At 46.6% G+C, this 144,179-nt stretch overlaps 2 protein-coding genes across 2 annotated transcripts; one reads left to right on the top strand and one right to left on the bottom strand.

The window, feature by feature from the left end:
• Positions 1 to 32,144: 32,144 nt before the first annotated feature.
• On the bottom strand, positions 32,145 to 57,665 carry DTL (denticleless E3 ubiquitin protein ligase homolog). The gene is made up of 15 exons (XM_044290280.1): positions 57,534 to 57,665; positions 53,175 to 53,297; positions 52,895 to 52,993; positions 51,733 to 51,794; positions 51,457 to 51,577; positions 51,011 to 51,076; positions 49,618 to 49,733; positions 46,119 to 46,192; positions 45,874 to 45,977; positions 44,964 to 45,068; positions 43,867 to 43,979; positions 36,730 to 36,816; positions 36,336 to 36,468; positions 34,704 to 35,506; positions 32,145 to 32,882 (listed from the first exon to the last, which is right to left on the bottom strand). Exons 1-15 carry the CDS (start codon positions 57,580 to 57,582, stop codon positions 32,820 to 32,822), a joined length of 2,118 nt encoding a protein of 705 aa, XP_044146215.1. The 5' UTR covers positions 57,583 to 57,665; the 3' UTR covers positions 32,145 to 32,819.
• Positions 57,666 to 57,893: 228 nt separating this feature from the next.
• On the top strand, positions 57,894 to 133,493 carry INTS7 (integrator complex subunit 7). The gene is made up of 20 exons (XM_044288809.1): positions 57,894 to 58,027; positions 60,354 to 60,483; positions 63,188 to 63,334; positions 64,440 to 64,577; positions 79,398 to 79,444; positions 79,614 to 79,813; positions 81,007 to 81,129; positions 81,868 to 81,985; positions 90,503 to 90,637; positions 91,666 to 91,763; positions 94,491 to 94,730; positions 95,108 to 95,245; positions 96,214 to 96,420; positions 97,447 to 97,641; positions 98,879 to 98,982; positions 99,699 to 99,767; positions 105,921 to 106,053; positions 121,061 to 121,159; positions 128,906 to 129,091; positions 133,083 to 133,493. The coding sequence occupies exons 1-20, from the start codon at positions 57,928 to 57,930 to the stop codon at positions 133,374 to 133,376; spliced, it is 2,901 nt and encodes a 966-aa protein (XP_044144744.1). The 5' UTR covers positions 57,894 to 57,927; the 3' UTR covers positions 133,377 to 133,493.
• Positions 133,494 to 144,179: the final 10,686 nt, after the last annotated feature.

The following is a 144,179-nucleotide window of genomic DNA, read 5'->3' as shown; positions in this document are numbered from 1 at the left end:
TTAGAGATTGCTGTTCACGAGCGCAAACATTCCAACGTGAAGGAGCTGGAGCAGTTCTGCAAGGAGGAATGGGCACAAATCCCAGTGGTCAGATGTGGCAAGCTCCTAGAGACTTATCCAAAGCGACTTGGAGCTGTGATTGCCGCAAAAGGTGGCTCTACAAAGTACTGACTTTAGGGGGGTGAATAGTTATGCACATTGACTTTTTCTGTTATTTTCTCCTATTTGTTGTTTGCTTCACAATAAAAAAAAATAATCTTCAAAGTTGTGAGCATGTTCTGTAAATTACATGATGCAAATCCTCAAACAATCCATGTTAATTCCAGGTTGTGAGGCAGCAAAACACGCAAAATGTCAAGGGGGGGTAAATACTTTTGCAAGGCACTGTACCTATGAAGACGAGGCTCCAGTATAATAAGGGGGGGGGGGGATGTCTCAATAAAACCTGTTGCTATAGCTCAGCTCTGCAGAGTCCGCTGTGATCCTGTTTTATTGCGATTTTCCCAGGCAGAGGTGTGGCGCGGTCGTCCAAGCTGCTGTAAAGCTGTTCTCTGCGCTCTCTTAATATATACACTTCTGCTTTATTACATGACTGGGTTTTCTCTTCAGATGCGGCTTGTCACCTCCCATCAGCTTCAGCGGGATGTGAACATTTCACTGGCGCAAATCTCCCTTCTTAAGTTTTAAACAAGTCTCCCTAAACAATGAATAGACAACTCTTCCTCCGCTAAGCCGGGGGACTTTGGTTTAATGAGCGTAACCCACCACCCTCTTCATCGGGGGTTTAACTCGGAGCCGGGAGATTACACGGAGTAAGCTGGAATTCTTCATTATTACGAGGTGATTTGTAGGCGACGTTCATGGTTTTTACTGCTCGCTGGGCGAGAAATGACATGGTTCATATCTCAAAGGGCATTACATTAAAGGGGTTTTCAGAGAGTTTTTTTTAACTGACTACCTATTTGATCTGTGGGGGTTCAAACAGGACCCCCGCCAATTAGCCGTTTGAGAAGGCACCGGTGCTCGCAGTAGTGCCGCGGCCTTCTCTCAGCTTAGTCTAGGCAATGTGATGTCACGTTCATCGGTCACAGGGCCTAGACGCAGCTCAGCTCCATTGAAGTGAATGAGGCTGAGCTGCAATACCAAGCACAGCCACTATACAATGTACGGCGCTGTGTTTTGTGAGCACAGAGAAGGCTGCGGAGCTACTGTTAGCACCGGTGCCACGGGGTTCCGGGTGTCGGACTCCCACCAATCACATACTTATGACCTGTCCAGAGGATAGGTCATCAGTATAAAAGTCTTGGAAAACCCTTTTTAATGCTGGCAGAACTTTGAAGATTTCAGTGGGGCCCGCTGATTAGGCCGGGTTCACATCGCCATTTAGTTTTCCATTGTTCTGATCCATCAGCAGAAAAGAAAAAAACAGATCCTGTATCAGTAACACACATTTTGCATCCATCTTAGCCTGAGATACGTTATTTTAGACAGAAAAAAAATATTTGGGGGGTAATTTATCAAACTGGTGTAAAGTAGAACTGGCTTAGTTGCCCATAGCAACCAATCAGCTTTCTCCTTTCATTTTTGACAGCTCCTTTGGAAAATGAAAGGAGGAATCTGATTGGTTGCTATGGGCAACTAAGCCAGTTCTACTTTACACCAGTTTGATAAATGACCCTCTTTGTGTCAGATCTCAGACGAAAATGGCTAAAATGGATGCAAAAAGTGCATAACTTAGCATATCGGATGCTTAAAATACAGGATCCGTTTTTATTTTTTTTATTTTTCTGTTCTTGACAGATCAGAAGAACGGAAAACTTAACGGTGATGTGAACCTGGCCTTACCTGATGTATATGGGGTTGTCCCTGACTCTGTCCCTCTGACAGAAGAATCGGGCATGTTGAACTGTACATGCCCAATCCTTCATTCTCACACCGCAGCATGTCACTCACATGGATGTAGTCTAAGGCCTGTTTCACACTTGCGTTGTTGTTTTCCGGTATTGAGATCTGGCAGAGGATTTCAATACCGGAAAGAATAGTTTCCGTTTAGTCCCCATGCATTCTGAATAGAAAGATCTGTTCAGGATAAATCAGGATGTCAGTATTCCGTTTTTTGACCGGACAAGCTGCGTTTTTGTGTCTGGTCATAATAACTGGGGAAAAAAACGGATCCAACACTGAAAACAATATAAGTCAATGGTGACTGATCCGTTTTTTTAAGAGACTAATAAAACAGCTTCGTCACCCATTAACTTTCAATGTATTTAGTGGCGGATCCGTTTTGTTATTTTCCGTTTTGATTTCAAATAACGGAACGTATGCGACCTGATGTGTAAAATCAAAATGGATCCGTTTAATTCCGGTATTGAGATCCTCAGCCGGATCTCAATACCGGAATTACAAACGCAAGTGTGAAAATAGCCTTATTGGGGCAGGGGACCCCCTTATTTGCCAGGCCCCCACAAAGCAGCTGCACAGGTTGTACATACGGTATGTCGGCCCCTGGATATCGGTCCAATCCTATCCCTCCCAGGGCCTATCCTCTGAGCTCTGGCAGGAGTTGTAGTCTTCTGTGTGGCTTTGGTAATAAACATGTGATTAATGTCACAGACACGGCCCTGGCCACGTTATCGCCCAGATTTAGCAAGCTGCTGAAATAAACGCAGCCCATTAATCTCCATTTGTCTTCACTTTGATAAGTAAGTTCTAGGGAACGGCCTATTAATCAATCTGGTGACATCAGGCCGAGTCTTGTATAGGAAGAATGTATGTATTCCATAAGCCGCAGCAAAGAATGATCTCAGCGGTTCTAACCATAAAGAATGCATTCTTCTGTCGCTGCCTTCCTATGTACGTCTCGTAGTACATTTACTGACATTTACTCATTTTCATTTCAGAATGTATATGGGGGGATACGTCAATCAATTAGAAGTGGGCTGCAGTAAGAAGTGCCAAATGTATTGCCGTATCTTCTGGCAGTCCAGAAAATTAAATGTATGCCAGTTGTGAGTGCTTATAGATTTAAAGGGATATTCCAGCCATGGGCTACACATGGTGTAAATAAATAACAGAACTTATACTGACCGATCCTCCGCTGCTGCCGTTCCCATGGTGCCAGTGCACTCCACCCCACTTCCCGCTCCTGTCTCGACACGGCAGGAAATGGCTGGGGATGCTGGTGAGCCGGTGATTGGCTGAGTAGTAGTGCAGTGGGACTCCCCCTGGGGCCCTAAAGGAAGCGCCCCAGGTACCCAGGTGTAGGAATGGCCGAGTGGTATAGGGTGGCCTACAATGTCCCTTTATGTTGTATAAGTGTGCACGGTGTTCCTACCTGGATACAGCTGGACCCCAGGCATTGGCTCCAAAGCAGACAAATAGGGGTGAATTACTGAGGAATCAAAGAAATAATTGAGTCCAGACCTTGTGATGCAGTTGAATAGCAGCTTTACTTTCATAAACGTTCATCCAAGACAATCTTCAAACTTGATTTTGGTCCCAGCAGGCTTTAGCATTAAAACCGGCAGGCAAACTGAACTCTGCTACATCTGTTGCTCTCTAGCTCTGCTGTACTAAGGGGCTAGCTGTATAACTTAGCTTCTTCTTTAGGCTGCAACTTCTCTCTGTGTAGTCTGACTTTTGGTTAGGCCAGGGAACTTTCCTCCTGGCTCCTGAGGCTCTAAGCTGTGGCCTCCATGTCCAGCAGAGCTGAAGGTGCTCTGGCTGGCTTGGCGTGGCTTGGTCTGGGCACATCCAGCAGAGACAAGCCCAACACACCCTCCTTCCCCTAGCAGGGTTTAAGCTAGACTGCTCCTAGAAACTAGTCCCCACCCTTCCTGCAGGAAGCGGGACTCGCCCACTCCTCCACAGCGGGGGTTAAAATGGAATGGAAAGCTCTAGTCTATGTAACTATAGCTCTGCCTTGTTTTCCGCCACCTGCTGGTGAACCAGGCACATTACATACATAACAGTTGCATAGAAATAGGAATGCACAATGTGAAGGACTTGGAATAAATACACAAGATGACATTATATTAGCCCATTAGAGATAGTAACGGGGTGAAGAAGTGGTAATGCCACTCTGGGGCGTTACAGTAGCGATGAGCGAATCAGTGTGTACAAATCAAATTCGTTCAAAAATCAGACTCCTTGATCCTGTTCCCGCTGCTCAAGAAACTGTTTCTCCTGTCACTTGTGTCCATTTCTAGTTTAAAATAATAAATAAAAAAGTATAGATATAGATAAGCTATTCTCTGAAATAACCTTATCTGGTTATAATATGGCGATATTGTTTAGTGCGCTATTTCAGCAATATATAGTGACAGGTTTAAGTATGGTTATTTGAGCAATGTATGGTAATATTGTGTATGTGCATATTAAAATGGATTCTTTGGGCATGGTATAAGCAATATATATATGAGCAATGTATGGCAGCATTATATGGGTACACTACAGTGTATTATTTAAGCCATGTATACATTATTTTGGCATGGTATGATGGTATTATATGAGCAATGTGTGGCTGTATTATCTAGGTATATCATGATGTAGCATGGTATTAGGCTACTTTCACACCTGCGTTCGATCGGATCCGTTCTGAACGGATCCGCTCATATTAATGCAGACGGTGGCTCCGTTCAGAACGGATCCGCTCATATTAATGCAGACGGTGGCTCCGTTCAGAACGGATCCGTCTGCATTAGAACGTAGAAAATTTTTCTAAGTCTGAAAGTAGCCTGAGCGGATCCGTTCCGACTTTACATTGAAAGTCAATGGGGGACGGATCCGCTTGAAGATTGAGCCATATGGTGTCATCTTCAAGCGGATCCATCCCCATTGACTTACATTGTAAGTCGGAACGGATCTGCTCGCCTCCGCACGGCCAGGCGGACACCCGAACGCTGCTTGCAGCGTTCAGGTGTCCACTCACTGAGCGGAGCGGAGGCTGAGCGCTGGCAGGCGGATGCATTCTCAGTGGATCCGCCTCCACTGAGAATGCATTAGGGCCAGACGGCTGCGTTCAGGGCCTGCTCGTGAGCTCCTTCAAACGGAGCTCACGAGCGGACACCTGAACGCAGGTGTGAAAGGAGCCTTACCAGTATATGTTCAATGTATGGCGGTATTATCTGGGCATATTATGATGTATTATTTAAGCTATGTATAAATTATTTGGACATGGCATGATGGCATTATATGAGCAATTTATATATGCATTATCCAGGTATATTATGATGTAGCAAGGAATTATATGTTCAATGTATGGCAGTATTATCCGGGTATCTTACGATGTGTTATTTAATCCATGTATAGATTTTAGCATGGTGTGATGGTAATTTATAAGCAATGTTTGGCGTTATTATCTGGGTATATTATGATGTATTATTTTAGCCATGTATAGATTATTTGGGCATGGTATAATGGTATTATATGAGCAATCTATGGCAGTATAATCTGGATATATTATGAAGCAGCATGATATTAGGTGAGCAATGTATGGTGATATTTTCCGGTTATATTATGACAGTATTATGGGAGCAGTGCTGGGTGGTATTATTGAGCATGGCATGGTGATTTAACTGGGAATTGTATAACGATATTATTTGAACAGTACATGATACTATTATATAAATGGTGCATTTCATTATGGCAGTATTTGATCAGTAATTTATTATTATTTTAGTAGTGATATTTGCATAGTGAATGCATAGTTAGGCGGTATATGACAATATTAGGGTGGCGGTATTATAGTATTTGGGCACTGTGCAGAGATGTTACGGTGAATTTACATTACTGGCCTACAGTGTATATACTGTATTAAATATCTGAGACAAAATAATCCTTTTTGATAGGTAATGTATCTGAAATGTATTAACCCCTTCACACTGGAAATAAATCATCCGGTTATGTAACAGGAGTGAATTTCTGCGGCAGGACTGCTGAGATGTGATGAAATCAATGTCTGGGTAAGGACCTGAGATGATGTTCCTGCTTAGTCCCATCTGTGATCCAGGGAAGTGAATGAGTGCACCGCTGACCTGTCAAAAACAAGATGACAGATCGTATTAATCTCCCTTCCACTTGGTAAACTGAAAATAAAATTGCTTCTTTCTGTGTCAGGATAAAGGAGCACAGGTGAGGTAATTATGTTTACACAGATCACTGACAGTCACGGAAATCAGAGCTGTCTCCGTGCTCGGAGTATAGCGGCTGCATAGTACCGCCATCTAGAATACTTTCTCATATGCACTACTGGAAGCACATTGACATAGGGGCGCTACTGAGAACTCCATGAGGGTGCGCCACTTTCCATGTGTTTGTAAGATGACTATTAGGGATGAGCGAATCAAAACATCTGAAGTTAATTTGCATAATACTTCGCTACCAAGGTACCACTTGGAACCGAACCCGAGAAATGTTTTTTTTTTACAATAGAAATTAATTTATGAAGTTATTATGCGAAGTCTAATATACATTCTAATATTGTACGGAGCACTCGCTCCATACAGTATTCAAACAAAGTATTATGCGAATCAACTTCGGATGTTTCATCCGAAGTCGACTCGCTCATCCCTAATGACTATGGCACTTACTAATATCACCTTTGTTGAAATTCTGTGCCATTTTTTACATTTGATTAGGTATACCCAAATCTTTTGTCCTGTCCACACAGAGATCTTGTCCATAAAATGGCTGCCTATGGAGGGTCATGTGACCATGCAAATCACCTCCATGTGATGTCTCCTCCATTTTACTATTGGGATTTTAGCACAGGTGCAATGAGTTTGAATGGAGGAGGCGGAGTGATGTGTGTGTGGTCACCTGAGCCTCCATCAGTGGCCATCTTATGGACAGGACCTCTATGTGGACAGCACAGAAGATTTGCTCAAGGGGTCATACCTTATGAGATACAGCAAACAGCACACAATATCAATAAAGACTATTGGGGTCATTTATCAAACTGCTGTAAAGTAGAACTGGCTTAGTTGCCCGTAGCAACCAATCAGATTCCACCTTTCATTTTCCAAAGGAGCTGTCAATAATGAAAGGTGGAATCTGATTGGTTGCTATGGTCAACTAAGCCAGTTATACTTTACACCAGTTTGATAAATGACCCCATATATTAGTAAGTGCCATATAATCGTCTTACCTACACATTGACCACAAGAAGCCAGAATTATATTAAGTTATTGCTGCGCTATTGCCCCCTCCTTTTCCTTCATCTTCCTATTGTTGTTCTGTGGTGGATTTGTCCTGTGACTTTATCTCCCCCTCCAGTTTTATTTCTTATAATGCAACTTACCTTCTGAAATCTTTCTTGGGATTGGCTGTGTTAGGCTAGGTCTACATGATTACATTTTGTCGCACCAATGTTTTTATAATGGTAGTCTATGGTGTCGCACTGCGACATGCTGCGACTGCGATGTGACAGTCGCAAAAAATCCATTCGAGATGGATATTTCTGTGACTGTCGCGTCGCAGTCGCAGCATGTCGCATGTTGCAGTGCGACACCATAGACTACCATTATAAAAATTGTCACGCGACATTGGTGCGAAAAAAATGACGCGCAACAAATGTCGTCGTGTAGACCTAGCCTTAAATCACGCATAGGGTATGGAATATCCCGTCTTGTGCAACTTTCTTTTAACTGGTCCATCTGCTGCAGCGGCGGGGAGAGAAATCTAGTTTGGTTACTGCCTCCAATGAAGGGAAGAGTCTCCCTTTATATTAGATGGATTCCGGAGCTTCGGGGCATTTTAAAGAAGCCTGAAGATCAGTACCTCACCCTCCCTTCCTTAGGGCTCAACTACACAACAACATCTGTCAAGCAACTATTTGTTGCAGCAATGGTGTAGCACTGCCGCATTGGATTTTTTCGTGACTTTTTGTGCGCCTGTCACGGTACGACACCATTGACATAAAAAATGTCACCGTGTAGCCGACCCCTTATACTTTGGACTTTGTCATATTGCTTATTTAGGCCTAATGCACAGGGCCGTTGTTTTAGTCCGCATCCGAGCCGCAGTTTTGGCAGCTCGGATGCGGACCCATTCACTTCAATGGGGCCGCAAAAGATGCGGACAGCACTCTGTGTACTGTCCGCATCCTGTGCTCCGTTCCGTTGGTCCGCCCAAAAAATATAACCTGTCCTATTCTTGTCCGTGCTTTGCGGACAAGAATAGGCAATTATGATAAAGGCTGTCCGTGCCGGTCTGCAAATTGCGGAACGCACACGGACGCCATCCGTGTTTTGCGGACTGCAAAACACACTACGGTCGTGTGCATGTAGCCTTAGTGGGCTTTATTCCTCAGCTAATGCTGGGTAGATTTGATTATCACAATTCATGGACTGGTATTTGGTGTTTTTTAGATATCTATGGTTTGAATTATTTATTACGTTATTTGCATTCATTTTATTATTGCTGGTAACCCTTAAAGGGGTTGTGGGTTTGGTCGGACCTGTCAAGAAAAGATTACCTGCTTCCCGCTCCTTCTCTTCCAGGTCTGCGATGGTCTTCGCTGAAAACATCCAGTTTGATGCCACCTGCAGCTAATCACCGGCTGCGGCGGTGACTGGCTCCCCTTACTCCATGACAAATGTTCACATAACGCAAAGGAATCTGATCACCGCCACGGCCAGCACGTCAAACCGGGTGTTTTTTTAGCGAAGGAGCCCAGCTGAGGAGATGGGACCCAGTGCTAGGGAGCAGGTAAGGCTTCGTTCACGTCTCCGGCAGCCTGATGGATCCCCATTGACTGCAATGAGGTAAGCCGTGATCCGGGTGATTTCCGGCATAAATGCCAGGTTTCAGCTGCACAAAAACCTTTGCATGCAGACATTTGCGCCGGATCTTCAAAATGGAGATGTGAACACAGCCTGCAGGTGTGCCCAGGAGGAGGAGGAGGGTAGCCAAAGATTTAACGGACCCCTTTAACGGATTAATGGCGAATTTGTACTTTGAAGCTGCATTGTGAGTACAGTTGTTAGTTCATTGATATTTCCTATCAGACTAGGGGCAGATTAGATTCGCTGGCACTAAGTGGTAAAGCAGGCTGCACTGCCGACACGTGGCAGGGAAGATGCTTATTCATAGATTAACTGTAACCGTACTATAGACTGTACATTTATTGAATAAAGGGCTCCTGACAATCAGGATCCAGAGCATGAGTCACCTCACCGTAGAGCAGGCCGACTATCCAGTGAACGCTGATGGCTTAGACGAGTCACGACAGCTGCGCCTGAAATTCTAAAAGGGAATGAAATAATAGCAGGAATCCATTCATCTACATTACTAGCGTAGTAAAGACTAAATGACGCCGCTGATCTGTTGCAGGATGATTAAATTCTGAAACAAAAAGCACACGAATCCCCCACACGTGCAAAGTGACACCTACAAATAGGAGCTTAATGGGAAGCCCTATCACTTTAATTAAATGTCTGTTCCCCCAGAGTCCTCACACAGCAACGTTTTCTAAGGATAGTCACATAGATTCACAAGGTTGTGTTCGGACGTGCTGCAGTGGAAGGCGTGGGAGATACGCTGCTGGACAGCTGCTACGATTGCAATGCCCCATATTAAAGACTAAAGCTGTGGTATGTCGCCTCTCCTGACATGTCTATTTTAATATTCCCCCAGGTAATAACAATTCTGGAGCATCTATTCCTCTATTATTCCTAATACAGGTTAAAAATGAATTACTAGCAGTTTGCAGTGACGTTCCAGATGGGTGTTACGTGTCGGGGGGGGGGGGGGGGAGAAAGGGGGGGTGGTGTCCCTGCACAGTCTGACACACACTATCCAATCAATGCTGCCTGTTAGAGAGGAGCGAAGTATTAAAAAAATCTGATTCGGCTGCTTATGACTTAGGCTACTTTCACATTAGCTTTTTTTTTTCTGGATCCGGCAGGGTCCACTTACCAAGAAACAGGTCAAAGCCTTTCTCGGTATTGTGGGATACTACAGGAGATTTGTTCCTAAGTTTGCAGAAATAGCAGTACCCCTGACCGACCTTACAAAAAGGGGGAAGTCTGCTGTGATCAAGTGGTCCCCGGAGGCTGAAGAGGCCTTCCATAAACTTAAGTCCGCCCTCTGTAGACAGCCCATCTTGGTAGCCCCTGACTTCTCCCAGGAATTTATTGTTCAGACAGATGCTTTAGAAGTAGGCCTAGGGGCAGTAATGTCTCAAGTCATAAATGAGGAGGAACATCCCGTGTGTTACCTCAGCAGAAAACTGTCCCCGGCAGAGCGGAATTACTCTATAATTGAAAGGGAATGCTTGGCCATTAAGTGGGCCCTTGATTATCTCCGTTACTACCTCCTGGGACGGAGATTTACACTGGTCTCGGATCATGCCCCTCTGCAATGGTTAAGAGAGAAAAGGGTAAGAATGCCCGATTCACCCGTTGGTTTCTAGCCCTACAGGACTTTAGGTTTTTGGTAGAGCATAGGCCGGGCAGGCTACAAGGAAATGCAGATGCCCTGTCCAGAGTACACTGCATGTTTGCTGGAGTTTACCAGACCCCCTGCTTTGGGAGGGGGGGGGGGATGTTGAAAAGCACAAGGGACCTTTATAGATGGAAGATATGTGTCACTGAGGTTCCTGGCCTCGGTGAAGTAGGAGCCAGTAGTGCATATGTCCACAGCAGTTGCTGATGGACACTTTAGTAGTTAGCATAGCTGTGAAAAGCTAATCTGGGACAGCTCTTACTGGGAGTAGTCATAGTGCTGGGCGGATGGCTACTCCCCGCGGTCCAGGCCAGGTTTTGACTGGCTTACAAAAAGTCAGCCCTCAGGGTCAGGTGGTGTGTGTGTTATTACCTGGCTGACGGTGGAGCTCTGGATAGCTGGGTGGTTTTTGAGCTGAGTGAAAGCCGGAGGGTCTCTGCTGAGAGACAGAGGACAAAGCAAGATGCCCCTCCACTCTGTGGGGATTACGGTACTGTGCCTTAACAATACCTGTGTGATGTCACCAGATACAGGACTAAATTGTTTTTCTTCTTTACGTGTCGGCTGGAGTAAGCCGATCACTGCCGCCTGTTGACTTGCTGTGTGCCAACAATAAAATCATTTATTACTTTAATTTTCACCGAATAAAGGCTGCTGTGTATTTATCCGAAGGCTACTATTTGGAAAATCCCTACCTACAGTATAAAGTAAGAAAATCTCTCCAAAAAGGAGGCTCACCTTGTGTGGTTGTGCTATATGTAGGCACAACTCTAGTGTAAGCTCATCTGGGGTTGTTTTGATCGCCTCTTAAACGGATAATATGCAGCCAAGGATGCAGGTGCTTCTGCTCAGAGATGCCTGGGGTCCCTCAGAAGATAAGTGGATCAGCAGAGATCCTTCCATGGTTTTAGCAAGTTGATGTGGTAGATTTGATTAGGGCTTTCTCCTACCTGGCTGATGTACCCAGTAGTTAACTTTGCCCACCCTCTTAGTTATCTCATAGGGCGCTTGCCACTTGGCCAGGAACTTGCTCTCTACTGACCCCTGGACTAAACTGTTGTATATGTTCGCTTGCGCCTCCTGTCCCTGGAGCATATAGGTGTTATTTGAGCTATTCGCTCTTGCAATGTAGTAACATGTTCAATGACACTTTTGTAAGGCGTGACCTCACTCTCCCAGGTCTCCTTAGCGATATCCAACAGGCCTCGTGGATGCCTTCCAGAAACAATTGAAAAGGTGAGAAACCTGTTGACACTTGGGGTACCTCTCTGATTGAGAACAGTAGATAAGGCAACAGGTAATCCCAATCTCGGCCATCTTTCTCGACCACTTTTTTCAACATGGCCTTCAAAGTTTTATTGAAGCGTTCCACCAGGCCATCTGTCTGTGGGTGGTACACTGAGGTACGCAACTGGGTAATTTTTAATACCTTACAGAGATCCTGCACATGAACGGGGTCCCCTGGTCAGTCAGGCTCTCCATGGGCAGCCCTGTTCTGGAAAAAATCTGGAACAGTTCTCTGGCTATAACTTTAGAGGTAGCTTTCCTCAAGGGCGCCGCCTCAGGGTATCGGGTAGCATAATCAATTACCACTCATATATATTGGTGCCACCTAGCGGATTTTACCAAAGGCCCAACTAAATCCATCGCAATTCCCTTGAATGGTATCTCGATAATTGGCAATGGTATTAGAGGGCTGCGGAAGTTTGCGACTGGAGAGGTTACTTGGCACGTAGGGCAGGATTGGCAGTAATCCTTAATTTCTCTGTAACACCTGGGCCAATAAAACCTCTGCAAAACCCTTTCAAGGGTTTTATCAGCCCCTAAGTGTCTCCATTATACATGGCTATGTGCCAGGAGCATTACCATACGTCAGTATGGTTTAGGAACCACGAGCTGTTTCACTAATTCTTCCCGGATTTTAGTCACCCAGTACAACAAGTTTTCATTCATTGCAAAGTTAGGGTACCTTTCGTCTGCCCCTGGCTCTTGACGTGCCCCATTGACTACCCCCATATTGTTTAAGGCCCCTTTTAGAGTCTCATCTCGGAACTGAGCAGTCCCAAAGTTTCCACGAGACACCTCTAAGTCAGGGACTGTCTCCTCAAGGGCAGACTCCTCCTCATTCTCACCTACCATGGCGAGAATAGAAAGTCAGGGACCATCTCAGGGTCAAGGAGCACGGGGCTATTTGCGGCCCGAAGGGCGTGGTTGCGGTACTGCCTTGGCCCACAGGTCCCAGAACACAGGACAGTCTTGCCCAATAATCATCTCGAGCATCAACCCCTGCACGACCCCTACCTGGTGGTGGGTGGACCCCTCTTCTGTTTTTAAGGCGACCTGGACTATTAGGAAGAACTTTGTATCACCATGAATGCAGGTGACTCCCAAGGTCTTTCCAGGAACCAACTTATGAGGAATACAGGCTCCCCGAGTCCAGAAGTCCCGTTGTGGGGTTGCCATTCACATTAATTGCACAAAAAGGAAGTCCTTCCTCAACATTAGGAGCCGCACTACACGCAAACATTGAGGTTCGTCTCCCCACAGAACAGTCCATTTGTTTTGGGCTGATGGGACATTGGGCTCCCATATATCCCAGGCCATGGCACCTCCAGCAGATGACCTCTCTTAATGGCGGTCATGGCGTTGGTTCTGGTAGACTCTTGGCCTCATAACGTCCACCCCGGAGGGGTTTTAGTCCCTTTCTCTGCACTTCAGAGTCAACCCGCGCCTTCCAGTAGGGGGAGTTCAAGGATCCTGAGGCTAGGGTCGGCTCTACAGCATGGTACCTCTCTACCAAGCTTATTAAAGGGCTTCTATCACCCCACTAAACCGTTTTTTTTTTTTGTGTTTACTTATAATCCCTACACTGTGATTTATGCCTACATAATCTAGTTAATCATTTTGGTCCAGTAGATTTTGTTTAAAACGTGCTTTTAAAATATGCAAATTACCTTGCTACCAGCAAGTAGGACGGCTACTTGCTGGTAGCCGCCGCATCCTCCGATCCTAAAGACGCCCCCTCTGCATGTTGAGTGACAGGGCCAGGGAACGGGATCGTTCTCTGCTGGCCCTGTTTGCATTCAAAATATCGCGCCTGCGCCGTACCTGTCTTCAATCGGCGCAGGCGCACTGAGAGGCGGCCGCTCGCTCGGCCGCTTCATCCTCAATGCACCTGCGCCGGGTGTGGATGTGACGTCATCGGCGCAGGCGCATTGAGGATGGAGCGGCCGAGCGTCGCCTGCGCCGACTGAATACCGTTACGGCGCAGGCGCGAGTTCTTGATAGCAGACAGGGCCAGCAGAGGACGATCCCGTTGCCTGGCCCTGTCAATCAACATGCGGAGGGGGCGTCTTTAGGATCGGAGGATGCGGCTGCTACCAGCAAGGTAATTTGCATATTTTAAAAGCACCTTTTAAACAAAATCTACTGGACCAAAATGATTAATTAGATTATGTATGCATAAATCGCAGTGTAGGGATTATAAGTAAAACAAAAAAAAAAAACGGTTTAGTGGGGTGACAGAAGCCCTTTAAGTCATCTGCAGTCTGCGGATTTCCTTGTGCACTGTACCGGCTTAGAGAGAGCATGCAAGAATCGGTCTATTACGACCCGCTCCACCATTTTGGCTGGGTAACAGACATCCGGCTGTAGCCATTTTGGGACGAGGTGCAGTAGATTAAACATTTGGGACCTGGGAGGCTTGCCTCTCTGAAACCCCCACTGGTGCACCCTCTGAGCTCGGACAGTGATGGTTACCCCCAGATGTGCCTTTAGTCTGGAGTATTCCCGTGCATCCTGCAACGATAAGTCATAATACGCCTTCTGGGGTTCGCCTGAGAGAAAGGGAGCCAGCACCTTGGCCCATTGCTCAGCTGGTAGTCTCTCACGCTCAGCGACCCGCTCATAGACGGTGAGGAAGGCTTGCACGTTTTTTTTCTTCCGCCCACATTCTGTTCAGCCACATACCCCACTGGTTGTGCTGCCACCTCCTCTATTAGGGTTGCAATTTGCGGTTTGTCTCCTTCTGATAGGCATTAGCCTGCTGTTGAGCTTGCAAAGCCTCTGCATGAGCCCTTTGCTGCTGCTCCAAGGCCTGTTGCTGCTGCAGATTGCTCTGCACCATTTTCAGACTCTTATTGAAGCTCCGCTGCTGCTTTAACGCAGGACATCAATTGGAAAACTTCCTTTCAACAAAAAAAAGTCCATTCAGTAATTTAGGCTACTGGCCCTTTAAGAGTCCAACCAGAGGGGAAAAAAACAGCTTCTGACATTTTAACTTGTTGCTGCTTCAAGCAATCCTGGGTGTGCCCGCATCCAACACCAATTGTAGGGATTTTGCAAATGGTAGCCTTTGGATAAATACACAGCAGCCTTTATTTGATGAAAATTAAAGTAATAAATGCATTTTATTGTTGGCACACAACAAGTCAACAGGCGGCAGTGATCGGCTTACTCCAGCTGACAGTACCGTAATCCTCACGGAGTGGAGGGGGATCTTGCTCCGGCTCTCACTCAGCTCAAAAACCACCCAGCTATCCAGAGCTCCACCGTCAGCCAGGTAATAACACACACACCACCTGACCCTGCTGGCTGACTTATTGTAAGCCAGTCAAAACCCGGCCTGGAACGTGGGTAGTAGTCACCCGCCCAGCACTATGGCTACTCCCAGTAAGAGCCGTCCCGGATTAGCTTTTCACAGCTATGCTAACTACCAAAGTGTTCATCAGCAACTGCTGCGGACATATGCACTACTGGCTCCTACTTCACCGAGGCCAGGAACCTCGGTGACACATATCTTCCATCTATGATAGTCCCTTGTGCCTTTCTACAATACGTAAGTTATCACCCTATGGTGCGCCTTTTTTTTGTGCTTCCTAGCTGAACACTGCCTGCACAATCATCAGTAGTTGGTGCAATGAGAGGGAGAGGCGATTGCACCGCTCCCCGTCATTGTACCCCTCAGATGCTGCATTCAGGGGCTTTGCTAGGTTAAAACATTCGGGGCCTGGACCCCTGATGTTTTGTCCCAGGCTTGAATATCCTGCCTGCCAGCTAGATACAATTGTATTGCAGAGGACGGCAATACAATTGAATCTAATGCAGTGGAAGAGCTGATGGACCTGTGGTGACATCACAGGTCATGTGATCAGTAAAACAGGCAGTTGTTGAGAAGGACCTGCAATGATGCCACCATCATGTGACCAGTGCAGGAAAGGAGGGCAGTGAAGAGAAGACCTGGGGGAAGAAGCTGTGGTGATGTCTTCTACATGAGGAGATGTAAGTGAAGGGCGAGGCAGAGCAATGCTGGGAGTTGTGGTTATTTAACTGGGACTGCATGTTAGGGCTGAAGCGAGGGATGTTATTTACATGGAACTGTATGTTGATGGCGGCTATGGGAGAAAGTGATGTTATTTATATGGGACTGTATGTCGGAGGGGGCTGGGGGAGGCAGTGATGTTATTTACATGGGACTGTATGTTGATTGCGGCTGTGGGAGGGAGTGAGGTTATTTACATGGGACTGAATGTTACCGTGGTCTGAGGGAAGGAGTGATGTTATTTACATGGGACTGTATGTTGATTGCGGCTGTGGGAGGGAGTGAGGTTATTTACATGGGACTGAATATTGAGGGCCGATGTGCCTTATTTCTATATTTCTACTAAGAGCACTATCGGGGCCCTTATTACTACTGAGGGGTCTGCAGAGAGCTTTATTACCACTGGGGGAACAATAGGGGGTCTTATTCCTACCGGGGGCTCTGTGAGGGTATTATTAATACTGGAGGGCTCTTCTACTAATGGGGGCACTCTTGGGGAACCAGAGCGTTATCACAGTTGGGAGCACTGTAGGGGGCCATATTACTATTGGGGCACTAACTTTTCTTCAGGATAGTATCTGGGAGTATTGGGGAGCACAGGGAGCAGCAGGATAACACTGGGGGGACCCCAGGCTGGGAGATAATGATAGAAATGTGAGGAAGCTAAGATGTCTGTGTGTCTCACTCTGCAGAACTGAGGCGGCTGAGAGAAGTTGTCTGGACCAAATGGTGAAGATGATGACAGAGAAGATCTACATCGGAGGAGAAGTCAACTGGGAGGCCCTGGATGTGACAGGTATGTGCTGCTGTATAGCAAGTACATCAAAATGCAGTGTGCGGGGGGGAGGGGTGGCCCTGGATCTTTGGAGACCCTAGCAACGCCCCTGGCCGCATTTATACACGATCGCGGCATCTGGTAGAAATAAGTGTAAAATAAAAAAAATCATCCATTTGCTTGCAACGGGCCGGCCGCCACCATCTTAATTGAAGATCTGGCACGCGACCTGTGGTGCCATCGCACACACGGGATTTCGTGCGAGCTCTTCAAGCAAGATGGCGGCGGCCGGCCGGCCCATTGTGAGCAAATGAATGAGAAGTATAATTTATTTTATTTTTTATATTATTTCAGGTTAAATTGATTCGCTACCACGAACCACGTGGAAATTCGGCTTCACGGCAAATCGAATTTATCCCAAAATTCAGATTAAAGTCCACTTTGTGGACTTCGGTTCGCTCGACATGACTGCCTGTGTTAGACTGCATTTCCCATGGAATAACAATTCTGGAGCATCTGTTCTTATGGCTTTATATTGTGCCATTCCTCTATGATTCCTACTAGGTTATGACTAAATGACTAACAGTTCGCAATGAAGGTCCAGCTTGGTGTTACCAGTTAGAGGTGTGTGTTTCTGCACAGTCTCACACAGGCACGATAGATTGCATAGTGTCAGCCTTTAAAATGCTCACCTGTGGTAAATTCTGTAAATAGGACATGATTTGGAAAGACACAGCCCTCTCTATATAAGATCTCACAGCTGACAGTGCATATCAGAGCAAAAACCAAGCCATGAGGAGGAAAGAACTGCCTGTAGAGCTCAGAGACAGGATTGTGTGGTGGCACAGACCTGGAGAAGGAAAGTGGCCTCCATAATTCTTAAATGGAAAATGTTTGGCACAACCAGGACTCTTCCTAGAGCTGGTCATCCCTCCAAACTAAGTAATCGGGGGGAGAAGGGCCTTGGTAAGAGAACAAAATGGTCACTCTGGCTGAGCTCTAAAGATCCTGTGTGCAGATAGGAGAAGCTTCCAGGTGGTCAACCATCTCTGGAGCACCCAGCACCTGAAAGACTGTCAGACTGTGATGAACAAGATTCTCTGGTCTGATGAAACAAAGATTTAACTTTTTGGCCTCAATTCCAAGTGTCATGCCTGGAGGAGACCAAGCACTGCTCATCACCCGCAGGACCAGCATCAGCACCCGGCAGTGCAAACGCTGAGGCCCATTGCTCCTAGGGGGCCCAGTACGGGGAATCCCCCCCAGTGCTACTGAAGATTGCTGTACAGGGAATCCCTTCCTGGCTTAGGAGTCCCTGCTCTGACTCCATATATGGAGTTAGTGCTATCAACATGAAGGGGGTATCCCCAAGCATTATCAGTATGCTTGGGGACACCCAGTGCATTTAAGCCTAATTTAGCCTCTATTTATGAAATGTTTCTGCCAGGATTTGAACTCACAACCTTCTACATTAAAGGGAAGAACCTTAACCACTGAGCTATGAAGTTCAATGCTAAACTGTGCTAGAAAAACCTCATAGTAGTTTCTCATGTACAGTTGCAAGAAAAAGTATGTGAACCCTTTGGAATGATATAGATTTCTGCACAAATTGGTCATAAAATGCGATCTGATCTTCATCAAAGTCACAACAATAGACAATCACAGTCTACTTGAACTAATAAACACACAAAGAAATAAATGTTACTATGTTTTTATTGAACACATGTAAACATTCACAGTGCAGGTGGAAAAAGTATATGAACCCCTAGACTAATGACATCTCTAAGAGCTAATTGAAGTGAGGTGTCAGCCAACTGGAGTCCAATCAATGAGATGAGATTGGAGGTGTTGGTTACAGCTGCCCTGCCCTATAAAAACCACACACCAGTTCTGGGTTTGCTTTTCACAAGAAGCATTGCCTGATGTGAATGATGCCTCGCACAAAAGAGCTCTCAGAAGACCTACAATTAAGAATTGTCGACTTGCATAAAGCTGGAAAGGGTTATATAAGTATCTCCAAAAGCCTTGCTGTTCACAGTCCACGGTAAGACAAATTGTCTATAAATGGAGAAAGTTCAGCACTGCTGCTACTCTCCCTAGGAGTGTCACAAATATTTAGACAGCACTCCTTTTTTTTTAGTGATAATTAAATGATTTTATTATTTCAGCCGGAATAGGTGGTTTTTTTTTGTCAGTTGCAACGTTTCAGGCGTAATAATCGCCCTTCATCAGGCACTCTGAGGACCACACTAAGTATACAGCCGGCGCTGGCTGTATACTTAGTGTGGTCCTCAGAGTGCCTGATGAAGGGCGATTATTACGCCTGAAACGTTGCAAAAAAAAACACCTATTCCGGCTGAAATAATAAAATCATTTAATTATCACAAAAAAAAAGGAGTGCTGTCTAAATATTTGTGACACTTACAAGTTCTGGAGGTGGAGCCTTAGAACGCTACCCGGACGTGCACCCACCCCTGCCATTCTATGAACAGAGTGCTGTGGCCAATTTTGTTGTAAAAGACTCTCCCTAGGAGTGGCCGTCCTGTAAAGATGACTGCAACAGCACAGCGCAGACTGCTCAATGAGGTGAAGAAGAATCCTAGAGTGTCAGCTAAAGACTTACAAAAGTCTCTGGGATATGCTAACATCCCTGTTAGCGAATCTATGATACGTAAAACACTAAGAATGGATTTCATGGGAGGATACCACAGAGGAAGCCACTGCTGTCCAAACAAAACATTGCTGCACGTTTATAGTTTGCACAAGAGAACCTGGATGTTCCACAGCAGTACTGGCAAAATATTCTGTGGACAGATGAAACCAAAGTTGAGTTGTTTGTAAGAAACGCGCAACACTATGTGTGGAGAAAAAGAGGCACAGCACACCAACATCAAAACCTCATCCCAACTGTGAAGTATGGTGGGGGCATCATGGTTTGGGGCTGCTTTGCTGCGTCAGGGCCTGGACGGATTGCTATCGAAGGAAAAATTTATTCCCAAGTTTATCAAGACATTTTGCAGGAGAACTTAAGGCCATCTGTCCACCAGCTGAAGCTCGACAGAAGATGGGTGTTGCAACAGGACAACGACCCAAAGCATAGAAGTAAATCAACAACAGAATGGCTTAAACAGAAGAAAATACACCTTCTGGAGTGGCCCAGTCAGAGTCCTGACCTCAACCCGCCTGAGATGCTGTGGCATGACCTCAAGAAAGCGATTCACACCAGACATCCCAAGAATATTGCTGAACTGAAACAGTTCTGTAAAGAGGAATGGTCAAGAATTACTCCTGACCGTTGTGCACGTCTGATCTGCAACTACAGGAAACGTTTGGTTGAAGTTATTGCTGCCAAAGGAGGTTCAACCAGTTATTAAATCCAAGGGTTCACATACTTTTTCCACCTGCACTGTGAATATTTACATGGTGTGTTCAATAAAACATGGTAACATTTAATTCTTTGTGTGTTATTAGTTAAGCAGACTGTGATTGTCTATTGTTGTGACTTAGATGAAGATCACATCACATTTTATGACCAATTTGTGCAGAAATCCATATCATTCCAAAGGGTTCACATACTTTTTCTTTCAACTGTATTAGGTATTTCTATACAGCAGAAGTATAATTTTATATTTTTTTTCAGTAATTGTAAAAAAAAAAAGGATTGGCACAAAATAAAAGTGTAGTATATATATATATATATATGACGCTGCGTGACGGTGAAAGGGTGTGCGATGGGGGCGGCACCTTACGGCTATTTAAATGACCCGCGAACATTGTGCTATTGCCACTGCTACACGCGGGACGCCGGGGAGCACTCTCCGCCCATCGTTGTCTGGAAACAGTCGGCATCTAGGACTGGACAGATAAGTTGACAGTGCTGAGATACCTGCACATTAAAGGGATCCAGCATCATTGAGTATAAGACATTGCAGAGACCTCGTCTATCTCCGGTGTTACTATTATCATTGGGAGGTCTGCTACAATGTACAACAAGTAGACACTTGTGAATCAATGTGATTTGTTTTGTGACCTGACCTTTGGATGAAACACTATTGCTTTTGGACTGGAGCTTCACTAGGGCATTAAATACATGGGATCCTTCCTGGGTATTGGTCCGGACTGTGAGATTTTTGTACACAGACAATAACTCTGATTCAATCTAGCCATGCACATTTGAGTGTTTGTTTAACTAGACATCACCCCATGCTATGCGATTAAGAGGTTAACCAAACCATACATTTTGGTCTTTGAAAGGTTTTCCTTATTTCACCCTTCATTACCACCCACTGGTTGTATGATTTAGGGTCCTCTGAGCAAACATCATGCTCTTTCTGACCTGTCTTTACATACTATAATATATGCCTTGTGACTCCACCTTTGTGACTGGAGATATGTACCTTGAACAAAAGGGAACTCCTGCAACTCTGTGTCTTTGTCTTTTTTTTGTCCCCTGATGAATCTGATATCACTGAGGAAACGCGTCGGGACACTGTAATTTTTTGTTAGTGTATGTATGTGTATGTTTATGTTGTCTAGAACACGCAACTGTTGATACATAAAAACGAATATATATATACACAAACTTACATATATACTTACATGGATGGATATGTGTGCGAGTAAAACCGAGTGTGGTGTCATGGGTGCCCTATATTTATAGGACATCTATATCGGACCCCACTCATTGCACATATTAAACCAGTCTATATGTCCTCTTTGCAACCCATTAGGCCCTTCACCAATAGGACCGTTTTCTGTCTTTAGGGCAAAGCTGGGCAGTCCACATTTAGGGAGGGTGATAATAGGGTCAGCATCAGCTAGGGTGATCAAGAAAGACTGACAGGGTTGTGTAGGGCTTCGTCCCAGCACTGTATCTTTCCATCTAAGTACTCACGTACCCTTCATCCTGCCTGTCAACAACCCTTTTTTACTGTCCCTATATACGGTCCTCTCCCACCTCCGCCATCTATTAGGAGAATAGTGTGACCAGTGGCTACAAAAACCTTGTGTTTGATATTAAAGGGCCTATAATTTTATCTCAAATACTTTATTAAACGTTAAGTTTTAACTTAAATAAGCTACCCACTACTGTTAATATAATTTTTTGGGATCCATAGGGTCTAGCGTATCAGATATTACCATAGTTTGACCGACTATAATCGGTTGTGTTATTATTGCACACCAGACATCCCAGGAATATTGCTGAACTGAAACAGTTCTGTAAAGAGGAATGGTCAAGAATTACTCCTGACCGTTGTGCACGTCTGATCTGCAACTACAGGAAACGTTTGGTTGAAGTTATTGCTGCCAAAGAAGGTTCAACCAGTTATTAAATCCAAGGGTTCACATACTTTTTCCACCTGCACTGTGAATGTTTACATGGTGTGTTCAATAAAACATGGTAACATTTAATTCTTTGTGTGTTATTAGTTTAAGCAGACTGTGATTGTCTATTGTTGTGACTTAGATGAAGATCACATCACATTTTATGACCAATTTGTGCAGAAATCCATATCATTCCAAAGGGTTCACATACTTTTTCTTGCAACTGTATTAGGTATTTCTATACAGCAGAAGTATAATTTTATATTTTTTTTCAGTAATTGTAAAAAAAAAGGATTGGCACAAAATAAAAGTGTAGTATATATATATATATATATATATATATACATATATATATATATATAAATACTTCTGATATATATATGAATGCATAATATGTGGGAAACTACTACTGATGTTTTTAGCCATAATATATGTACAGCAGGTTAACATGAAGCTCTATAGCCCAGTGGTTAAGGTTCTTGACTTTAATGTAGAAGGCTGCAAATTTGAATCCCAGCATAATCATTTCAAAAATAGAGACTAAATAAAACTTAAATAGACACACCAACCTTTTTAAATTTGTGTAACTTATTTTTTGTTCGGAAAGTTAGTAACCCTAACAGAACCCCTGCTCCCTGGTGACCCCCATAACTTTTTTTTTTATGGCTATGTCTACAGAGATGTGTGGGGGCTCATTTGAGGGAAATCTGTAAAAACAAAATTACAATACCATTTTGGAGTGTGTATGACTTGATCACTTTTTATTCAATTTTCTTGGGAGATAGTAATTTAAAAAAAAGGGACAAATCAGCCTTTTTTTTTTATTAGTTTTTTTCTGTTACATCCTTCACCATATGGGCTAACTTTTTTTTGTATTTTAATAGTATAGGTGTTTTTGCATGCGACGATGCCCATAAATGTATATTTTTTTGTTCATTTTTGGGGAAAGTGGGCTGATTTTATGTTTTAAGATTTTTTAATAACTTAAACACTTTATTTTTTTTTTTTTTTAATTACTTTTCATCAGATTGCAACTTATACAGAATAATGGGAATTGCTCCATTATTCTCTATATCACAGTTTAATGCTGCCACCTAGTGGCCTGAACTGGGATATACTAACAATGAGCCTGGAAGCCAAGTACAGGCTGCGGCTCATTTGTAGAACACGGTGCTTTCCCTGATCTCCCCTGGAAGAAGGCGTGTCTGAGCAGGGAGCCCGCGCTTCCATTTTTTAACACTCTCGGATGCCGTGGTGACATTTGACAAATGCCACAAGGGGGCCCACTGAGATTTATCGCCCAAGGGCCCACATGAACCTGAGGCCGGCCCTGATCACCTGCCCAATACCATCCCTAAAGTGAAGCGTGGTAGTGGCTACATCATGCTGGAGGGATAGGGAGACTGGTCAGGGTTTAGAGAAAGCTGAATGGAGCAAAGTACAGAGATATTCTTACTAAAAACCTGATCCAGAGGGCTCTGGACCTCAGCAGGGCCGTCTTTAATATTGATTGGACCCTGGGCAAAAATTTACTTGGGCCCCCTGGATCCCGCCTTCCCACACCTTAGCAGGCAATCACGCCTCCACCACAACATACACACAAAAAATCCACACATCTGATAGAGTCCAGTGAATGACTGTAAATACTTCCAGTTCTGAAGACTCCAGCGGCTCAGGATCAGTGTTCTGGGCAGCTGGGCTCAGGCTGGAAGTGGGCACCGCTCTGCAGGAAGGAGACCAGGGCTCGGCTCACCCTAGTGTTACAGTGCACCCCAGCACCCCACAGTATGCAGTATAGCCCCCTATAGTATACAGCACCACACAGTATGCAGTATAGCACCCCACACTATACAGTACCCCACAGTATATAGTAGAGCAGTATAGCAGCCCACAGTATACAGCACCCCACAGTATACAACACCTCACTGTATACAGCACCCCAAACTATACACGATACAGCCCCCCACACTATACAGTACAGCAGTATAGCACTCCACACTACACCGCACCCACAGTATACAGACCCCCACAGTATACAGTACAGCAGTATAGCACTCCACAATATACAGCCCCCCACACTATACAGGCCCCCCCCCACAGTATACAGCCCCCCCCACAGTATACAGCCCCACCCCACAGTATACAGCCCCACCCCACAGTATACAGCCCCACCCCACAGTATACAGCCCCACCCCACAGTATACAGCCCCACCACACAGTATACAGCCCCACCACACAGTATACAGCCCCACCACACAGTATACAGCCCCACCACACAGTATACAGCCCACCACACAGTATACAGGCCCCCACACAATATACAGCACCCCACTATACAGTAGTTTACAGTATATTAACCACTTTAAGTCCGCCCATAGGATATAAACGTCCTATGGGTGGACCTCTATTTCTGAAAGCACGTTTTAAAACGTCCTTTCAGAAATAGCAGCTGCACGCTAATCGTGCAGCTGCTGATCGGGTTGCCCGCTGTCAGTGACAGCAGGGCAACCCAGAGATAAGGCAGGGACAGTTCCCAGGTGTCCCTGCCTTCCGGATCGCTGCAGACACAGCGCTCACCGAGCGCTGTGTCTGCAGAGCAGGAAGCGCTATGCGCTTCCTGTTCCGGCCCGGCGGTCATGTGACCGCCGGGACCGGAGAGTGCAGGAGCTGTGTGAGGTCTTACAGAGACCTCGATCAGCCCTGCTCTGAGGCTGTACAGCGCAGAATCACGCTGTACAGCCTCTCTGGGGGGTGCATTTCTTCTGTAACTGGGGCGACTATGTCAGCCCCAGTTACAGGAGAAATCAACAGTGAAAAAAAAAGAAAAAGTGAAGCAAATGTCCCCCAGAGGTCTTGTATGACCTTATGGGGGACGAAAAGTGTAAAATAAAATAAAAAAAATAAAGGGTTGAAAAAAATAAAATAAAAAAAAGTTTCACATGTAAAAAAAAAAAGGTCCCCAAGTAAGGAATAAAAAAAAAAATTAAAAATAGAAAAAATAAAATAAAATAGACATATTTGGTATTGCCGCGTCCGTAAAAACCAGCTCTATAAAAATATCACATGAGCTAACCCCTCGGGTGAACACCGTAAAAAAAACAAAAAAAAAACTGTGTCAAAACAAGCAATTTTTGTCACCTTGCATCACAAAAGGTGCAACACCAAGTGATCAAAAACGCGTATGTCCCACAAAATGGTACCAATAAAACAGTCACCTCATCCCGCAAAAAATGAGCCCCTACATAAGAAAATCTCTCAAAAAATAAAAAAACTATAGCTATCAGAACATGGACACATTAAAACATAATTTTTTTGTTTCAAAAATGCTATTATTGTGTAAAACTTTAATAAATGAGAAAAAGTATACATATTAGGTATCGCCACGTCCGTAACAATCTGCTCTATAAAAATGTCACTTGACTTAACCCCTCAGGTGAACGCTGTAAAAATAAATAAATAGAAACTGTGCTAAAACAACCAATTTTTTGGTCACCTTGCCCCATAAAGTGTTATAATGAATGATCAAAAAATCATATGTACCCAAAAATAGTACTAATAAAACTGGCACCTTATCCCCTAATTTCCAAAATGGGGTCACTTCTTGGGAGTTTCTACTGTAAGGGTGCATCAGGGGGCTTCAAATGGGACATGGCATCTAAAAACCATGTGGAGTTCCTTTTCTTCTGCGCCCTGCCGTGTGCCCATACAGCAGTTTATGACCACATGTGGGGTGTTTCTGTAAACCGCAGAATCTGGGTAATAAATATTGAGTTTTGTTTGGCTGTTAACCATCGATGTGTTAAAGAAAAAATTGGATTAAAATGGAAAATCTGCCAAAAAAGTGAAATTTAAAAATTTGATCTCCATTTTCCTTTAATTCTTGTGGAACGCATAAAGGGTTAACAAAGTTTGTAAAATCGGTTTTGAATACCTTGAGGGGTGTAGTTTCTACAATGGGGTCATTTATGGGGGTATCCACTATGTAGGCCCCACAAAGTGACTTCAGACCTGAACTGGTCCTTATAAAGTGGGTTTTGGCAATTTTCTTAAAAATTTGAAGAATTTCTTCTAAACTTCTAAGCCTTCTAACGTCCTAAAAAAATAAAATGACATTTCCAAAATGATGCCAACATAAAGTAGACATATGGGGAATGTTAAATAATAAATATTTTATGAGGTATCACTTTCTGTTTTAAAAGCAGAGAAATTGAAATTTAGAAAATTGCAAATTTTTCAAATTTTTGGGTAAATTTGGGATGTTTTCATAAATAAAGGTGAAATATTTTGACTCAAATTTATGACTATCATGAAGTACAATGTGTCACGAGAAAACAATCTCTGAATGACTTGGATAAATAAAGGCGTTCCAAAGTTATTACCACATAAAGTGAGATATGTCAGTTTTGCAAAATTAGGCCTGGTCAGGAAGGGGGCAAATGGCCCAGATGGGAAGTGGTTAACATAACAGCCCCTGTCACCTTTTTCTGATGTAATCTTCACACCAAAAAGCTCCACAGTTAACTTCTGCAACACTCCTGATAGGACCTGTAATGACCTCAGTCATGTGACCAGTAATTGCTAGGTTACTGGTCACATGGTGATGTCATTAAGGTCCTAGATCACAACGTTAAAGTACACAGACAGCTTGACACCCGGGGCAGTAGCTAGCAGGGGCTCAAGAGGCAGCTGCCTTGGGCCCCCCAGGAGCAACTGGGCCCGGGGCAGCTGCCCCTTTTGCCCTTGGTAAAGACGGCCCTGGACCTCAGACTGGGCCAAAGGTTTACAATGACCCTAAGCACACAGTGAAGACTACACAGTAGTGGCTTAGGGACAACTCGGTGAATGTCCTCGAGTGGCCCTGACATGAATCCAATCTAACATCTCTAGGAGAGACCTAAAAATGTCTGTCCACCAACCTGACAGAGCTTGAGAGGACCTGCAGAAAATGCCCAAATCCAAGAAGACTGGAGGCTGTAATCGCTGCCAAAGGAGCTTCAACGAAGTCCTGAGAAAAGGCTCTGAATATTTTTGTCCAGTACAAGATTCGTTTTTCCTTTTCAATAAATTAGCAAAGATTTCTAAAATGATGTTTTCACTTTCTCATTATGAGGCATTGAGTGCAGAATGATGGGGGAAAAGTTTTTTTTATTTTTTTCAGCACAAGGCCGCAACATAAAATGTGAACTGTCTGAAGACTTTCCGAATGCATTGTATACAACTATGGTGTGATGGCCTGCCGTGACATCAGTGCTGTATATTCCCATTTTCTGAAAACTTGCAACAGTAGTGCAGACACATTTACCATTCAATTGCTGGCGTCTCACAGTACATGGTAAATCCCTTATAATCTTAACTTGGCATATCATCATTGGGGCAGTTTCCGTGGCACAGTTAAGTGCTGAGAGATATAATAGCATGCATAAACACAACATAATACAGCTAGGTGGCATTGAGGGTCAAACTGTAATCCATAGCAACAAGACACTTTTTTTTGTAATAGGTGCGAGGCCAATTTCCAACGCTCTTACATGCCTCAAGGATGGTGCACAATTTCCAAATGGATGGAAAAACTGCTTATAGAAAAGAATTGTATTACTCATCCAGTGCTCTAGCCTTAGGGTAGCATCTCTGCAAGTCCCTGTTGGGGCTCGGCGGCAGGGATCTGTTTAGCAAAAAGAACCAACACCTAACTGCCAATCAGGCATTGCTAATATTTCCTCTCCATACTCACAATGATTGCTGTATGGTTATGCAGAGTTCGTGAACAGGCAGAAGTTTTTTGCATTGTACACATGGGCATAAATGACTGGTTCCATGTTGGCTGCGCATTCCCCCTCCCCCCGAACCAAAGTTGTTCTTATTTAGTACAAAACAGAGCAGAGTTCAGCAACCTTCAGCTGTAAAACTACAACTCCCAGCATGCACACATGCTCAGGTGTTCCTGTAACTCCCATAGAAGTGAATGAAGCATTCTGAGAGTTGTAGTCTCAGAACAGCTGGAGCGGGTAAGGTTACTGATCTCTGGAATAAAGCGCCTAACTACCTATCCAGTGCATCTCCATCCCCTGCCGGCAGGGAGTGCGACATGCTAACTCCATGCACATTACTGGTGCAGTCAGCAGAAACAGCACATGACCACCGACTGGCTACGTGCGGGGAGTCGACACGTCACACTTCCTGACCGGTAGGGGCCGAGACAAAGTCACTGAAGGAACCGGGGCGCTCAGAGCAGGCGATTATTTTCCCCCCTCACTCTCAAACTTTGCCCGGCCATACCCAATTTTTTTTTTTCAGGGCCGACGCAACCCCTTCAACTGCGATTTGAAGCAATAATCTTAACATAGTTTACAATGAATGTATAAGCTGTAGGAATAGAAATGCTGGAGACAGAAATTACGGGCTGCCTTTGAGGCATTTGTATTTTCACATAAATAAGAAAAGGTCACTTCTGTATTCATTACAATAAACATCTCGGTAGGTGTCGTATCCGAGCCACTGGACCGCCATGTAATATGCCATCATTAAACCCCTCCAGCCTTGAAAATCTCTCCAGTGTTTACTTCCATGAAATAATTATCCCTTTCTAGGAATTAATCGGTGGCGGAGCAGTCACTTTCTACTCCTGTGCATAAATACAGTTATGTAACATTGACAGAATTTTACATAAAGTTCCAGCTCAAGGAGATTAAAGGAAAACACTACCAGGACAATTCAGAAGTCAAAAAGAGGCACAAACACTATTTAAATCATCCTCCCCTTCACTTATAGCACAATGATACCTTGCATTCGGTACCACAAATTCTGTGACCGTCATAAAAGGACCACCACAGATGCCTCCCTGTGAGATCAGGCACCAAGTTGCAGCTATGTTTTTTCATGCCTAAACCCAACAACAATAAATCACTGCACACACCAGCCGATTTTGTATTTATAGAGAAACAATGCTTCTAGGAAAGAGTACCTCTGTACGTATAGTACCAGACAAAGCTTTTATGGCAGAGCACACTGCTCTGGATTGAAGAGGACTACAATCTGCAGGACCGAGGGGAGTATCTACCTGGTTTGGGTTATGGCTTGAGCAGTTTGGGGGATCTGTATTGGTCGAGTGGCTCAGGCGTGAGGACTTTATTTAGGGGGCCTGTATTTGTTCAGGGTGTAAGGGATGCTAAACATTATGATTGCAGAACACATGACTATTTGGCTTCACACTAGTGGCACAAACACTTGGTTATAAACATACCAAGTGGCAGAATAAGCTTGGTGGTTGCAGGTTAGACTTGGTGTTTTTTGGAATGTTGCAAAACATAAAAAGGGGTCGTCTCACACCCAATGAAGGGTAAGCCAAGCATGCACACTGTCCTCTCCTGTCACTGGTATGGGACTTCCAAAAATATCCAGACAAGCACAATGTGCTTTTTTTTTCCCCCAGAAGTCACATAGTGGTGAATAGAGGGGTTACTGTGCACTCCTCACTTGGGGATCTGTTCTTTAGATATTAACAGGTCCCAGAGGTGGGACCTGCACTTATCAATAAGCCACAAATTCCCCAAATCATAACACCCCTTACTCGGTCACTTGATCTTCCTTCATTCCACAGTTGCCAGATCCAGGCCTACATCTCACACTACATGTGGCTTCAGCCTCACACAGACTCACTTCCTGCCATCAGCTCCCTTATATTACCTCTTCTTGGTCAGTGCAATGAGTAAACTGGTAACTAATATTACAGTTTAAAAAGAACCTGTCACCACTCCTGCCATGCTTGTTTTAATGGCTTATTGTATTCATTCATCATGTAATAACAGTTCTGTAGCATCTATCCTTATGGCTCTATGTTGTGCCATTCCTTTAATCTGTCAACTAGAAGTTATGAATGAATTGCTAGCAGTCTGCAGTAAGGGTACAGAGGGGAGGTAACCAGTTGGGCGTGTGTATCTGCACTGACTCACTCTCCAGTCAGTGCAGTCCTTGTCAGACTGTGCAGGGACACATCCCCAACTGGTTACCACCCCTCTGTACCCTTACTGCAGACTGCTAGCAATTTATTCATAACTTCTAGTAGAAATAAAGTAACGGCACAACATAGACCTAAGAATAGATGCTCCAGAAGTATTACACAGGGAATGCATTAAGCTATTAAAACAGGCATGTCTGGAGCGGTGACAGGTCCTCTTTAAACACACCTCCCAATTGTCCCGGAACCTGCAGTCCCAGGAGGGCTGAGGTATGTCCCATTCAACCGTCTCTGCGTCCTTGCGGTCTTTGCACTGGTAAAGCAGGGAGCTGTCCTCTCCCAGCTTCACCAGTCACCTGCCGGCACCCCCCAGCAGGTATTATAGGGTCACACAGATCACGCTGCTGGGCTGTGTAGGATGAGTGTGTGACCGCATCATGGCGGCAGGGGCGTGCAGGATATGCTCCTTTAGGTGGGAATGAGCAGCAATTTCTTAGACACTGAGGTCTGCCCACAAGTAGTGAGCACCTTTGTTAAATTACATGGGCCAAGAACTTCACATGAGAACAATCCTATTGAATAATTGGAAGCCAGGTATTCTTGTGCAATAAAGTGCATTCCACAACACTGTAACCGTCTGGTATACAAGTGGAAACCTGCCAGTGAGTAGCGATAAGTGGACAGTAGCTGGCAGCATTATGTGCCGTTTCTGGGAATGCAGTCTTTTTTCAGGTTTCTTTCAAAATAGTTTTTGCACATCTTACAGCAGCAGTTTTTGTGGCTTAGATGCTGCAGACAGAGGCTCTGAGGGAGATTTATCAAAACTGGTGTAAAGGAAAACTGGTCTAGTTGCCAATATCAACCAGATTCCACTATTTTTTTTTGGAGAGATCCTTTGGAAAACCAAAAGATCAAACAGATTGGTTATAGGCAACTAAACCAGCTTTCCTTAACACAAGTTTTTTTTAATCTCCTCTATAAAAAAAAAATTATATACACTGCTCAAAAAAAATAAAGGGAACACTTAAACACAATGCAACTGCAAGTCAATCACTTCTGTGAAAGCAACCTGTCCAGTTTTGAAGGAAAAATGGAATGTGGATCAATTTCTCCTGCTGTTGGGCAAATTGAACAGGCAGAAAAGATAGGCAATTAACAAGACTCCTATAAAAGGAGGGGTTCTTCATACAGACCATTACTTTTTGGCTATTGTTCTGGTCAGTTTTGCATTTTATCATTGCTCTCACCCCTAGAGGTAGCATGAGGCGGTGTCTACAACCCACAGAAGTGGCTCAGGGAGTGAAGCTCATCCAGGATGGCACATCAATGTGAGCAGTGTCCAGAGCATGGAGCAGATACCAGGAGACATGGAGGGCGTCTCAGGACGGCAACAACCCAGCAGCAGGACCGCTACCTCCTCCTTTTTTCAAGGAGGAACAGCGCCAGAGCCCTGCAAAATAACCTCCACTTATATCCATGTGTCTGCTCAAACAGTCAGAAACAGACTCCATGAGGGTGGTATGAGGGCCCGATCTCCACAAGTTGGCAGATTCGACATTGGCGCCGTGTGTGCATGGTTGAGAGCAGGTTCACACTGAGCACATGTGACAGAGTCTGGAGACATCATGGAGAACATTCTGCTGCCTGCAACATCCTCCAGCATGACTGGTTTGTCAGTGGGTCAAGTAATGGTGTGGTGAGGCATTTCTTTGGAGTGCCGCACAGCCCCCCCATGTGCTGGCCATAGGTACCCTGACTGACAGGTACTGGGATGAGATCCTCAGACCCATTGTGAGAAGATATGCAGGTGCAGTGGGCCCTGGGTTCCTTCTGATGCATGACAATGATAAGCCTCATGTGGCTGAAATGTGTCAGCAGTTCCTGCATAATGAAGGCATTGTACGCTATGGACTAGCCTGCCTCTTCCCCAGACCCGAATCCAATTCAAGCACATGTGGGACATCATTTCTCATTCCATCCAACGCCACATTGCACCACAGACTATCCAGGAGTTGCACTAATGCTTTAATCCAGGTCTGGGAGGAGATCCCTCAGGAGAACATCCACCGCCTCATCAGGAGCATGCCCAGGTGTTGCAGGGAGATCATACAGGCACGTGGAGACCACACACACACTACTGAGCCTCACACACAAGTTGGATCGGCCTGAAATTTGATTTTCCACTTTGATTTTGAGTATCATTCCAAATCCAGACCTCCATGAGATATTAAACATATACAGTATTGACAGTTACAATGATCTAGCCTGAAACTTTGCCATAAAGTACAAAAACCGCAGACCATGTTTCTATAACGCCTTTTGTATTTACACAATTGAAATAATTAACAGGACAATATTAAAACAGAGTGCTATGCCCATGAACCAAACAATAAATACAATTTGGAATTTTAGGTAAAATTCTACAGCAGAAAAAGGACTAAAATCCTAAAACAGAAATAAAAATTCCTTAAAAAGATAAACATTAAAACTGATCAACTCGTGCAAGTGGAAACTGTTATATGGCAGAGAGTCGGCATATCTTGTATCCGTATTGTGTAAAAGTGCTGTAACGGTAACGCATTAATCTATGACTTGCTTTCCATAATTAAACTGGAAACAACAACTCCCAGCATGCCCTGACAGATGGAGAATCACAGGATGGAGACCACTGCATTAAAGTTAATTAAGCTCATGTTATCAGAAGCTGCTGGCATCTCCGCCATGCTATACAAATATATGTCAGTATATTGAGCAGCACACCATGGCAGTAAGTTATGCCTCAATACAAATCATGGAGAATTTGATCAGACACTAGATGACGGTTAGATATATAATATCCCACATTGTTATAATGGCAGTGACCCATCATCCCATCAGCTTGTTTCAATTAGTCTCTAGTTCACAGGTGACAGCATGTGCAAGCCGGACAGAACAATTCAGGACCAGCACCATCTGGAGTCACATTCAGGTAGGGGCAGTGTTCTTAGAGAGCAGCTTGGTTACTCTGTGGGCTTCTTCTGAAAGTACATGGAAATCTTCCTTACAGAATGTGGGGTAGAAGCCTGAAATAAAAAGAGCAGACAGAATGACATGCTTGTATACAGGAACACGAGACAAGCAAATACATATTGTAGTGATCACAACATGCTTCAGGATTAAGGACAGACCATGCTGAGAGTAGTAGTTCCCCAAATAGACAGCCGCTGGTTGGATATTACTGCATTAAATATGACCCTGATAAAGAGCTGCAAGACCTACAGGGAGCCATTTATCATTCGATTTGCACAGGTTTTATGCCTTAAAATTGCTAATTTTGTAGCACACAATTTTTTGTGCAAGTTTTCAAATCAGGTCTGTCAGATAAAAAAAAAAAAAAGTTGAGTTCCAAAAAGCAAACCTCTCCAGGCAAAAAAAAGTGTTCAATACTGCAAAGAGGTGCCGACTTGAAACAATGTGTTCATATTTTTCAAAATGGCAAAGAACTTGTTTTCCTCTTCGGCTTTCATAAAATTACTAAGTATACCCTGACAGCCTTGGAGGCTAGCAGTATGCTGGGAGCTGTAGTTCTACAGCAGCTGGATACCACTAGATCAATAGCCTGCAGTTAGGTAGTAACGTAGGGGATGATTGCTTGCCTTTATATGCTGCTAATGAACGTCTCAATAATATTACAGATTTCCTACAGCTACGAATCCACTCAATTAGCAGTTATCATTCAAGTACAGTCTTGTAACTATTGTGTGGGCAGGTCTGAAGAAAGAGGCCAAGTGACTTATTTCCCAGAGGCAGTGCTGGAGGTGGGTGACTGCACATACCGGATGCTGTCCCCAGACACATTATGCCTCAACAGATGTGCGAGCAGAGCCGAGTATAATGTAATCACACCAGGCAGGCTAAACTACTACACGGATCCTGAATATCGGTAACCACACAAAGTGAGGAGCTTCAGGGAGCAGATGGCTCCACCAAACTAGAGCGTGTCAAACTACATGGATTAGACATGCAGCCTTAAAAGGGTGTCTCTGGTTCCTGATATTGCCAGAGACAGTAATATCGGATCGTTGAGGGTCCGACACCTCGCACCCCCACGACTAGCTGCTCCCTGCAGCATCCAGTGCTGAAAGTAGCACTGTGAATGGAGCAGCAAGCACAGCTCTGTTCAAAGCGTAGTGGCCATGAAGCTGACTGATGGGTGCAGGGTGTCAGACCCCCATCAATCAGATACAGAAGGCCTAAATGGAGACAATAAATCATCAATACATAAATCCTGGACAACCCCCTGTTAAGAATGCAGCCTATTTTAGCTTTCATTGTGCACCATGACTGTCGAGTAGTGATATCAATGTTTTTTTTGTGGGATAAGTTGTATTTTCTAATACATTTATATGCAACAGAAATTGTTGCATAAAAAATTGCTTTTGTGTTGCCTTTTCTAAGAGCCTTAACACTTTCCATTGCTGCACTTGTGTGGGAATTTTTTTCTACAGGATTAGGTGAAATTTTAAATTGGCACCATTTCGGGGGTAGATATAACATTTATATTGGTGTTTATAAAATTTGGGGGGGGGGGGGAGGGGGGGGGAGGAAGAGACGAGGCAACCCAAAAACTTCAATTCTGGTACTGGGATTTTTACGGCGATCACTGTGCATGATAACATAATATTTAAAATATCCTGTCAGCTGTATACCACCACCAGCCATGTATCGTGCAGGCTCAGGGGTTAAACAGTGAACAACTCCAGTCGTGGCTGCTTAAACAGTGACTGCTCCGACTGCAATCTTGTAATGAAATTGAGAAATTGGTGCAGAATTTTAGGAATACATATACAGTATTTAGACAGTCACTTTAAGACATCACAGCCATTACATGCAGACATACTTACAGATACGGGAGAGTTTGCTACACTTCTTGCAGGGGTCTTTTTAGCACTTCCACTACTTGATGACGGGCTGTTTGTTACTTTGCAGTGTGTTGAGGGCTTATCAGATTTCAGCTTGCTCCCCAGTGCAGACAGCCAGTTTTTCTCGGGTGTGCTGTTTTCTTTATCTCTGTCTTGTGGTCCAGAATTTATAAGACAAAGTGATTTACTGGGACAATCGGCAACATCTATGGAACATTTAGGAGCAGGTCCCTCTACAGTGTCTTTACTCAGGTCTCCAAGACTTAGACACCTGGTGTCGGTACCGTCCTTCTCTACAGAACACAGCTCCAGGTCCAGCTTCATCTTCTTTGTGTCCGGTTCCAGCTCTGTCACACAGTTACAGTGAGTGAAACATTCATGCTCTGTACATTTGCCGCTCGTCTCCAGGCGCCTCTTCACCCTCTTCTCATAAGTAGGTGGTGCTCTGGATTCAGAAGCTGGAGGGTACTGTTCAATAGGAGTAAATGCCTTCCGTGGTGATGGGGTTTTATGTGTTGGTGTGAGTGACTTGGGTGTACGAGTGACCCACTTTTTAATTGTCACCTTAGAAACAGACTGCTGCCTGGGAGAAGACGTGGAGGTCTCCTCTTTCTGCCTCTTGGGGGTCTGCAGTTTAGACATTGACACAAAAGGTGATGTAGGTGTGCTTGAAGACATTGGGAGGTCCCCAGTATAGCTTGGGGCACAGGTGGCTGGTGTAGGTGAGGACGTAAAATGAGGGCTTTGGACCTTGGGGGATTTTGCAGGAGTGCAGAGAAAAGCAGCTGTGAGGGAGGAAAAAATAAAAAAACATTTCAGGACTTGTTCTACGTACAGTGTACTACAGATGTAACCATCTTTATCTTGACATGTGTATACAAACTTTAAAAGGTCTTCAGTCATCGATATCAGATTAGTGGGGGTTCAACACCAGTCATTCCCACTGAACTGCTCTGTCTTTGCCCTCTGTGTTCTGGCTGTGCCAGCGATATTGTAGATGGGCTGTAGTATGGAGTACTATAAAACTACAGTGGATGGACTGTATAGTTTCCAGCGCTTGCCCAAAACAGCTGATCAGTGGGGAGTACTAAGTGTGGCAACTGAATGGGCTTGATAACAATGACCTATCCTGAGGATTAGTCATCAATATCTAAGCCACAGAAAACCCCTTTAAAAAGAGGTCCCACCTGGACATCCACGTGAAATACCATCAATGTCCAATAGGTGCAGTTCCAGAGGTTGGACCTGCACCTACCTCGTGAACGGAGCCTTGTCCCACGGCAGCACAAATGTACAAGAGCCATGAAAGTGCAGCTCTCTACATTCACATGCTTGGATATTTTCTAAAGTCCTATACCAGTGAATACAAAGCATTACATGTGTGGCAACTTTTCATTCCCAGCAGCACATGACAGGACCTCATTCTTGAGGTGGGACCCAGACCTATCAGACATGCCATGAATGACACCTTTGAACTGATGTAGGTTAAGCCATACACCTTTATCAGTAGTCTCCAAAATGTGACTAGCAAACATTCAGTCTCTGATGGAGACCACATCCTTTTATACATCTAGATGAAGAGAAGTCATGATTTATTGTTGGGTGCATGCTCACCTGTAGATGGAAGTTCAACCTTCTTTGGACACGTCCATCCAACTCTGTTCATGGCTTCCTCTTCAACGCCCTTGCTGCCTCCTCTCTTCAGTCTCCAGACTCTTATGGTGTTATCATCAGAGCAGGTGACAACCTAAACAAAAGCAACAGAAAAATGAGAAGGGGGAGGAGAGGGACAGGACAACAAAAACCACAGCAAAACCATTTTAATGTCTACAAAGTAGTACCCAGGGTAAATTCAACACATGGCAGATAAGTTGGAGATTTCGGCGACTATTCCATTTACATGAATGGGGCCTGCAGACGCCCACGCGCTTGCTGCAGAATCAATCCCTGCCATTACCAGACAGTGGTTGTCTTAATACAAAATATTTTACATATTGAAAGAACAGACCTTGGCGAAATCAGGAGACCAAGTGACAGAGGTGACTTCTTGACTGTGCCCCTGAAGCATTATAGGAGGAGCGTACGGATTAGACACCTAAGAGACAGGGAATACAAAGTTAAAGAAGGATTAAATAGCTATGTTAAAGCATTTTTTGAGTCATTAAGATGTGACTAATGCCCTATGTTAGGGGACAGTGGCATCTCCCTCACCTTCTAGAGTCTGTGCTCAGAAACGTCAGCAGTCAGTAAAAAGCCAATTCAGAAGTTGGAGGAGGAGGGGTGCGACGCTTCAGTCTGTGCATTAGACACATGCTGAGAGAGGGGAGGGGGAGCATTAGGGAAAGGCTGCAGACTGTTCTGAACGCTTCCATTTTAGCAATCAGTGGGGGTATGAGCACCAGGAGATGCCAACTAATCAAAACTTCTGACATATGTCACCGACATAACAAATTTTATAAAATACACTTTAAATATAATTTTGTGCAAGTTTGAAGGAATAGTGATATTACTAGGAGAGTTGAAAAAAAAAAACTTCTTAATATTTAGACAGAGGCATGACAATGCATTATATAAATCTGCTGGTTGACTGCTGGCACGTCAAACTTTGACCAGGGCATTTAATTCTGCCCAGACGTACACTGCATCACACCTACAGGCAGTTCACATGACAGATCACAAGATGCTATGCACGGGTCAGTGCATAGCAAAGAGCGCTCTTCCAGCAAGATACCGCTACAAACTTGCTAAAGAGGCTAGCTGTAGGAAGATTCAGAGAACACAGCATAACCGCTGCACAGCAGACCACAATCCTGCACATACAATGCCAACAGGAAGCCTCAATGCACCGCAGCCTAACAGATACTATATAAATCACCATCCCTCTTAACCTGCAAAGGAACGAAGTTCTAGTCTGTAAAAACAAAATTTGTGAAATCACCTGTAAAATCTCTTTCTTAGTTTATTGGGGGACACAGGACTGTGGGTATAGCTGCTGCCACTAGGAGGCGACACTAGGCTGAAAACTTATGCTCTCTCCAGGCTGGAGGGGGCGTAGCCAGAGGATGAGCTATCAGTTTGAGCCCAAGGAACCATAACCCAACCAATGTCAGTAGGGCCGAACCAGAACTGAGGACCCTACCGGCAAACTAACCGCCATTCTCTGCGGCAATATAGAAATGGGTGGGAGCTGTGTCCCCCAATAAACTAAGCGAGGCATATTTTACTGACGAGTTCACAAAAATCAGCGTCCGCTAATGCAAAAGTATGCACCTGATAAAACTTGGTGAACATGTGCAAGAATGACCACGTCACTGCCTTGCACAGCCGTGAAGCTTGGTGGAAGTGAGCTCAAAAACACACCCACCTCCCTAGTCGAGTGGGCCGTGATACCGAGGGGCTGCGCCTTGCCCCCAGGAGCGGTATGCCTCGGCAATTGGCAAACGGATCCACCTGGCAATCGTCACCTTGGAGGCCTCCATACCTTTGCGGGGACCTTCAGGAATAAACAGTCTGCAAGATCGAGACAGGCAAGTAAATCCTGAGAGCTCTAACCACGTCCAACTGATGGAGAGCCCGCTCCCTAGGATGCGAAGGAGAGGGTCAGAACGATGAAAGAACAAGGTCTTCGTTGACATGGAAGGCAGAGACTTCCTTCGGCTGAAAAGGTACAGGTCAGAGCACTGCCTTGTCTTGGTGCAGAATAAGGAAGGGTTCCTTACGGGAAAGCGCTGCCAACTCCGAAACGCGTCTGATGGAAGTGATAGCTCCCATGAATGCAACCTTACTGGAGAGAATACGGGGGGGGGGGGGGGGGGGGGGCCAATCCGGAGCTATGAGGATTGTTTGGATGTCCTCCATCTTGATTCTGCGCAAGACTCTGGGCAGGAGAGGGAGAGGCGGAAACACGTACACCAGGGAGAACCCGTCCCATGGTGCCACCAGAGCGTCTACTGCGCGTGCCCTGGGATCTCTTGTTCGAGAGAAGAAGGCTGGGAGCTTGTGGTCAAGTCTGGATGCCATCAGGTCCACCTCTGGTTGGCACCAACGGAGACAGATCGATTGGAACACCTCCGGGTGCAGAGACCACTCCCCCGGGTCCACCGCCATCTGACTGAGGAAATCTGCCGTCCAGTTCTCCACTCCTGGAATGTAGATCGCCGAAAGAGCTGGCACATGGGTCTCCGCGCACCACAGGATCTTGGTTGACTCCGCCATCACTGCTTGACTGCGGGTTCCTCCTTGATTGATATAAGCCACTGTCATGGCGTTGTCTGACTGTACCCAGATCGGGCTGCCCTTCATGAGGAGCCCAATGTAGAAGGGACAGAGTAATGGCCCAGAGTTCCAGTATTTTGATGGGCAGTTTGGACTGCGACCGAGACCATACACATCTAAACATAGAATGTGTCGGCAAATAAGAACCATTTGGCCCATCTCGGTCTGCCCAATATACTGAATACTATGAATAGCCCCTAGTCCTATCTTATATGAAGGATGGCCTTATGTCCATCCCATGCATGCTTAAAATCCTCCACTGTATTTGCAGCTACCACTTCTGCAGGAAGGCTATTCCATGCATCCACTACTCTCAGTAAAGTAATACTTCCTGATATTACTTTTAAACCTTTGCCCCTCTAATTTAAAACTATGTCCTCTTGTAGCAGTTTTTCTTCTTTTAAATATTCTTTCCTCTTTTACCTTGTTGATGCCCTTTATGTATTTAAAAGTTTCTATCATATCCCCTCTGTCTCGTCTTTCTTCCAAGCTATACATGTTAAGGTCCTTTAATCTTTCCTGGTAAGTTTTATCCTGCAATCCATGTACTAGTTTAGTAGCCCTGCTCTGAACACTCTCCAAAGTTACACCTTGGACAGTCTGGGGCGGGTGGTCGGTGGTGATGACCGTCCATGAGATTGGGAGAAAAGATTTCCCCAACTCCAAGGTTGGGAGTCGAACGATATGACGATCCAGGGAATCCGATGACTTTTCCCACGACTACAAGATTGTCCGCTGAAGTGAACTAGTGTGAAATTGTGCAAACGGAACCGCTATGAAAGCAGCGACCATTGCACCCAATACCTTTATGCAAAACCGAATTGAAGGGTACCTGCGCCGGTGGATAAGGCGGATTGACCGACGAAGGGCCAGCCGCTTGTCCAGAGGGAGGCGCACCAATTCCGTGGCTGTATTGAGGATCATGCCTAGAAAAGTGATCTGTATGGTAAGACGCAGGGAAGACTTCTGGAAGTTCACCAACCACCTGAACTGCGCCAGAGTATCCCGAGTGATACGCAGGCTGTCCTTGTTCTGACCGAAGTTCGCCGCTTTGACCAGAATGCCGTCCAGATAGGGAATCAGGGTAATGCCCCTGGTACGAAGTAGTGCCAGGAGAGGAGAGAGTACTTTTGTAAAGACTCGCGGTGCCGTCTCCAGGCCAAAGGGAAGTGGTGAAGCCCCACTGCAAAGCGGAGGAAATACTGATGTGCCAGGGCAATGGGGATGTGTAAGTATGTATCCCGATTGTCTATAGAAGAGACATTCGCCTCGGTCCAGTAAAGCAATCATGGAGGGAAGCGATTCCATTATGAAGTGTTGAACCCGGAGGAACCGATTCAGCAACTTGAGATCCAGAATCGGGTGATCTGACCCTTCTTTCTTGGGGACGGAATAAAACCCTGAGAATTGCTCCGTCCGAGGAACCGGGGAGAACACCACCGTGCGAGGAGGCCTGAAGAATTGCTTTTTCCGCTGGTCCTGCGTGGAGGATCTAGGGAGGGGCTGCTGCCGGACATGTGCCAGAGAAGAGACGAAAGGACTGGGCCCGGGCAATTGTCTGCTTAGCACAAAACGTGCACCTGGTCTTGCCCTGCGGGAGGTGGATACTTTTACCGCCCATAGCCATGGAGAGAATTTCATCAAGCCAGGCACCGAACAACCAGGAGCTGGCAAACGGAAGGCTGGTAAGGGAACGCTTTGACAAGGAGTCCGCTGCCCAAACCTTAAGCTAGAGTTCACGCCTCAAGGTTACCACGAGAGCCGATGATTGGGCAACAAGTGCACCCGTGTCCAAGGATGCCTCACAGAGGTACTTCCCCGCCTGTGAGATCTGCAGAGACAAGGACTGGAGCTCGGTGAGCGGGAGGTCTGCCGCCAAGTCCTGGTTTAAACGGAGTACCCACTCCGAGACCGCCTTAGCCACCCAAGCAGGGGCGAAGATCAGCCGAAGTGCTGAGCCACTTGCCGCGAAAAGGGACTTCGCCCAAGACTCCATGCGACTGAGCCATCGGAATGGCAGTGTTTTTGGCGAGGCATCGTACCGGAGGGTCCACCTTGGGAGGAGAGGACCACTTAGCCACCCAATCCGCCAGAAAGGGATAAAGAAGAGCAAGTTGCTTTGACGTACTAAAGCGACGATCTGGATGGTCCCACGCCTTGGCAAGGACAACCGAGAAGTTGTCAAGTAAGGGGAAGGCTCTAGGAGTTTTCCTGGCTTGGAGAAAAGACACTCCCTGTTGACTCGTGGAGGGGGGAGTCATCCTGCAGAAACCAAGCTGTCCACCATGGAAGCAACCCTGAAGATTGATTCGGATCCATATCCAAGTCTGAGTCACCAATTTCCTTATTTGACAGAACTTCCCCTGGGAGGGAGGATGCGTCTGAGCGTGACCCATGCTGGGAGATGCTGAGGAGTCAGAGGAGGAATGACGACCTGCTCTAGGCAGTTTGTACGAAGGTCTGCTTCTAAGGCGCTCTCCAGGAGGGTGTGGACTGCGCAGGTGGAGATTTATAAACCAATCGACCCATGAGAGTGACCAGAGTGACCAACACAACAGAAGCCTAGATTGGGATATTTAGAGAGGTCCTCCACTGCCTGAGATAAGGCACGGGCCTAGTCCGGTTTCACCTAGTCATGCGGCTGCGTGGGCGCACAGCATGCAGGGCAGACAGTCTGGTCTAGCCAGATCCAGGTGACCCTTTGGCTGGCAGGAAGTAGGGGAGCTGGGCTGCCCTGGTCCACTTTTGCTTCTTGGGGAGGTCGAGCAGTGAGGGAATCAGACATCGGTCTAGCTCTCAGGGTAGACAGAGGGGCTAGGCGCCTGTTTCCCCTACCTAAAAAGGGAAAAAAGATCAAACAAACAAAAGAAAACAAAAAGGAAGCCGCCCTGCAAGCAGGGAGGTCTGCCTCCTACGACACCAAGCTAAAAACTGATATGCTCTCTCCAAATTGGAGGGGGTATAGCTGGCTGAGGAGGAGCTAACACTTTTCAGCCTTGTGTCGCCTCATAGTGGCAGCAGCAGCTATACCCACAGCCCTGTGTCCCCCAATGATACAAGCGAGAAATTGCAAATATGACTGCTGATAGTAGTGCATGCCTTTGTGTTCAGACATCAGGATAACATTCCAATCAGCTAATCCATTTCTTTTCTCTACGGATCTGTGATTAGGAAATATTTGTTTTGCACAATGCATTCCTCTAAATCCCTTTTACTGGTAACCACCCCAGCCATTCCCCCTGTAAACACATGTGACGGAGAGGAAGCGGCATCTGCTTCTCAGCTGACAGACACTCTTGCTTTCACTCTTCGAGGCTGCAAATCCAGTCCGTACAGCTGTTCTGAGCTCGCACAACACAACAGAAGTCCATTCATGCTTAACATGTGTCACCCCGTGAAGGGAGGGAGGTGAATGAGAAGCTTGTGACTCCTTATCCTTGTTCACCTCCCTCCCCAACTGGGGTGACACTTGTGAATACATTCTAGTAAGATACATCATGATCAGCTTTATAACCAGATACTGACACTTAATATCAAGTGTTTTCAGAGATTTTTTTAACTGATTAATTATCCTCTGGATAGGTCATCAGTATCTGATTGGTGGGCATCTGAAACCCAGGACCCCCACTGATCGGCAGTTTGAGAATGCACTGGTGCTTGCAGTAGCACTGCTGCCTTCTCCATCTTTCCCTATGACATGTGGCATCATGTTCATCAGTCACATGGTCTAGGTGCAGTTGGGGGTGAATGGTACTGAGCTGAGATACCAAGCTTCAGGGGTCTCTGTTCTAATTACTAGAACAGAGACCCTATCTGATGCATGCAGGATAGGAAAGTGAAAGGAAATAGAATGTAAAGTCACCAGCTGCTTTCCCAGCTCACCTGAATTACAGTTATGGTCATGGAAGGTGTACAGGCACAAGTCTGGATAGAGTCCAAGAAATTTTGAACCATGACTTATAAAGTTTGGAATTTATTTGAAGCATTTTAAAACTGCATACAGTAGGTGCATCAAAGTTTCTTAGATTATAACTGAACAAAAGCAAATAGTGGTGTTTGTGAGCCAGTGTAGTCTTGATTTAAAAGGGATATTCCCAGAATGACAAATCACCTATCCACAGTGGGTGTCAGAAATGAGTTTGTGTCCTCTGAATGCAGCAGCGATCGAACATGCGTACTGCTGCCCCACTCAGTCTATAGGACTGCCATAGGTAGCTAAGTAAAGCTGTGTCTAGCAGTCCCATACATTTGAATGAATCAGCAATGCATATTGCTTGACCACCATTCCATTCAAATAAGGTGCACAAGATCCCTGCTCTCAGGATCGGAGTGTGTTCCAGTTGTCGGACTGGCACGTAATACCTACAGTAAGGCTAGGTGTTAAAGGGATATTCTCAGAATGAAAACTAAAAGGGAAATCAGAGGCACAAAACTCAGGTAACACCTGTAAATAGCCTAAAATTACAAATGAATGGATAAATCACCCATTTTCTCCTCTGCTTCTTCCAGTGCTGATCTCCAGTCTTCCAGCTGCAGACTTCACCTTCCTGGCTGCAGCAGAGACATGTGTGCACGGAAAGTCGCTACTACAGCCAGAAAGATGATGTCAGCAGCAAGAAGACTGGAGCTCAGGACTGGAAGAATGGGCCAGTATCCATTTATTTGTTATTTTAGGCCATTTACATGGGTTGCCTGGGTTTCTTTACAACTTGGATAACCCCTTTGAAATTTACACACTACTGTAACTCAGAATTGCCATCATAAGATCTCTGGAAATGGGATTTGTAAACTTGACAACCCTTTTAAATTGCTGTTGGAATGAGCACAGTCCGTTTAGGCATTTACAAGCTCTCAGATCCCATACACTTACCTGCCAGATATAAGCGCTGTGGTCACTTGAGCCACTAAGAAGAAACTGACCATCAGGACTAAGGCTGGATTTTATATAAAAGGTGGAATTGTGATGACCGCCGAAGACAGATACTGTGAAGAAAGATTGGGGGAAGCGGATCAGTCAGGTGCAGGGATTACAGGCACACAAACCATTACATGCGATATTATACCAGGCCCCGATCGCTGCAGGTATACGTCATTAAAATTTGTATTGCATAGCTATGGTAACTGGCCTATTAGACTACATGTGTTTACATCTACTTAAAAGCATTAAGAGGGCCGCTGTAAAAAGAGCGGTTAAAGAGCAGAAACAAGCTAAAAATAAGCCGGTAACCAGGGCACACCGCGCTCTCTCCGAAGAGAAGGAATTCCTGCAATGTAATAAATCTTCCAGTCTGTTCACTTCCACATAAGAACTGGAGAGCTGTGAATTCCACTCAGACCTCTTACCAGCTGGACCTCAAATTAAGAAACGAGACAACACTCCTCTTGTAGACCAAGTGCAAACCTATTGTAAATTTATAGAGGTAATACTGCCCCCTGCTGCATAAAGGGAATACAACACTAGTCATAAAATACCATTAAAGAGGCTCTCCAAGAGAATTATTTTATAAAATCGCCACGAACATCATTCACATGACCACTGCTGCCAATCACTGGCATCAGCGAAGGATGGGCATCACTGCAGACGCAGCGGGAAATCGAGCACTGGGACATTTAAAAATTAAGGGATTTTTATTTTATAATGCACCTCAGCTCTGCCATTTTTTTTTTATGTAAAAAAATCCCCTTAAAAGTGCATTCTCATCTCAAAGTGAATATTGCTTGGATATGCTTTTTACATTATGATAACTGGGGGTCTGACCTCTGGGACCCCACCAAACCTGAGAATAATGCTCTATGGTGGACGAGTCATTTGCAGTAAAGTTTTATGGCATTGTTCAGTTGCCTGGCAAAAGAACAGCATGAACGCCCACCATCACATCTAAACTTCTGTCATAGGAGGTCCCCTTTTTATTCACCGGTACCAAGTAACAATAGCCCTGCACCGTTTGAAAACATTATCTCACTTACCAGGATCACTCTTTAACCCGGCTAAATTAAACATATAAATATTATCATCAGTACAGCTGGCGAACAGGCTGGTTCCAGAGGAATCTAAAATTAAGTTGGAATAACCTGAAGAAAAAAATAAAATAAAAATAATTTAATGGTTAAAGTGGTATTCCAGTCTACGACATTTATGGCATAAATTAGATATGCCTGAAATATACAGTAGGAGCAGATCCCATCTCTAGGAATCGCTGCTAATTTCAAGAATAGAGCCTGGAAGTGAATGGAGAGGAAGCTATACATGCACGGCCATCTCTCCATGCACAGCTACAGGACCCTCTGACGCTCCTCTCAGACTCTGCCCATTACTAGATGACATTAGCAGAAGATTCATAACCGGCTGTTCACCCTGTCTGATCCATCCTGCCGCTACTTCGCCGTGCCGCCACTCTGTCCCCATTGACTATAATAGGGACGGGGGCGGAGCTCCAGCGCAGCACAGCAGTGCGCTGTGAGAGGCCGCTGAACTAAAAAGTCAGACATGCAGTACTGCGCCTGGGGACGGAGCAGTGGTCCGGCGAAATAGCGGCAGGATGGATCAGACAGGGTGAACTGCCTGTCGGATCAGTCCTGCCGCTAGTGTGAAAGTACCCTTATGCAATGCATTTGGAACTTTTGCAATTACTTTTGTTAGGTTTTTAACCCCATGGGGAAATTTAGTATTTATTTTTAGACATGATGTCAGTGATTTCACCATTAGAGTAGGCCTTGCTTCCGGACAACACTTGGCAATGTACTATGCCCACAGGATGAGCATGCGAGCCCTGATGTAGCAACTGTATGTCATCCCCAATGTGTTAAAGTAACCACATCATCCTCCAGAGATTATCCCCATCACATATGCCTGATAGAAGCAAAAAGATTAATGTACCAAGTTTCCGAGTGCTGCTACCAGGATACGGAAGGAATTTTGCAGGTATGGGGTCCTGTCGGTAGGAAGTGTAGTTCTTTCTCAAGTCCCACATTTTGATCACGCTGTCAAGAAGAACCAAAGAAATGCAAAATCATGAAGTAAGGTCCAAGAGGTTTTGGAGACAAACGCTAAATGAACATTTTAGATGTTGGTTGTTAAGTATAAGGCACAAATTCAGCACACAGGTCCTTGGTATCACTTACCCATCAACTGCTCCGGCTGATATTATGGTGTACTCATCCTGAAAGACCACCACGGTCACACTCTGCTGGGAGTCCTATAAGCAGAGGAGGAAGATCTTCAATGAGAGAAACCACACAATAAGCAAGAATCTACTGATTTTAGATTTGAACTTGTATTCTAAAAACCACTAGTCACATTAGACTGCTAGAAAAATCCCCCAAAATTACCAGGTTCTACCAAAAGATTTAAAAAAAATGAATAATTATGCTTATTTTATCGCTGATTAGGAACTAACATTTGTTCAACATCTAACATATCTTCCTCAAACATACATGCTTTGATTGGTTTTCTTAAAATGTTAATAGCATAAAGGATAATATGAGGGAGGATGAGCAGTTATCCAGATAAACGCTGCTTATATCTAGCGGAAGGCTGGCACGTCGAATTTACCATGGAAAACCCTAGTTGGCTCTTAGACAGTCATGCTGCCCTTGCATATTAGATTTGGTGTATGAATAATAATATTAATGATAAAGCGAGCTATGCAAGTATTGGGGAATTTTGCATACAAAATACCTGCCATAACCAAACCAATTACCCCTGAAGACGCTTGGCAGTGAAACATGTCGGGTAAGGCTAGGACTACACGACGACATTTGTCGCACAATATTTTGTTGCACCAATGCCGCGCAACAATTTTTATAATGGTAGTCTATGGTGTCGCACTGCAACATGCGACAGTCGCAAAAAATCCATTCGAAATGGATTTTTCTGCGACTGTCGCGTCGCAGCTTGTCGCATACCGCAGTGCGACACCATAGACTACCATTATAAAAAATGTCACGCGACATTGGTGCAACAAATGTTATCCCGTGACAAATGTCGTCGTGTTGGTCTGCAGCACCTTATATTCTAGACTCTACACAACCTCTCTTGCAATTTTGTATTAGTGAGGACTTTACGTTTCTTATAAATTTGCCTTTGTCTATTTTTTGTATTTCAGGATTTGACGCGTTTTTTACACTTTGGGATTTGATGTCAAATTGTTATCCTGCAAGTATCTTAGCATACTGCAAGTTTAAGTTTGCGTGGCACATTTTTGTCACCTTATTAGGGATTTTGTGAAGTTATGTGTAGGGTTGTCCTATTATTTTTTCTATTGACACCCCCCAAGTACTCTATGGATTGTTTTTAACATTTGTTTGTGTAATGAATGTTGTGGTACTAATGAATAATGATATGTTTATATATTTGGAAGCTTTTTGCTGTGCTCCGTTTTGCGTTATACCTTCGTGGCGAGATACTACAGAACATGGAAATACACAATGCAGGGCTCTAGATGGAAACCAAAATTGTTGCCATTTGCGCCTAAATTCTCCGCTGTTCTGCCTCTAAAAAGAAAGGGTTTTCATCCAGCACAGACGAGTTGCACCAACATGGCATGTGCTGCTCTTGGAGTGCTCCATGTTCTCCTCAGCAGCACAAGGGAGAAGGCAGCAGTCCCTCCCTCCCTGCTGTGCAGCTGCCACCAATGGACTGATAGCAGGGAGGAGGGGGGCTGTGGCCACTGCGCCACCAATGAATATAATTTATGCCTGAATACAAACGCAGGCTGTGGGTGCCGGCCATATCCCATACCTGGCCTCTATGACTGCGCATTGCGATCGGCCAGGTATGGGATATGGCCAGCACCCGCAGCCTGCGTTTGTATTCAGGCAAACCATATTCACTTAAATTAATGTGTTAACTATATTCATTGGTGGCGCAGTGCGCACACCAACCCACACCAGTATTATAACTATTATAATCATTGGTGGCACATTGGCCACAGACGCATGCCCCCTAAACCCCCCCCCCCCCATTGTTATATTCAGGGGAGGCTCCATCTCATTGGTGGTGCAGTGGCAGCTTCTGATCAGAGCCCCATCAGTGTAAGGCCTCATGCACACAACAGTATTTAGCGGTCCGCAAAACGGGGTTCCGTTGTTCTGTTTTTGTTTGTGTGTCTTTCTTTATTTTTGGAGGACCACCAGACAATAAAGGAATGTAAAAATAAAAAGTCTAAGACAGGTTTGCCATACAAATGATAGGGAAAAAAAAAAAAAAAAAAAGAAGACGGACGCGGATGACAATCTTGTGTGCCTCCGCGTTTTTTTTTTAGCGGTCCCATTGACTTGAATGGGGCCGCAAACCGCTATCCGCGAAAAAAAACCATAGGACTGGTTACATTTTTTGACAGACTGGAACCACAGACGCGGATGGCAAACTGTGCATTAGGCGAGTTTTCAACGCACCTATTGAAAATCAATGGGTCTGCAGAAAATCATGAAAAACGGCACAACGGACATGGAATAAAAACGGTCATGTGCATGAGGCCTAATTGAGGGGCACTGATCAGTTACCATGGCAGCCAGGACACTACTGAAGCCCTGGCTGCCATGGTAATCTCCCTGCTGCTGTGTGTACTATGCACAGAGCAGCAGGGAGACTGTAGTCCTATTCACCCTAATAGAGCTCTATCAGGGTGAATAGGACAAGGGATTAAAAGATCCCAGGTTTGAGCCCCTAAAGGGGAAATGGTAAGTAAAAAAAATAAAAAATTTAAACACCGCCTTTCCCAATTTTACATATAAATAAAAATATTTACATATCGCCACGTCGGAAAAAGTGTGAACTATTAAAATATTTAAAAAACAGAAAAAAAACAAAAAACACAATTTGCCATTTTTTGGGTCACCTTGTCCCTCCCAAAAAAATGGGATAGGACTGTTCTATTATGCTCCAGACCAGGCATGCTCAACCTGCAGCCCTCCAGCTGTTGTAAAACTACAACTCCCACAATGCCCTGCTGTAGGCTGTTCGGGCATGCTGGGAGTTGGAGTTTTGCAAAAGCTGGAGGGCCGCAGGTTGAGCATGCCTGCTCCAGATGTTCCATAAAATGCGGAATGCACGCAGTTTTTTTGCGTTTTATTTTTTTTGGGTGGTATCGAATATCACAATACTTTATGGTATCGAAATCGAATCAAAAATGTTTGTATCGTGACAACCCTAGGTAAGATGTCTATTATACCGTAATTATATGCATTTTAAATGTGGCGAACAACATTTTTGTTTGGCTCCTAAATTTTTAAATGGCTCCTTTTTTTTTGGTCTGGAGTGCTGCAATGTCTGAGCAGTGAAGGGAAAAACAACCCCAGTAGACTAACATTTTTGAATACGATGGTGAGGGTGCACACAGAGTGACCCATTTCAAAAGGAGGTTTACAGCCATCTGCCCCAAGATGGCATGACCACTACACCTAGCTCAGGTAGTACTCTTCTCTGGCGGCAAGCGGGCAGCATTCTGGTGAACATACAATCCATTTCCTAAGTTATCCCAAAGTTAATTCAAGGAAGAAGGGTTGACATCTCACTTTTCTCAAGACAGTAAAAGGCTTGAAGCACTTCTGCTAGTATAATTAGGTCCTACTATACAGTCACTTCCCCCATAGTTTCCTGACCACTTAATTTGGTTCTTACCACAGATGGGGCGAGTCCCCTGGCTGCAGGCTTTCGCTTCTTCATTTTCAGGGGGGTTTGCTTAAGTGGGACGTTGTGAGCCCCAGTAATCTGGTTCACTTGCCTGTAGAAGCCATCTAAAACATGGACATGTGCAAATTTTAAAAGATGTTTTATTATGGTACATCAGGATGAAGGGGAGCGTAACCCCGCAATATCGGCTAAAGAGCAAGGAAGTACATACCCGAAATGCACATTAAAAGGGGTTACTAAATGCTTCAGGAGGAAAGGGCTGATTTGTTCACCTGCTTGTGACCATCACACTACTAGTTAGTACTGTGAGCAGCTTATGGAGGACTTAGCACGACAACCTATTACAGTTGATCAGTCAATGTTTTTAATGACCTAACTAATGCTAAATACCCCCTGCAGTGCAATTTAGGTCTGAGGCGAGCTACATAGAGACGGGCTGATTTTAAACAAATGTCAGCTGCAGTCCACAAGACTGCATACAATTGGATGCATTACTCTGGACTGCAGCTGTACTCGCATTTATCAGACATTTATAGCATATCTTGTGTATATGTCAAAAGTGTTTAAGTGGGGAAAACCCTTTTAAAGGAGCCACAAAATAGGAGATAAGCGTAAGGTCTGACTGCTGGGGCCCACGGCGGTTAGTTCAGGGTGGTTGCTGCTCCATTCAACTCTATGGTGCTACCTGAGATGAGTGCATGCATATCTGCTGCTCCAATCAAATTAGTGTCGGAGGGGACATGGGACCCCATGCTTAGCCTTAGCGAGTACATAGAAATGTACAGAATGTAATAGGTTATTCTAAAGGGAGAGTATGCCCAATGTATAATGCGTGAGAGTCCTCACTTGTCTCACTACTTAGCCAGTCACAAAAGTAGGGATTCCTTATTCCATTGTAATAAACTAATATTTATAGGACGCCAGCATAATTCACCACACTTTACAATCTGCAATTGTCAAAATAAAGTGGGACTCTAGCAAATATAATTTACACTGGCACATCAAATAGTTTTCGGCTGCAAATCTGCCCAGTCTCTCGCATTAAACCAAAAGTTACTGACACTCATCAGGTGTGTATTGAAAAAGAGCAGTCACTCTGACAATATGAAGAAACTTTTAGTCAAAGCATAATAGTATCAGTGACTAGTTTAGGCTCAAGCCTGAGCCTTTCAAACTGCAAGATTGAGCTAAAACCTGTCACTGATGATACTATTATGCCTTGAATAAAAGTTTCTTCATATTGTCAAGAAAGCGAGTGCCATCCTTCTTCGCTACATACTAGTGGGCCACCTTCCCTGGATGGGCGCACCACGTGCAAACCGTAGTGCCGGCCCATCTTCTCCGACACTCACCACACGTGGGCAGGGAGTGTAAAAGTTACCTTTCTTGTTGCAGCGAGTATCCCAGACCATAATGTTTCCATCTCGTCCCCCAGTGCTGAACACAGCTGTGGGAAGAATAATACAAAATAAATAAATGTAGTACCATTAGGATTGTATTAGATCTATTACGTGCCCATTCAGTCCTGTCACATGATTCATTGTACCCCGTGTGCACATTTTGCATTCTAGAACAGAATTTGAAGCAGATCTAATTTCAGGTACATTTTATTTCTGTAGATCAGGGGTCAGCAACCACCAGTATTCCTGCTATTCTAAAACTTCAAGTCCTAGAATGCTACACACTCCTAGGGGAGTTATAGGAATAGCCAAGCAAGTGTGCATGCTGAGAGTTGTAGTTTCAGAACAGCTGGAGTGCAGAAGGTTGCTGACCCCTGCTGTAGATTACTGATGGACAGACAATAAAGCCGCTTTCAGATATATCTACCTTTCTCAAACTTGGAGAAGCTAACAGACTTCAGACTGCACTGGTGTCCTTTACATTCCCCTAGCAGCTCTCCAGCTTTCACGTCAAACAGCTTAGCGGTCTGGTCTCCAGAGGCTGTAACCTACAATAGAGAGGTACAAATGTATTCCGACCCTTCTATGTAAAGGTAGTGTGTGTAATGTATGAGCATATATGACTGTATAAATCACTGCATGCAAAGACTTGATAAAGCCAAGTGCAGCGAGAGATTTTAGAATCAAGTCTAAGATTACTTACTAGTTTGTGTTCTCCTGGCACCCAGGCGAGATCAAAGACTGCATTGGTGTGCGCCTGCCAGTCTAAAGAGGGAGAAAATGCTTTATTCATCTATTATGTAGCAAAACGAAACTCAACAATTCCTCCCCGCCTTCCAAATTGCAACTTGCCGATATCAACATGTTTAAAGGGACACTGACAGGCCCAATAAGCATAATTATCTATATATATGCATGCACAGGTCTTCTAATTTGTATTAAAAACATAAGTCTCGCCGGGATCACATCGCGCCTGCATCCCCTCTGCTTCTTTGAGGCCGCTTCAGCCTCTCCGTTCTGCGCCTGCGCCGGGCACTCTTCTGAGCAGCGCTTCAGAGCGCTGCTCTCAAAGACATCGGGGACAGCAGAAGCCGCCCAGCGAAGTGAATATTGGTGATGAGCTAGGCGGCGCTTTAAAACAGCGGTTGCGGCTGGCTGGGCAGAAGTGATTAAGTGAAGCTGAAACGCCGCCCCTTGGGCAGAAAGAAGAGCGATTACCTCAGGTTATAAAACATCAGTTTGCAGTATTCATAAGGTGGACAGGGGTTAGACTTATGTTTTTAATACACATTAGAAGACCTGTGCATGCATATATATATATATAATTATGCTTATTGGACCTGTCAGTGTCCCTTTAAGGGAACCTGTCATCAACTTTATTCTGACCTCACTGAGGGCAGCATAAATTAGTGACAGAAATGCTGATTTCAGCGGCGTGTCACTCATGAGCTAAAAGTAAGTGGTTCCTGAGAACCAGCATCATAATCATTGCGGCTCAGGCCTTGAAAAAGTCAAATCTTCCTGAGAAGAGTCCGTTATTTATAATCTCCAAATCCACCCCCAAAAAAAAAAAATATTAGACCCTTAAAACTATGATATTTTAATCTAATTGTATTAAAACCTAAAGCACAAACTATGATTGGATAACATTCCCAATCAGTCCATATGATAATTACCAATAGTCAAAGGATACAAACAATGAACATATAAATATATATGGGAACGTTAGTATGGGCAGCATAAAGTTGATGACAGGTTCCCTTAAAATAGAATAGAAAAGTTCTTATTTTACTCGGGATACTGCTTGCTTCATTAATACACCCATACACGGCAGTAGAAATGCAAAAACGAGATGCAAATCTTACCTTTCAGTATCTTTCGCTGCATGTCCCGGCACTCTGTATCATACAGTCTTACAATGCCTTCCTCATTGCTCACCGCGACAACATGAGACATATGTGGAACTAAAAGAAAAAAAGAATCTTCACCAAAATATACAATGTCCATATAGTTTGTGTGCCCTGCGGAGACTCTGGCAAAGGTAAGGACTCACAGATCGCACACTGACACCAAGCCCTAATGTGCATTTGGAAGCTAGAAAAAAAATGTAATATCGATTTGATTGAAGAACTGAAATAGTCTTACCTGAACTGAATGAGCATCCGAAAGGTGGCACAGGCAGACTGGCTTCACCGTAAGAGATGTGCTCATCTTCTCTGACGCACTGAAAGCACTGCAGCAAACTCTGAAGAGGGAATCCATAGGAGCCTGCATTTTGAAAAATCAGTTTACAGGTTCACAGGTAATTTCCAAATTCAAAACCACAACACCAAATATTACCACAAGGGGGCACTATAGCCCAGAACCACTGAAAATACAGAAGGCTCTGCCCACATTTAGTTGTACACTGCACCATCTTTCCAGTCTAAAAGACGGACGCAATAGTGGAAACCGATCAGACACCTATACGGGAGAGGAACTTCCTATTGATGTGAATGGGACAGTTGAGCTGTAATTACACCGGCTTGTTGCTGCTGCGATGTCGAGCAGGTAAATAGTGAAAAGAATGCAGAGTTCGTACAAGCCCTGCGTTCTCTTCAAACAGCTGAAATGCAGGGATGCCGGGGCCGGAGATCTAATATTGTTGACCTATCCTGAGAACAACCCCTTTAAAAGGATTGTCAAGGTATTTTTCTTCTTTAAAGGGGTATTCCTAATGATCGCTTGGACCCCCACCGATCACAAGAACAGAGGCCCGGACCGCCCTTCATTTCCCCTAAAATGAACAGAGTGGTAGCTCCATTCATTGCTACGGGAATACTCAAATGAATAGAGCAGCCACACGCTTGCCCGACTGGCTGTTCTGGTTATTTCAGGAGGGCTGCAAGGCCTCCGTTGCTGTGATCTGTAGGGGTTTCAGCAGTAGGACCCCCCCACCAATCTAATAGTTATACCCTATCCAATGGATAAGAGAACTTCTGACAACCAGAATAACCCTTTAATTCCCCCCGCACACCCAGCAGTACCTGTGACGAAATCCATACTTTGCTCTGTGGCTGTCTTCACTGAACTTCTGAGGCCTCAGCTGCAATGTATTCCAAGCAGCACGACACTGCAGGGCCACGTCATCCCCGAGGCCACTTGTTGCCTGCAATGGTACATGCGACCTTGTCCGGGTGAAGGCTGACCCAGCAGGGAGCTGAAGTTCAGGAGATAGCCCAGGAGCTACTAGTAGGAATGGGATGAAGGGGTGGGCAGCACATAAGTATAGAACTCTTCAGATACTAGTGGAAAATAATTCAGGCAACTCCCTTAAGTTTTGTAATCCAGAAACTTCTTAAGGCTGGGGCTACACTTAGACCTTTTAAGAGCCCTTTTAATGTATTTTAACTACTAAGGGCTCTTTCACACTTGCGTTCTTTTCTTCCGGCATAGAGTTCCGTCGTCGGGGCTCTATGCCGGAAGAATCCTGATCAGTTTTATCCTAATGCATTCTGAATGGAGAGAAATCCGTTCAGGATGCATCAGGATGTCTTCAGTTCAGGACCGGAACGTTTTTTGGTCGGAGAAAATACCGCAGCATGCTGCGCTTTTTGCTCTGGCCAAAAATCCTGAACACTTGCCGCAAGGCCGGATCCGGAATTAATGCCCATTGAAAGGCATTAATCCGGACTTAAGCTAAACGTCGTTTCGGCGCATTGCCGGATCCGACGTTTAGCTTTTTCTGAATGGTTACCATGGCTGCCGGGACGCTAAAGTCCTGTTTGCCATGGTAAAGTGTAGTGGGGAGCGGGGGAGCAGCATACTTACCGTCCGTGCAGCTCCCTGGGCGCTCCAGAGTGACGTCAGGGCGCCCCACGCGCATGGATGACGTGATCGCATGGCACGTCATACATGCGCATGGGGCGCTCTGACGTCATTCTGGAGCGCCCCGGGAGCCGCACGGACTGTAAGTATACCGCTCCCCCGCTCCCCACTACTACTATGGCAACCAGGACTTTAATAGCGTCCTGGCTGCCATAGTAACACTGAACGCATTTTGAAGATGGATCCGTCTTCAAATGCTTTCAGTTCACTAGCGTTTTTCCGGATACGGCGTGTAATTCCGGCAAATGGAGTACACGCCGGATCCGGACAACGCAAGTGTGAAAGAGGCCTAAGCTACAGCAGAAAACTGACCAATGCGATCTTTTGCCTGCAGCTGTCACTCCTGCTGTTGAGCCACTACAACTCCCAACATGCTCCATTCACTTCTACAGGAGTACTGAAGAGCTGAGCAAAAGTGCATGCTGGAAATTGTAGTTTCACAACAACTGGGGGTCGACCCCTTACTAGATAAGTCTAGATGTAGCACCAGCCCAACACTGGAATATAGATTATAAACTGCAGCCAACATGAGAGATCAGGGTGCATGCAGCTCTTCCACACAGTAAGACTGGTTTCACACACTGCAGAATTTTCTGCAATTGAAATCAGCTCCATTCACCTGAATTGTGGCTCACAGAAATCCAGGTGCTTGCTGCCTCATTCAAATGAATGGAATTCATTGGAAGAACATTCTGCGTTGTGAAGGCAGCCTAACAATGTGAATTGCAAGGAAGTACACAAGCCAGGAGAGAGATATTACATTTACCTTCTCCACCCCTCTAACCATGAAATGACAGGCAGCTCCAGGCAGGATCAATGTCTGGGCAGGCCCCTGGGCAAAACAGGCATGCTCCATGTACAACACCCCGTATAACAGCACCCACTGTACCTTAAAGGGGTTGTCTTACTTCAGCAAGTGGTATTTAGCATGTAGATAGCATTGTGATTCTCCATATTGCTTCCTTTACTGGCTGGATTCATTCTCCCATGGTTACGACCACCCTGCAATCCAGCAGCGGTGGCTGTGCTTGTACACTACAGGAAAAAGTGCCAGGCTCTCTAGCGTCTGGGACCTCACATAGGCTAGTGCTTTTTCCTACAGTGTGCAAGAACGGCCACCGCTGCGGGATGCTCGTAACCATGGAAACCATGTATAATGGTGATGGAATATTGAATCAAGAAAAAAATAAAAAAGATAATGCACATAAAGTAGATGCAAGCATTATATATGGACCAAGCCCTCACGCTGATGTGATAAAATCTGAGACACTTCACCAATATATTTTTACCAAAACACATCTGTGCCCACCAGGGGCATAACTAGAAGTGCCTGGGCCACACAGCCCCCCGCCCAATTTTTTATATACTATTTTTAAACCCAACTGTCCTTTTTATTTTTGATAAAAATCTTTTTTATTTATTTATATGCAAATAACCTTCCTAACGTGCCCAAAGGGCTGTCCCTCCGGCCGTTTGTGCCCAGCTGTGTCCATTATCGCCAAGCCCTGCGCCCTCCCGCTATTAATTATTCACTGCTGGCCTCGTCTTTTTTTTCCTTCTAAGTGTGCCGTAGTCTCGTGCATGCGCCGATGTTACTCACATGCGGGCCCGCGCGGTGTCCTGGCAGCAGCCTCAAGTAATGTAATCGCGCATGCTCCAGAAAGCAGAGAAAGCTGGCGCATGCGTGATTACACTACTTGAGGCTGCTGCCAGGACACCGCATGGGCCCGGACGTGAGTAACATCAGCGCATGCGCAAGCCTTCGGCGCACTTAGAAAAAAAAAACACGAGGACAGCAGTGAATAATTAACAGCGGGCGGTGGTAGGCTTGCCGATAATGGGCGCGGCTGGGCACAAACGGCCAGAGGGACAACCTCTTGGGCACTTTAGGAAGGTAATTTGCATATAAATAAAAAAAGATTAAACTTGACTGACACGCTGTCGGGCCCCTTGTCAGCCGCTTCCCCTGCAGTTACACCACTGGTGCCCACCTAACCAGCGCCAAGTTGGTCTCCGGTCAAGCGGGTCCTACGCTAAACCTACCTAAGCCATTGGGCTTCTATGTTCAGGAGCGCAGACTCCGCACAAGGCGCTCTGAGATAGGAAGGGCAAAAGTGCACAGGAATGCTACTCCCAGGATAAAATAGGAGCGCAAAGGAAGCTGTCACTTATTCTGGCACAGCCGCCGCATCTCCCCGCCGCGCAGATGAAAACATCTGGAGTTGGGAGGGCAGCCAATAGCAGGCCGCGGTAACTATCCTCCCTAGAATCCCACCATGGGCAGCACAGTGGCTCAGTGGTGCCTTGGAGCAAAGGACATCATCTGCAAGGGGGTTGTATGTGGCCTGGGTTTCCTCCAGGCTCCTCTTTGATCAGGAATGTAGATTGTGAGCTCCTTGGGGCCCAGCAAGCAATGATGATGTCTGTAAAGCGCTACAGAATATATCAGCGCCATATCAGTGAGTAAAATACATAAACAGGCCTGTAAAGACATTGGAGCATGCTGCTAGTGACTAGGCATCCAAGGGTTAAATGGGGGAGGTAAACGCCATGTCCTGCAATGCTGGGCTCCGGGGAACAGTAAGGCCCAGCTGGTCTAAGGCTGCGGACAGCCGGCCATGTGCACCAGTAACTCACCACTGTGACTCCAGTAAGGCTTGTCCACCACCCGCTGGAACAAGGACATGGCTGGAAAGCGAGAACCGACTATATCGAAACGAAACCGCAGCACTGTGACGCCCGTCCGCCCTCTCCAGCCGCTCAGCACTAGTGCAAAATTCCCGCGAATTCCGAAATGCAATCTCCCGCGAAAACCAAGCTCAACTCCTAATTGGTTCCCTCAGCATCCAATCCCTGAGCAGCAAGGGTGAAGGCACGCCTACAGAAAAGTTCGACCAATTAGAATGTACGTTCCAACGTAATGTTACGTTTCGCGCATGCGCGAGAGAAGGTGTCATGGCGCCCTGCTAGTCTTTTTTTTTTTTTTTTTTTTTTTTTTGTGTGAATGGGCTCCAGGGAGAACTAGATCGATATGGCGGCTGGAGGGAGCGGTGCTAAGTCGTTTCTAGCCGATGCCGGTTATGGAGAGCAGGAGCTGGATGCCAACTCGGCGCTCATGGAGTTAGATAAAGGTAGAGAAGAGGGTGGAGGGTCAGTCATTTAGGACCTTATGTGGAAAGCGCATTAGAAAAAAATAAACAACAAGTGACATATGCCAACCAGTCAGATTAGGGCTTTCATTTTCTGACGTGTAGGCAAATGAAAGCTGTCTCCTGATTGGCTGGTATGGAAAGCCAGGAAATGAAAGCTACAGTCTGATTGGTTGCTGCCTTGTTTCCACACGTGAAGCCCACACTATATACCCGTCCCAGCTACCAATCAGGTTGTAGGTTTTTTCCAAGGAGGGAATGAAGCTGTATTCTGATTGGTTAGACTGGACAGCAGCACAATTTTTAGATAACATGTTGCAACCGGATTACCCCTTTAAAGGGGGGTTTCCAGGAGTTCAGTATTGATGGCCTATCCTCAGGATGGGTCATCAATCAATATCTTATGGATGGGGGTCCGACCCCTAGCACCCCTGCCAATCAGCTGTTTGAAAAGGCCGGGATGCCCTAGTGACTGCCACAGCCTCTTCCTAGGCCAGTGATGTTGCGGTTATTGGTCACATGGCCTAGGCGCAGCTCAGTCCCATTCAATCAAATGGGAGCGTTGGGACCTCTTTAGACAGGAGTCGGATCCCCACTGATCAGATGTGCTAAGGAAACGTCATCAATATTGTTCTCCCGGGAAACCATTTTGATGGCCGCACAATTTTGCAAGTAAACAGCAGTTGTCTCCCCCCCCATGGCCATTAAAAAATCAGATTGAAGATCTCACCAATTTGTGTTGTGGCAATACCCTTAGTGGCCCAGGTTCATGCAGTTACTCTTGAATTTGCGGTCAGTTGCTTAAAAGGGTATTCCCATCTGGGACATTTATAGCTTATTGATACGGTATGCCATAAATATCCGATAAATGGGACCTGTTCCTATCTCAAGAACGGGGCCCCCTCCATAAATGAAAAGCAAGCTGCGCGTGTGCAACGTCCTCTCCATTCACTACTATGGAGCTTCTGTAACTAGCTGAGTGAGCATGCTCGGCTTTTTCAGAAGGTCCATAGCATTGAATGGAGAGCAAGCCTCCGCCCCTTCATTCACTGCTGTGGAAACTCCGAAAATAGCCAAGCCAGTGCTAAGCTGATTTTCAGAAGTCCCACAGCAGTGAAAAGAGGGCGGACGCACATGCGCAGCTTGCCTCTCTCCATTTACTTCAGGAGAGGAGGGGGTACCAAGAGCTGTGACCCGCATTTTATGGGACATTTATGGCCTATCCTATCAATATTCCATAAATATCCCAGATGGGAATACGCATTTAAAGGGGTTGTCCAGACATTTTTAAGTGTTGGCCTATTCCGCAGTGATGAGCGCTGTCCACTACAATGTTGACGGTTGCGCCACTGACTTGCAGCGACGGAGCTACACAGAGCAGCTGAATGTCAGGGGTGGGATAGACCATCACTTAAAAAAGACAACCCCTTTAAATCATAATACATCAGTAAGTATTAACTTTCTCTACATGATAAATGCAGTTTGCTGAAATGAGGCAACCCCTTTAAAGGGAACCTGTCACCGGGATTTTGTGTATAGAGCTGAGGACATGGGTTTCTAGATGTCCGCTAGCACATCCGCAATAGCCAGTCCCCATAGCTCTGTGTGCTTTTATTGTGTAAAAAAAACTATTTGATACATATGCAAATTAATCTGAGATGTGTCCTGTCCCTGAGATGAGTCCAGCGTGAAGGAGCCCTGCACCGCCCCGCGTCCTCTGAATCTCCTCCTTGCTCCCCGACGTAAGAAAGCTAGAGCGCCGTAATCTAGCCATGCGTGAGATAGCGCATGCGCAGAGTCGTCCGTGTTCCTTCCCTGTGCTGGCATCAGCCTCGGGGAACGAACTGCTCTAGCTCGCGCATCGCAAGATTACAGCGCTCTAGCTTTCTTACGTCGGGGAGCAAGGAGGAGATTCTGAGGATGCGGGGGCGGTGCTGGGCTCCTTCACGCTGGACTCATCTCAGGTTAATTTGCATATCTATCAAATCGTTTTTTTTTACACAGTAAAAGCACACAGAGCTATGGGGATTGGGTATTGCGGATGTGCTAGCGGCCATCTAGCAACCCATCCTCAGCTCTATACACTAAATCCCGGTGACAGGTTCCCTTTAAGGTTGCATTTACACAGGACTTTTTTGACCACGCGGTAAATAGCACATACAAAAAAAAAATTAATGGTAAAACCATTTGTGGGTTTGCTACGTTTTTTGATGCACTATATACAGAACAGTGTAACTTCCCCTAGATATCATTACTTTGCTGTCAGTGTATTCAGTGGGTCATACAAATTCTTTTTTTTTCTCCCCAGGATTAAGGTCTGGCAAGCTCGGGGAGCAGTGTGAAGCCGTTGTCCGTTTTCCAAGACTGTTTCAAAAATATCCGTTCCCAATCCTGATTAATTCTGCATTCCTCAAGCTGGCTGATGTCTTCAGAGTGGGGTAGGCGGTTGGATGTGAAGTCTTGAGGACCTGAATGATGTACACCCTTTTGAGTGTGGTAGCAGAATCAGGGTGGTGTCACACACAGTTTTTTGTGTCAGTTATTGATGCAGTTTTTGAGCCAAGAAGCTAGAAGTGGATCCAATATGAAGGAGAATTAGGCTAGTTTCATGCCTGCGGTGTGTATTCCAGCAGGCTGTTCTGGCAGAGAATTCTCCTGATCCTGTGTTCTGCCACTTTTCTATACCCGGACAAAAGTCTATACCCGGAAGTGATGTAGCTGCACCGGAAGTCACGTGGACGCGTTGGAATCAGCTGGAGGAGGGCGTGTGCGCGCTGCGCAAGCACATTCCGCTGAAGTATAGTAATCTGGCAGAACGCCGCGAGCCCGTAATCTACATAAATTTGTACGCTCGCCACTGCACGCTGCGGTTTGTGTCTAGCCGTTTCCCGGCATTGTCTGCCAGAATTCACACTGCAGGTGTGAAACTAGCCTTAGAAGTCATTCCGTTGTATTTCTCATTCCCTTCCAGACCACTTTTGGCTCAAATTACTGCATCAAAAACTGCCACAAAAAGCTATGTTTGATACCACTCTTAAACGGGTTGTAGATCCTGATACAGGGGCCCATTCACAGAGGGCAGGGGCATGCAGACTAGTGCAAGTCACTTTTCTGTACAAGACTCAGCTGAAGTATCATATTAAGAAGTAATGTGAAGGTTGGGGGCTACCGTCTGTGCAATGTAGGGACGTTGGTAGTCAGGGGCACTCTGGAAACTTAAAGTAGCCCTGGAAAAAATACTAAAAGTGGCCCCGTTTTGTAGTCAGATCCAAATTGTTGGAAGGCAAGGCCAGCAATACCATATTTCGGCACATTATACCACCCCAACAGAGCCAAATACCACAGTCCATCAAAAAATACTGCTAGCAGCATAAAATACATCTCCAAAAACTTCCACTAGTCGGCCGTGAGGAGGGCCCAGGTGACCCCCCCTGGGCATCGGCCCACCGAGAAAATTCCCTGTAAGGTCTAAAAAAATTTCCAAATGGTTTGGAATTGCAAAAAACACAATTCCTCCATAGTTTTATGGATTTTGGTTTTTACAGCTTTCCCTATGCATTAAAGCTGACCTGTTACATTCATCCTCTTTTTTTTTTTTTTATTACAACGATACCACATTTATATAGTTTTTCTTATGTTTTAATACTTAAAAATGCCCCCATAACTTTTTTTATATTTACATCAACATAGCTGTGTGAGGCCTTATTTTCTGGACTATATAGGGACAGTTATAATATATAGCTGTCCCTATATAGTGTAGAACAGCTTTTACAGCTCCTAATAGAAATGTACAATTTCAGTGATTTAAGTATATTACAAAAATGGTCAGTATCGCTGCCCCTACAGCCCCCCAGGGGACCTGAACATGCGATCATTAGATCGCTTCTCCCATACACTATTGTGATTTCATACCGTAGTGTATGGGACATTCAGTATATTCCTCTGGAGCACTGCCACCTGCCTGCCTCCCTAAGAATACACCTGTGATAGGCTGGAGTTTGTGCAAGGCTACCAGGTCTATCACCACAAATGAACAGCTTCCCGAATATCAGTGCTGCCTCAGAAGCCGTAGTCACAATAGACCATGGCATCTGCAGGGCTAAATCTCTGCGATTGGCATTATCACCAATCACAGAAATTATCCCCGGGTGTCTGCTGTGTAAAACAGCAGAAACACGGCAGCTATGGCATCCACTCCGCTTTGGAGCAGGTGCCATCTTTAAAGTGCTAAAGTCACTTGTCGTGAAGGGGTTAAAGGATATTCATAACTTATAAAGTAATGGCCTATCAGTAGAACATTTCATCACTTTATGATCGATGGAGGTTCAACCCCTGGAACCCCCATGGGCCCTGAGATTTAAGAGCTTGCAGCGCAGATGTATTGCCATGTCCCCTTCTAAGTTTTCCCTGCACAGTTGTGTTTTTGGCGATCCGCTGCCTTTCCCAGCACATCAGTTGGCTATCTTGTTGGCCCCTGCATTCTCAGTATCGGTGGGGGTTCCAGAGGTCAGACCCCCACGAGGCATAAAGTGATGGCATATCCTATTGAGGTGCCCTCACTTTTTAAGACTGGGATACCCCTTGTCTTAAGAAAATATCATCTTTCTAGATAGAAGCTGTAGGCCCAGCTTGTATAACCCCCAGCGTGAAGATGTGGGCTGCCAAACATTGTAGTCTTACATAGAGCTGATCATGTATTGTATAGTCTGCCAGACTGAGAGTGACTTTGTGGACTCTGCTCTGGATTGTAGCAAAGGTACACGGCTGACGGCGGGTGATGACTGCAACTGCATGGCATAGCGTTGCATATGTTAGAGGAAACCATCCAATTTTGGGGGGATTGTCCAGCTAACTGGGTCTTAAATGGTTGGGTTTTATGGAAATATATCCCAGTGTTGGCGTTTCTGGTAGGTTTTGTGGGAGGGACGGGGCACACGGTATCCAGAGGCTAGGGATTTAACTGTTGGAAGGTATGAAGAGGCTGAATTATAGTTTGACAGATGCCTCAAATGCAATGTGAATAGAGCCTGATATGCTCATGAACGGTAGTGAAGTTTGATACCATCTTCTGAAGTCTTGACGCCTCCTGAGAATTTAGCCATATCCACTGCTTTGTCCTAAGGAGAACTATCTTTCTTGCAGCAATAATTTTCTCCGACTGTGTGTACTGAAAGTGACCCAGCAGAGCGAGAAGCACCTCGAGAAGATCCTGAATGTGGATGAGTTTGTGAAGAGGGTCTTCTCTGTTATACACAGCAATGACCCCGTCGCTCGAGCGATTACTCTCCGGTAAGTGGTCAGCAATCGTAATGCACTGAATTGTCCTTGTGTAGAAGCCATGATGTGAAAAATTTATGGAACTAGAAAAAAGTGAATGCATAAAAGTTGTGATAACCCAGATAGAACAGAAATGTGGAGTAAATGCTATGTGTTCAAGCACGCCTCCTCATCAAGAAATATCCTCCCACAGCCGAGGTGAACGTAAGTGACGTAATCTGATCGCTGTTGCTCGGCGCATGGCCAGTGACCCTTTTGAGGCTGTTGCCCTCAGGGGCTTTATGATCGCGCAGGCAGGCGGCGGTACTGCGCCTGCGCGAGATTTCCGGCGGCCAAAGGAAGAAGCAGGGGTCGTATATGGAATGTATTAGATGACGTAGTGGAGGGGGCGGCGCCATCCACCTCTGCTGTGGGAGGACATTTCTTGATGAGTAGATGTGCTTGGGCTGGAAATTAGGTGGGCTGGTCACTGCAGGGGGGCGTTACTGGGCTCAAGAGAAGAAGAATAACGCCCCTCTGGGCACCTTGGAGGTTCATTTAGATTTTAGCTTTTTTATCAAAATGACACCATGAAACGAAAAAAAAGAAGACCACAGCAGGAAAGAAGGTAGTTTATTGTACATGGCAATGTGGCTTAATATGCTAAAACCTGGTGACAGATTTCCTTTAAGGAATTACTACTACCTTAAAGGGATTGTGCCACAAAACACATTCTACATTTCTTCAAACCAGCATCTATATCTGAATACTTTTGTAATTTCATGTAGTAAAATGCATCTGTATAGCACCACCTGCTGTTTTTTTTTTTTATTTCTCTGTCCACCTCACTGAGGTGGTCACACGCGCTCCCTCCCTGTGATGGGGAGAGAGCTACAGCAGAAATGACACACCCCTGAGCTGCCAGCATGAAGGGAATCTAGGAGATCAATTGGGGCAATGAAAGTAGAGATCTCTGGATCCATGTGAGGTGCAGGGCTGGTTCTAGCTTTGTTAGAAGGCGATTGTCATGTACTATATGATGTCGGATTTTCATTTTTTACATCAATCTTGGCATAACCCCTCATGGAATATCCCCTGTGAGCTGTTTGATTACAAAATCATGTATTATCCGTTGCAGAATGCTGGGCAGCATGGCATCCATAATTCCCGATCAAAAGAACGCCCACCACAGTATACGGCAAAGCCTGGATTCTCACGACAATGTGGAGGTGGAGGCCGCTATATTTGCTGCGTCTCATTTTTCTGCACAGTCAAAGTATGTTGTTGCTATTTCAGTGTCTTGTCTGTGTGCTGTCTAATGCAGGGGTGAAATAATAATAATCTTTATATAGCGCCCCCATATTCCCACAGCGCGTTACAATTCAGAGGGTTCATGTACAAAACAAAAGACATCACAACATAACCGGCCAATATACCACTGAAGGACTAGGAGTGAGGGCCCTGCTCGCAAGAGCTTACAATCTATGAGGAGTTGGGGGGTGACACATAAGGTAGTTGATTGTGATCTGTAGTAGTCAAGCCGTAGTGTAGGCCGATCTGCATCAAGTGTGGGACTGTTAGAAGATTGAGTTCAGGCCTGAGGAGTTGGGGGAGGGGGGGGGGGAGGTTGTACTTGTTGGGACAGTCATTTTAGGAAGCCTGATAAGCCTGCCTGAAAAGATGTATTTTTAAGGCACGTTTGAAGGTGGAGAAGTTGGGAATTGACCTGATATCTCGGGGCAGAGCATTCCAGAGAGTAGGTGCAGCTCTTGAAGACCGGAGTGAGAAGTACAAATTATGGAAGATTTTAATCTTGGATCATTAACAAAATGTAGAGCACGAGTAGGGGGGGGATAGACGGAAATGAGGGAGGAGATTTAGGGGGTGCAGCACTGTGGAGAGCTTTGTGAGTGAGAAGTTTAAACTGTATTCAGTGGTGGATGGGCAACCAGTGAAGTGACTGGCACAGGCTAGTAGCATTAGTATAGCGGGCAGATGGATAGATGAGCCTGGCTGCAGCATTTAGGAGAGACTGAACGGGGAGTCAGTTTATAAAATGATAGGCCTGCATAAAAAAAAATGTGTTTTAGGATGTTGGTAATTAACCTGATTGTGCAGCGGGCGTCATGACCGGCAGATCTCCGCTGTTTCATACAGCAGAGACCTGCGGCTAATTACCCTGACCGGCAATAATGCCGATTGCGGTAATTAAATGCTTTAGATGCCGTGATCAAGTGACATGACGGCACCTAAATGCGCAAAAACCTGGAAACTCGCGCTTCCGGGCTTCCTACCTAGTTGCGCTGAACATTGGTAGCTTTACTAAGTAAGCTAGCAGTATTCAAACTGCAATTCTTATTTTGACCACCAGATGGCATGCCAGGATAAGAAATGAGCAAAATAAGCTAATAAATTCCTGATAAACCAAAAAAATAAAAAAAAATAAAAAAAATGGTATCTCATATATGAGGCACATAATGATCACAAAGTTTAAAAAAAAATATATATATATAAGTTCAAATCGCCCCTTTTTCCGTATAATTATGGTTCAATTTGTTTTTATTGAAAACCATATGCATGTGGATATACGCAACATGAGAAAGTTACATTGGGCATATGCAATATGCGAAAATTACATATTACATCAGCATAACGGAAATAGGTTCTACACTCATCAATACCAGATGAATGGGTTGAGAGGGGGGGAGACAAGACAAAGGATCCAGGGGGGAGGAAGAGGAGGGGAGGAGGGAAGGAGGGGAAAGGGGAAGGGATCGATCTAGTAATCCATACACAATACAATTGCAGTCAGACTAGACAGGATACTTTAGGTAGCATGACCTGAGGACAACCAAACAGAGAAACCTGGGGATGCACGGAACTGGTACCAGGCCTCCCATTGTTTAAAGTGAGCAACTCCAAGACCCTGGTCTTCTGCACCCAGCTCTTCCAGGCGTGCCAAGGAATCTAAAGCACCCACCCAAGTGACTCTGAGGGGGCTATCTGAAGATCTCCAAGCTCTGGGAATTATTTGGCGCATTGCTATGACAAAAAATCTAAGGATACCCTTCCTAACTATCCTAATTCTGCCCGGGAAAACTGAAAGGAGAGCTATCTGGGGCGACATAGGAACATGGATTTTGTATAGATATTCGTATAGCTTGAAGATGTCGTTCCATAGAGTTGCTACTCCCGTACACTCCCACCAGATGTGCAACATAGTGCCCCTATCTTTCGAACACCTCCAGCACGTGTCTGACACCGAGGGATAGAACTGGTTAAGTTTGACCGGAGTCCTATACCACCTAGACCAGATCTTATAATTGAGTTCCTGAATCTTACAGGAGATCGAAGACTTATGGATGAAAAGGAGAGACCTCTTCCATTGATCAGGTGTAAGAGGATATCCCAGTTCAGATTCCCATGAAAGCATAATTTTCTTAGTCGGGGCCGGGAATTCTTCTGTGTCATCCCCGATCTCTCCCGAGTTCAGAATGGCATATATAAGAGAAATAGAATGCCCAGGAGCAGAAGTAGCTAGGCATAATTTCTCAAAATCAGATAGTGAGGACTGTAGTTGTATACCGGGTGCCAGAGATCCAGTGAAACTGCGTAATTGTAAGTAGTGAAACCATCGCCCAGGTGAGTCAGGGATGATATGGCCTAAATCCTTAAGATCTTTAATCCCTCCGATCAAATATATATCTTTGACCCTGATCTGGGGCCTAGAGTGTAAGCCGAGAGTCGGTAGAGCTAACAGTGTGGCCGGCATCAACGGATGACCAGATATGTTTGTGAGAGGGCCAGGGATTGTAGCCAACCTGGTCGTGGAGGCAAACTTGGTCCAAATGTGTACCAGAGAAGATAAGAAAGGTGATAACCTTTGAATAGGTATCCGGGCCAGTGTATTTGTCGGAAACCAGAAAACGCTTGGGATAAGGCCAGGAGCTAGAGCGTGTTCTAATTCAACCCAGAGCTTCCCCTCAAGATTATGGGTTAGGTCAATTACGCAATTGGCGACCGCCGCTCTGTAGTACGATAGGAAGTCAGGCAAACCCGTGCCCCCATGTTCCCTGGACCTGACCATAAGATTGTAGCTCAACCTAGCTTTGGATCTACCCCATATAAAACGGGAGGCAAGTTTCCTAAGACGCGCAAAGTAAGAGGCTGGGATCCGACAGGGGATTGTCTGGAATAAATAAAGAAGTCTGGGCAGGACGTCCATTTTTAAGGCGTTTATTCTACCGAACCACAAAATATTTAAAGCAGACCAAGTTTGTAAGTTATCTTCAATGGTGCGAAGTATAGGGAGGTAGTTGAGCTTGAACAAGTGGGAAGTGTCAGACGAGACATAAGTTCCCAGGTGTTTAAGCTTACTTGGGGCCCATTTAAAAGTGAATGCGTCTTTGAGTGCAGTAACCTCTCGAGAGGGGAGAGAGATATTTAAAAGTTCAGACTTTTGGACATTGACCTTGAAGTTGGACAACGTCCCAAAAATCCGAAATTCCTTCAATACCGAGGGGAGACCAATTCTAGGGGCTGTTAAGTACATCAAGAGATCGTCAGCAAACAGTGACAGTTTATGTTCTATATTGCCAATGTGCAGGCCTCTAATTGCATCATTGGCTCGTAAGGCATTCGCTAGGGATTCCATAACAAGAATGTAGAGAAACGGGGAGAGAGGGCATCCCTGCCGCGTTCCATTTGATATAGGGAAGGCATCCGACAGGACACCATTGACACGTACCCGAGCAGTAGGGCTAGAGTATAAGGCCATGATTCTATTTATCATCTTGGGACCCATCCCAATATGAATCGGAGTCCTTTCCAGGAAGTGCCAACTGACCCTGTCGAATGCCTTCTCCGCATCCACCGAGAGAAGACACATGGGGATCTTTAGTTGTTTAGCTTTAGAGATCAGACTTATAGATTTGATGGTGTTGTCACGGGCTTCTCGTCCTGGGACAAATCCCACCTGTTCTCTATGAATACATCTCGGTATGTGAGGGTGTAATCTTAAGGCCAGAATTTTGGCAAGTATTTTCAGGTCAATATTAAGAAGGGAGATGGGCCTGTAATTGGAGCAAAGAGAATGGTCCTTGTCTGGTTTGGGAATGACCGAAATATGTGCTTGTAGGGCTTGAGAGGGGAAAGGGCATGTGGCGGATATAGAATTAAATGCATCTAGGAGTATGGGGGCCAGATCCTCCGAAAAGTATTTATAGAAACGTGCGGACAACCCATCCGGGCCGGGACTCTTCCCGTTTTTGAGATCCTTAATGACACATAGAAGCTCTGGTGAAGAAAAATCTTCCTCCATACCAGTAGATGCATCGTCCGGGAGAGTCGGGGGACCAAATTGAGATAGATAATTTTGCACGTCTTGGGATGACGAACTCCGGACAGCTGTATGTGTGTGATCTAAATTATATAGGTCCGAGTAATATGACCGAAACTCACGGGCAATTTCAAGCGGGGCATGTATCTGGCCCCTCGAGCCTATGTTCAAGGAGGGGATATGCGTGAGAGGAACACGTGGATGTAAAGCTTTCGCCAGCCATTTACCACATTTGTCACCAAACTCATAATAACCTCGCTTAACTTTATCTCTCACACAAAGAGATTTCTGATCTAGGATTTTTAATATTTGCTGCCTAATGGAGGAAAGTTCAGCTTTAAGAGAATCTGACGCAGAGGCTTTATTAATGGACTCCTTGGCTTCAAGTTCTGTAAAAAGAGCAGCTAGCTTATGCGTCCTCTCTCTTTTAAGCCGTGACCCGTGGGATAGAAATATGCCTCTAACCACACATTTAAGTGCCTCCCATTTTAGAGGAGAAGCAGTGGTATCTGATCGATGGTCAGCAACAAAGTCAGCGATGGCTGTCTTTATAGATGCCGAGCAAACCGCATCATTTAATAAATTATCATTTAGTCTCCAAGTGAATGAGCGGGGAGATGTGTGAGTTGGCGACAAAAGTCCAAATACCGGGGCATGATCCGACCATATCATAGAATCGATCGAGCATCGGGGATCAAGGTCCAAGAAGCTCTGCGATACGAAGAGATGGTCCAGTCTGCTGTATGTGTTATGTGCCGCAGAGTAGTGGCTGTAATCTCTGACACCCGGATGCAAGATCCTCCACAGATCAACCAACCTGAGGGAAGTGAGTGCTGTTCTGAACTTACGCAATGCAGCGAGAGAGATCTTGGACTTACCCACCGAAGAATCAAGCTCGGGGCTCATGGTCATGTTGAGGTCACCTCCCAAAATAATACGGGAACCCTCAGCGAAGCCAGCTAATCTTCTCAACAACTTGATACCAAAGAAGGCCTGGCCCTGGTTGGGAAAATACATGTTAGAAACAGTAAATACTTGATCATTAAGTGCAAGTTTAAGAAATATATAGCGCCCCTCAGTGTCAATGTCAGAGGCTAAGACCTTGGGTTGGAAGGCTTTGTGGAAAGCTATGGAGACTCCACCTGCTTTTTTATCTGGATGTGGACTATGGAACCAGGTTTGGTAGTACCTGTTTCTGCAATTTGGGACGGATGAGTTCTTGAAATGGGTCTCTTGGATCATCGCTATCATGATCCTCTTTTTATGAAATCGGTATAAGATTTGACTGCGTTTCTCAGGCTTGTTAAGGCCCCTGGCATTAAAGGAGCTAAACGATAACAATCCCGTCATGATGAATGGAAGGAGTACGGGTTAAGGATGCAAGGAAAAACTACACGTAGGGGAGAAGCAGGGGAAAGACGTAGGACACACAGACAATACAATTAGGGAACACTGAGATTTCAGTGAACAGATAATGACAATCTACGAGGTAACAGGAACCAAACAATCGGTTCAACGGGTGCTAAGTAATGACTATTCGTCATGTACAACACTCTGTAGGTGTTGTAGAATCTAGTGGGGGTAAGAGAAGACAAGGGCATCACGGCTGCCCGACTCGTCTCCGGGTAAGTAATGGAGTAAGTGGTTATAACAGGTCACAATTAAACTGTCAGAACATTTGGTAAAACATTAGGAGCTTTCTAAAGGGCCTGTGCAACTAGGCTTCCTGAAAGAGAAAAAGAAATCATAACTAGAGGCTGGGACCTCTCATTAACTAGACAGTTCAGTTAGTAGGTGAACGAGAGCTTCTAGGTGGTCTCTGCTGTTTTGGGAGCGCCGTCTGCCAGGGGTCTCTGCGTGGAACAGGAACCAAGTCCCTTTGTCTGGGCCAATCCGGAAGGCTGACAGTGGGCAAGTTGAAAATGTCCAACATCTTCTGTAGGTCAGTGATGTTCTTGAAAGTGGCAGATTTCCCATCTTTTCTGGCGAATAGCTGAAAGGGATAGCCCCAGCGGTAGACAATATCATTGTCCTTAAGGAGGATCAATAAAGGTTTGAGGGCTTTCCTCAGCATGAGTGTACGCCGAGCCAGATCTGGTAGAATGAGTACTCCAGGATAATCCGGAAGACTCGACGACATATTTCTTGAGGCTTTAAGGATCTCTTCCTTCTCCTTGAAGAAATGAATTCTGCACACTATATCACGCGTGCGAGCTGGATCTGAAAGTTTCGGACCCAGGGTTCTGTGAATTCTGTCAATTTCGACCGGAGTATCTGGGCTTCTGTTAAGTAACTTGACAAATAGATCTTGAGCCCAATGTTCCAGGTCCTGTGGGAGAACCGATTCTGGGACTCCCCTTATGCGGAGATTATTTCTCCTGTTTCTGTTTTCAATGTCATCAAGATGACTTAGTATGTCCTGGATCTGACCTGTATGATCTTGCAGGATCTGCTGATGAGACTCCAATGTCTGGAGGGTCTGTTCTTGAACGGCTTCCACATCCTCCACTCTATGGCCCACTTGCTTGATATCTGTATGCAGGCCAGCAATATCTTGCTTATGCGACGCTTCAAGCTTAGTGAAAAGAGCATTCAGCTCATGTTTTGTGGGCAAAGCTTTAAGATGGACCTTCCAGTCCCACTCCTCCTCCTGTGTGGACGGTATCGCCTGTGTGTCAGCGCCTGGACGCCCCGGTGAGCGGTAAGATTGAGGTGAGGAGCCGGGCGAGGAGAGCCTGCTCTCCGTCATGGCAGGTGAGGATGGAGCCGCCGAGGACGGGCTGTGGACCGCTCCTGCATATGACCGTAGAATCGGTGCATCAGGCGGTGATCTGCTGGGATCAGGGGATGCTGCTGCAGTGGTCGGCTCCACTATCTTCTCACCATGAGGTGCGTCCGCCATCTTGGGTCGCGCATCCGTCTTGGCACCACTCGCCGGCTGGGAGCTGGAAGCTAAATATCGCTCCATGGCGCCTGATTTTCTGTCCACCGGAGCTGGCGTGGACGAGGTTCTTTTCCCTCTGCTTTTCATGCTGGCAGGTGAGTCGTTTGTGGCCTGGTTTCTGTAAAACTGCCGGAGATGGTCAGGAGCTCTGAGCGCACACTGCTCACTCAGCCATTGGCAAGCTCCGCCCCCCCCCCTTTTTCCGTATAATTAAATAATAAATACCTAAATAACAATAAATATAAACATCATGGGTATCACCGCGACCGAAAATGCCCATACTATTAAAATAGAAAAAATTAATTCCAATACGGCGAATGGCGTAAATAACGGAAAAAGGGTCAAAATGGACAATTTGCAATTTTTTCATTGCTTCTCTTACCTCCAAAAAATGTAATAAAATGTGATCAAAAAGTCACGCATACTCCAAAATGGTATTAATTAAAAGTACAGATTGTTCCGCAAAAAATGAGCCCCTAAACAGCTCAGTAGACATAAGTATAACAAAGTTATGGGGGTCAGAATATGGTAATTATATAATATACAATATACATATATATAAAATTCTCTACGTTTACATTTATTTTTACACTATTTAGACATAAAGAACCTATACAAATAGGGTATCATTGTAATCGTACTGACCGAGAGATTGAAGGGCATGCGTAAACAAAACGCAGTGGAAACAAAACCCGTAAAATGGTGGAGGGATTTTTACCGCTTCCCACAACATTTGTACAACTTGTCCCGCAAAAAATAAGCCCTCATACAGCTATGTGACCTGAAAAATAAAAAAGTTATGGCTCACGGAAAATAGGGAAGAAAAATTAAAACGCAAAAACCTCCGGTATCCAAAAGGTTAAGGTGAAAGCTTTGAATTATGGAGGAGGATGATCTTGTGTGGTTGGCTGAACGAGGAGATATAGGGTGGTACAGCACTATGGATAGCTTTATGGGTGAGCCATTTAAAGGCTATGGACACCTTTGGGGCAGTTTGTTTAATGATTGCATTTTACTCATTTTGGGCTAAAAATATATTTCTCGCCCAATTCCTTGGGGGACACAGGAACTCTTGGGTATAGCTTATCTCCATAGGAGGCGTGACACTAAGTAAAAGACTGTTAAGCCCCTCCTCCAGCAGCTATACCCTCAGCCTGGAGAGAGAGACTTCCAGTTTTTTGCTTAGTGTCAAGGAGGCAAGACACTCTCTGCACTGCAGAGTTGTCTTGTGAAGACTTAGAGTTTTTAATTTTTTTATTTTTACTTTTTTTCACTTGGATTTTTCCACAGGGACAACAGAGTCGCAGTAGACTTCTCTGTTTTCCCGGGGTTGAGCTGCACCAGGGCCGGTTATCCGCCCTGCTGCCTCCCCCACAGAAGAAAAGGAGGACCAGGGCAGCTCATGCTCCCCTGTATCCCGCCAGCACTGGGTCGCCCACCTGCAAGCCCCTCTCCAGCTACTGTCACTCTGTGCCAGTGGCTGAAGGGGCGTCCCAGCTGGATGGACTAGAGGGTGAAGACGTCGCAGGTGAGGTGGCTAGTGCAGCCGTTCCGCTCCCCTCCCCCCCCCCCCCCCTCCCTCTCTCCCCTCTCCGGAGGGTTCGGTGCTCCTCTCTGACTCCCCTTTACTGATGGCCTTGTTGCAGGCGCGATTCGGCGGCCGGGCGCCCTGCTTTGTCTGGAGCGGCGCGGCGGCAATGATTCATGGGGGAGACTTGTTTGAGGGCGGCCGGGTATGCGACCGCTGTGCCGTTGCATGGCAGGACGCCGACTCCCGGCCCTCCTCCTTGGGCTCCTACCTTGCTTCCGCTCGGCGGGGGCCATTCGGGGGTCCTGTGATGGTGGAGCGCGGGTTTTGAATCGCGCGCGCGCGCGCGATAATTTTTTCGGCGGGGGGCGGAGTTTCGGACCGGCCAGCGCTGGCTTGATCTTCATTCAGAGGCCGCACGACTTTCTTCCCGCGCCTCTTTAGTCCCGCCCACTCTCGTGCCGGCGTGCTTCTGGGAGCTCACTGCAGGACGGACCGTTGCTCTGATTGCACACCGCCGCTCTTCTGCTGCTGCAGCTTCCTTCTGTGACCTGGTAGGACTGTTGACCCTTCCTCACTGTAGCCCCCTGGCCTGGACTCGGGTTTTTTTCTTTGCTTCTACCAACATGTCTGACCCCTTAGTGCCAGTGGGACCTTGGTACCATACCTGCACCGCATGTAAGGCGCCCTTTCCTCAAGGGCAGTCTGATCCGCATTGCTCGCTTTGCAAAGACCCATCGCAGGGTCCGCCATCTGTTGTGTCACCCCCTGGCCTCTTGGATCCCCCTGACTGGGCTAGATCCCTCTCCCAGGCTGTGGTTAGTCTCACTAGCGTTGTGGGCCGACTTGCAGATGCGTTGCCCTTGTCGCAGCCGGATGATTCCCCTGCTGGGCCCTCCGGGTCCGCTGTCCTGGCCGACCCGTCTGAGTCTCTCTCTGCAGGCGATTCCTCTAGAGCCCGCCAATCCCAGAAGCGGCCTAGGGTGGATCACCGGTCATCCTCGGATGCCTCGGTATCCCCCCCAAGGGTGCGTTCTCAGTCGGGCCCTTCCTCCTTGCAGGATTTGCCCTCTGAGGGGGAGCTGGTTGATTCCGATTGGGATATGGATTCGGCGCTGCCTTCAAAGCTGGCTTCTGCTGTGGGCCACCTTATAAACAGTATCCGTGATACCTTTAAAATTCGCGATGATCCTCCTGATCCTGAGAAAACCAGTGTTTCCTTCTTTCGCCAGAAACAGGCTTCGGCGGTTTTTCCCCTCCATGCTGACTTTTCGTCAGTGGTTTCTAAGGCCTGGGCCCGTCCTGATGCACGGTTTACCCCGCCAAAAAAGTTGGATGTTTGTTATCCGTTTCCGGCGGATTGCATCACAAACTGGGCGTCTCCTCCCAAGGTCGACCCCCCTGTGGCCCGTTTGTCCAAGAGCACGGCTATTCCCGTCGCAGATGGTTCTTCATTACAATCCACTGAAGACCGCCGTGTAGAGACCCTTACAAAGGGTATCTTTTCGGCCTCCGGATCCGCACTTCGGCCAGTCTTTGCTTCCGCTTGGGCGGGTAAAGCGGTTTCAGAATGGGCATCTCAGCTGGATCTGGAGCTTGAATCTGACGTCCCTATTCAAGACCTCCGTGCCCTGACTCAACTTATAGTTCAGGCTGGAAAATTTGTATGCGAAGCATCCCTGGATGCAGGAGCTCTTATTGCCCGTTCATCTGCTCTGGCCGTGTCGGCTAGGAGAGAGCTTTGGTTAAAGGTTTGGTCGGCGGACGCCGCGTCTAAGCGGTCTCTTACTAGCCTTCCTTTCTCTGGTGCTCGTTTGTTCGGAACCCGTTTGGATGAAATCATTTCGGAAGCCACGGGGGGGAAGAGTACTCATCTTCCCCAATCCAAAGCTAGGAGCTCCACTCGTGGTCGTCCCTCGTTCCCCCGTTTCAGGTCTTCTCGTAGGGCTTCCGCTCCTCGCTCCGCTTCTGGTCCGTCCACTAATCCTGTCCAGGACAGGCGTAAGAAACCCTTTTTTCGGACCCAGCCCTCCTGGCGCAAATCTCAACCTGCTCGCGCTCCCGCGACCAAGCAGCCCCCCGCCTGAAGGTGCGCCCCCACCCACCCGGGTGGGGGGACGTCTCCTCCTGTTCAGGGACTTCTGGCAGGCGCACGTCTCCGACGCCTGGGCTCTCGAGGTTGTGTCTTCCGGATACAAACTCGAGCTTGCGTCCCTTCCCCCAGTTCGGTTCTTTCGCTCTCGGGTTCCCCGGGATTCCCGAGGGGCGGCCGATTTCTTTGCTGCCGTTCAGATTCTTCTAGACAAAGGGGTCATCATCCCGGTTCCCATGGGAGACAGGTTCAAGGGGTTCTATTCGAACCTTTTTGTGGTCCCCAAGAAGGAGGGTTCGGTGCGACCCATTCTGGATCTGAAACGACTGAACCGCTTCCTTCGTCTTCAGCGGTTCCGGATGGAGTCGCTCAGGTCGGTGGTGGCCTCTCTGGAACAGGGGGAGTTCCTGGCCTCCATCGACATCCAGGACGCCTACCTTCACATTCCAATCGCACGGTGTCATCAGTGCTTTCTGCGTTTTGCAGTGGGGTCCGAACACTACCAGTTCGTTGCCCTTCCCTTCGGGCTGGCGACGGCCCCTCGTGTTTTCACGAAGATCCTGGCCCCGGTCCTCGCCTTACTTCGTTCCAGGGGAGTTTTTCTGCTTCCATATCTGGACGATCTCCTGATCAAGGCGCCTTCTCTGTCACTGACTTCAGCCAGCGTGGATCTCTCGCTGCAGACCTTGCGCCAGTTTGGTTGGGTTATCAACCTACCCAAATCCTCTCTGGTTCCCTCCCGGCAATTGGTCTTTCTGGGGATGCTGCTGGATACCGATTCAGCGGTGGTTCGTCTTCCGTTGGAGAAGCGCCTGCTCCTCCATCGGTCGGTTCGGAGCCTTCTGTCCCACCGCCGTCCTTCTTTCCGGTTCAGCATGCGGGTCCTGGGTCAGATGGTGTCCTGCTTCGAGGCGATTCCTTACGCGCAGTACCACTCCCGCACCTTTCAGACGGCCATTCTGTCCGCTTGGGACAAGTCCCAGGAGAGTCTGGATCGGCATTTTCCCCTTTCCCCCCAGGTTCGTTCCTCTCTCCTCTGGTGGCTGCGGACCCCTCTTCAGGGGAAGTCCTTCCTGCCAATGACTTGGCTGGTGATTACCACCGATGCCAGTCTGCGGGGGTGGGGGGGAGTGTTTCCTCCCCGGTCCGTCCAGGGCACTTGGTCTCCGTCGGAGTCCAGACTGCCGATCAATGTTCTGGAGCTGAGAGCCATTCTTTTCTCGCTCCGACACTGGACTTCGTTGCTGCAGGGTCGCCCTGTTCGAGTCCAGTCGGACAATGCCACGGCTGTGGCGTACATAAATCACCAGGGGGGCACTCGCAGCGCGGCGGCGATGAGGGAAGTGTCTCTGATCCTTCGCTGGGCGGAGGTTCATGTTCCGGCCCTTTCGGCCGTATACATTCCGGGGGTGGACAATTGGGCGGCGGATTTCCTCAGTCGGACGACGATCGACCCGGGGGAGTGGTCTCTGCACCCCGACGTCTTCGAGTCTCTTTGTCTCCGTTGGGGTCGTCCGGACGTGGATCTCATGGCCTCCAGATTCAACTACAAACTTCCCATCTACGTGGCCAGGGCCAAAGATCCGGACGCTTACGGCGCGGACGCGCTCGTCCTCCCCTGGACGGAGTTTTCGCTCCTCTACGTGTTTCCGCCCCTGCCTCTTCTTCCGCGGGTCCTTCGGAAGATTGCGGCGGAGGGCACGCCAGCTATCCTGATCGCCCCGGACTGGCCGCGTCGTCCGTGGTACGCCGACCTTATGTTGCTTCTGGCAGACGCTCCCTTGCCTCTGCCTCTCAGAGAGGACCTCCTCTCTCAGGGGCCGATCTTCCACCAGCATTTAGGGTCGCTACGTTTGACGGCGTGGCTATTGAAACCGCGGTCCTGACGCGGCGGGGGTTTTCGGCTGACGTGGTCCGTACCATGATTCGTGCACGAAAACCGGCCTCGGCCAGGATTTATTATCGTACCTGGCGGGCCTATTTGGTTTTCTGTGAGGCCTTGGGGACTCCCCCTCTGAGGTTTTCCCTTCCTACGGTTTTATCCTTTTTGCAGTCTGGTCTGGCTCTGGGCTTGGGTCTCAGTACCCTGAAGGGTCAGATTTCGGCTCTTTCGGTCCTTTTTCAGCGTCCGCTGGCTCCGCTCGGTCCGGTTAAGACCTTTCTTCAGGGGGTTGCTCACTGTGCTCCCCCCTATCGCCCTCCTGTTCCTGCTTGGGATCTCAACATTGTGTTGGCGGCTCTCCAATCTTCCCCTTTCGAGCCTCTGCGCAAGGTTTCCCCTCGCTTGTTGTCTTGCAAGGTTTTCTTTCTCGTCGCTATCACGTCCCTTCGGCGTGTGTCTGAGTTGGCGGCTCTTTCTTGCGTGGAGCCCTTCTTGGTTTTTCACCAGGACAAGGTGGTTCTCCGTCCTGTTCCGGAATTTCTTCCGAAGGTGGTGTCCGCCTTTCACCTGAATGAGGATATTGTCCTTCCTTCTCTGTGTCCGGCCCCGTCGCATCCCCGGGAGCGGGAGCTTCACCGTCTGGATGTTGTTCGGGCTCTCAGGATCTACCTGGATGTGACCAGACCCTTTCGGCGTACGGATTCTCTGTTTGTGGTTCCGGAGGGTCCGCGCAGGGGACTGGCGGCGTCTAAGGTGGTTGTTGCCCGCTTTCTCAAGATGGCTATCATTGAGGCTTACCGTGCTCGGGGCAGGGATCCGCCCTTTGGTGTTACCGCTCATTCTACCAGAGCGGTCGGGGCTTCCTGGGCTCAGCGTAATCGTGCCTCGGCTGAACAGCTGTGCAAGGCGGCCACCTGGTCTTCTTTGCACACGTTCACCAAGTTTTACAGGGTGAACACTTATGCCTCGGCGGATGCTGCTTTGGGCCGCTTGGTCTTGCAGGCGGCGGTGCCTTGATGTTTACGGTGCCTGGTTCGCGTTTGATTGTGGTCCCTCCCTGTTTGTGGACTGCTTTTGAACGTCCCAAGAGTTCCTGTGTCCCCCAAGGAATTGGGCGAGAAAACGAGATTTTTGTATAACTTACCAGTAAAATCTCTTTCTCGCTCTTCCTTGGGGGACACAGCGCCCGCCCATTGTTTTTTTTGTTGGCCTTCGGGTGTTTTTTTTTTCTGGCTTGTTGGTATTGGTTTTGGTTACTCCTTGCCTTTGTCTTGCACTACTTGGGCACATAACTGGAAGTCTCTCTCTCCAGGCTGAGGGTATAGCTGCTGGAGGAGGGGCTTAACAGTCTTTTACTTAGTGTCACGCCTCCTATGGAGATAAGCTATACCCAAGAGTTCCTGTGTCCCCCAAGGAAGAGCGAGAAAGAGATTTTACTGGTAAGTTATACAAAAATCTCGTTTTTTTCAATAGGTAAGAGCTACACATGAGCCGTCAGATGACAGAATTTAAAGAAAACAAAAACTGACAGCCTGCAAACAGACTGATTTTTAACCCTGTATCTCTGAAACATCTGAACATTTTTAATAAAGACGAATGAAAAAAAAATGATTTTTAGCCCAAAATGAGTAAAATATAATCATAATAAAATGCGCCTTAAGGTATGCATAGACTTTAAATTGTATTGTATAGTGCAAGAGTAGACAACCTCCGGCACGCCAGTTGTTGTGAAACTACAACTCCCAGCATGCATACTTGCTCATTTCTTCTCAGAACTCCAATAGAAATGAATGGAGCATGTTGGGAATTGTAGTTTCACAACAGCTGGAGTGCCGAAGTTTGCCCCTGCTATAGTGGATGGACAACCAGTGAAGTGACTGGCACAGGATAGAGCCATCGGTGCAGCGGTTGGACAGAAAGATGAGCCTGGCTGCTGCGTTCAGGATAGATTCTACAGAGGAGAAAGTATGGAGGAGGGAGGCTAGTCAGAAGTGAATACGAGTAATGAAGATGAGAATGAATCAGAGGAACAATAGGAGTTTTCTCTATGTCCTCAGTAGGAGGTTCTGGAGATGTCTTTGGGCTGACGCAGACATGAGCGTGGCGGTATGCATGTCTAATGCTTTCCATACACAGACACTTCTGCAGTCTGATACAAAGAGCTGATAAGGGTCAGGCTGTAGGGAGAGATAAAAAGGATCCGATCACTGACTATTCTAATCCAGAGTAATCCACAAGATCACTGTAGTAACTCAAAGCAGTGTAAAGCCGCTCTCATGTGCATTTCCTCTCGTTTATTTTTTGTTCTTCAGAGATTTTGCTGCTGGAATCTGTAACAAAATTGGAGAAATGATCCAAGGTGAGAGGTTTTTCTTTTCTTCATCTTGTGCTGATATTCTGTCACTTTGATGCTTTTCTCATTCGTGTACAGTCTACAGCTGAGGGTAAGACCGTGTCCCCCAGTGCACTGGACAAGGAAAGGATTTTACAGTGAGAACAGAAATCCAGGAATTCTTTCTTTATCATAGGCTTGGCCACCCCAGTCGATTTAAAGCTGAAGCTGATTCCCATTCTACAGCACATGCACCATGATGCCATTTTGGCTTCTAACAGCCGACATCTTCTGCAGCAGCTTGTCACCTCGTACCCCTCTACAAAGATGGTGATTGTCACACTGCACACCTTCACCTTGCTCGCTGCATCTTCCTTAGTGGACATTCCTAAACAGGTACATGGGGGGTTTGCATAGATTGTTCTTAAAGGAGGGGTTCCAAGGTTGTAATATTAATGGCTTTAGGATAGGCCCAGGATCAGCAATCTCCGGCACGCCAACTGTTTTGAAACTACAATAACTAGCAGGTATAGTTGCTAGGATGTTCACAAAACTCTCATAGAAGTGATTGGAGCATGCTGGGAGTTGTAGTTTAACAACGGCTGGAGTGCCTGAGATTTCTGACCCCTGGGATAGGCTATCAATAACGGAATGTGGGAGCTCCGACTCCCAGCCCTGGCACAGTCCCATTCATCTGCCTCCAGAGCTCTATACATTGTCCTATAGTCCATCTGCTGGGGTAACGACCACACGGAGCAGCCATGCTGTGCTTGGAATGTGGCCCAGTACCGCGTGGCCATATGAGCCACAGCTGCTTCCTATTAACTAATTCCAAATGCATTGTTTCTTCTGTGCGGTGGCCATTACCAGTGAAGACAGAAGGAGCAATACGTTTCTAATTAGTTAATACAATGCAGCTGCATCTCATACGGCCTCATGGTACTCGCTCCAAGCAGCCGTATCCCAAGCACAGCACAGCCGCACTGTATGGTCGTACCCTAAGAGATATACCTGCGAGACTCTGAGATTCACTAACTGATACCTTAAATAAGAGCTCAAGCACCTCATCCCATCTATCCACTTTGATATTGGTGGTTATTTGAAGCCCTGTTAGTAAACCCAAGAGAAATCAGAAGGGAAATGCTGTTATCAGAATCCCTTAGTAGTGCAACCTCAGGCTTCTTGCTGGAGGTTCTCATATGCTAGTATAGATGTGAGATCTATAAAAATGTTAATGCAGTATACATTTATGGGGGTTGTCCAGGTTCTAAATATTGATGACCTGTCCTCGGGCTAGGTCGTCAATATCAGGCAGGTGTGACATCCACAACTTGAATGGAAGCTGTGCTGCAGAATGCCGGCACTGCCACTACACAGTCAACTGAGCTTTCTGCTTCCAGCACCATCCACTTTGTTCTTTCTGGTGCCGAGTCTGAAAAAAACAGCTGATCAGTGGCAGTGGCAGACAACCCCTTTATGGCACATTTACATGTTTCTTCAGGGGGTGGGGTGTCTCTTTTAGATATTGGAAACTTCTTCCATTCCGAAACGTTTGACCTTGCTTGACGGCCTTGCCTTTCTCCCCTCAGATTCAGCTGTTGCTGCAGTACCTGAAGAATGACCCCAGGAAAGCGGTGAAGAGACTTGCTATTCAGGATCTGAAATTTCTGGCCAACAAAACTCCCCACACCTGGAACAGGGACAATATACAGGTGTGGTGCTTTATAAGATATAAAAAACATAACTTTTTCATGAAGAGAACTATGAGCACAGATGCCTCTCAACATGACTGACTTCCCGGTGAGCCTGTGGAGGGCTTGTGCTTATATTCAGCAGCTAGGCTGCACAAGCAGAGCTGCAGTGTAAAGTGTATGGAGGCTGTGGCTTGAGAGCTGTCTCCGAGACAGCATTTGGATTTCAGACTTCTTAAACATTTAACATTAACTCCTAAAAAACAGAATACTTCATTCCTAATTGACTAGATACCTTTTTTAGTGATTTCGGACAAGTAATAGTGTGATGGTCCTGATACTCTTTGGGGATTTTTTTTGTGTTTTGTTAGGAGTTTAGTGTGCAAAAAGTAAAAGAAATCTATGTAATAGTTATATTTATAGTTCATTATTTCCAAGTCGGTCTTCAAATGTAAAGAATAAAACACTGTTGTGACATTAGTCACTGGCAGAGCTGATCTGTATGTGCTAAGGGGGCATCCGGCGATCACTTGATATCGCTGCTGCCTCTGTTTGCTACGTAGCGCTCATTGAGAACTCCGTAGGCTACAAAAGAAAAGACAGGAGGAGTTCAGAGGAGTTTAAAGCTTTTGTGGTCCTGAATTGGATAATGAAAAGTAGTGAATATTGTTGGGAACCTTACTAATGTTGCCCACATTTCTATTGGTATGTAGTGTGCTTCATGTGGAGATCTGTGAGCTGACCCTTTCTCTCTCTTAGGCTTTATGTGAATGTGCTCTTCAGACACCATACGACAGCCTGAAACTGGGAATGGTCTCTGTGCTCTCTACTCTCTCCGGCAGCATCTCTATCAAGCAGTACTTCAATTCTGCCCCAGGTACAATTCTCCCCGAAGGATCAAAATTGTGACTCAATGAAAGGGGTATTTCACTATTTTAATATTCATGACCTACACTCCTGGCCCCACTCCCATCAATCAGGTGTTTGAAGAGACCACACACCATGGCCTCTTCCTAGGCCTGTGACATCACTTCCATAGGTCAGATAGCTTTTGTGCAGCTTAGTTCCATTCAAGTGAATAGCATTAAGGCCTGTTTCAGATTTGCGTTTGCTGAAGCTGTTCTGGCCGGGAGCAGCCTGCCGTATCCGGTATTGCCAGACACTACCGGAATGCTGTCCGGCCCCATTAAAGGGATTCTGTCATCAAGATTTTCGATATGGAGCTGTTCATATCATCCTCTCAGTCTGCATTATCTAATTAAAAATATACTAGTTTTGCCCCCACCTGTCCTTTCATTTTGGATAAAAATCGTTTTTCTCGCCCAATTTCCTTGGGGGACACAGAAGACCTTGGGGTATAGCTCATCTCCATAGGAGGCGTGACACTAAGTGAAAGCTGTTAAGCCCCTCCTCCATCAGCTATACCCTCAGCCTGGAGAGAGAGGCTGCCAGTTTTTGCTTAGTGTCCAAGGAGGCAAGACACTCCCTGCTACTGCAGGGCTGTTTTCTCCTTGTTTAAATTTTGATTTTTACTTTTTTCTTTTCTTTTTGTTCCAGATCATCAGGGACAACAGAGACGCACTAGACCTCTCTGTTTCTCCCGGGGTTGAGCTGCGCCAGTGTCGGTCACCCGCACTGCTGCCTCCCCCACAGAAGACAAGGTGGATCAGGGCAGCCCAGCTCCCCTACATCCCGCCAGCGCAAGGGTCGCCCGCACGCCAAGTCCCTCTTCCAGCGTCCTGCCACTACGGTGCCAGTAGCTGAAGGGGCGACCCTGCTGGAATGGACCGAGGGTGAAGACGACTATGGTGAGAGAGTGGCTTCTCCAGCCCTACGTCCCCCACCCCCCACCCTGGTCTCCTGCGTGCCTGACCCCATACTGGGCCTCTGGACCCTTCTGTCACTGCTGGACCTAGGCTGGCCCCTGGGGTGCTGCGGGGCGACAATCTACTCCCTGCTCCCTCTCCTCCCTTCCTGGCCTTCATGGGACATTCTAGCTGCAGAATGCTGCGAATAGGCAGCCACATCGCCTCCCTTCACCTATCAGCGTCCCTCCTGGGAACGCTGTGCTCGCAGCCGCACGGGCACCCGGTCTCAGGGTCCCCCCATCCCCTTACCGATGCGCTGCTCTGGGCCGGGGGCCCGTTCCTGACGGCAGTGCTGTGAGTTTTTTACGTCCCGGCCTGCTGGGCCGCACCTCCGGCGCTTCTTCCCGGCCTGCTGGGCCGCACCTCCGGCGCTTCTTCCCGGCCTGCTGGGCCGCACCTCCGAGCTGGGCCGCACTCCGGCGCTCCTTCCCGGCCCCCGACTGTTCTGGCCTGCGGGGTAGACTCCCGTGGCCGGCATTTGGCTTGAGCACGATGCTCCAACGATTCCGGCCGGCCGTCGGCGACTTCCGGTCGGCCGGGCGCCGCAAATTTTGGCCCAGGCTTCGGGCCTACTGGGCCGCATTCCGGCGCTCCACCCGGGCCCCTGACTTCCGGTCCGCGGGGTGGGCTTCCGCGGCCGGTTTGTACAGGCAGTCCGCTCCGGTTTCCTGTGCGGCCCCGGTCAGCCGGGTGCCGCAGAAAATTTAGGCCCCGGCTTCACGGCCTGCTAGGCCGCAAACTTCCGGCCTCTGTTGGAGGGGGCGGGATCTTCTCCAGGCGCGAATTCTTCCCCCCTGGAGGTTCCCCGCCCCCAGGGGATCGCGGCGCCGCCTCCTCCTCCCTTCCCAGGTTGGATGGCTGTTAACCCTTCGAGTACCGGCGGCTCCCGATGGGCCTGTTTGGCTGGCGCGCCCCCCCCCCCCCTGTTTTTTTCCCTACTTCTATGCTGTGCACCTGTATGGTGGCACTTCTTTCTGCCTCAGTGAGGCAATTTTTATTTAGAAATACATGAAATGGTTAACTAATGGATTTCTTGTGCGCTGCGCAGGACGCTGCAGCCTTATCTCAGTAGTGCCGCCTGTATGCGTGCTCCTTCCATGAGCGGCATGGTGTCGCACTCCCCGGCTGGTGCATGTTTCCCTTCTAAGTGGTTCTTGCCCTCTCCGGGATACAGCGCTGGCCAAGTGCATGCGCTCTCTTTTTTTCTGTAGGCAGAATTCGTCACCCTCCAGCTTTGGTGCCTGCCATGTGCATGACAACCCCTTCCTAGGCGGGATACTGCACTCTCTCGGGCTGCAGGCTTGCCTGGTGCATGACCCCCCGCTTAGGTGGAATACTGCACTCTCCCGAATACGGTGTTGGCCATGTGCACGAGAACGCTGCACTCACTGGATTCGCGGTAGGCCATGTGCACAACCCCCTTCCATAGGCGGAATGCTGCACTCACTGGATTCGTTGCCGGTCTTGTGCATGTCCTCCTTCCATAGGTGGATTCTGCACTCTCACCAGATACGGTGTTGGTCTGGTGCACCACCCCCTCCCATAGGGGAACGCTGCACTTTCACTGGATTCGCTGCCGGCCATGTGCGTGATCCCCTTCCATAGGCGAAACGCTGCACTCACTGGATTTGATACCGGCCATGTGCATGACCCCCTTCCATAGGCGGAACGCTGCACTCACTGGATTCGCTGCCGGTCTTGTGCATGACCCCCTTCCATAGGCGGAATGCTGCACTCACTGGATTCGCTGCCGGTCTTGTGCATGACCCCCTTCCATAGGCGGAATGCTGCACTCACTGGATTCGCTGCCGGTCTTGTGCATGACCCCCTTCCTTTAGGCGGAATACTGCACTTCATCGGTTATGGTGCTGGGCAGCCGGCCATGTGCATGACCCCCTTCCTTTAGGCGGAATACTGCACTTCATCGGTTATGGTGCTGGGCAGCCGGCCATGTGCATAACCCCCTTCCATAGGCGGTATGCTGCATTCTCATTGGATTCGCTGCCGGCCTTGGGCATGCCTTCTTCCCTCAAGCGCCATGCATACACCCTCACTGACTGGGGTCGTTCTCTCGCCAGTGTGCTGCTGGCCAGGTGCATGACCCCCATCCATGGCGGGGTGCTCGCATTCTCCCTGGTTGCAGTACTGGCCATGGGCATGGCTCCCCCTTCTGGGCAGCATCCTGCACTCTCACCAGATGCTGCACTCCCATTGGATACGGTGCTGGCCTTGTGCGTGACCACCCCTAATTCCATGGGTGGACTTTTGTACGCTCACAGGACTCACAACTGTCCTTGTATATGCTGTGCTGGACTTGTACTTGTCCCCATTCATCGGCGGAGTAGTTGTACTCTCACAAAATTCGGTGTTTGGTGGATTATTGCACACTCACTTAATGCTAGGATAACCCTGTGCATGTCCCCTTTTCACTAGGTGGACGTCCTGCTGGATGCTGTGTGGCCATGTGCATGGCCCTCTGGGCGGAATATGGTATGTCCTACTTCTCTGACGTAGGTACTGGTCTTGGGCATCACCCCCTTGTGGGGCGGGCTTTGCACGCTTGCTGTCTGCAATGTTTGCCAAGTACATTTCCCTCTCTTCTGGGCGGACTGCTTGCGTTCCATCGCATGCCATACTAGTCTTGTGTATGTCCCCCCTTCCGGTTGCACTTTGCACTTCCGTGGATTCTGTGGGACTCTGTGGCTGGCCCTCTTTGCTGGATGACTATTTCGCAGTGGGCGGACGCTCTTGTGCACTCTGTGCGTTGTTGGGCCGTGTATGCCTTCTCCTTCCGTAGGTGGGTTGGCTTTCTCACTGCTTATGGGTATGCTTGTACGTATGCCTCCATTCTTCCTGCGACTTGCCGTTTTTTTCTCTTGGGATACGGTGATTGCCGCCGGCCTGGCACTCTTCTCTGAAGAGATCTTTCTGTTCACCTGCAGGACGGGCTCTATTGCTCTCTACTGCAGCGAGCTGGGTGGTATCCATTCTCTGTTCGGAGGGTATATTGTGTTTCCGTTGTGACGGTATCCACCATATTCGTTGGCCCTTCCGCCTGGGGAGTGTTTGTGGTTCCTAGATGCGTACCCATTAGTTCCCCTGTGGCATTGCTTCCCAGCGCAAGCGGTCACATGGTCGAGAGTGCTGTCTCCAGCGTCCCTCGCAGTCTACGTTGGCTCTGGCGAGATTACGGTTCCCTCGCCTGTTGCCATTCCTCCTCTTGGATGCGTTTTGGTTTGAGTCCTTCCTGTTGGCACCCTCCGTGCTTCAGTTTGTTTTGCTACCAGGTTCTAGCCGCTCTTTTCGAGCAGGTCGCCCAACTTCTCTTGGGTGCTCGATTACCCAGGTCCCAGGGACCTCCACTTTCGGTTCATTAGGGTATTCGCCTTCTGCGAATTGGTGGGCCGGACATCTCGGAGTAGCGGAGTTCTGCTTTTGAGCGGTCCTGTGGCTTCCCTGTTGCCCACTCCTCCTTGCGGTTGGAGGGTGTCATCCGTCTTCTCGACTGTTTTCTCTCGACGGCTCTGTTTTGGCTTCTCCTGGGACAGTTTTACTCCGATGTGGCTTCTGCCCCGGCCAGGCTTCAGGGGCTGTTCCTTCACTGCCCTCCCCTCTGGGGAGAACATGGTTGTTCATGTGGATGGTCCCGGTGTTCCTTATGACCTCATACTGTCTCCATTGTTCACACTGGCTGTACTGGCTGTGTGCCTAGTTACCGGGTTTGCCGCATTCTGTCCTCCCGCTGGGTGCAGATTACTTTTACCATTCTGGGCGATGGTCCTGCTTGGACTTTACCTTCTCGGTAACCTGGCGGGACTACTTTCTTCTGTCAAGATTACCCTTCAAGCCCCCACACCGGGACTGTAGAACACCTTCCTGTGGTGGCTACAGCGACAAGGACTTAGCCTGACCTGTCCTGGCGTCTGTTGGATGCTGGCCGGGTCCCTTTCGGTTCCTTCCGTTTGTCCTTCTGCTCCCCCACTCCGTGTGGATACGGGACGGCGTTGCTCGGGGGCCGACGGGACCAGTTTTACCAACCTTTTTGCCCGTGTCACTGATCTGCGCTTACTCGCATTGGGTTTCCTCCCGCCTGCCCAGACGAGTCCAGCGAGCACGCTAGTGTTCGCTCCCGGCCGTGCTTCGTCCAGGTTCTGTTGTCTGACTTAGGATCTTACCTGGGGTTCTTTAGGAAGCTGGGCATTCCCCTACTCTGCCTTTCTCTTCCCATGATTCTGTCTTCTCCAGTCTGGCCTGGACCTGCGACTGGGACTCTGTTACTTGAAGTGTCTGCAGTTTTTTTGCTTGGACATCTCCGACTCTTGTCGACGCTCGGTCTCTTGTGTTCCAGGAGGGCCGCGCCAAGGTTGACGGCTCCTGGGTGCTTTCCTCCGCTTTAACCAAATGGCTATTGCTGTGGTTGCTGCATCAAGGGCAGGGTTCTGTTTTTTTGGTGTCACCGTTCATTTCACCAGAGCGGTTGGTGCCTCCGGGGCCGGAGGCATTGGGCTTCCGCCATGCCATTGTGCGGGTGGCCACGGTCTTCCTTGCACTCTTTACTAGGTTCTCCAGAGTGCGTACTCTGGCTTCGGCGGCTGCTGCCTTGGGCCGCCTGGTTTTGCAGGTGGCTTTTTCCGTGCTGCCTTCGGGTGCTTCGCCTTGGTGCTGTGGTCCCTCCCCTCTTGGACTGCTTTTGAACGTCCCAAGGTCTTCTGTGTCCCCCAAGGAAATTGGGCGAGAAAACGAGATTTTTGTATAACTTACCAGTAAAATCTCTTTCTCGCTCTTTCCTTGGGGGACACAGCACCCACCCATTCATTGTTTTTTTTTTTTTCTGCACGGTTTCCGAGTTTTGTTTACCCTTTGGGTAGTTGGCTTGTTGTTTCCACTTGTTGGACTTTGCCTTTTCTCACTACTTGGACACGCAACTGGCAGCCTCTCTCTCCAGGCTGAGGGTATAGCTGATGGAGGAGGGGCTTAACAGCTTTCACTTAGTGTCACGCCTCCTATGGAGATGAGCTATACCCCAAGGTCTTCTGTGTCCCCCAAGGAAAGAGCGAGAAAGAGATTTTACTGGTAAGTTATACAAAAATCTCGTTTTTATTAATATGCTTATTACCATACTAACATGCCCAAGGGGCTGTCCCTCCGGCTATTTGTGCCCAGCCGCGCCCCTTATCTCGTAGCCCAGCGCCGCCCCATTGCTAATTATGCACTCCTCTCATCGCCGATGGTGCGCCGTAATCTGGCGCATGCACCCTAAATCCACTGGTCAGCGCCCTCAGCGAACGACGCGCGCATGCACCAGCTGTCTGCGCACTTCGCCCGCAGGCGCTGACCAGTGGATTTTGGGCGCATGCGCGAGATTACGGCGCACCATCGGCGATGAGAGGAGTGCATAATTAGCAGTGGGGCGGCGCTGGGCTACGAGATAAGGGGCGCGGCTGGGCACAAACGTCCGGAGGGACAGCCCCTTAGGCACATTAGTAAGGTAATTAGCATATTACTTTTAATAGATTTTTATTGTCAAAGTATTTGCTCAAAATACAAAGATACATTTGCCAGACATTGCAATGAAATTTAAGCAAATAACTCCACATTTTCTTTTAAGGAAAAAGAGAACAAAATCAGTGCAAACAATTGCCATATTAGAGAACATATCCAATTCGAGTGAATCAATAAAGTAAATAATGCAAATTAAAACAAAACTAAATCACAGTCGTGTCATCCAATCACAGCAAAACACATGTGTACACTAAATACATCATAATTCAGCTTATGCCCTCAGGGTTCGGCAGATCAGAACCTTAACAACATTACATCCCCTTGAAAAAGACTAACCCGATTCCCATGCCCGAATGTGACGAGTCACTTGGTAGGCCTGATGCGCTATCATATACTCATAAGATCTTGTCGTATCTACCATTCCGATAATCTGAATATCGGGGATGTTATCACTTTTCCAATTTCTTGTGATTGCTAGTTTAGTAGCAATCAATAAATGGGTTACAATGACCCTGCATTTGGATGGGAATTTGTCTAAGTCTATAAGAAGTAGAGCTAGAGCTGGGTCTGGAGAGATCTGGTGACCCACAATCCCAGAGATCCTGGTAAATACCTGCTTCCAAAGAGCATAAATCCCCGGGCAGGACCACAGAATGTGTAACAATGTCCCCTTACAACTACATCCCCTCCAACAATGCACACTCACATTGGGGAAAATCGCGTGTAGCCTAACTGGGGTAAAGTACCATCTAAGTGTAGTTTTGATGTAAGCCTCCAGGTGTGAGGAGCATTTAAGGGTTGAGGTAGCGATTTTGTTTGCAGCTTCATGAGTGGAGCCGTTTTGAGAAACTTGTCCTTGTCCCCTAAGTACATATATAGGAATCTGATTCCAGAATATAGTGAATTTGCTGCAGACCATCTGATTAACAGCTGAATATGACCTCTAAGACTGAAGGTCGGGTTATTCCCTAATATATGTCTTATTTTAAGATGGGAAAAGACTTCTTTAGGGGGTATAATAAAGGTTCGCATGATAGTGTCAAACAATTTTAAGGCTGATCCTGACACAAGATCTGCTACCGTTCCAATCCCTCTGTCTCTCCATCCTCTCAGGTTGAGGTCCGTGGATAAGCATTGGAGAGATTCGATTGGGGTAAAATGCGCCAATGATATCAGAGTGGATGTACCTTTATCATGATATGTTTTCCATAGAGCCAGGGAGGTGGAGATATAATATGCAGGTTGAATGCCTAAATAGCTTTCATGTAGTGCGGCCATGAGGAGGGCCCGCAAGTTACGTCCCGGAGTTTGCGACTGCTCAATGTGCACCCAATGTTTCTCCTCATCTCCCTTCCACCACTCCTTAAATTGGTTAATCCTAGAAGCTAGGAAATAAGGTAATTAGCATATTAATAAAACTGGAAAGGACAGGTGGGGGTAAAACTAGTGTATATTTTTAATTAGATAATGGAGGCTGAGAGGATGATATGAACAGCTCCATATCGAAAATCTTGATGACAGAATCCCTTTAACTATAATGGGGTCCAGTGGTGAGCCAGCCGCGATCTGACAGATATGCTGAGAATCATGGCATTTAATGCCGGAAGAGGTTGCCGACAGTTTGAAACGAGCCTAAGATATAATAGCAAGCACAACTGCTAGACAATGTACTTTGAAGAGACCACAGCGCTTGTCTGAGCACTGCAGCCGCTTCAAACAGCTGATCGGCAGGGGGTGCTGGTAGTCAGACCCCCGCAATCACATATAGATGACCTATCCTGAGATTAGGTCACCAGTAAACCCCATTAAACTGAGTTTACTCATCAAGATTCTTCACACAATCAGACCAATTTACACTAAATCTTACAATGCAATGTAAAAGTATTTTCACCCAGCAACAGAAAATCCTCGTAATATAACGTATGACCAAAATAGTCCCTTGCTGGATTAGCAGGCGTTTGCCAGGGTTTTGGATTAATTTTTTCTGCATTCTGTCTATTTTTACTTATGCTTTTATCTTTTAGGGGCCATATCGGGTACAGCCAGGTATACTGACCTGATTAAGCTGGCACAGGAGTGCAGTTATCACAGTAATCGCGGCATTGCTGCTCACGGGGTGACCGTCCTCACCAATATTGTAGCTTCTTGTCAGGATATAGGTGAGTTAATACGTTACTATAATTCAAAAAATGTCCACTTTACTCATTTAGCCCATACATACACAATATGGAGTAGTTGCACTAGTAAGATGTGTATGCATAGTTGCTTCCAACAAGATTAAACTTGTGGACTAAAATGTAATTCTGTGGGTGTCTGTTTTTTTTTCTTACAGGCCATGTAGTAGGGAGCATCATTTTTGTTTTTAAAGGGATATTAAAGCCAGAGGCATTTATCCCCTGTATACTCTATAAAGCTGCTAAATGCTGCAACAGTGGATGTGCCACCACTGGGACCCCCACAAATCACTAGCACCAGGAACACCAGTCCCCCTGTTTCCTCCAGTTCCTCCGCATGACCAAAGTGAGAGGGCATTTGTACTGACTGGTAGTCAAGCTTGTGCTCTATTGCTCTACTCTAAGTCTGTGGCACTGATTGAAACAGGCAATCGCTATGGTGCATTTTTGCAGCGGGTGACCATATAGGGTCTGACTCCCTCACTTCTGCCAATCAGCGGTTTGAAAATGGCACTCTAGTGAGCACCATGTCCTTTTCCACATGGTCACATAGTTTAAACACAGCTCAGACCCATTCAAGTGAATGGGGCTCAACTGCGTTGCCAAGCACAGATGCTCTCCAATGGACGGTGCTGTGCTTGGTAAGCACAGGGAAGGCCACAGCGCCCACAGGAGCACAAGTGCGTTCTAAAACAACTGACCGGTGGGAGTTCTGGTGTCGGACCCGCACTGATTAGATACTGATGACCTATCCTGAGGATAGATCATCAATATCAAAATCCCAGAAAACCTCTTTAATCTTCAAGGACTCTCCAAAATACCAATTGCATGTTATGTCAGCGACGAATGTAGTCTTCTATTCACCTTAAAGTCACTTTGACGTGATTCTTGGCACGACCTGGAAAATTGAATTGTTTGGTATTTGCTTTATGGAATTGGATTATAAATGTGATACATTTATGGTCACAAATGCTTGCCTAAACCGAATGATTCACTTCCTATTTTACTTTCAGATCCTTTGGCTCTGGAGAAGGATGCTGTATTTGGCCTTGAATCTCTTCTTGTCCTGAGCAGTCAGGACAGCAGCGCTGGTGCACAGCAGACTTTAAAGGTGCAGTGAACTAATGAAGGGCGAAGGGGTATGGCGGTAGAACTGGCATTGTGCGTTATGTTATTATAACTCAGTACATTCATTGCTCTCGAAGCGTGTGTTCACAAAATTAGATGATTATTTTACCTGTAGCAGAAAGCCGAGTCTGGGCCTCAGGTTTCTGCTTCTGATACCGGGTCTGCAAGCTGATTAGCTCCATTCATTCAGAGGCTGATCAGTGTGTGGCCCCTCACCAGTCTCACAGCTCTTTAAAGTGCAGAAACCACAGCAAGATAGGGCAGGACGATTCTTTTTTGAGAAGCACTGGTCACTGTCTCCCATTGAAAAGGCAGATTTAAACGGAGTCCGTCACCTAATCTGAGCCTTTTAGACCGCCCCGATCGGGTTATTAACTCCTGTGCCCTCATTACAATGGTACCTTTATTTGTTCTGTCCCTTGCCAAGATCTTTAAAAGAAGACCTTTTTAAACTTATGCTAATGAGGTTCGGCAAGCGTCCAGGGGCAGCGTTACTGCAGCAAGTGCCCAGGCTCCTCGGCGATGTGCCGAGGAAACCACCCCTCTGGCCCGCCCTTGTTTCCTATTATTACCAACTACTCTCCAACCAAGATGGCACATGCACAGTCCAACTACCAGTTCCTCTGCCCATAATGGGCAAAGCAGAGCGCAGGTGCCGGCAAGTGTAGAGCGGCGCAGGTGCGAGATCTGGGAGGGAGAGGTAATAATAGGAAACAAGGGCAGGCCATAGGGGTGAAAGAGGTGTGCTTTTCTGGGCATATCGCCGAGGGACCTGGGCACTTTCTGCAGTAACGCCGCCTCTGGGCACTTGCCGAACCTTATTAGCATAAGTTTAAAAAGTCTTTTTTTTTTTTTTAAGATCTCGACGAGGGACAGAACAAATAACGGTACCATTGTAATGAGGGCACAGGAGTCTATAACCTGATCTGAGCGGTCTAAAAGGCTCAGATTAGGTGACAGACTCACTTTAACAATAAAAAATAAAAAAAACAGTTTGAGTGAGGCCTAATGATAGCATAGTGGCTTATGTAGATTTTTCTGCTGGAAATCTGCTGCGGAATCTCTGGTACCAATCAATGGCTGAGGTCATGTCCACACGATTAAAATCCACGGCAAACAATCAGTAGCTGAAAACAAGATGATGGTATGCAAATGAGCTCTTAACAAGCTCTACCTCTAATGTAAGGTAGCTATGGCATTAGAGGCAGAGCTTGCCAAGAGCTCATTTGCATACCATCTTCCCAGAATTCCAGAGGAGCGTTGACTGGTCTATGAGACTTCTCATGCCGTTTAGGCACTCTCCATAAGGCCCCTTTCAGACAAGCGAGTGTTTTGCTGCGGACTCGCAGCGCAAGATCAGGCCTGAACTTCCCGCACTGCCAGGGTCGCATAGCATTTATATTGATTTATGATGCTATGTAACCCTTACAGTTCTGGAATGTATTGGATGACAATTACATAATGCTGTCAGTGTTATCCAATACATTCCAGAACTGTAAGGGTTACATAGCATCATAAATTAATAGAATTCTATGTGACCTCGGCAGTGCTGGAAATTCAGGCTGGGTGCTGCGCTGTGAGTCCACACAGACACTCGCTCGTCTGAAAGGGGCCTAAGAAGATATAGTAGCCCCTGAATCTTGACCTAGGCCTCTCACCCAGTTAAGCCAGTAATCTCTGCTTTGCACTGATAAGGGTCAATCACCCCAGAACAGCTGTCTGCAGATGAGGTATTGGCTTAGTTATTTTGCAAGTCATGGCTCAAGGCTTGTTTAAAGGGAATCTGTCAGCTCCAAAACACCCCCCAACTAGAATCAGCGGTGTATAGTGTAAGTGACGCTGAGTCCGGTTATGTCATTTTTATCCTAATACTTACTTGAATTCGGACTCTGTGCTCCCACAAACCAACAGTAAAACACATTGAGGAGACTCCAGGGCTCATGCACATAATGGAGAGGTCTCAGAGGAGTCCTGTCAATGCATTTTACTGCTGGTTTGTGGGAGCACAGCGTTGAAATGCAAGTGAGTATTAGGATAAAAATGACATAACCAGACTCGGCGTCACTTACACTATACACCGCTGGAGCATGCATGGCCTATAAGACTCATCACACACATCACACGCTCTCCATAAAGAGACAAAAACAGATTGTTTTTGGTGGCAGATTTCTAGAAGTGTTTTTGGTGGGTGAAAATGCTTGTAAAAACTGCTTCTATAACTGCAAGAGTTTTTTTTCTGCTTCCCCATTGACTTCAGTGTAAAAACCACTCTCAATCCGCTTGCCACACATGCCACTTCTGGATTTGTAATTTGCAGCAGAAGAAAATGCTACTATTTCCGTATAGTGGCGTTTTTCAATTGAAGGTAATGAGAGGCGGTTGTTGATAGTGTATTCTGTGGCAGAAGATGGACATTTTCCGTAATGGAATCCGCGACCGATTTTAACCATGTAAACAGCCTGACTTAGCCGCCTAATCCTCATGTGACCACCCTCCGCTGTTTCTGTGCAGAAGCTGTGGAAAGAATTGACATGATACCTTTAATGAGGAAGTGGATAAAATCTGCCACCGTGTGACCCACTGTGTGTATTTCTCATCAGAATCAATGGGATGCAGTTTGTGGCGCAGATTTCCTTTTGGATTTCGTGAAAATTCCTCCACCTAATTGTCTTTATAGATAATATCACATCATGTTTCCCTGTTTCTTTAGACCGCGTTGTCCTGCATGGTGAAGCTGGCAAAGTGCCGCCCGTATCTGAGCCAGTCTGTAGTGGAATCCCTCCTCACTCAGTTGCACAACGCACAGGACTCTGCCAGGATCTGTCTGTGTCATTGTCTGGCCTCTGTGGCCATGCAGCTGCCGGTGCTCGGGGACGGGATGTTGGGGGACCTGGTGGAACTGTACAAAGTCATTGGCCGATCGACCACAGACAAACAACAGGAGCTGTTGGTAAGTAGCACAAAATATCTATGATAACTGGTACAGCTGATGAGCTACAGGATTTCACTGCAGTGTAGCTTTGCTTTTAAATGAGCTTTCCGTAGGACAGCTGCTATATGTCCTTTTAGGCCCACATTAGACCCTCTTAGGGCCCACCTGTTATCCAGAGCAGAGAACTTTTCATCTCCATAAATGAGGGCTACATGATGTCCACATTGGCCGGTTTAGGCTGGGGTTTTGCTGAAGGATTTTTTTGTGCAGCTGCAATGCATTCATTTCTAGATCTAAACATACAGGGCTAGAATCCCTAGTCTTAGAGGTAGCGTATAGCTGACAACCACTTTAATTTATTTACTAATTGCCCATTATGCTGTCCTTTTTACTAGGTTGCTCTTGCTACCGTTATTTTTGTGGCGAGCCAAAAAGCATTGTCACCTGAAGTGAAGACTGTGATAAAGCAACAGCTGGAGAATGTCTCTAATGGTTGGACTGTGTACAGAATAGCCAGACAAGCCTCTCGTATGGTAAGATTAATGATCATTGGTGGGTATTAGTATCCTGTGTACTGTGAAGATGGTTATTGATTATGATGCCTATAAGATCACACAGGCAGCCATTTATATGACCTTAGACGTGTGGCCTGTTCTCCCTGTCTCCTAAATTTGGCTAATGGGGTTGACTGGGAATACCTAAATTCCTGCCTCTCCTATTTACAGATTTATACTTACCTGCTCCCCACCACTCTGGTCCTGCACGCTGGCTACCGTGTGTCTAGCTTTTGGTCTGCAGCTTGTTTACTTCCTCCACGTCATGGGAATGGTCACCTGCTCCACTGCAGCCTACCACTGGCTTCAGTGGTAATGTGTCTCTTGTGGACACATCACCACTGAAGCCAATCGTTGTCTGCAGTGGAACAGGTGACCATACCTGTCATGCGGAGAAACTAAACAAGGCACATACCAGAAGATGGACACGCAGGAGCCAGCGTAGAGGACCAGAGCAGCAGGGAGCAGGTAAGCATGAATATTTCAACAGTGGAGGCTGCGGGCATCAGTTTGTCAAACTTAGGTGTAAAATACCACCTTTAAAGGGGTCCTTTCACTTCAGCAAATAGCATTTATCATGTAGAGAAAGTTAATACGAGACACTTACTAATGTATTGTGATTGTCCATATTGCCTCCTTTGCTGGCTTGATTAATTTTTCCAACACATAAGACACTGCTCCTTTCCAGGGTTTACGACCACCCTGGAATCCAGCAGCGTTAGTCGTGCTTGCACATTATAAGAAAAAGTGCTGGCTTCTATGGTGGCTGGCACACAAAGGCACACTTGCGCAGCAGGTCCTTGCCACCTCGTATCTGCGCTGCAGTGGTGGTGGTGACCCCTGAAAATGAGCAGTGTATAATGTGATGGAAAAATAAATCAAGCCAGCAAAGGAGGCAATAAAAGGATTGCCGGAAAAAAGGATTGTCCCATATTTCTGTATTTCAGGGGAACCATGACATGGCTCAGGAGCTGTATCAGAGTCTTCTCACAAAGGTGGCTTCTGAACATTTTTACTTTTGGCTGAACAGTCTGAAGGAATTCTCTCTTGCCGAGCAATGTCTGACCCAGCTACAGGAGGACGACATTGGCCTGGCCCTGTCAGCCATTGCTGATTCCCTCAAATCCTACCACAAAGGAATAGCTTCACTTACGGTCAGTAAATCTCTAGAACACGCCTTTAAATTCATGGAGACAACAGACACCACTTTATGCACAGCCTTAAAGGGGTTGTCCGGCCTTTTACTATTGAGAACCTATCCGCAGGAAATATCAGATCGGTGAGGGTCCGACACGCGGCACCCCTGCCGGTCAACAGTATGAGGAGACGGCATGTGTAGTGCAAAGACCATAGACAGCAGCAATGGACAGGTAGAGAGATGGGAGACGGCACGTGCACACTGCGCGCGCCATCTCCTCATACAGCTGATCGGCGCGAGAGGCGGATGTCAGACCCCCGCCAATCTGATATTTGTAAGTCATCAATAGTAAGCACCTGGACAACCCCTTTAATTCAAAAATAAATTATTAGCTGGTTTCCCTTTAGGTGGTACTTAATCATTCTGCAGTGGCAATCCACTCTTCGTGCTTTGACTTCCTGTCAGACTACCTCCTGTAGATACCATAGCTAAACTGTATTCACAGATCATAGCTCTGCCCTAATGGAGATGAGCTAAAAAGCAGCTGCAAAGTCTTGATGCAAGTATTGAGCTGGTTAGCATTCCTTGACCTACAGATTATATAATTTTTAAGTTTATGGCTGAACAGTCTCCTTAAAGGGGCTGTCCGTTTTTTTTTTTCTGTCCCCCCCCCCCCCCCCCCCAGCCAACAGGACCTGTGGATAAATCCATACTCACATGGTCACTGCCACTCCGTTCTAGCTTCCAGACTGTCTACACTGGACTTCAGGTGCCTTTCTATGGTGCAAAGATGGGTGGGGTCATATGTGCTGCTGCAACCGGTGACTGACCTCAGTGGTGACATGTCCACCACGTAATCCAGCAGTAACTTGCTACTTGGGGACACATCGCCGCTAAGTCCAGTAAAGAAATTTCTCGACAGGTCCTGCTGGCTGGGTGGCAGATAAAAAAAATAAAAAAAACGGACAACCCCTTTAAGTATTTTTTTAAAGAACACCCATTTAGGCTATGTTAATTGACTAATTTCTACATGTCCCTATAGGCAGCCAGCACCCCTATGAATCCACTGAGCTTCCAGTGTGAGTTTGTAAAGCTGAGGATTGATCTCCTTCAATCTTTTTCTCAACTGATCTGCACCTGTAACAGCCTGAAGACCAGCCCTCCTCCAGCCATCGCTGCAACGATAGCCATGACCTCCGGCAATGACCTCCAGCGCTGCGGCCGCATCTCTACGCAGGTGACTAGAGCTTGTTGTATTAGTTGGGTCAGAAGAAAGCAACTGTAAGACTCCGAGGTAAAGCTCACGCCTCCTATTAGTTGCCTTATTTTCTGCTAGAATTGTGTGGCAACATTTTGCTGCATGGTTTTTGCATCTTAGACTGTGCCCCCTATCACAATGCCCGGTATAAGACACTTAATAAATGTGGCCTAATTTAATAAGTGAATCTGCCCCACTGATTATACCTAGTGTGGAGCCCGAGGGAGTGGTACATAACACAGGGAGTCTTCTCAGACCTCTGTATCGTTTTTGCCTGGAATGTTCCTTTAAAAAAAGTTGTCCAGAATCTCAACTTATCACCTGTCCATAGGACAGGGGGATAAGTGTCTGTTGGGAATCCAACCCCTGATACCTCCACTGTCTCCATAGCCCTATTCACATGGACGACTGACCTTTTTGGTCAGCGTCAGACACGTTGGTATGTTTTTTTTTACCTCATTTGTATTGAATTGCCTGTCTGCTGCAGCTATTCCATACAGAATCATTCCACAAAAAAACGTATACCACACATAATGCATTTGAGTCTGTTGGGCGACGGATGCCACTGAATGGTTTGTGAAGAGATCCTAATTTCCTATATGCAAATGGTATCCATTTTATTACTCAGCCTGTAATATTCGACTTCTTAGGGTACTTTCACACTAGCGTTGTGAGTATCCGGCAGGCAGTTCCATTGCCGGAACTGCCTATCCGATCCCTAAATCCCTATGCAAACAGATATATTTTTATCCGGATCCGTTAGACTTATTCATTGAAATACCGGATCTGTCTTTCCGGTATCATCCGGAATACTGGATCCGGTATTACATTTTTTCAAAGCTAGAAAGAACTGCGCATGCGCAGACCGGAAAACAAGATCTGGTGATGTGGCAATTTCTGGAACACTTGGTACCGGATACATTTCACTTGGTACCGGATAATACATTTCAATGAAATTTAATGCTGGATCCGGCAAGTGCGGTAGTGTTCCATACTAGGAACGGAAGACATCCTGATGCATACTGAACGGATTGCTTTCCATTCAGAATGCTTTGGGACAAAACTGATTCTTCCAAACTTTTTTCCGGTATTGAGGCCCTTTAGCGGATTTCAATACCGGAAAAGAATAACGCCAGTGTGAAAGTACCTTTATGTTTTTTTATGCTTCCTTTATATGTCTCAGTGACATTTATTGTATTTTTCTTTTTTTTTTCAGATGAAGCAGTCTATGGAGGATTTCAAGAACCTAGCCACACGCTATGGAGACCTCTATCAATCCTCTTTTGATGCTGATTCTACAACACTCAGAAACCTAGAAATGTATCCAGAACATTGAATATGATTTCTCTTTGTGTAGATAGTCTCTATGTGGTAACAATGGTTAGAAGAAGTCACTGTCATTCCTCCCTGGAAAGTCCTCACATGGACGTAATCTTGCTGTGTCAAAACTTAAAGGGAATGTGCCATCAGAAAAGGACCTATTGTTTTAACTCACGTTTTTATGTTTCATATATTTTTAAAGAATTTTTTATGTTAGTTTTAATTTTCCATGTCAATATCTATATTTAAACCAAAAACATTAAATCCTGCAGTTTTCGCACTGGTCACTAAGCCTAATAATAGGCAACACTTCCTGGTCTGTACAGATCACTTTAATGCAGTTATCTGCTTATCTGTTATAGATAAGACAGGATCCACCACGATTGTCAAATCTATTCTTTCCTTGTACAATGATCTCTTCACAGGTCATGCCTAGAAAACTCTCCCATAGAAGTCAATGAGGTCTCCTCCTTTGTCCGATGAACAAATGTTTTGCTTGTTCATCGGGTGATCTTCAGCACCGTTCGTTACATGAGCAGATGATCGGGAACAAGCCTTTGTAATAATGTTCTTTCCCAAAATCAGGTTCTGTAATCCAGCTTTAGTCTGCAGTGTCACCCATCTCCTTGTAACCTATAATAATTTACATTTTCTTTGCGTCCATATGAGCGATCTCCAGAATCCAGTTACTTGCCTTAATCCTAAACCTTTACCAGACAACAGCAGAGCTGCCTTTTAATCTCTCATACTGTAGAAGCCTTGATCTTGGATCCAGACTCGTGCAGGTAGGAAACAATACTTTTCTCGCCCAATTCCTTGGGGGACACAGGAACTCTTGGGTATAGCTTATCTCCATAGGAGGCGTGACACTAAGTAAAAGACTGTTAAGCCCCTCCTCCAGCAGCTATACCCTCAGCCTGGAGAGAGAGACTTCCAGTTTTTTGCTTAGTGTCAAGGAGGCAAGACACTCTCTGCACTGCAGAGTTGTCTTGTGAAGACTTAGAGTTTTTAATTTTTTTTTTTTTTTTTTTTTTTCACTTGGATTTTTCCACAGGGACAACAGAGTCGCAGTAGACTTCTCTGTTTTCCCGGGGTTGAGCTGCACCAGGGCCGGTTATCCGCCCTGCTGCCTCCCCCACAGAAGAAAAGGAGGACCAGGGCAGCTCATGCTCCCCTGTATCCCGCCAGCACTGGGTCGCCCACCTGCAAGCCCCTCTCCAGCTACTGTCACTCTGTGCCAGTGGCTGAAGGGGCGTCCCAGCTGGATGGACTAGAGGGTGAAGACGTCGCAGGTGAGGTGGCTAGTGCAGCCGTTCCGCTCCCCTCCCCCTCTCCCTCCCTCCCTCCCCTCTCCGGAGGGTTCGGTGCTCCCCCTTTACTGATGGCCTTGTTACAGGCGCGATTCGGCGGCCGGGCGCCCTGCTTTGTCTGGAGCGGCGCGGCGGCGGTGATTCATGGGGGAGACTTGTTTGAGGGCGGCCGGGTATGCGACCGCTGTGCCGTTGCATGGCAGGACGCCGACTCCCGGCCCTCCTCCTTGGGCTCCTACCTTGCTTCCGCTGCGGCGGGGGCCATTCGGGAGTCCTGTGATGGTGGAGCGCGGGTTTTGAATCGCGCGCGCGCGCGCGATAATTTTTTCGGCGGGGGGCGGAGTTTCGGACCGGCCAGCGCTGGCTTGATCTTCATTCAGAGGCCGCACGACTTTCTTCCCGCGCCTCTTTAGTCCCGCCCACTCTCGTGCCGGCGTGCTTCTGGGAGCTCACTGCAGGACGGACCGTTGCTCTGATTGCACACCGCCGCTCTTCTGCTGCTGCAGCTTCCTTCTGTGACCTGGTAGGACTGTTGACCCTTCCTCACTGTAGCCCCCTGGCCTGGACTCGGGTTTTTTTCTTTGCTTCTACCAACATGTCTGACCCCTTAGTGCCAGTGGGACCTTGGTACCATACCTGCACCGCATGTAAGGCGCCCTTTCCTCAAGGGCAGTCTGATCCGCATTGCTCGCTTTGCAAAGACCCATCGCAGGGTCCGCCATCTGTTGTGTCACCCCCTGGCCTCTTGGATCCCCCTGACTGGGCTAGATCCCTCTCCCAGGCTGTGGTTAGTCTCACTAGCGTTGTGGGCCGACTTGCAGATGCGTTGCCCTTGTCGCAGCCGGATGATTCCCCTGCTGGGCCCTCCGGGTCCGCTGTCCTGGCCGACCCGTCTGAGTCTCTCTCTGCAGGCGATTCCTCTAGAGCCCGCCAATCCCAGAAGCGGCCTAGGGCGGATCACCGGTCATCCTCGGATGCTTCGGTATCCCCCCCAAGGGTGCGTTCTCAGTCGGGCCCTTCCTCCTTGCAGGATTTGCCCTCTGAAGGGGAGCTGGTTGATTCCGATTGGGATATGGATTCGGCGCTGCCTTCAAAGCTGGCTTCCGCTGTGGGCCACCTTATAAACAGTATCCGTGATACCTTTAAAATTCGCGATGATCCTCCTGATCCTGAGAAAACCAGTGTTTCCTTCTTTCGCCAGAAACAGGCTTCGGCGGTTTTTCCCCTCCATGCTGACTTTTCGTCAGTGGTTTCTAAGGCCTGGGCCCGTCCTGATGCACGGTTTACCCCGCCAAAAAAGTTGGATGTTTGTTATCCGTTTCCGGCGGATTGCATCACAAACTGGGCGTCTCCTCCCAAGGTCGACCCCCCTGTGGCCCGTTTGTCCAAGAGCACGGCTATTCCCGTCGCAGATGGTTCTTCATTACAATCCACTGAAGACCGCCGTGTAGAGACCCTTACAAAGGGTATCTTTTCGGCCTCCGGATCCGCACTTCGGCCAGTCTTTGCTTCCGCTTGGGCGGGTAAAGCGGTTTCAGAATGGGCATCTCAGCTGGATCTGGAGCTTGAATCTGACGTCCCTATTCAAGACCTCCGTGCCCTGACTCAACTTATAGTTCAGGCTGGAAAATTTGTATGCGAAGCATCCCTGGATGCAGGAGCTCTTATTGCCCGTTCATCTGCTCTGGCCGTGTCGGCTAGGAGAGAGCTTTGGTTAAAGGTTTGGTCGGCGGACGCCGCGTCTAAGCGGTCTCTTACTAGCCTTCCTTTCTCTGGTGCTCGTTTGTTCGGAACCCGTTTGGATGAAATCATCTCGGAAGCCACGGGGGGGAAGAGTACTCATCTTCCCCAATCCAAAGCTAGGAGCTCCACTCGTGGTCGTCCCTCGTTCCCCCGTTTCAGGTCTTCTCGTAGGGCTTCCGCTCCTCGCTCCGCTTCTGGTCCGTCCACTAATCCTGTCCAGGACAGGCGTAAGAAACCCTTTTTTCGGACCCAGCCCTCCTGGCACAAATCTCAACCTGCTCGCGCTCCCGCGACCAAGCAGCCCCCCGCCTGAAGGTGCGCCCCCACCCACCCGGGTGGGGGGACGTCTCCTCCTGTTCAGGGACTTCTGGCAGGCGCACGTCTCCGACGCCTGGGCTCTCGAGGTTGTGTCTTCCGGATACAAACTCGAGCTTGCGTCCCTTCCCCCAGTTCGGTTCTTTCGCTCTCGGGTTCCCCGGGATTCCCGAGGGGCGGCCGATTTCTTTGCTGCCGTTCAGATTCTTCTAGACAAAGGGGTCATCATCCCGGTTCCCATGAGAGACAGGTTCAAGGGGTTCTATTCGAACCTTTTTGTGGTCCCCAAGAAGGAGGGTTCGGTGCGACCCATTCTGGATCTGAAACGACTGAACCGCTTCCTTCGTCTTCAGCGGTTCCGGATGGAGTCGCTCAGGTCGGTGGTGGCCTCTCTGGAACAGGGGGAGTTCCTGGCCTCCATCGACATCCAGGACGCCTATCTTCACATTCCAATCGCACGGTGTCATCAGTGCTTTCTGCGTTTTGCAGTGGGGTCCGAACACTACCAGTTCGTTGCCCTTCCCTTCGGGCTGGCGACGGCCCCTCGTGTTTTCACGAAGATCCTGGCCCCGGTCCTCGCCTTACTTCGTTCCAGGGGAGTTTTTCTGCTTCCATATCTGGACGATCTCCTGATCAAGGCGCCTTCTCTGTCACTGACTTCAGCCAGCGTGGATCTCTCGCTGCAGACCTTGCGCCAGTTTGGTTGGGTTATCAACCTACCCAAATCCTCTCTGGTTCCCTCCCGGCAATTGGTCTTTCTGGGGATGCTGCTGGATACCGATTCAGCGGTGGTTCGTCTTCCGTTGGAGAAGCGCCTGCTCCTCCATCGGTCGGTTCGGAGCCTTCTGTCCCACCGCCGTCCTTCTTTCCGGTTCAGCATGCGGGTCCTGGGTCAGATGGTGTCCTGCTTCGAGGCGATTCCTTACGCGCAGTACCACTCCCGCACCTTTCAGACGGCCATTCTGTCCGCTTGGGACAAGTCCCAGGAGAGTCTGGATCGGCATTTTCCCCTTTCCCCCCAGGTTCGTTCCTCTCTCCTCTGGTGGCTGCGGACCCCTCTTCAGGGGAAGTCCTTCCTGCCAATGACTTGGCTGGTGATTACCACCGATGCCAGTCTGCGGGGGTGGGGGGGAGTGTTTCCTCCCCGGTCCGTCCAGGGCACTTGGTCTCCGTCGGAGTCCAGACTGCCGATCAATGTTCTGGAGCTGAGAGCCATTCTTTTCTCGCTCCGACGCTGGACTTCGTTGCTGCAGGGTCGCCCTGTTCGGGTCCAGTCGGACAATGCCACGGCTGTGGCGTACATAAATCACCAGGGGGGCACTCGCAGCGCGGCGGCGATGAGGGAAGTGTCTCTGATCCTTCGCTGGGCGGAGGTTCATGTTCCGGCCCTTTCGGCCGTATACATTCCGGGGGTGGACAATTGGGCGGCGGATTTCCTCAGTCGGACGACGATCGACCCGGGGGAGTGGTCTCTGCACCCCGACGTCTTCGAGTCTCTTTGTCTCCGTTGGGGTCGTCCGGACGTGGATCTCATGGCCTCCAGATTCAACTACAAACTTCCCATCTACGTGGCCAGGGCCAAAGATCCGGACGCTTACGGCGCGGACGCGCTCGTCCTCCCCTGGACGGAGTTTTCGCTCCTCTACGTGTTTCCGCCCCTGCCTCTTCTTCCGCGGGTCCTTCGGAAGATTGCGGCGGAGGGCACGCCAGCTATCCTGATCGCCCCGGACTGGCCGCGTCGTCCGTGGTACGCCGACCTTATGTTGCTTCTGGCAGACGCTCCCTTGCCTCTGCCTCTCAGAGAGGACCTCCTCTCTCAGGGGCCGATCTTCCACCAGCATTTAGGGTCGCTACGTTTGACGGCGTGGCTATTGAAACCGCGGTCCTGACGCGGCGGGGGTTTTCGGCTGACGTGGTCCGTACCATGATTCGTGCACGTAAACCGGCCTCGGCCAGGATTTATTATCGTACCTGGCGGGCCTATTTGGTTTTCTGTGAGGCCTTGGGGACTCCCCCTCTGAGGTTTTCCCTTCCTATGGTTTTATCCTTTTTGCAGTCTGGTCTGGCTCTGGGCTTGGGTCTCAGTACCCTGAAGGGTCAGATTTCGGCTCTTTCGGTCCTTTTTCAGCGTCCGCTGGCTCCGCTCGGTCCGGTTAAGACCTTTCTTCAGGGGGTTGCTCACTGTGCTCCCCCCTATCGCCCTCCTGTTCCTGCTTGGGATCTCAACATTGTGTTGGCGGCTCTCCAATCTTCCCCTTTCGAGCCTCTGCGCAAGGTTTCCCCTCGCTTGTTGTCTTGCAAGGTTTTCTTTCTCGTCGCTATCACGTCCCTTCGGCGTGTGTCTGAGTTGGCGGCTCTTTCTTGCGTGGAGCCCTTCTTGGTTTTTCACCAGGACAAGGTGGTTCTCCGTCCTGTTCCGGAATTTCTTCCGAAGGTGGTGTCCGCCTTTCACCTGAATGAGGATATTGTCCTTCCTTCTCTGTGTCCGGGCCCGTCGCATCCCCGGGAGCGGGAGCTTCACCGTCTGGATGTTGTTCGGGCTCTCAGGATCTACCTGGATGTGACCAGACCCTTTCGGCGTACGGATTCTCTGTTTGTGGTTCCGGAGGGTCCGCGCAGGGGACTGGCGGCGTCTAAGGTGGTTGTTGCCCGCTTTCTCAAGATGGCTATCATTGAGGCTTACCGTGCTCGGGGCAGGGATCCGCCCTTTGGTGTTACCGCTCATTCTACCAGAGCGGTCGGGGCTTCCTGGGCTCAGCGTAATCGTGCCTCGGCGGAACAGCTGTGCAAGGCGGCCACCTGGTCTTCTTTGCACACGTTCACCAAGTTTTACAGGGTGAACACTTATGCCTCGGCGGACGCTGCTTTGGGCCGCTTGGTCTTGCAGGCGGCGGTGCCTTGATGTTTACGGTGCCTGGTTCGCGTTTGATTGTGGTCCCTCCCTGTTTGTGGACTGCTTTTGAACGTCCCAAGAGTTCCTGTGTCCCCCAAGGAATTGGGCGAGAAAACGAGATTTTTGTATAACTTACCAGTAAAATCTCTTTCTCGCTCTTCCTTGGGGGACACAGCGCCCGCCCATTGTTTTTTTGTTGGCCTTCGGGTGTTTTTTTCTGGCTTGTTGGTATTGGTTTTTGGTTACTCCTTGCCTTTGTCTTGCACTACTTGGGCACATAACTGGAAGTCTCTCTCTCCAGGCTGAGGGTATAGCTGCTGGAGGAGGGGCTTAACAGTCTTTTACTTAGTGTCACGCCTCCTATGGAGATAAGCTATACCCAAGAGTTCCTGTGTCCCCCAAGGAAGAGCGAGAAAGAGATTTTACTGGTAAGTTATACAAAAATCTCGTTTTTTTACTTTTACAATTGGCATAAAGGTCTTTTCAAGTCTGGTGAGCCGTGGTCACTAGTGGATTGCAGCTAAGTACTCAAGAAGTCCCGCACTGCATTCCAGTGACATGAGTTGCTCATAATTGTAGTTAATAGGGGTGCCCCCTGCCTACTAGCCCTCTTTTAATACCTATAAATCCAAGAGATTTTCTGTCCTTTCAGTTCTTATAACTTTTTGCATTTGTAGTTTCCAGGAAAGCAGTTTCAGCGGGTCTTTACAAGCTGACAGTGAGTACGAGCGCAGGATGATGTCTGTCTTCAACCAGGTTCTGGAGGAGGTCGAGCTACTGAGCAGAAAGCATCAGCCGGTCTCATACCTGGTAAGAAGAGATTACATGTAATAGTGGCGCAGTACCGGACAATTTTTAGTGCTATTGATTGATGAGTTGACAGTTGTGAAATTGCTCTGAACGCAAAAATTAGATTTTTGTACTTACCGTAAAATCCCTTTCTCGTTCAGTTCATTGGGGGACACAGCACCATAGGTATATGCCCAGCTACCACTAGGAGGCGACCCTAGATATCAAAAAGGTTGGCTCCGCCCAGGTGGGCTATACCCTCTCCACAGCCACTAGGCTAATCAGTTTGTACCAATAGCAGTAGGAGAGAGAAACAAAAGCCAAGAACCAACATGTCCTGGACCGGGGAATGAAACGAAAACAGCAGCCCGGTGACAAGAAGAGAAATTAAAACAAGGGGTGGGATTGTGTCCCCCAATGAATTGAACGAGAAAGGAATTCTACGGTAAGTACAAAAATCCAATTTTCTCATTAATGCCATTGGGGGGGACACAGCACCATGGGACGTCCCAAAGCAGTCCCCGAGGGTGGGAAGGAAATCTCATGCAAAAAGTTGGATGCACAGGTGCAGGAGAACCACGTGACCCAACAGAACCAGGAGAGGCCATAGCATGAAATGGTTCCAAAGAAAAGGAAAAATATGGGAGACCGTCAGGATCCCAAGGACAAGTGCCTGGGAAACAAGGCCTGCAAGAAGGAACAAGGTAAACACCCAGCTCCAGCCAAGGTGGGAAAAATAAAGCGCTAGAGGATAGGGAGCAGGGTTGGATGTCCTGCACTAGGAGCAAGAAATGAACAAGTGTGCACTAAAGAGCCCGAGTAAGCATCTGTAAGAACCAGGGCTCTCCCTGAAGAAACAGGAGAGCAGCACAGCAACGTCTGTTGATAAAGACCTAGCGCTCTGCATATAGAATGATGGAGAATCCATAAGAGGACAGACCCAAAAAGAAAAAATTGACTATGAGGGTGCCTGGCAGGAGAGAAAATGTTTGGAAAAAGGACGGAAGCAGTCCTTAACCGAGGGAAAAAAACTTTCTGGAAACAGGCTAAAAGACCCTGTGGACCACCCCTCTGCAAAAGGAAGGCGATTCAGAAGGCCTGGAAGCAAAGGGACCCGACCAGTAAGAAGACCCAGCAAGGGAAAACTCTAAATTGTCTCAGACTAAAAACAACGCCTGTCTGTGGCCAACCCATGTAAAGGCCAGGGTAGAGGGGTAACAAGGAAGCACTGGAGGCTAAACGATTGAGAGAAATGGTAGCAAGGACTCACCATGGGAAGGGAGCAAGCCTCCTTCCACAGCAAGGCAGGTGGGAAAAGAGAAACGCCTTATGAGAAGGTGGAAACTCCATCCTGCTAGAGAAAGCAGCCAACCCCTGGGGGAGGAGGGGGGGGGGCTAGGTAATGGCCAGGAGAAGGGAACGTAAAGACCTGCTTCCAATAAAAAGGAGGCCAGGATCAAGCCTCTGAAAAACTAACAAAATATTGCTGAGAAATGTAAGACCGGAGATATCCCTGGCCACATGAAGTCTCAGGGAAAAGGAAACCAGTAGCAGGCCCTGGTGATACAAGCAGAGACACACTCGTCTGAGAGATATTGGAGTAGAAGGGAGAGGACTCCAAACAGCTTAAGGAGGAACAGTTCTCAAAATGAAGGAAAGCTCCATCTCGAAACTGACCAATACGATGTAAATTGCAAACCGCAGCAATAAACTTCCAGATATCAGGTACTTGACCTGGAGGAACAGGAAGAGAGGTTAGAATCTCAAGAGGGCAACAAGCCAATGGGGACCCAGGAGGGAAAAGAACCAAACCGGGCCCAAAGAAGCAGCTGTCATACAGAGCATGTGCGGTCAGAGATGTCTTGAGTAGCTTCCCCAGAGGGAATCGGCCAGCGACATGGTCAAAGAATCATTGGGGCAGGGACTCCAAGCAGAATTACCCAGTCAGAGGCTCAAGAAGGGTCCACAGAACTGGACCACCTGAGGACAATAGCCAGAATATCAAAGAAAAATGAAATGTATCCACCCTAGTGGAAAAAACATTGGCCATGGTTAACCAACCCTCCCAAGAAGCAGGCTGTATTACACTGCCCCAGAAGGGGGCAAGTACAGCACCCTGGATATTGTAAAAGAATTGCCAGAAATTCATATGTCGGAAAGGATTCAGAAGTCGCCAGGGAAAGCCGGGAGAGACTACACTGACATGTAGAAACCAGCTACCAGCAGAGCACAATGAAACCCCCAAGGAAGGGAAGAAACTGACAGGTGCAGACAACGGCAAGGCCCAAGGGAACAGCACTTCTGTCATGTAACACAACTAATCAGAGAGCATAAGGGCGTACCAGAACACCCGGACCATGGGAGAACCACGGGACCATATCCGATACCAGAGCGAGCAGCGGAGAATTCCACCCACCAAGTAGGTGTGTGGCACTCACTAGTCCTGTCACAGCCATATCAGAGAGGACGTCCAGCGATGACCCGAAATCTGCAGTAGCGGCTGGTGTTCGCAATGCTTCGTACCCCTTGCAGGACAGAACATCCAGTGGTTATCCAGGCACTCTGCCAGGACTGGGCCATGTAACTCTGTGAAAAAAACAAAGCAAGAGGCAGTAACAACAACGCGAGTACTCCATATTAAAATGGAGTAACGTGGCTGTGCGGAATACAGTAGCACTTTATAGGGTTGACAAAGAACGAACTTGGCATGACAGCCAACAACCTGCCCATGGTGGAGGGAGTGTGGTTGTCTAGTGCATAACAGGACTGAGAAGTCTTGTTAAATAGTGCGTCAAGCAGTAAAGTAAAAATCATGCCTGGTACAGGGACAGTCAGACTGAACAGGCCAGCCATATACTGGATCTAACAATTGCAACTCTACTCCGCCCAGGAAGGGGGTAGAACATATGGTTACCAGGTACCTACTACAACCAGGATGGTATGTTGTAGACAGCTCCTTGAGATAGTATGAATACACCGCCGAGAACGACAGTAATGGGGTAGTAGATGCATGCCATGACCAGAAAAGAGTTGTGAATACAGCATCTGGGGATGGAATCATGACTCCGCAGGAAGGGGTGCAACATGATTGCCTAGCACAGATTAGAGCCAGGGAAGGGAGGGAAACACCCAGTAATGCAGGAGCCGTATGGGCAACAGACTGTACCAATAGGGCACAGCACTTGGAGATACTACAAATACTCTGCCTATAATAGTAGTAATCTGGCTGCGTGGTGCACAATATAATGAGTGGAAACATAGCTACTGCATCTGGAAATGCTACAGTATTTGGAAAATACGGCTATGTAGTGCAGACTTAAAACCAGACAGGTTTAATGGGCACCGCATTTGAAGATGGCATTTATACTTCGCCTGGTAAGGGAGAAATAGGGCTGCATGGTGCACCGTAGAACCAGACGGGTGTAATGACTACAGCATCTGGAGATGGTACAGGTACTCTACCTATGAAGGGGGCAATATGGCTGCTTGGTGCACACTAGAACCAGCCAGGTGCAGTGGCTACGGCTATTGAAGATGGCATGTATACCTCGCCTGGAGAGGGAGAAATACGGCTGCATGGTGCACTGTAATGGCTACATCTGGAGATGGTACAGACACTCACTCTGGTGAACCAACGGTCCCCTGCAATATGGTAGCGCCAGAATAGTTGCATTGGGTACAGCGTCTGGTGGAAACACTCTCTGACTAGGAGGGTGTGTTGAATATAGCCCCTGGTATAGTGAAATTACTCCAGCTAAACATGGGAACCAGGAAAGTCTGCCGGGTACAGCATTTGGCAGTGGTACAAGTACCCCCCCCGTTAAGGGGAATGCGTACGTACCTGGGACACCACATAGGTGTGCCGGCATGCTTAACACGTGGCGGACTGACTTACCTGTGTGCAGCCAGGGGAGTGCCATCTGAAAATCCACTAGAGGGGATACCAACCCTGGAGAGGAGAGGTTCCTCAGTGGACATTTTTGTTTTTGACCACCCAGAGAGGATCTGTATGGTGGAAGACCACCTGATGCTCTGTTCAGAGAGAGAATCGTTGCAGAGGTGTCCCCCGAGGCAGCGGATGGTCCGGCAGGGAAGGATTCGTCACCAGCCTCAGACCTGTCCTGGGACCCGAGGATGCCTAGGAGGAGTGGGACATAGTTGTGACAACCCAAGGTCGTTTACGAGAACTAGTGTCTGAACGTTAGCGTTCCCCATCCGCAGAGGGGTCCTTAGAAGGGCAGAGGTTGCAACAATTTGGACAGGCAAGCGGTCCAGCGACTCAACCATGGCAAACCTTTATCGTAACGGATGCATGTAAATATATGGCAACCCCTGAGGGGGGCTGGGAATGGGAGTCCTCTGGAAGAGGACATGAGGGCTGAGAGGGAGCCTTAAAGAGAGCAGCCAGCCAGAGGCTGTCCTACTGGATCCCATGTGCCGAGTCCCCAAAGAGGTGCTGCTGCAGAATCGTGCAAGGAGGTTGACAGAGAGAATGGACCCCCCCTGCTGGCAATATAGAGGCTCTTTCTTCTAGAACAGAAGTTATGTGAAAACTAGCACCAACAGGGTTAAAGCCCATGCTTGGCTGACATAGGAGGAGGGAGAACCCCTCCCAGAAGCCGAGAGAAGTGGGGACGGGCCACGCAAAAGCGAGGGAAGGGGGGCGGCGGAGAACGTGGCCTAGGTGTGAAAAAAGCCGGGGCCTCGATTAATGAGGTGGCCGGAAAAGGAGTGCCTCTGGAACGAAAAAAAAGGGTGTTGGGGGCTCGAGAGGAGGAGCGACACTCGGGGAGGGAAGAAACGAGGCAAAAGGAGCACATGGGGCCTGAGGACAGGCCAGAGAAGATGCGGCCTAGTCCTGGCAGAAGCCGGGGACTAAAGTAGCTGTGTACCCACTACCCAAAGAGGTGAGGGAAGAGCCGGGAGAGGTATGGGTGGCCAGGGAGGAGAAGGATACCCAAGGGGGAAGGAGGAACTACCCAGGTCCCTCTAATAGAATGAATCCCATCCCCTGGCCAGAAAAAAAGGGGGGGGGCTAACCCCGGGGACCTCCCTGGGGCAGAGACACAGGGGAGATACTTACCATCCAGCGTCTTCAGGCGCCGCAGGGTCACCCCTTCAGCAAACTCAACACTTGCGTGGGATTGCCGGCATGCCACTGCAGATGCAGTAATGGGGGACTGGGTGACCGGCGAGGTACTCAGAGTACGTGCCTGCAGGGGGTGCAACTAAAGTGGATACCCACGATGGAGCCCCATCCTGCAGCAGGTCGAAACCTGCAGAAGAATCGAAAAAAGAATAAAATAAAAAATAAAAAGCAGCAAGACCTGCAAGAAAACAGAGCAGGTCATGTCTGCCTCCTACGGATACTAGACTAAAACTAATTAGCCTAGTGGCTGTGGAGAGGGTAGAGCCCACCTGGGCGGAGCCATTCTTTTGATTATCTTGTATCGCCTCCTAGTGGTAGCTGGGCATATACCCATGGTGCTGTGTCCCCAATGACATTAACGAGAAAGATAAATGTACATCCACGAGGGTTGCGTTTGCTGCGGATATCCTACATCCACACAGAAAATTCAATGGTGGTAGCCATAGGAGGGCTTGTTTCTTGCAGCATGGGTTTCAGTTTGTATTCGTACTGTCTGGCTGTGTAATACATTTTGACTATTTTTATACTTCCTTGTAGGGATTGACCGATATAGATTTTTTTATAGAGCCGATAACGATAATCTGTGAACTTTTAGGCCGATAGCCAATAATTTATACCGATATTTTATATCTTATAATATATATTATATTAGTTGGTAGTCACTGAGGTGGTGGAAATTTGCATTTGGCACTAGTATATTATAAATGTAAATTATAAATTAATAAAGCCCTTAGTTGATAGTCAATTTATAATATACTAGTGCCAAATGGCAATTTCATTTCAATTTCAATGGTCAGTATAGACCTAGAATCCCTTTGGGGGTCTCTAACTAATGTTAAAATTAATGTTTTATTGATATGTATTAAAAGAAGATTATACTTCACATACACAAGAAAAGTAGGAGTTTGTAAAATTATCAGTGTCTGATGGCAAGTGAGCTGAATCCTCCTTATGGTGACTGCCACGGTCACTAATTAAATATGTCAGTTCACGGACAACTAGGTGGTGGGTGTGTTAATGGGAGTCGTGTTTGTGTTTGCCACATATGTCACACTTATATCCAGGTAGGCAGTACGGGTCTCATCCACCCGTCTGTCACAACCATTTAAGAGATACTCAATTGCTATTTTGCAACGGTCTCCAGCCAAGGTGCGCCACTTGCAACAAGCGTGCACTCCTGTCTGGGCCCACAGTCTCTATTCCCTGTCAGGGATAGACGTGCTGCAACATTGTTGCCGCGTCTCGCCACTATCTGCACTAGAATTGGTCCTAAGCCCACCCTCGCTGAGGGCCTGCCTCTATTACTAATGATAGAGGTCTCGCAGTGGCCTATTCCCTCAGTCTTAAAACACTCCTTATACACTAGCTGTCCCTCGTCCTAACTTTGTCCGATCCTCACTGCCATACACTGTCTAAAACCTAAACCACGCTATACCACCCCTCCCAACATGTTTCGCCACAACAAGTGGCTTCGTCAGGGGAAATGGGGTATATATGCGCGCGTGCCAGTCATGCCCCCGCTATATACTGTATAGTATCCCGCCCCCCCTGTCAAGCGCGGCCACTCACAACTCGATGCCGCCAATCAGGAGTCCCAAAGTAACCAGGGAAGTCTGATGACGCATATCCTGTGCGCGTCCCTGCTCCTACTTCACTGGGACACGCCGGTAAACAGACGACTCTGCCGTTTCATTGGTCCGTCCGGTCTCATCTGCAGGCTTGTCATTGTGGTAAATATACGCCCCTCTGCCTCCGAGACTCCCGACCCATCGCGCTGTCTATTAACCCCTTCAGGGTTACCAGTATCTGGGATGTAGAATAGATAGCAATAGATCGAGTGACAAGGACGTTCTCTATCCCTCAATAAAATCTCTTTAAAAGGAGAGATATCGATGTCAGCCAGTCTGCCTCCAAGGTTCCCGTCCAGTCACACTGTTTATTAACCCCTTCGGGGTCACCAGTGTCGGGGTCACCAGTGTCTGGGTGTAGAGTGTGTAACAGTAACTAGAGTGCCAATTTCCACACCATCCCCCCTTCCCCCCTCCTTACTGACTTTATTAACACCTCAGACCTCAGCTCAGCCCTTTGTTAACCCCATCAGACCTCAGCTCAGCCCTTTGTTAACCCCTATCAGACCTTAGCTCAGCCCTTTGTTAACCCCTATCAGACCTCAGCTCAGCCCTTTGTTAACCCCTATCAGACCTCAGCTCAGCCCTTTGTTAACCCCTATCAGACCTCAGGCCAGACCTTTTGTTAACCCCTATCAGACCTCAGATGAAATAAAAAAAAACTTCTCACCTCTCCTGCGAGACGGCTCGCTCCCCTGTCTTATCCGGCCCGCGTGTAGCGTCGGGTCATATGCGCGCACTACGTCCTGACGCTCTACGGGGTCAGGACAGTGCAGCACGGGTCCCATCAAAGAAGACCAGGGAGAGTGAGTATCGGAAGCACTTGCTGCGCTTGTTCCCCGCTCCCGGCACCCGATGCATACTAGTGTGCGCTTTATACGCATTATCGGTACATCATTAAAGGGGTATTTCAGGATTTCTAACATTGACGGCATCAATATCAGATTGTCAGGGACCCAACACTCTGCACCCCCGCCGATCATCTGTTCCAGAGTATCTCTGGTGTTGGAACTACACAGCTGTCTACTGTTGGCACAACTGAAGGGAGTGGGATCTGCGTGCAATTACCAGCTCTGTCCGCTACACAATGGACAGAGCCATGTAGTTCCGCTGCCAACTTCCAGTGCCAGAGCTGTTAAGGTAACAGCAGATCATTCTGCGTGTTGGATCACCCATCAAGTATTGATACTTATCCTGAGGTTAAGCCATTAATATTTATTTCCCGGAATACCCCTTTAAATAGACAGCACAGTGTATGATCGGAGCATTGGGGGTACTTTGATGCAGTTTGTTTAAATGAAAGGGTGCTTGGCTTAGGCATGCTCATATAAATTACTGCCATTTGACATTGACTGTGGCTTAAGCCGTGGTTGTTGGAAATGTGTTATTGGGGTATCGCTGCACACCTGTGTTTTTTAATGCCCTTGCTTTTCCCTGCTGTAATGCAGTTAAACCGTGAAAGGGTGGCCTGCTTCAGTTTTAAAGGTACATGACATAAACTTGTGGGTGTGGGGAAACTGAAAAAAATATAATTCATCCATACATATATGATGATTATAAATAAAGGTAAGACCTCTTTGTTCTGAGCAGTTTTATGATAAAATTACTAATTGCATACAGTCATGTTCTGTTTAAGCCAGCACATTGTGTAGGTATGATATCAGTCTCCCCCGACGAACCCCATAAAAATATACACCCGGCCTGGCCAAGCATGCATGTTTATTCAATTTGGAATATGGCTATACAGTAATTGCCTGCCCGCAGAACAAAAAATATTGGGTATGTTGAAATCCAAAGCGTTCGGTCCTCGCTTACCTCCCATATCTGGCACTGGGACCCAAGCAGGAAGCCGCCATACACATTGTCGGCGAAACTAGCCAGCATGAACAAAATGTGTGTGCAGCCTTATAATGTACCGGTATGCCTGCCTGCTATTATAGTACTGTAATGTCATAATGTGGCCACTGGATGGCACTGTTCACTTTACCTTTGAGCATTTTGCATTATGGTATTTCCTTTGTCCTCAAATCAAAACTAAGAGGGGTGCAGTGAGAGGAAGACTGGAGGAAATGCCTTCCAGCTAAACGCCCCGTAACAGTGACGTTTTTTTCCGTCTTTAATTCCTCTAAAAACAAGGCAACTTTGCTTACAGTTTTGATTAAAAATGACCTACCATTCTGAGCGCACAGCTGCTGTGCAGACCTATGTGTAGTCTGGTCTTGCATCTTACACCCCTCCATGTATCCCCTATTTCCCACCGATATAACAAATGTCTGTTCAGGAGAAGTAGGTGACAAATTAAATGGAGTAGGACTGCACAGGGCTTGTCGTCTGACACCATGAAGGCACACAGGTCTGCACAGCAGCTGTCGGCACAAAATGTAGGACATTTTTATGGAGGCTAATTGCAAAGTTGCTTCTTTTCTCATTGTACATACATTGGGCAAACATTGGGTTGTAAAGGTGTACATAAGCCAACTATAGAAAATTTAAAGGGTTTAACCAAGTTCCCCCCCCCCCCATATGCCCAGGCACCTCACAGAGGTTGTACTTACCTCGCTCCCCAGCAGCCGTATCGTTCCTGATGCCGCCACAGCCACTGTTGCATCTCTCCCATCGCGTGCATGAAAACATTGCACGGGGTGGGGGGCCCGGGGTGATGACCTTTTCACTGCCTGGCCCTATCAAAGTGCAGAGGACACAACGTTTGCAGAGAGAGCAGGATCTCTAGGTGTAATGGTAACGCCGCCGTTGCTCCTAGAGGCTCATTTGCATATAAGAAAACGTAATTTTTCTCAGCAGTGCAGGCACATATGAACATGGGGCCTACACAGATGCCTTCAGCTGCCAGGTGCCCATGTAACAGGTCAGCCAGTGTCATAGGTACAAATCTGCTGACAGACCCACAGGAGCTTTTCTGCTCTTCAGAAGCCACGTAGAGGCAGGCAGTGCTTCTATCATGCTCAGGAGCTCAAAGGGGTTATCTAAGACCTATAATGCCCCCCTTCCCCATATGCCCAGGCCCCTCACAGAGGTTGTACTTACCTCGCTCCCTGGCTTTTGCTGCATCTCCCCATCGCACGGATCAAAATATCCAGCGATAAGGAAGGGGGGCGGGGGGGTTGGGAGGCAATAGCAGGCCGCGACGGTAACAAGCCTCCCTAGCATCGCGGGTGATGCCCTGAATTTTAAGTTAGGTGAAAGTGAGACCCCTAGTGGCCATGACGTTACAGCTTTTTTTCTGGAAGACGCAGGCAGATTTTTTTAAATGAAGCGATTGTGTGAAGGTACAGTGATTCTTTAAGATAACATTTGCCATTTCACCCTTTAAAAACTGCCAATATTGTTTTTCCGGCAGCTGTTCACAGGACTTCTTCTTCTGATGCTCTGTCTTCTTACAGTGCTGCTTCAGTGCAGTGCTTTGCACCGTAGAATCCTGATGCCCAGGCTGTTGTGCAGAGCCTTGGGCACCAGGCATTAATTCTAGCCTAATTGAGTTGGTCTCTGATCACCTAATGTCTTATATGCAGCAATCAATAGTGAATGCTGCTTTTATGGTATTTGACAGAGGGAGGGGGCTGCCATAAGCATCTGGCTAATACTTTGCCTGCCAGTGTCACATTGACAGGCAATAATGTGCTGAATGATGTATTTCAAAGGATTATAGAAGCAATCAAAAAAAGTATAATGACGTGAAAAAAAAGTGAAAAAAAGGGTACATTTACCTGGTTTCTTGCATTTCTTCCTCCTCCAGTTTTATAACTCAGTCCATAAGGCCTTTACATTTAAGTGAATTGCAGATGTGTGCTGTCCATGGTCTCAGCAGACCACACACGTCTCCATTGACTTTAATGTGTGTGTTCATTCACACATCAGTGGTTTTCCACAGATCATGTCCGTAGTGACAACACGGAAGCTTGCCCTATTTTTGTCTGTAATTATGGATCCCTCACACACAATATAGTCTATGGTCCACACAAGGGACGGCATCCATGTTTTGGTCCGTGGTTTTCATCGATCTTTGGAACGAGATGCAACCACTGACGGATGAACCACTGACCATCTTGTCACGGGTGTCATCACAGACGTGTGAATGAGGCCTAAATTATATGATGTAACAGCCCCCCCTTCCCTAACACAACACATCATATGGTTACCTCGATAAAAAATATTGTAATTGTGGTAAAAATTTAAATAACTTTTTTTCCTATGGATAGGAGATAACAAACGGAATACCCCTTTAATTAAACGTTTTTTTAATACATTATACTGTATGTGCCCCAAAATGGTTCCTATATAAACTGCAACTCGACCCTCAAAATTTAAGGCCTCATACATCTGCATTAAAGAAAAATAAAATTCCCACGCTGGAACACAGGGGGGCCTTAATGACTGGCCTCAGCGGTGACGTATCTACAAGCAGCAGATCACTGCCAGGTCACTGCCAGCGACATATCATTGCTGAGGAGCACGTCACCCTGTTTTTTAAATGTATTAAAACAGGGATGCCCAACCGGCGGCTCTCCAGCTGTTGTAAAACTACAACTCCCACCATGCCCTGCTGTAGGCTGTCTGTCCGGGCATGCTGGGAGTTGTAGTTTTGACGCAGGTTGGGCACCAATGTTTTAAAACAAAAGAAGAACTGTGCAAATGTGGTATCGCCATAATCATACTGACCTGGAGAATGAAGGTCATGGGTCAGTTTTACCACATAGGGAGCGCTGTATAAAAAAAAAATATATATAGAACTGTTGTGGACGTTTTTCCAGTTCCACCCCATTTGGAATTTTCCAGCTTCCCACTACAGTGTATGTTATATTAAGTGGTGCCATTAGAAAGTAAAAAAAAAAAAAAAAACGTCATACAGCTTTTTAACCCCTTAAGGACCAGGCTCATTTTCACCTTAAGGACCAGGCCATTTTTTGCAAATCTGACCAGTGTCACTTTAAGTGCTGATAACTTTAAAACGCTTTTACTTATCCAGGCCATTCTGAGATTGTTTTTTCGTCACATATTGTACTTCATGACACTGGTAAAATAAAGTCAAAAAAATAAAATTTTTTGCATAATAAAATACCTAATTTACCCAAAATTTTGAAAAATTGGCAAATTTCAAAGTTTCAGTTTCTCTACTTCTGTAATACCCCCAAAAATTGTGCTGACTTTACTTTCCCCTATATGTCTACTTCATGTTTGAATTATTTTGGGAATGATATTTTATTTTTGGGGATGTTACAAGGCTTAGAAGTTTAGAAGCAAATCTTGAAATTTTTCAGAAATTTACAAAAACCCAATTTTTAGGGACCACTACAGCTCTGAAGTCACTTTGCGAGGCTTACATAATAGAAACCGCCCAAAAATGACCCCATTCTATAAACTACACCCCTCAAGGTATTCAAAACTGATTTTACAAACTCTGTTAACCCTTTAGGTGTTGCACAAGAGTTATTGGCAAATGGGGATGAAATTTGAGAATTTCATTTTTTTGCCTAATTTTCCATTTTAACCCATTTTTCCCACTAACAAAGCAAGGGTTAACAGCCAAACAAGACTGTGTATCTTTATTGCCCTGACTCTGCCGTTTACAGAAACACCCCATATGTGGCCGTAAACTACTGTACGGCCACACAGCAGGTCGTAGAGTGAAAGGTACGCCGTATGGTTTTTGGAAGCCAGATTTTGCTAGACTGTTTTTTTTACACCATGTCCCATTTGAAGCCCCCCTGATGCACCCCTAGAGTAGAAACTCCATAAAAGTGACCCCATCTAAGAAACTACACCCCTCAAGGTATTCAAAACTGATTTTACAAACTTTGTTAACCCTTTAGGTGTTGCACAAGATTTAATGGAAAATAGAGATACAATTTTAAAATTTCACTTTTTTGGCAGATTTTCCATTTTAATATTTTTTTACAAAGCAAGGGTTAACAGCCAAACAAAACAAAACTCATTATTTATGGCCCTGATTCTGTAGTTTACAGAAACACCTCATATGTGGTTGTAAACTGCTGTACGGTCACACGGCAGGGCGCAGAAGGAAAGGAATGCCATACTGTTTTTGGAAGGCGGATTTTGCTGGACTGTTTTTTTGACACCATGTCCCATTTGAAGCCCCCCTGATGCACCCCTAGAGTAGAAACTCCAAAAAAGTGACCCCATTTTAGAAAGTACGGAATAGGGTGGCAGTATTGTTGGTACTAGTTCAGGGTAGATATGATTTTTGGTTGCTCTATATTACACTTTTTGTGCGGCAAGGTAACAAGAAATAGCTTTTTTGGCACGTTTTTTTTTTGTTATTTACAACATTCATCTGACAGGTTAGATCACGTGGTAATTTTATAGAGCAGGTTGTCACGGACGCAGCGATACCTAATATGTATACAATTTTTTTTATTTATGTAAGTTTTATACAATAACTTCATTTTTAAAACCAAAAAATTGTTTAGTGTCTCCATAGTCTGAGAGCCATAGTTTTTTCAGTTTTTGGGCGATTATCTTGAGTAGGGTCTAATTTTTTGCGGGATGAGATGACAGTTTGATTGGCACTATTTTGGGGTGCATATGACTTTTTGATCGCTTGCTATTACACTTTTTGTGACGTAAGATGGCAAAAAATTGCTTTTTTTACGGTGGTCACCTGAGGGGTTAGGTCATGTGATATTTATATAGAGCCGGTCTATACGGAGGCGGCAATACCTAATATGTATACTTTATTTTTATTTATGTATGTTTTACACAATGATTTTATTTTTGAAACAAAAAAATGATGTTTTAGTGTTTCCATAAGAGCCATAGTTTTTTCAGTTTTTGGGCGATTATCTTGAGTAGGGTCTCATTTTTTGCGGGATGAGATGACAGTTTGGTACTATTTTGGCGTACATGCGACTTTTTTGATCACTTCTATTACCTTTTTTGAGAAGTAAGGTGGGCAAAATTTAAATTTTCTCATAGTTTTTATTTTTTTATTTTTATGGCGTTCACTGTGCGGGGAAAGTAACATGACCGTTTTATAGATCAGGTCGTTACGGACGCGGCGATACCTAATATGTGTAGTTTATTTTATTTTTTTAATTTTTATTCAGTGATAAATGTTTGTTTTTTTTATCTTAACTTTTTTCACTTATTTTTTTTATTTTTTCACCCAGACCCACTTGGTTCTTGAAGATCCAGTGGGTCTGATGTCTGTAAAATACAGTACAGAACCTATATAGGTTTCTGTACTGTATTTTACTTACACTGAACAGATCTATGCTTTCAGCACAGATCTGTTCAGCACCATGGACAGCAGGACACCTGAGCAGGCGTCCTGTTGCCATGGGAACCTTCCCCGTCTGCCACAACTTCGCAGACGGGGAAGGGTGAGGACGGGGCTTCGGGGGGCTGTCTGGGGGCTCTCTCCCTCTCCCATCGGGGGGCTGCAAAGGCACAGCAGCCCCCCGATCGGAGAGGGAGGGAGCTCCTTCTTACTGTTAACCTTTTCCATACAGCGGTCCGTACGGACCGCTGTATGGAAAGGGTTAAACGGCTGACATCGCATCAACGATGTCAGCCGTTTATACCAGGGTGCCAGCAATGTGCTGGCACCCTGGTATACCCACTGTACACCAACGATTACGCAATAGGAGGCGGGCGGGGGATCGCGATCCCGCCTGCCGCACCGCCCGCCTCCCGCACCGCCCCCACCGCCTGCGACACCCCCCCCTGCACCACCCGCCGCCATCAAATCATGCAGGGGTGCAGGGGGGGGGTGTACTATATTGATTTTAGGCACTCTAAAGTTTCTGATCCCCGCGGTCAGGGACCGCGGGGATCAGAAACTGCAAAAAGCGCAGCAAACCGCAGGTCTGAATTGACCTGCGGTTTGCTGCGATCGCCGACACGGGGGGGTGTCACCCCCCCCTGGCGTTTTAACAGGATGCCGGCTGAATGATTTCAGCCGGCATCCTGTTCAAATTAACCCCTGCGGCGCCGGAATGCCGATTTTAAAGTCAGGACGTACCGGTACGTCCTTGGTCCTTAAGGACTCGGGAAATAGGGCGTACCGGTACGTCCTATGTCCTTAAGGGGTTAAACAGAAAAATAGAAAAGGCATCTCTCTGGGAAGGCAGAGTACAAAAATGGAAAATTCACTCGAAATAGAAAGGGTTAAGGCATTTTCAGGCCTGGTCATTTAGGGGTTAAAGTTTACAGTATTTCGGATATCTTGTGTGGTAACCTACATTTTTTTTTTATTATTTTGCTTGTTTTTCAGCACACCTCGTGCCTGTGTAACGCAGCCATCCGCCTCCTGAAAGTGCCTCTCTCCTTCCAGAGGTATTTTTTCCAGAAGCTGCAGTCTACGAGCATCAAGGTAAGTCCGTGGTAGGTGTTCTGTAGGCCGAGCGGCGCGGCTGCAGGGAGGAGGCTTCTCCCACTCCTATATATATGTTAATGTGTTGTGGCAAGCTGCCACTGGAGAGCTCGCATGCATTTTACATCTGCAATATCCACCTTATTTTTGGAGAACGAAAATTGCTCCTTTGATGAAAAGCCTTTGGAGCCGGGGCGCGGAACGGCGAGGGGGCGCCTACGATGATTGGGTTTGTAAAACATGTGTCTGGTTTAGGTAATGGTGGTATTACATTTGTAAATTTGTTCTGTAGAGGAGAGGTCTTGTGCTGATTATCCCTCGCTCGCTGCCGGAGGAATCCGCTGCCGCTCTGTAAATGTGAGAGAAGAGCATTCGGAGGACATGGGGCAGGATGAATGAGCATTAAAAATAATCCGCTCCTTTATAATGTACTGTGGGAAATTACCGGTAATATTCTCCTTACACAGGGCCTCCTAGGTGCGACACAATGCACGAAAATGAGGTTTTCACCTTTTTAGATTGCTACTTATTTCTAATGCCGCACATAAGAGATGTAATCCCGCTCTTCATGCACGACATCCTGCGGAGGAGGGCCCGTTATTGCTTTCGCCCAGTGCCCTTAACCCCTTAGTGAGCAGCTATTTTTTTTTCAGTTTTTGCTAAGCAGCCACAACTTTATTATTTTTTCATTGACCTGGCTGTATGAGGCCTAGCTTTGTGCGAGAGAAATTATGTTTTTTGGTGCTGTTTGAGGGTACATAATAAATTACTTTGTACATTATATACATCTTTGTGCGTTGCAGATATAGAAAAGGCTTTATCGCTTACTCTGCAGATATTTCACACTGAATAACCTGTTAAATGACGTGTACAGGTTATTTTGGTCATGCAGATACCGAAATGTTTAACTTTTTTATTTTTTTGCTTTTACGTAAAGTACAGTCGGTAAAGGTATTTCCATATTTTTCGCTCTATAAGATGCACCTATTTATTTATATTTTTTAACTTTTTTATTATGATGAAAACAAGCCCTATCTTACTGGGTCAAAAGTAATACATGTTGGGCAACCCTCTCAACAGAATATATAACAACAAAATGGGTGAGCTTGTTAAAGCTTAACTTTTAATCAACACTAGATATAAAATAATAGCCCTTAAGTATAATAATAGACAAGAATAGGTGCTGTACGAATGTGCCTAAATTACCAGTGCTCAGTAAAAGAGCTACCACTGGGGTCTCCATGATTCCTGTTCTGGGTCTCTGAGCCTTATCTTACCCTGCTTGACCTGGGCTTATACCTGTCAGAGGAGCACCACGATCACCCTATTGTTGGTGACCCCAGTGGATAAATAAAACTCGTCTATCTGGGTATCCCTACCAATTCCCCTATGCAGCCTAGTGACTGCCCAACTTCGTCAATAGAGGTGGGGGGAGACCCCAGTGTCGGACCTATTCGTCCATACGTGTTTCACTGGCCGTAGCCAGATCATCAGGGACCATCAATACAGGCTGAATCTTAAGTAGCAGAGCATCAGACGTTTAGTGCAGGGGTGGCCAACCCCCGGCTCTCGAGCCAAATGCGGCTCTTTGCCTCTTCAAGTGCGGCTCTAGCTGTGGAGCCGGGAAGCAGTCAGACCAGCGCACTCTCCACCCCATGCTCAGATCTCATTTCCTGATCGGGCACCGTTGCTACTCTGCAGCTCCAGCTCGCTCACCACTATGTCATGATGCGCACAGTGTCAGAACGTAGTAGGTGGAGACATGCACTATGACCTGACGCTGTGCGCATCAGGTCACAGACCTGCAGAGTAGCAGGTGCCTGATCAAGAGCCCGTTGCCCGATCAGGAGAGGTAGGCCATTTCTTTAAATTAAAGTACTGAGCATGGGGTCTGATCTAAGCATTGGAGGTTCTGATCTGAGCATAGGGGGGTCCTGATCTCAGCATGGGGGTCTGATCTAAGCATTGGAGGTTCTGATCTGAGCATGGGGGGGTCCTGATCTCAGCATGGAGGGTCTGATCTGAGCTTGGGGGGGTGTCTTTTTTGAGCATGGGGGGGATCATATCTCAGATCAGACCCCCCCAGTCTTCTTCTTCGGACCTCAGATCAGACCCCCCCCCCAGTCTTCGTCGGACCTCAGATCAGACCCCCCCCCCCCAGTCTTCGTCGGACCTCAGATCAGACCCCCCCCCCCCCCCCAGTCTTCGTCGGACCTCAGATCAGACCCCCCCAGTCTTCGTCGGACCTCAGATCAGAAGCCCCCCCTCCCCCGTCTTCGTCGGATCTCAGATCAGACCCTCCCCAGTCTTCGTCGGACCTCAGATCAGACCCCCCCCAGTCTTCGTCGGACCTCAGATCAGACCCCCCCAGTCTTCGTCGGACCTCAGATCAGACCCCCCCAGTCTTCGTCGGACCTCAGATCAGACCCCCCCAGTCTTCGTCGGACCTCAGATCAGACCCCCCCAGTCTTCGTCGGACCTCAGATCAGACCCCCCCAGTCTTCGTCGGACCTCAGATCAGACCCCCCCAGTCTTCGTCGGACCTCAGATCAGACCCCCCCAGTCTTCGTCGGACCTCAGATCAGACCCCCCCAGTCTTCGTCGGACCTCAGATCAGACCCCCCCAGTCTTCGTCGGACCTCAGATCAGACCCCCCCAGTCTTCGTCGGACCTCAGATCAGACCCCCCCAGTCTTCGTCGGACCTCAGATCAGACCCCCCCAGTCTTCGTCGGACCTCAGATCAGACCCCCCCAGTCTTCGTCGGACCTCAGATCAGACCCCCCCCAGTCTTCGTCGGACCTCAGATCAGACCCCCCCCCCCAGTCTTCGTCGGACCTCAGATCAGACCCCCCCCCCAGTCTTCGTCGGACCTCAGATCAGACCCCCCCCCCAGTCTTCGTCGGACCTCAGATCAGACCCCCCCCAGTCTTCGTCGGACCTCAGATCAGACCCCCCCCAGTCTTCGTCGGACCTCAGATCAGACCCCCCCCAGTCTTCGTCGGACCTCAGATCAGACCCCCCCCAGTCTTCGTCGGACCTCAGATCAGACCCCCCCAGTCTTCGTCGGACCTCAGATCAGACCCCCCCCAGTCTTCGTCGGACCTCAGATCAGACCCCCCCCAGTCTTCGTCGGACCTCAGATCAGACCCCCCCCAGTCTTCGTCGGACCTCAGATCAGACCTCAGATCAGCAGCAGGGGGTGTCTCCCTTCTATTGAATTTGCCAGCACTCTACTGCTCAAGCAGGCTTTAGTAGCTTTTACTAGAATATACCAATACAGGCCAGCAGGTGGCAGCACTGTATTGGTATACTATAAATGGAATGTTCTGTGATGGCTTTTTAGCCATCACAGAACACAATGGGCAGTCTAATGATTGCCAATTATAGTCACCCAGGATGACTTAAAAAAAAAAAAAAAAAGGAAACATTTTTGAAAAATCTATAAAAAAAAAAAAAAAATACCCTCCATTCCCCAAAATAAAAATACATAACCAATAAAAAATACACATCTTGGGCATCGCTTCGTGCAAAAACACCTGCACTGTTAAAATATAACAATATTTATCCCATCCAATGACAACAAAAAAAAAAATCGTAAGTAGCAAACACTTAGATTCCTATCATTGATAAGTACAGATCATTCCACAAAAAGGTCCTCACACAGCTCTGTATACATATAGTAACTACAAAAAAGTTATAGGGGTCAGAATATGGTGATGAAAAGAAAAAGAAAAACATTTTTTTTTCCAGTATTAAAACGCAAGAAAAACTATAAAAGTATGATATAATTGTAATCGTATTGACCTGGAGAATGAAGGTAACAGGTCAATATACCGCATAGGGAACAGTATTAAAAAAAATTATAATAAATAAAACTGTTGCAGAATTGCATTTTTTCCATTTCCACTCCATTTGGAATTGTTTTCCAGCTTCCCACCACATCCTATGCAATATTAAATAGTGCCAAAAGTACAACTCGTCCTGCCCTCATAAGGCTATGTGAATGGAAAAATAAAAAGTTATGGCTCTGGGAAGGCGGGGAGTGAAAAAAGAAAATGCAAAAAAACAGAAAATCGCAGGGTCCTCTAAGAGTTAAATGAATGGTGGTGGAACTAGGGGACTAGCCAAAAACCAGCCTGATATGTTGCCCCGCTTTGGAAGATTTGAAGATCCAATAAAGAGATTGTTTTAACTGGACATCATATTGTACCTACATGTGATAGCCGTGTCTATAAACTGCTCTATGGCGGAGGTGAAGGCAGCTTACCTCCCGGTCATTTCTTTATCGGAGCTGAATCTGCAATGTTTGAAGTTAATATATCCTGACTCTTCAGAAACTGGGCCACCAGTCGTAATCCCGGCAGGGTCTTGCCTTAGGATAGTTACATAGTTAATACGGTTGAAAAAAGACAACTTCATATACTGCGGACATCGGCTGCGGAGGGGAACACTGACGGTGGGTCACTGGGTCGCTGGGGGAGACAAAATGTGACTCTGCCTTTTGGTCCATTGCAAATGATTTTTCTCCCCCGTACCCAGATCTGTGAAATTAGAGGGACCATATTTTTCTTTATTACAATTTACATATTTTTTCTTTTTTTTTTTTTTGAATTTTTTGCAATCATATGTTTTGTTTAGTCCACTGAGAAAATGAAAAACCACTACTGGGTTTATTGAATCTAGGCTGTTCCTGTAAGGGCTCATTCAGACGGCCGTATGCTGTCTGCAAAAATACTGAATGCTATCCGTTTTTTGGGAGGATCCGCAAAAAAAAAAACGGATCCGCACAAAAACGGATAGCATTCAGTATTTTTGCGGACCCATAGACTTCAATGGGAAATTTTCCGGTGGGTTGATGCCCAGGGGGCCACCAGCCTGAAAAGTAATGATCTGATGCTCCCCTTCTGACTCTCTAATTCAACTGTATTGCCATCCTGTGGCAACTGGAGTAGGAGGACAGAACATGGCAGCTGGTGCTGGCCACCACAGAGGCGCAGGTACTAGGTGGTGTTTTGTGCTGCTGGGGCATTATTTTGTGCTGCACTGTGGAATTTGGTTCTACTAGGGTGGATTTATGTGCCGCTATATAGTAATGGTGGCTCTGCCTAATTGTGTTGCCCCTCCTTCTGTCAATTTGGACTCTCCTACAACATGGGGCCGCTTTTAGCTTTTTCCAGGGCCACTTTAAGTTCCCAGTCCGCCCCTGCCTCTCACAGGATATTAAAGGATAACTGTCACACTTAGACCCTCATTTCAATTTTCATATATGTAGTTACTAATAACATGATATTCCAGAATCAGTTACTATTAGACTGACTTACCCCATATTTAATAAGATTCAGCCCTTAGCAACCAGCCTGCATAAAACTGCAATTTCACTATTCAGTTAAGATGGCCGCCACTGCCCTCACCCTGAGGCTAATCCTGCCTGCCCTCACTATCCAGTAACATTAGCCCCCTAAAAGTGTCAGTAACCACAGCCCTCCCCCTAAAGGGTTAATCTCCTGCAGCACAAAGGGGTCCTCTTACCACATGTTGCTTTCATTCATACACTGAGCAGATGGCAGATCTCCCTTCCCTGGTCTGCGCTGCTCCAACTCTGCATTGTCCCAGCTCTGCTGAGTGAGGGAGCGTCTGCCAAGCGCAGGGACAGGAAGAAGTGCACACAGCCCAGGCACTGGTATCAGCTGCTGGGGAGGACCTGGCTCTAATCATTTACTTACACTCCCTGACTGTCTGTAATCTGACATTGCAGGCTGCGTGCTTCTGCGTCCTCCGTCCTTCAACACATAGACGGAGCTGATTTTAAGCAGAGGTAAAAGTAGGCAGAACAGGGAACAAAACTGTGGAATTAAGGGGTAATTGAATACACAGTGAAAAGTTGAAATAGGGCCACCAAGGAGATATTAATCACCACAATCCAATACTCCAAAAAAACTAAATACGACAGTTATACTTTAACTTTCCATCTCTTCATTTATCTACTGAGGACTCCTCTGTTCTGTCTACCTCAGGAAGCTCTGTGATACTGGCCATGAGGAATCCGGTTAACGGAGGCTAGTAACATACAATGGTATCCGTCACCCTTAGGCTGCCATCGTTAAAAAAAAAAGTAGTCTTCTTCACTACTCCTTGCCTTTTTTTCCCTCTTGTGGTATAATAATGTATACTGGGCAGAGGAGGCTAAAAGGACGCTCTTGGCCTCAGTCTGTCAGTGGAAGCTGAAGGGCACATCGGTACGTTTCCCTTTGTGCATAAGAAGCTTGATGTGAACAGACCCTTATCCGGTCATTTCATATCTAACCTTGGTCACTTCTTTTAAAGAGGACCTGTGCACTCTTCTGACATGTCTATTTTAGTAAATAATCCCCTTCCCCATTATGTAACAAGTCTGGGGCATCTTGTCTCATAGGGGCCTTGTGGTGTTCCTGTTATTTCTTCTGGAAATGTAACAATAAATTGACAACTAGGTGTGTGTCCCTATACACTGACTCTGCCCAGTCACCCCCAACTGGTAACCGCACGTTGGCCCAGTGGTCAGCACCGGTGCCTGGCAGCATCCAACCGGGAACGTTTATACACAACTGTGTGATATGCTCGATTTTTTTTTTTTTTTTTTTTTAATATATATATATATATACCTGCTGATTATTAGTTTCATGTTCCCCTTAAAAAGGACCTGTCACCTCTCCCGACGTGTCTGTTTTGGTAACGACATGCATTCCCCCCAAAAAAAATAAAAAAATTCTGTAAGATCTTTTCTTGTAAATCTAGATGTGTCGTTTCCTCTGTTGTTCCTTCTGGAAATTTGCATGCAGTTTGTTCTCCCCAGGTTTGCTTGGCTTTCGTCTGGCTACACTCCAAAAACATACTGATGGGGCAGTTAGATCGTGAGCTCTACTGGGGACAGTGAGTGGTGAGAATGTCTGCAAAGCACTGCGGAATATGTCAGCACTATAAAAGTGCGTAAAATAAATAACACCGGCTTTCCAGAAGGAACAACAGAGGAATGCCATAGACGAGACTGGTACAATACCACTAATATAGGTGCAAGTTATTATGGCATCGAGGAAGACACAACCGACACTCCAAGTGTAAGCTCATCCTCCACCCTCTCCATGGTGAGCTATTCTCGGGGCTTCTCCACCCCAGGTCGCCCACCATAATTTCTCTTCCCAGTCCCGGTCTCGTATATGCATGATCCAAAACCCCATGTATCGCTGAAACCACTCCTCCCAACACAGCCTAGATATTCATAGGCCAAGTTACACCGCAGTAGTCCTATAAGATACCCACTTGTCCCGACAGGTCCTCTTTAAGGGACACCAAACTGGTTGTCGGCAAATATAGGAAATAATGGGTGTCACACAGTTGTGTATAAATGTTCCTGGAGGTTTTCTGAGCTGGAAAGGGGAGAAAAAAGTAAAGATCAAAGGAGCTGGGATCATTCTGGACTAATTGTAAGTAATCCATTGAAGAAAACTACCTGTGTATAGTCAGCCTGATAACAGGGAGCAATAGATTGCACTCAGCTGCACAGTAAATGGAAGATAGTCTCCTGGTCTAGTGCCTAAGTAATTATTTTTTTTTGTTGTTGTTATGTTTTTGTTTTTTTTACTTGCATCCACTTTCATCTAAATGCAGATAGCCATGATGCTATGTTAAGGTGTGTACATACTGGCCACCTACCTAAAGCTTCAGCTATGCAGACTACAACTAATGGCATCTTCTTTCTTTTGGATTAGCTGGCCTTGTCTCCATCACCACGAAATCCTACAGAGCCTATAGCTGTACAGAGCAACCAGCAGATGGCCCTGAAGGTGGAAGGGGTGGTTCAGCACGGCTCCAAACCGGGGTTGTTCCGTAAGATCCAGTCTGTCTGCCTCAGCGTCTCCTCCACACTGCAGAGCAAACCGGGACAAGACTATAAAGTAAGTGGAGGCTCTCCTAGCTCAAAGTATGTTCCCTTCAGTGGTTTTAAAGTGGATCGCCAGCGTAGTCTCTGGCTTGTGACACCCACTAGTTCCCAGACAATAGAAATAGCTTTTATTGTGATTGCTGTAATTCCTCAGAAGTGATTTGTTGTTCTACAAGGACAGAATGTAAAGAATGTGTCTGTACAGAGTATCCTACATAATAAAATCCCTGTGTGAGTGCGCTGTGTCCGTGTGTGTGTACGCATTCGCCGCACAGACCTCTGGGAATTGAAGTCCTGATGAGCGGTCATGAAGGAGACGCGTGCATGCGCGGACACAGCGCTCCACACAATCGCGCCGGCAAGCTCGATACGGCGCACCACCCACGCGCCATTCAGTTTTTCGCCGCCGCCTACAGCAGCGCACCTGCAACCGCCTACATGCCATTTAGTGCGCCGAGTCTGTGTGTACCCAGTATTACACTGGGCATGCACGGACACAGAGCTCCACACAAGCACGCCAGCAAGTAGGATACGGCGCTGAAGAAGCCATCTGCACCGCCCACACACCATTCAGTTTGTCGGCAGCGCCTCTACCAATTAGGATACGGAGCCTGCACCGCCCTCACCTGCGTGCTGGCAAGCAGGTCGGACCACCGCCATTTGAGTTAGTCAGTCACAGCGCCATTTCTGTTAGTCAGTCACAGCACTATAACCCAGAGAGGAGCCCCTGTCAGCAGTCTGACCTACCAGCCTAAAAAAAACAATAAAACAAGAAATACAATGTGGTCAAATTCCCTTGCTATTTAATATAGACTGTTCCTACTAATGTTTATGCACTACTGTTCTAGCGCCCGTTATTGTAATGGGCTTAATGTCTAGTATAGTATAAATTCAGATTTCTCTTCAAAAGGGTTCTCCACATTTTTTTAAAGTCCGCTCAGACTACCACAAACACTGCATATTTTTGCCCCATATACCTGTTTTCCATGTCAGCACTTTCCTTCCCCTGTTCTCGGCATCACTGCATCCTGGCAGGATGTTTACATGCAGAACTTCCTGTTTTCATCAGCTTCCTTCTGGGTTTTGTAACCTATCCCGGCATGATTTGCCATAAATGTCTAGAGGAGAATAATCATTAAAAGGAATTTTCCGCCTTATAGATATTGATGACCTGTCCTCTAGATAGGTAATCAGTATCAGATTGATCGGCGCCTGACACACCAGAAACATAAAAACTGATGGAGCCGGAAGCAGAAGACTCTCTCTACTATATAGTGGCCTTAATGGTGTACTACATTCAACTGAATGGTTTCTGAGCCATAGTACAATATCACAGCTGGTGGTCTTAAATGGATTATCCATTGAATAATGTAAAAAATTAAAACCATACACAATCTCTAGTGCATGTCCACATCTTTCTAACAAACCTTGAACCAGCCCTGTACCTCACATGGATCCAGAGATCTCCCCATTCATTGCTCCAATTGCTCTGCTAGATTTATTTCAAGCTGTCAGCTTAGAGGGTGTGTCCTTTCTGCTTCAGCTGGTGGCAGTTAAAGGATAGAACTGGGCATGTGCTTCCGTCTCTGAGTAGGACAGATAAGTTCGAAAAAAGAGCAAACAGCAGGTGGCGCCATACAGATAGTTTTTATTGAATAACTCAGCAGCTGGAATACATTTTTAATCACATGCAATTACAAAAGTATTTAGATCCAGGTGCTGGTTTGAAAAATGTATAATATTTTTTTTTTGTGGGACAACCCGTTTAAGTTCATAACTAGCAGATATAGAAATGACAAGATTTACTGGATCTTTTCCCACAAAACTATATATCGGGCTTTCAGATTACATTGCATTTTGCGGTGACAGATCCTCACTAAGGCCATAAAACATCTTCTACAGGATCTGTATAATTAGTACCAAGAACAGGAATGGATTTTGTTTGGGGAGCAATTAAGATATGCATAGCATAACTAGTACGACACGGTATCAGTTCCCCTTGTCTAAAGTCATCACCTGGCTCTAGCCAAAGCTACAGCATTCACTGTGCATTAAATGTGTTACAATATTAGCATCAGACTTCTTTTATAGATGTAGATTTTTATTTTAGCATAAAAAGAAATCTATGCACCGCTGCCGCCGTGAAGAGTTCTTTTACATTCATGTATTCAGAACCTCACAGATTTCTGGCCTCGGAGCAAGACCTCATGAGGCAGCTTCATCTCTAAACCAGCACATGGCCGACGGCGCCCTGATGCCAAGTGACACGTCTTGGAGATGTATTCATTGGTAATGCCTTGGCGCAGCCCTTGCAGATTTTCCTCCTGGCGCTGCTCCTCACTGAACCTTGCCTTATTAAACTGAACGTCACCAGGATTGTCTTGTAAAGGGTTAATAGAAGGGGGAGGTAATGGTGCGGGTTCCAGGCTGCACAATGAGGGACATTTCCAGAGAAAATAGGTTTTCCACAGCGATTAGCTTAGAATCCGGCAGTCCATTTACTGAGGTAGGTTGGAATTTACTGACTGCAGGTAGGTTTGCTAGCTTCCCACTGAAGGGTGCTGTCTGCAGAGGACAATAAGGACTTCTTTGTAAAAATTTGTGATTGCATGTAGTTCTTGTTCATATGGTTGATCAGTGGATTGCATGGTAATAGAACATGCATTGTGGAAGAAGACAGAGAAAGGCGGTAGTATTTGTGGCCTGTTGGTCAGTAGCCGTAAGTGTCGCCCAACATGACTGCCCGTCTCTCAAGGTTCCTCTCAGACATAGATATGTATAACCTGAAGGACCTGTTCACAATACCAATGTCTGAGGGAGACATAATACACAATGTAAATATAATATATATACATACCGGTAAATATAAAAATTCTAATATAAAATAAGCTGCCAGATGCTACCATTTTTTGCGCCTGGTATGGAACTCAGTGGTTAGCATTGATGCTTTGCCTGCATCTGAATGGAGCCTGTGTGTTCTCCCTGTGGTTGCATGGGCTTCCTCCCAGAAACCAAAAAGTTAACTTAGAATTCATGCTGTAAGGCCGAACGGGGACAGGTGCCGATGTACAGGAGGCAAGTCTCTGTACAGCACTGTGGAATATGCTGGTGCTGTATAAAAGAATAAAATCTCTCCCATAGACTTCAATTGAGAGAGACCGTTCTTGGGGCCACCTCTTTGCTGGGGTCAGACCCTCACTGATGAGATGTTGATAACCCACCTACTGTATAATTTGTCTTTGGTGGAAAAAGTCTTTTGCCTTCTGAGGGTCCTTCCACCACACCCCCACCGCCACCCATCAGCTCGTATCCCTGGGGAAAGCCTCACCTGACCTCTGTATGGCAACCACTGAAATGCATAGATGAGATGCCTCACTTAGTGGCGCCATGTGTGGGCTCATAGAGGGGACCCTTATCTATGACATCTGTATGCTCTAGTATAGAGGGTTGTCTTAAATTTGAAGTACATTGTGTACTTTAAAGGCTATGTACACCTTTGGGGGCAATTTTATTTATTTATTATTGCGCTGTACTTATTTTGAGCTAAAAAAATAATTTTAATTGATCTTTATTAACAATATTTTTCTGTACAGAGCTGAGATGCTCCAGTAGCTGCCTTTTTGTCTTTTCCGTCATCTGAGGAGCTGAGGGACTCCTTATCTCCGCTTTCTCATATTATAAACACTCATTATAGCTCAGTCCTTATCTTACTGGTAAGAATGTGGCTTAAAGAAGTGTTTATAACCTCTCAGTAGTTTAGAGATAAGGTTTATTACATGACCGGCATAACGTGAATGTGAAAGTACCAGTCACACAGTTAGAAAACCAGTTAACCCTTTCTGACAGAATGGTTCAATATTTATAATTGAAAATATGAATTTTAGCCAACATGTAATAAAATATAATAGCCAGCAAAGGTGTACATAGCCTTTAAAGAGACAGTCCTGTTAAAATGAGTAATGCCTCTGGCTTTGACAAGACAATTATTTTCTGTTCATATCTAGTTGCCAGCAGAAGGGGTGAGGAGTGAGATAGAGCAGCGGGTCGAACCCCACAACGACTACTTCAGCACCCAGTTCCTGTTAAACCTGGCTGTCCTCGGAACGCACCAGATCACCGTAGAAGCATCTGTCGTGGACTCTAACGGCATTCTGTGGAAGACAGGCCCTAAGACCACCATCTTCGTAAAGTCCTTGGAAGACCCTTATACTCAGCAAGTAAGACTGCAGCAACAGCCCCAGGTCCAGCAGCCCCCGCAGCAGCCGCCGCCGCAGCGAAACGCGTACTCGAGATTCTAAGGATCCGGCAGGCAGAAGGAAGGCTTTGTTCCTGCTCAATGAATGGATTTCCTTTTTATGTTTCTCACAAGTGTAGAAAAATCTTTTTCTATAAAATATCAATGTAATATACCCGAGCATTGTGTGCGTTGTTTATTTCATTCATAACCAGGAGTGCACTCTAGCGTTGCACTTACAATGCGGAGAGATCACATCAAGTTCAGCCGCATTATATGAGACAGCAGCCATGACAGCCTATTCTATGGAAACACTTGTGAGGTCATTGATGCCTATGAAGACCTTGGCATGATTTAAAATTAGTACAAATTCATGTGAGACAGAATTCACTTTGTTTCCGACCAGAAGAGGGAGAGGCGCACCATAGTTGGGTGCTAGCGGGGCCAACACTAAACGTGGCACGCTGTGTTCACATCCCCTTGTCATCATTGTGCCGTCTCACCCTCCTTTGTTCTATTGTTCATGCCCTCTGTATTAATTCTCATGGGCACACGTCTTGTATCTGTTGATCACAGTCATTGCAGTTATAGAACTTGACTTCATACATGGATGCAAACCTTGACTTCTCTAGTAAAGTTGGGGTCAAACCAGCTGGAGGTGGGGTGCCGGCCCCGAAAAGATGCAGTGCAATGGTGCATGAAACCTTGGTCTTTCCTTATTCAGTCTTATGCACCATGTCCTGGACTGTTTCCCTGGTCACATGCCAGGCTGGCAGTCAAAGGTATCATGGCAGCTTCATTTTGCTTTTCTTAAAGGGGATCTCTATATTTACAAATTTCACATATCAGAAGATGACATTTTTGTTTAATCCATTTACTGTAGGGAGCCATCACTATGAGGTTGCTTTGTCATGGCAGATGCGGTCAGGGTGGTGAGCCTCCCTAGTGACTGCTACAAAGAAGAGCTCAGCTGATTTGATATGACCCCAGCATCTTCTGCTGTCCACGGGGAGCTGTGTAGAAATCTATGGCAGACTTCCATAGGAGCACACAATCTCCCATAGGCTGCAATATCAATTCATTGCAGTCTATGGGAGAAGTGATTGCATGTTCTAGTCCCCTATGGGAACTTAAAAAAATAAATAAAAAGGCATAAACAATTTTTATATATATTTATACAGTATACTGTATGGAATATCAAAAAGAGCTTATACGGTGGGGTATCCTGAAGGGAGTTGAATGCAATTACAGCACCCTTCTGTTGGCACACTGAGCGTGTTATTCTGAAGGAGCTTTGAGAACATCTAGCACTCTGAAGATACTGGTAAACCAAGTGTGGTATCCTGAAGGCACCTTGAGATTATCTAGTGTGCTTTTCAGTTGAATACATGGTAAGAGCAATACACCAACTTAGTATCCTGAAGACCCTGCTGTGTATCCTCTAGCCATCTTCTGTTGGACAGTATATTTACAACTCTACCACCTTCTGGTGTACCACGGGCAGCATCCTGAAGAGGCCATGACGTAACTATCTGCTGCTACTTAGCTGTCAGGTTTGATATGTTGGTAACCAACATAGAAACTATGTGAGTTTACTTTCACATCAGCGTTTTTTCTTTTCCGGTATTGAGACCTGGCAGAGGATTTTAATACAGAGGAAAATGCTTCCATTTTGTCCCCATTCATTGTCAATGGGGACAAAACTGAACTGAATGGAATGGAATTCTCAAAAATGCCTCCAGCAGCTGGTAATGGTTTACCTTCAAAGGCATCAGGGGTCATATATGATGTTCGTCCTGCGTAACAATAGTCGCAGAGGGCATTTTTGCGGTTATTTTAACACCAGTGCGACAATATTTTGTTGCCAATTCCAACAGATGGGTGGAGTGGGAGCCTGTTGGGACTGGAACTCCAGCTCCAGCAAATTTATTAGTTTTTCACCTGGAAAGAGGCAAAAAAGTAGACAAAAATGACACCAGCCATGGGCTGGCAGGGTTTTTAAGACAGATGCACTGACTGCATGCAATATATGCGCCCTATTTAATTCCTCTATTGTTCTCCACCCTCTGATAACTTTAACATCTGCTGCTCTGGAAGAATTCACACGTCTCTGGATTGCTTATATGTAAAACCCACAGGTTACGTATTAATTATTATATAATTTGCATTCCTACCAGCCATGCTCTTGGGGCCAGTGTCAATACCTGGCAAATCTAAGCAGATTCCCGTCCTAGGTGGCCCATGGAGATTTGGGTAAACATACTCCTGGCTTGTCAAACGAGCACGTGGTAATCAGTGGGCGCAGTGGCCAAGTACACTTAGACCATAGCACTGTTAAGATACATTGCTTTCTCCTGTGCTAGTGTAGTCATGTCCAATAAGTGATGCGGTAGTCATACATCCATTAGATATAATCCTGATCTGGGAGGATTCCACTTCCTCTTTCCTGAGAAACAAAACCCTGGCTAAGGTTTCACATAATGACACAGATGTGGACATTAACTGTCGAATGCTCAATAGTTAATATAGGAATGGTATTTTATTCCCTATACAGGTACCGGCATAGCATTTACCATACAGTCCTGCTGCTGTTTACTTCACTCATCCTTTTGAAGAACCCGTCTGAAGAGAACCCATCACCAGGACAGACGTGCCTTGTGAGAATGCATCCTATTCTGGTTAGAAATCTGTAAAAGGGGTCAGGAAGGCATCATTTATTAAGACTGGAGTTTTAGACGCTGGTCTTAATAACCACTATCCCTGGCGGTGGATCTGCCGAAGTTATGAAGAGGCGCCAGCCTCTACATAACTTTGACGTATCTAGCACCAGTCTAAATGTAAGCCAGCTTTCTTGCCGGCGTAGATTTAGACCATTTTCTGCGCCTAAAGCTACTTTCACACTGGCGGCAGCAGGATCCAGCAGGCTGTTCCGGACAGCCTGCCGGATCCGTGCTAACGCTAGCCCACCGTGCTTCCGGAAGTCCGCTCTGGTCTCATTCACTATAATGGGAGAGGGCCAGAGGTCCGGCCGCAGCACGGCAAACAAGCCGAGAGGCGGCCGGACAAAAAACCGCAGCATGCTGTAGTTTTTGTTGGGCTGCTTCTCGGCATGTTTGCCATGCTGCGTCTGGACCTCCGGGGGAGCGGTGGGTATTTCTGGATAGTAAATGAACCCCAAATTGTGTGTGTTTTTTGCACCCCAAACAGTTTTGTATTACCAGACAGAACCTCCATGCAGCAGTTATTGATAATCAAGTTTTATATGTGTTTCAAGGTCAAGACAAAGACCGGGTTGTGCTATTCGAGTCTGACTACAGAGGAGACTGCTTGTAGTCAGGATCCAATACTTAACCACAGGATTCTGTACACCGGCAGCACATAGACTCAGCAGAGAAATGGGACCAATATGGCAAAATAGATACATTTCAGCCTGGATCGAGCGCTAATAGTTGCATTACCTTCTACATGTTATATCCATTTTTAGAATATATTGGTGACAACCAATATGGCCGCCAGTACAACTCTCACAGGCCCTTCAACTAGTTTTGACACACCGTAATTGACAAATCTGCCAAGATAAGCAATAATAATATTCTGAGAATGGTGGGTAATAACATGCAAAGACCTCTTCACCCCCAGTTTGTAGGTAGGTGCTCATGTTAGTACCAAAATAACAGTTAAAGGGCTATTACATTATATATAATTAAAATGTGACCAATTCGCAAAGACAAAAAAAGGATAAAACCATCCTGCACAATCTGATAAATAAATATGCAGATGTATATGGCCACCACTGAAGAAAAAAACAATATCACAGCACCTCATAACATTAAGGCCCCATTCACACGTCCGCACATCGGCTCTGGAAATGCGGACCCGCGGACAAGAATAGGCATATTCTATTAGCGCTGGCGATGTGCGGTCCGCAAAACACGTTATGGACGTGTCAATGGAGCCTTAAGGGGTTGTGTTACTTCAGCAAATAGCATTTATCATGTAGAGAAAGTTAATTAAAAGCACTTACTAATGTATTGTGATTGTCCATATTGTCTCCTTTGCTGGCTGGATTTATTTTTCCATCACATTATACACTGCTCGTTTCCATGGTTAGGACAACCCTGCAATCCAGCAGCAGTGGTCATGCTTTCATACTTTAGGAGCCCGTAGCTTTTTTCTATAGTGTGCAAGCACGACCACTACTGAAGGATTGTAGGGTGGTCGTAACCATGGAAACAAGCAGTGTATAATGCGATGGAAAAATGAATCCAGCCAGCAATGGAGGCAAAATGGACAATAACAATACATTAGTAAGGACCTTGTATTAACTTTTAACTTTATCTACATGATGAGTGCCATTTGCTGATGTGAGACAACCCCTTTAAATACATAGATTATATATAAACTAATACCCAATTTTTCCATGATAAATAAATCTGGGCAAATATATTTTGATCAAAACACATCTGTGCCCACCGAGCACGGCAAGGTGACCTCAGTCTACACAGAAACCTACTCTATTTAATACAGCAGTGCTGTATCTCTTGACAGTGGGCATCTACATTCAGGAGAGCAGAGGTAACAAGTAGCAACACAGTATATGTGCATGTTATGCTCTCCTGAATGTAGATGCCCACTGGCATAGAGATAGGTATTCAATAGTGTAGGTTCCTGTGTGGACTGAGGTCACCTTGCCGTGGTAGGTGGGTACAGATGTGTTTTGATCAAAAGATATTTGCTCAGAGTTATTAAGGATATCAAAATTGGGTATTAGTTTATAAATAGCTATTATATTTAGTGCTATAAGTATAAAATATAAGAAAAAGAACTGGATCGCACATCCTCAATACTATGCTTTTATCTAACTGCTTCTCAGCATAATTAACATTGCTTCTCAGCGCAATATAACGTATACCTACCCCTATGCTATATATTGTGCATGAGGCATTAGTATACAATTTGATCAAAAAGCATAGGCCCACTCACCGCGACATGGTTGCCTCCCTGAATGGGACCCTAAACTAAATTTGGCGCAGCACTGCACGGCGACCACCAACGCAGCAGCATCGCCCCAGCAGGCAGCAGGACCCAGAAGCCAAACAGCACCCCCGCTGTCTGGCAAAGCCACCTTGGCACTGGCCCCCACCAATCCCATCAGGACAGCACCAAAGCAAAAAATGGCCGCCGTGCAGTACTGCACCATGTGAACAGGTGTGGAACCAACCCCATCACATCCTCTCAGGAACTCCAACTGAGAGGTAGGAATTTGTACGCTTATGCAGACTCCTGCTAATTAAAAGCACGTGGGCCGAATAGGGAGGAGTGCTGATACCAGTGGCGGGAAGAATATAGATTGTACTGAACCTGAACGTATAAAATATAAGAAAAATAACTGGATCGCACATCCTCAATACTATGCTTTTATCTAACTGCTTCTCCATTTAGTGCTATAAGATTGCTGTTATATTCTGTTTTATCATTTTCCAATTCGCTTTCAATGTAAATTCCTTGCAGTATCAAGATCTCCGCTTGTCTTGCAATTCAAAACGAACATTGTTTTCTTCCAGGGGCAAAAAATTACAGGCGCCTGATTCGTTAGTATTTTGTAACAGACCGTGCACCATCCATTCAATGACTACAAGCGGAGGTTTTGAAAATATAGAAGGTATATTGGAATGTTGTAGAACATTCTTTTACAGAATAAAGCCATTTTTTGTGAAACCAAAATTAACTTTCTAATGTCTTGAATTTTTGGTTACCTGGGGTTGTAAATCAACCCACTTGCCCCATAGAAACATAGAATGTGTCGGCAGATAAGAACCATTTGGCCCATCTAGTCTGCCCAATATACTGAATACTATGGATAGCCCCTGGCCCTATCTTATATGAAGGATGGCCTTATGCCTATGAGTATGATAGAAATACTAGAGAAGATGAAGCAGGGTAATTACGGTGTGATACATCCCTGAAATCAGCCGAGCACACTCTAATAGCCAATATCTCTCCATAATGTTATTAGAAAATCTGAACAATGAAAGACAAGCTGATATTCCGTAATGGATAGCAGAAACCAGATACCTATGTAATACTCTACAGGGCACACAGTAATGGTGTCTGGTACATACATTGATTTAAAGAGACATAAAAAGTTACCTTTAAATGAGAATAATTTAATTTGTCAATAATTCAACCACTTGGAAGGGTATTCCAGTAGGTACAAGTTATGTGTGGATAGGGGATAACAATTAGATCGGTGGGGTTCCTACAGCTTGGACCCTCACTGATCTTGAGAACCGGGGCCCGTACCACCCCAACCCCCCCTTGCTACTTTGCCCAGATTGTAGGCTGTAAGCCGAGGAGAGGCATGGATCATGTGATGGACCATGTGATGAGCGCAGTGATGTCATCAAAGGTCCTTTACCTATGTCCGGAAGAAAGTAGAGAAGCCGGGCGGCGCGTACAAGTGGATTAAGGTGAGTTAAATTTTTATTTATTTATTTTTAACCCTTTCAGCCCTATTGTACTATGTACTGTATTCAGAATGCTATTCTTTTCCCTTATAACCATGTTATAAGGGAAAATAATACAATCTACACAACACCTAACCCAAACCCGAACTTCTGTGAAGAAGCTCGGGTTTGGATACCAAACATGCCGATTTTTCTCATGCACGTGCAAAACGCATTAAAATGTTTTGCACTTGCGCAGAAAAATCGCACATTTTCCCACGACGCACTCGCATCTTATCCGGCCTAAATCCATGACGCCCGTGTGAAAGAGGCCTAACAGTTTGCAGTGAAGGTCCAGTTGGGTGTTACCAATTTGGGGGGGGGGGGGACACTCGCAGCACTAATTTGATAGTGTCAGACTGTGCATGGACACACATTCAATTGCTACATTCAATTTGTAACTTCTAGAAGGAATAATAAAGGAATGCTATGACATAGAATCATAAGAATAGATGCCCCAGAATTGTTATTACATGGGGGATGCAATTAGTTGCTAAATCAGACCTGTCAGGAGAGGTGATAAGTCCTCTTTAAGACTTTTAATAAGTATTAAAAAATAAATAAAGATAAATTATTAATAAATACATAAAGTGTTGTTATTATTATTATTATTACTACGCAAAACAGGCCCCAGCTTCTTAAGGCATTAGGATACAGCCTTATGTTCCACTTCTGATTTTGGCTTCAGAAACCTATGGCTGTATTCTTTAGTATATGTTGGATATGTTACTTGTAACATTATACAATTTCCATATACCAGTTCTGTGACGTCATGTAGTTTTATATTTAGTCACTAGATGGCAGAACACTTGGGCTGTTGTTACAGCCAGTTTATCAGCATTGATTGTGCTAGAAGGCACCATTTGTAATTCATTTTTCTGAGCGAAGGGCTCCGATGTTCTGCTTTTGCATGGACGGTATCCAGCCATGATGGGGCCTACAAAGAAGTTATAAAATTCCATAGCAAAACTTAAAAGGAAACCCAAACCTCACTGAGTTCTCTACCAAATGTACGGGATTTGGGCCCGTTAGCTCTCCTTAAATGGAGTATGTTTTAGTAAATACTCGTTCCCGCCATAAAATAAAATAGAATAAAAAAAATCTGGAGCATTATCCCTTAACCCCTTAGTGACCACACGCATTTTTTAAGGGTACTTTCACACTAGCATTAGGCCCCTTTCACATGGGCGAGATTTCCATTGCCCCCGCACCAAATCCGGACCCATTCATTTCTATGGGGCTGTGCACATGAGCGGTGATTTTCACGCATCACTTGTGCGTTGCGTGAAAATCGCAGCATGCTCCTCTTTGTGAGTTTTCCAAGCAACGCAGGCCCCATAGAAATGAATAGGAGCTGCGTGAAAATTGCAAGCATCCGCAAGCAAGTGCGGATGCGGTGCGATTTTCACGCACGGTTGCTAGGAGACGATCGGGATGGGGACCCGATCATTATTATTTTCCCTTATAACATAGTTATAAGGGGAAAATAATAGCATTCTTAATACAGAATGCATAGTACAATAGGGCTAGAGGGGTTAAAAAATAAAATAAATAATTTAACTCACCTTAATCCACTTGATCGCGCAGCCCGGCTTCTCTTCTGTCTTCATCTTTGCTGTGCACAGGAAAAGGACGTCACTGCGCTCATCACATGATCCATCACCATGGTAAAAGATCATGTGATGGACTATGTGATGACCAGAGTGACGTCATCAAAGGTCCTATTCCTGTGCACAGCAAAGATGAAGACAGAAGAGAAGCCGGGCTGCGCGAACAAGTGGATTAAGGTGAGTTAAATTATTTATTTTATTTTTTAACCCCTCCAGCCCTATTGTACTATGCATTCTGTATTAAGAATGCTATTATTTTCCCCTTATAACCATGTTATGGTCCGTTATGGTCCGTGGTAGTGGAATCCATAACGCGATTCTTCGATAACCCGAACCCCAACTTTAGACGCCGAACTTAAAACACAAGTTCGCTCAACACTACTTATGAGCAAACTTCTGCAGCTGTGACTAAGACCAAGCTTTCTGACACTGGGCAGCACATTCCGCTCCAGAATGCCTTGATAGTCTTTAGATTTCATTGTACCTTGCATAGATTTAAGACACCCTGGGCCAGATGCAGAAAAGCAGCCCCAAAACATACCCTAGCCTCCTCCATGTTTCACAGTAGATACAATGTTCTTTGTATGCTTCATTTTTGCGAGCTGATGGTGGTCAACTGTGGTTTCCTGCACGGTGGTCTTTCATTAAGTCCACTTTGGCTAATGTGAAACATCTGCACCTTTGGGAGCCATTGCTCTTATATACACTGGTCCCCTGATGAACCTACTACTACTTGTGTAGGGGAAACGCGTCGGGACGTAACTTAGGACATAGTTACTAGGTAGGGACACTTATTGTAGGGTAAGCTACCGATAAGTGGGGGCACCACTTTCGGGGCGATTACTCTGCTTTTAGGCAGGGACTGCTAGAATAGTAGGGTTAGAATCCAATTTTTGTCCTGCATATTAGCGGATGTATTTGCAAATTATTTTTCTTCAATGGAGACATAATATCCAAAAGTTGCCTGATGGAAAGATCCTTGGAGGAGAAATCTGCATGGTATATGATGAGCAATTTGCTTCACTTCTTTGCCTAAACTACAAACCGCGAGTGATCACATTGTGGCAACCATTACATTATATATACTTTACCCTAATATAGGACGTGTGTATCCTATGCAGTAACATTGATAACAGACTTGTTTTCATATTGATTGTTTTGTCTTGTGGGATTATTTTATTTTGTATAAATATTAAAGGTTAGGTTTTAATAGTAGGCTTTCAAATTTTGCTCAGTGATAAATATCCACTTTGACTAAGGTTCCGACGGATGATGCCACCTGACACTGATGTACCTTGAAATTCTCTAATCTCTTTGAAAGTTGTTCTGGGCTCTTTGGTTACCATTCGTTTTATCTGTCTCTTCAATTTGTCAACAATTTTCCTCTTGCGGCCATGTCCAGGGAGGTTGGCTACAGTCCTGTAGACCTTAAACTTCTGAAAAATATGTATAGTAACAAGAACATCAAGCTGTTTGGAGATGGTTTTATAGCCTTTACCTTTAACATGTTTGTCTATAACAGTGATAGCTAACCTCCGTCATTCCAGCTGTGGTGAAACTACGACTCTCAGCATGCTCAATTCATTTCTATGGAGTTCTGAGAACTGCCAAGCAAAGTGTACATTTTGGGAGTTGTAGTTTTACCACAGCTGGAGTGCCGAAGGTTAGCCATCACAGGTCTATAATTTTCTTTGTAATCTCCTGAGACAACGCTCTTCTTAGCTTTCTTTGATCCATGTTCATTGTAGTACCCACCATTATACCAAATAGCACAGTCACACCTGTGATGCTAATTACAGGACACACCTTAGTGTAACATGTCCCTATGGTCAAATTATTAGACATTTTTCCTAGGGGCAGTTTAATTAGTTTGTTAAAATTATTCTGTTGAATCACAATTCAAAAGCAATGTCTGATTTTCGGTAAACTTTTTATTTATTATTACTTTTCTCCTGTTTCAAGTTATTTCAGTGACCATTGTGGGTTTTTCTATCTTTAACTGAAGGGTACCAACAATTTTGTCCATGTGTGAAACTGGTGCCAAAGAACTTCAAGTTCAAAAAATGATCTTGACGCCTGGGCATTAACGGGCATAGGCCATTTCACTTTCTAAAAACTTTAACCATAATACACTTGACATAGATAAAACTTTTAGAAATATGTTAATTGACTAAGCGGTCTTAACCCCTTAATGCAAAATTCTGTACATGTAGGGCATTATGCGCCGGGAATATGCGACAGTGCCGGCACCCAGCTTCAATGACGGGGAACAGCAATCTCGCCAAACCCTGTCATTTAACCCCTCAGATGCTGTGTTCAAAGTGATTGTGGCATCTGTGAGGTTAGGCAGAGGGATGCGGCTCCCTATGCCTTCCAATTGGAGCCCCCGCAGTGAAGTTGCGGGGCTCAAATCGGTTACCATGACAGTCTGGGGCCTGCTGGAGGTTCCCAGGCCTGTCATGGTAAGCTCCCTGATAAACAGTGCATGAGGCACAGCTCAGCATGTAGAGCAGCAGAATCCTATTCACCCTAATAGATCTCTAAAGTTATTGTTAATAAAAAATAAAAATAAAACATAAAAAATATTGTCACCAACTTACCTGTCCAGACTCCAGCACTGTGGTCTGGGACTGCGGCGCGGCCACGGTGGGTGAAACGCCCTACCGGACTACCCTTCCCCTGTGATGCACTGCCTAGGCACGCCCCCTGGTGACGCAATGCATTCATAGCAACAGAGTGTTCACTCTGTTC

Source organism: Bufo gargarizans, chromosome 4 (genome assembly GCF_014858855.1).
Source record: "Bufo gargarizans isolate SCDJY-AF-19 chromosome 4, ASM1485885v1, whole genome shotgun sequence".
NCBI classification, from domain to species: domain Eukaryota; kingdom Metazoa; phylum Chordata; class Amphibia; order Anura; family Bufonidae; genus Bufo; species Bufo gargarizans.
The sequence above is the reverse complement of the archived record's forward strand: the minus strand, read 5'-3'. Positions and strand labels throughout refer to the sequence as shown.

Bases quoted from the DNA above. Each gene is read 5' to 3' on its own strand.
- INTS7 (XM_044288809.1), top strand. From the start codon at position 57,928: ATGGCGGCTGGAGGGAGCGGTGCTAAGTCGTTTCTAGCCGATGCCGGT. The intron at 60,484-63,187 runs GTAGGCGGTTGG...TCTTTCTTGCAG, and splicing joins GCTGATGTCTTCAGAGTGGG to CAATAATTTTCTCCGACTGT. The intron at 129,092-133,082 runs GTAAGTGGAGGC...GTTCATATCTAG, and splicing joins AACCGGGACAAGACTATAAA to TTGCCAGCAGAAGGGGTGAG.
- DTL (XM_044290280.1), bottom strand. From the start codon at position 57,582: ATGTCCTTGTTCCAGCGGGTGGTGGACAAGCCTTACTGGAGTCACAGT. The intron at 51,578-51,732 runs GTAAGTAATCTT...TCTCTATTGTAG, and splicing joins TGCCAGGAGAACACAAACTA to GTTACAGCCTCTGGAGACCA. The intron at 36,817-43,866 runs GTAAGTGTATGG...CCTGTCTCTTAG, and splicing joins ACAGCGCTTATATCTGGCAG to GTGTCTAATCCGTACGCTCC.